General features: G+C 32.5%; 3 protein-coding genes and 1 long non-coding RNA gene across 5 annotated transcripts; 1 reads left to right on the forward strand and 3 right to left on the reverse strand.

Annotated features, from left to right (window-relative positions):
• Window positions 1-808: 808 nt before the first annotated feature.
• On the reverse strand, window positions 809-7704 carry LOC123703428 (vitellogenin-like). Its single transcript, XM_045651416.1, has 7 exons — window positions 7635-7704; window positions 4768-6985; window positions 4381-4591; window positions 3090-4080; window positions 2127-3005; window positions 1814-1988; window positions 809-1672 (listed from the first exon to the last, which is right to left on the reverse strand). Exons 1-7 carry the CDS (start codon window positions 7663-7665, stop codon window positions 841-843), a joined length of 5337 nt encoding a protein of 1778 aa, XP_045507372.1. The 5' UTR covers window positions 7666-7704; the 3' UTR covers window positions 809-840.
• An 8574-nt stretch (window positions 7705-16278) lies between these two features.
• Window positions 16279-19525, reverse strand: LOC123703377 (zinc finger protein 143-like). The gene is made up of 5 exons (XM_045651293.1): window positions 18523-19525; window positions 18186-18284; window positions 17714-17832; window positions 16863-17024; window positions 16279-16503 (listed from the first exon to the last, which is right to left on the reverse strand). The coding sequence occupies exons 1-5, from the start codon at window positions 19481-19483 to the stop codon at window positions 16279-16281; spliced, it is 1566 nt and encodes a 521-aa protein (XP_045507249.1). The 5' UTR covers window positions 19484-19525.
• A 6371-nt stretch (window positions 19526-25896) lies between these two features.
• LOC123703429 lies at window positions 25897-26901 on the forward strand. Of its 2 annotated transcripts, none has more exons than XR_006752991.1 (2): window positions 25897-26137; window positions 26746-26901. It is a non-coding gene; the product is annotated as an uncharacterized LOC123703429 (long non-coding RNA). The 2 variants fall into 2 exon arrangements; XR_006752990.1 differs by having other exon boundaries at window positions 25897-25976.
• A 3563-nt stretch (window positions 26902-30464) lies between these two features.
• Window positions 30465-101276, reverse strand: LOC123703487 (forkhead box protein P1). The gene is made up of 18 exons (XM_045651502.1): window positions 100700-101276; window positions 80583-80779; window positions 75580-75606; window positions 51046-51134; window positions 49898-50000; window positions 49079-49282; window positions 48624-48732; window positions 48099-48215; window positions 47371-47479; window positions 46457-46629; window positions 42662-42739; window positions 42173-42249; window positions 39058-39159; window positions 38287-38432; window positions 34080-34155; window positions 33597-33688; window positions 33116-33264; window positions 30465-32783 (listed from the first exon to the last, which is right to left on the reverse strand). Exons 2-18 carry the CDS (start codon window positions 80628-80630, stop codon window positions 32626-32628), a joined length of 1857 nt encoding a protein of 618 aa, XP_045507458.1. The 5' UTR covers window positions 80631-80779; window positions 100700-101276; the 3' UTR covers window positions 30465-32625.
• Window positions 101277-101962: the final 686 nt, after the last annotated feature.

The following is a 101962-nucleotide window of genomic DNA, read 5'->3' on the forward strand; positions in this document are numbered from 1 at the left end:
CTAAAAATTATTCATCAATTCCAAAGAAGACAAATAATTTGACAACCAATTTGATAGTTGTCAAATAACATTGCCATATGAAAATCTTTTATTTCTTAATTATAAATATGCCATCAGATTCTGGTAGACCTATTATAAGTAAAGTACCTACATAAAAATTCAAGTAAAAATTAAAATTACTTGCTCTGTGGTAGAGGGTCTATGTTTTGGCATAGAAAGTGTACTGTATTGAAATGTTTATATTTTTTAATGATAATATAATATTATATTATTTTTAATTTTAATTTTCAGTGTATTTTTATTGTATTTTTACAAAATTTTGTCTATATGTACACTAAGTTTGAGTTAAAGAAATGTGTTAAAAACTGAGGTGGAATGGAGGTAAGAAAGAAAATACGTTGCTTATATTTTATTATCAAATGATATCACTTTATTGCAATAATTTAATTCATTTTATACCTAAGTACTTTAGCAATAAACATTACTAGCCTTAAATAATATAGGTAAGTACAAAGTACATGTATAATATTTAAGGCTTATTGATATCATTATTACTACAATATACAATTACTGTTTTTTTGCTTTTTTATATTTGCTTCTTATTTCTAAGCTAGGTAGGTAGGTATTTATAATAATACTATAGCGATATAAATCAAGAATAGATAAATACATAAACAATAAATATTTACAAATTAATATTCGTTTTCTACGCATAAATACAATAATATACATATCCAAACTGTTTAAAATACTATACGAATTTATAAAATTATATAGAATCAGTCCATTTCATGCCATGTCAGTTAAGCTTTGTCCATTTCTATGATCTATCTGTCTAGTTTAAGCTTGTACAGTACAGGTGGAGGGCACTCTGTATTGTCTTGCTTGAGGTACACCAGATACCTTAGGGTTCTGTCCTAATCTAATCTGGTCCCTGTATGTGATGAATTGTTGGTCTAATTTCGGTCTGCATACTACTTGAGCTGCTTGGATTTTGAAACCTTCAGCATTACAGTTGGATTGGCAAGCTGGCATAGGTTTAGTTGTGATGCAAATCTCCGCGTAGTTTTCGTAATACTGGACTTGTTTTTGCACCTTGCATGCTCCCTTCTTCTTCAAATAGCTTCTGGATACGTACACATTGCTGTCGTCCCATTTATCTTCGGAGGCATCAGATTGCATAGCTGATTGCCAGCTCGCATCAGACCGTAAGATTGAGGTGTATCGATTCTGTGGCCAGTACGCCCTTTGTTTAGCTTGTGCCTGCCATTGCTGGGTCTTTGGCTCGCTGTTTTCATCATTCAAAGCGTACGAAGCCGCAAAATGCTCGGGTGTGTCGACAAGACCGTAAGGAGTCATGTAGTCATCGCGAGGGTCGCCGGTCATAAATCCACAGATGCCTCTGCTGTTTCCACGGCCTTCTGTCGGCAGAACTACGAGTCTCTGAGCATCGTACATGATCCTAAGACGGTCGCGTTTAACATAGATCATAAGAACTCCGTCGTGTTGTACGAAGTATTCGAGAAGTGGAGAAGCATCTTTTTCGTCCCAGTAAGTGGTGAAGTCGCCTTCCGATACCTTCTTGCTGTTTGTTGCTACTTCAACGTTGTAGTTACTGGATCCTTCAGCACTTGGTTTGATTTCAATCTCCAAATCGTTGCCATTTTGTGCCCTGCGAGGACAAGGTAACAGATTATTATTAAATTATCGAAAATAATATCTAGTTTCCAAGATGAATAGAATCTACATTTTTTGATAAATTTTGCAAAGTTAAAAAACTAATTATTTTATTTTATTTACAAAAATACAGTACCTGTAAGAAATGTACACTTCTTGTGACTTCGGGGTTGGTCTGCGCACTAAGACGACGTAATCGTCGTAGTTATCAGCCTTGCTCGAGTAGACCACGTGCCAGCTGCGGGATACGCTGTAGTTGTATCTGCGGTTGCTGAAGGTTCTCACCCTTGAACCATCCACGGAGCAGTAAGCTGCAAAAAATAATTTTATGTAAGTTTTTCATGTTTGTTATTTAGTTGCAATATTTTATTTTCGTTGGCCTTAACTTTTTCATCATTGAAATTTTAAGCAAATACTATGTACCTATTTTGTTATTTTTAAATACTTACGTTGGTATTGGTTCTTGGTAAAGTGGTTAAGAGTCGTTTCAAGGGGTGTCATTGGTCCGTAGGCAGATAAGACAGGGTAAGTAGCCCAGGGGAGAGCGATGTTCTTAATTCTCAGCTCTCCATACCGAGAATTTACACCCATGTTCATTGTTTTGGTCAGGTACGAAAGATCGAACATTAATTCAAGTTTTCCCTCCGGTGATGGCTTCAGAGGGTTGTCTTCAACTTGCCAGAGTGCTAAACTCTTGACGATCCTGTATACTTGGTAAGCGGCATTTCTGACTGTTGGGTTGACATTGTAAGATACCGAGAATCTGTAGGTATCTGGAGTTTGCGCCCTTATAAGCATCTCGTGGCAAGCTGGTTGGTAATAGTTGTTGCTCGCAATTTCTTCAAGGCACTGTTGTGAAAGATAATATCTTTGCAGCTCTTCCAAGTATTTTGCAGATCGTTCAGCGGTGGCCTGGATATGAATATTTTCTTTAGGTCCGTAACGAATGTCAACTTCAAAAGGCATCTTGAACTCCTGCTTAAGGGCTTCAGCGTAATTGAAGGTGGTTGAAATCGGTCTGTTCAATTTTCCGACCGTGTTTATTTGCCAGTTGCCGAATTGTTCGGAGTTTCGGCCAGCGAATACGGCGAAGTGTACTTTAGGATCAACCTCGCTGCTGCTAATAGCAGATGTCATTACATATTCCAATTTTTGCGCGCCATCGAAGGATGCACTGAGGTCCAAAACGTAAGCACGTGCCTTATTAATGCCAGCGACGATTTGTTTAAGAATTGCGTCTCGTCTAGCAGGGCTATTTGGTGTTGTATCCGAAATGTCAGCGGCAACAGCTGGTAATTGTCCCTCCACCTTTTGATTGTACACAGTGTCTGGAAATAAGATATTTTTATGAGTCATAAATATCAGAAAATTCCATAAAATCAATTGTAATAATAATGAAGTTTTCTACTTACCAACAGCTGCTGTTATTGTCATACTCTTGGATTTAGATTGCTTTCCTAAATAGCGCAAGTTAAAGTGAGTTTGGGCAAGATCAACTTGGTTGAAAGGTGCCACGATATAAGATAGGGGATCGCGCTTAAGGAACATGTTGATAACATTTCTATAATCGTTTGAATATGAGTATCCATTAAGCTGGAATTGAACACCAATCTGTTGGCCAAATTTATAATCTACTGCGATTGTTTTGCTGTCTCGGTTGATCAGTTTAGTCGATGGATCTTGAGAAATAGGAACAAGCGAGTCTTTCTTCTGGCTTGCGCTGTATGGCCAGATACTGTAGTGAAGAACATTTGTATCTTGGTCAGGTAAAAGTGGTGATACGATAAATTTGAATTCTCCTGATTTCATTTCATATTGTATTTTGAATGGTAAGTTCACTTGAATCTTTCCTACAACACCGACACCAGCCCATTGGTTGGAAATCGTGTCTAAGAAACCGACGCTACCGTCGTGGTTTTCTGCGTATGTGAGGATAATTTCATGGTCCATTTTGTTGTTGAAGTCTCCGTTGTTAAGGAAACTAGCCAGGCGATTTGTTTTTGTTTGAACATGAATAACTGTTGGCTGTTTATATTTGAAGATGAAAGGCATACCAGAAGCAAGAGGGAACATTATTGATACTTGGTTCTTGTTTAAGACTTTAGTGTAATGCCCTTCCATACCGTTGCTGAAATCCATAAGGAGGTTCTTCCACTGTTGTGGCCACTGTTTAATGTCTTCTTCGCTAAGCGCAAATAATCTTTGCTGGTTCATTAAATCTAGATAAAATGAAGCTTCTGCAGGTTGTCGTTTCTCGTTCTCATATTTATTGTTGAACATGTTGTAGATTTTATCAGCAGAATATTTATGCGACGCCTGAGACTTTGTTTGACGTGTTACCTTGTTAATAAACTCGCGATAGAAGTTAATGAATGGTTGCCAACTTGACCATGTAGTGGAGATCTGAAAATACATTAAATTTTTAGTAATATTTGTATATTGAATTTTAATATAATTCTATACATTTTTGTCACCCGCAGCTTCGCCCGCGTAGTCAAAGGAAAACCCGAATAGTTTCCATTCCCGTGTGTTTTCAAGATAAAAACTATCCTATGTGTTATTCTAAGTGAAAATGTGTTTGTGCCGATTTTCTTGAAAATTTCATGAAAATCGGTTTAGCATTTTTTCGTAAGAAAGTAACAAACTAACAAAGATACAAAGTTTCGCATTTATAATATTAGTATATTAGTAGAATTAACTTACTGTTGATTCCTTGAACCATCCGCTTATTCTACTATTCCATGAATATCTAGAAGATTTAGGCAGTAAGCTGTCGTCTCCGCCAATGCTGGACCAAACGCCCAAAACGCCGACATCATCGTCTCTGTCGTATGATCTCATTGCCTTTGTTGAATATTCAGCACCGAATTCTTCGCTTGTAACCATATCCTTGACAGCTTGAGCAGATCTAGCACTGAAAATAGATATGTATTTCATTAGAAATTAATATCATACTTATATGAAATTCGATTTTAAATGTAATTTAATAATTTAGTAATGTTATGTACTAACATAGTAATTAAGAAATTACTTACAAGTGGAAGTATGATGTTCTTGATAATAAATTAATTTATTTAAAATAATACTTACAGTTCAAAGTATCTAGGGTGGCGTAATTCTGCAGCGTATTCAATTCCTGATTTAATCACAGCTCGAACTTCTACACTAGGATCGTTCTTGGTCATTTCAGCCATAGCTTGCCACATTGCGCTTGTGGGATGAGTCATGAAAATATTTTGAACGGCGGCTACCCTAACTTCATAAGGTTCGGCTGTATTTCTAAGAATGCTATAGAGTGCCGCTCGGACGTATCGGTCCTTCTCCCTTGCCAAATATCTCAAAGAATCAACCATCTGTGTCCTAAGGAATGTAGAAGCTGGAACTTTGCCTTCCAAATAAGGTGCGAACACATTTAATATTTCACGGTGACCTAAGATTCCAATAGACTTAATGAAGACTTGTGCCTTGTGGCTATCTTCTTGTTCTATCGCTGTTTTAAGTTCCGCGCTAAGACGGGGTAGAATAGTGTCTAAGACAAAGCGGTCGTGGCGGTTTGATAAACGTCCATACATATGTGTCGGGTAATATTGATGGGCAGTTCTGTTATCAACTTGTCCCATGTGAATAAATTTGCTCGCGGCAATCAGCGCTGTAGTGTTAAGGAACATTTGGTCTTTAACTTCTGGGCTTAAAGCCAAGTCGAAGAATTGTATCATAGCTTCCTTGGTTGGGTAACGAAGAGTCCTTGGTAATACAGCAACTACTTCAGCCGCTTCTTCCCTTTCAATTTTCTTCTCTTGTATCCATGTTCTTATCAATTGGAAAGCGGGCAGGGTACCGGATTGTGCTACTGCGTCGCGGTATATTCTCCACATATCTGCTTTCATGACATCATCACTGGATTTTCCGATTTCAATACTGCGACTCGTTTGAGTGAGTTGACCGTAACTCATTGAAGAGATAAGGCGGACCAGAATATTGAATTTAGTTAAGAAATCAGCTTTAGGCATGTTATTGGGGTTTTGTAATTGTTGCGCCATTTCTTGCACTAATTTTTGTGCATTCATAGGATTTTGTTTCTTGTCACCACGAGGTTGAGGATTCATGTACAGGGCAGAGTAAGCTGGTTCATTAACTTTGGGAACATCGTCATTGACAAAAGATGAGTCTGAGTCGCTAGAGCTTGAACTTTGGGAGCTCGAATCTTCTTCACTGCGCTTTTTAATAATTATTTTGTTAATAGCGACGACGGAATTTTTGGGTTTTGCGGAACGGCGCACTCTTGAGGACTGTTCAACGCGTGATTCTGAGCTCTCCCTAGATTCTGACGAAGATGATGTGTCGTCAATGGCTACTTGCTTTGGAGTTAAAGAATACAACAAATTCATAATTTCCCGACCACCTTCAGGTTTTTCCCATTCGGGTTGATTGTCATCTTCCCATCCAACTAATTGCACGCTGATCTTGCTGTGTACTTCGGCTTGTTGTTTACCGTACATATGTGGGTTGACGTTAACTGTGCTTGTTGTTTCAGCTTTATAAATGGGACCGTTCTTGCCAATGAGGTAACGGGAAACAGTAGCTCGTTTGATAAGTTGGTCTTCCTTAGTGGAATGCGCGGTACCAGTCCATTCTGCTCCCTCAGGAACACCATAGTGGTAGTCCACGCGGTGGCGGCAGTGACCGTAGCTCTTGCTCTTGGTTACTTCAATGGGGTCTTCATTCTTCGCAAACATGGGGAGCTCGCGTCTCCATTCAGAAGCAACTGGCGAAACAACGTATAAAGTTTCGCAATCACCAGTGACGTCAGTTTCCATCTTTCTGAACTGGCCTTGCTTGTTCTCATTGTCGAAGGTGTCGTACGACGAGTGAATGTTGCGATAGGTAGATAGATCAACTTGAAGTGCTCCAATAAGACCTTTCAGCAAGTTTTCGTATGCAAGAGTCAGGCCCGAGGGGAGGCTGAGAGAAACAACTCTGCCGCCATCGACGTTGATTTCGAAGGGCTTGTCCAAGTTGAGGACCGGTTGGTAGTTGAGTTCCTCTGGCAAGGGTTCGTGCCATTTCAATTGTTGGTGAACCAGAGCATGTTCTGGGTTTTCGAGCTTAGCCTCTAGTTTTCCAGCGGGCTTGGCTCGTATGATGAAGCGTGCTCGGTATGATCCGCCAGTGCTTGCACTTTCAGGCATATAAGCGAGGGTGTGGGATTCGACATCATACTTGTATAATTTTCCAACTTGCCAGGGTCCTTGTGGTTGGGCGGGGTCTGCGCTGGGTTCGGGTACAAGACGGCCCGATGATACGGCCGCTGAAATGGAAAATAAAATGTTAAGATTAATCCTACAATTAACCTAAACATTAATTGAAACTCTATTACATCTATCCTCTCTTATAAATTACACTTTTGATTAAGTCAGTAAGTACCTATAGGCTACACTTAAAAAAGTGAAAGTGTGAATTTATAGGTTACACATATTTGCTTTTTACATAGGTACATGCTTTCACGTAAATTATCAAAAAATCATCATAAAATTATTAAGCCGAATTAATAGTAATTTTTCGTATTAAACCTAAGTATGTAATTACTCATTTATGCATCCTGATAAAGGTTAGTACGAAGAAAAAAATAAACTTTAAGGAAATTGAACTGTTTTATAATATTGTAATACAATTGTTTAGTTTCTAACTAAAATTATAATAATTATAAATAACAATTCTTGTCTTAAAATAACTAATAATTAATATTTACCAATTTAATTTACAATATACAAAACAAAATTCGAATGACGAGCTACAATAATAAATAATTATTCAAATTAAAAATTCCAGAACTAAACATTCGATAAATAAAACCAATTCTAATTTCAAATTCAAAACTACAATTCAATCAACAACATAAACAGAAGCAAACGTTCTAAAATTCGAAAATAATATAATTCAAAATACAGATAACTCACCAATAAGGGCCGCTAGGACCACAATCTTCATGATAGCTGTTCAGTGGTCCAGTTCTTGCAAGGAAGGTCGGTGGAGTACTTGTCTTTTGCACCAAGAGACCCATCTTATATACATAGTAATCACACGTGTAATAGTGACCCTAGATGAGGTCTAGAATGATAACAACATTGTATAATTCGTGCTGATCCGATTTGATGATTATTTATTGATGGGGTTAAAGACTTTGTGAACGTTAGAAGTTGTTTTATGATTGAGAGTAAAATCGAACTTAGGACTTTTTTCTAAATTAAATAGTTCAACTTTTAAAATAAATTCAATTTGTATCTAGATATCATAATATTATATTATGTACTATGATTTATCAAATATTTTGCAAATTAATAAGTACATAATATGTATTTAATATTATTTAATTAAGAAAGTTTGTTTATTTTTTCTAGATTTCATTTTTAGGTAATAGTTCCCTTTAACATTAACTAATGTACCTAGTCGAAGTCTTATCTATTTACATAATATAATAAATCTGTAGAAGGGTCAATTCTGTACATTGAAAATATTGAAAAAATTAATAGCAGTGTTACTGGATCGATACCAAACCCAAATATGTGATTTAAAAAATTTTGTCAGTCTGTATGTTCAGGCATCACTTGAAAACTAACGGTTCGTTTTTATGAAACTTGGTATGGTATACCTTATTACCCTGGGCATGAAATGGGATACTTTTTATCCTTGAAAAATACGTAGAAAAAATAAATCTTAATTTTTTTCGCGCGGACGGATTTGCGGGCAGAAGCTTGTCTATACATATAATAAAATCGTAGGAAAGTCAAAACTGTACATTAAATATTTTTTTAAAAGAATACATAATCCATGATCTATAATCGATATAGAAGCCAAAAATATAGTTTTTAGAATTTTTGTCTGTTTGTCTGTTTGTCGGTTTGTCTGTTTGTCGGTTTGTCTGTTTGTCTGTATGTATTTCCGAGCTAATCTCAGAAAGTACTGCATAGATTAACTTCAAATTTTGCATTAATGTTCCTGAGAGGTCGGGTGAGGATAGTTTAAACGTATTATCATGATATCACCTTCGGGGGAGGAGCTGTGGACCTTTATTTTTCTTACATATTCCGTGTACTACGACAGCGTACAATCTAAAGACTCATGTTTAATTGTTGGTTTCGAGTAAGCCATGCTATTATCTAGCTTTACAAAATAAAAACTATGTCATCTACGTAATTTGGGTAGAGAAACAGTTTAATGAATTAAATAGTATAAAGACAAATTTGAAACAGCGCCATCTATTGAGATTTCATTAAAATCAAATCAATTTACATAATATTAACGCTTCTTGCAAATTTATAATTTAAATATTATGATGTTGGTGGGGTTTTTTATTTGTATCTTTTTAACCCATGTCTTCCCAGAGTCCACTTCAGGTGCTTATATTTTATGTGAAGTGAGGGTAGATGTTTATTATTTGATGTCAAACAAGACACCATTTAACAGTTAATGATGAAATTCTATTTTTATGTATAACACGCCCAAAGAAGGTCACTTTACTTCTTGATAAAATTTTATTTGTTAGTAGCTTTTTAATAAAATTAGGTAAAGATATCTTTTGATTTTTTTATTTACAGATTCATAAAAATTGATGATTTGCGTGAGGATGTAGTAGAAATTAGTATCCTTGCGCGTGGTCAATAATTGTTGACTAAAGTTAATGTACAATCATTGGAAGAATCTTGGGTAGTTTTAGAGTATATTTTTCGGGAATGAGAGAAGGGGCAGCCAACCACGTATCAGCGTGCGTGCGTGAGAATCTACCTACGTTTTAGTACCATAAAAAAATGTAATTTTGAAACGTAAATATTGCACTCACAACTACTGTACAAGTATGATTTTAATTCGTGTTTTAATGTTATCTGATTGTTTTATATATTATATTATCGTTATGGCTATCGCGGTACAGATCGTACTGGGATAGTACATATTATTTATCAATTTAATATACGTACCACACCAAGTAAAATATTTACAATCATACCAAATGGATTAACGCGGTATGTACATAAGGCGGTCTTATCGCTTACTAGCGATCTCTTCCAGACTGCCCAAGGTAAGAGATAAAGAATTATACTCATGATCCAGCAATTTTCAACCGAAAAAGAAGTTTTTCTGTAATTAGTACATAGGTAGTTGTTTCATTTATTTATTTTAAATACCTAATTTTACTTTTAATATTTGCCCATTTGCATTACATTCAGCGTCCATAAAACTTATAAAAATTTAATGTTTATTTCTGTCTATTAAAAAAGCTCCTTTTTAGATATAAATAACAAAAACAACTTTTTTATTAAAATTTAGTACCTTGGGAAGATATTATTATCTATGTGTTAATAGAACAATACATATATAGGAAATTATGTTACGATTTTATACAATGAAAATAGGTAAAAAATAATTAGCAGGTGTTATTATTAAATTGATCCCGAACCCAAAATTGCAGTTAATTTTTTTTTTGTCATTTAGTGTTTATAATTTCATGTCAATTGGTTCATTAATAAAAAAAATTATGATCATTTAAATAATCACGGCGAACATTTGCTAAGGCATTCATATACAGGGTGTAATCGTTAATCGTTAAGTGTGCTTTTGTGCTTTTTGATATTTCTCGATTTTTTTAAATAAATTAATTTAAATAAATCGAGAAATATCAAAAAAAATATCTTTAAACCCTCCCATACATTAAGTACATATGAAAATTGAAATATGAATAATGAATATCCCTTATACATTTAATATGAAAGATTTTAGCTTTCTTTTTCTTTTTTTGGTTGTCTGCTTTAATTACTTCGCAAATTTGAAGTGGCATTTTCCACGCTTTTTCCGGACATTTTTACGCATTTTCCGGATATTTTCCGGGAATTTTCTGGGTATTTCACAGAAATTTTCCGGGAATTTTCCCCAGGCATTTTCCGGGGATTTTCCAGGCATTTTCCACGCTTTTCCCGGACATTTTCACGCATTTTCCGGATATTTTCCAGATATTTTCCAGGCGTTTCCCCGGCATTTTCCGGACATTTCCCTGACATTTTCCGGCGATTATCCAGGCATTTTCTACGCTTTTTTCCGGACATGTTCACGCATTTTCCTGGCATTTTTGGAGATTTTCCAGGCCTTTCCCGGACATTTTTACGCATTTTCCGGATATTTTCCGGACATTTTCCGGGTATTTCCCGGACATTATCACACATATTCCGGTTATTTTCCGGGATTTTCCCAGGCATTTTCCGGGGATTTCCAGGCATTTCCCACGCTTTTCCCGGACATTTTCACGCATTTTCCAGATATTTTCCAGGCATTTCCCCGGTATTTTCCGGACATTTCCCTGACATTTTCCGGGGATTATCCAAGCATTTTCTACGCTTTTTTCCGGACATGTTCACGCATTAATCGATTTTTAAAGGTAGTTTTAAATAAATCATATTATATAAATCGATTTTTAAAGGTAGTTTTAAATATAGTGCGACTAAGTGCTGGAATAATTTACCACCTCCATTACGAAACTCGAGGACCTTATCAAGTTTTAAACATGGCTTTAAAAAGCAGCTTCTTACCGAGTTTCGTAACCAGCCTTAGTCGCATAGGATATTACAGGGTACGATTGTGTTTATTGTTTATTGTGTTATATTGTATTTCATATCTATATTACCTATATGTAAAATTATGTTATTATGTCTTGCTTATATTATATTACTATGTTTCTCATTTCCATAATACTCGGGTACCACCAGAAGGACGGTACCCGGATCTTTGGAAGGCTTACGTGGGGACACGGATCCAACACGCAGAGGCCCTTTGAGACTTTTAATGTGTTGGGGGACACCAGCCGCAGCCTGCCCATGACTGCACTATAGAGATACAGCCCTAGGCAGTCCGCGGCCGATGTAGGACTATTGCAGGGTATGGAAATTTAATAATTTGGCTATGGATTGGGATGCTAAATGGACTGGTACTGGGGACTATGGGAAACTATGGCACCTGCCTTTCTACTAAAAGAAAGTAAAAATATGTTGGCAGGTGGTGACTCGCCCTCTCACTGTATGGGCCCCCGAAATAAGTCACTGCAATAGTGCGACAAGGGGGCAACATATTGTGAGCAGCTAAGGGTGGAGAGGCGTCCCTGGACTTTAAACTACGATCACGCGCTCCCTGAGGGTCCAGCATCACGTGCCCACTCGCCACTTACGCTTCGCATCCACCCTTCGAGCTAAAAGCTCTCGAGACTCCACTCTGGCCGGCCGGTTAAGGCAAGCCAGAGGTGGGGGTCCTGTCCTCGTCAGGCTTCACTCCGACCGGCCGGTGAAGGCAAGCCGGAGATGAAGACAGGGGCCTCCCCCGGGAGCACTCGGTTCCCGCGGGGTCGCTACTCCCCGACACCCCGCCACAAGGCGTCCTGCGGGTTGACTGATTGCACGGGTGGAATATCTATTATCACGTGAACAATAGATATCCCAACCGTGGGCGATGGGGTCGTCACATCCCTACGCCCATATTAATAATAATATTACTATTATTATTAATATGTACTTGTGTTGTGTATTCTACTAATTATTATATATTTGTATATTACCTATATTTAAGTATACATGAGAAATAATAATACGTATATTTTATAATTCAAGTCTATTGACTGGCACTCCAACAAGGGGCTACTGAAAATCAGCGCTTCACAACAAGTGCAGCACATGCTGAGTAGCGACCATTTTTAGCACCACACTGATTAGGAATAAGTTCTATTTTTTTTTTTCTTCTTTTTTAATTTGTTGCTTTTGTTTTGTGTTTTTTTTTTTCCTTTTATTATGTGTGTGGTGTTGAATAAACTTTTCTTCTTCTTCTTCTTCTTCATTTCCGGGGATTTTTCAGGCATTTTCCACGCTTTTTCCGGACATTTTCACGCATTTTCCGGATATTTTCCGGGAATTTTCTGGGTATTTCCCAGATATTTTCCGGGGATTTTCCACGCATTTTCCGGATATTTTCCAGATATTTTCCAGGCATTTCCCCGGCATTTTCCGGACATTTCCCTGACATTTTCCGGGGATTATCCAGGCATTTTCCACGCTTTTTTTTGGACATGTTCACGCATTTTCCGGGGATTTTCCAGGCATTTTCCAGGCTTTTTCCGGATATTTTCCAGACATTTCCCAGTCATTTTCCTGGCATTTTTGGAGATTTTCCAGGCTTTTCCCGGACATTTTTACGCATTTTCCGGATATTTTCCGGACATTTTCCGTGTATTTCCCGGACATTATCACACATTTTCCGGTTATTTTCCGGGATTTTCCCAGGCATTTTCCGGGGATTTTCCAGGCATTTTCCACGCTTTTCCCGGACATTTTCACGCATTTTCCAGATATTTTCCAGATATTTTAAAGGCATTTCCCCGGCATTTTCCGGACATTTCCCTGACATTTTTTCCAGGCATTTTCCACGCTTTTTCCGGATATTTTCCAGACATTTCTCAGTCATTTTCCTGGCATTTTTTGGAGATTTTCCAGGCTTTTCCCGGACATTTTTACGCATTTTCATACATGTTCCGGAGATTTTTCAGGCATTTTCCACGCTTTTCCCAAAAATTTTCACGCATTTTCCGGATATTTTCCGGACATTTTCACACATTTTCTGGGGGATTTTCCAGATATTTTACAGGCATTTTCCGGATATCCCCGGAGAATGCCCTGGATTTCCGGAAAGTACGTAAGTTTTTTAGCTTAGATTAGTAATAAATTCTATTAACAATTCTTTGAATTGTTTATTGTAGTACGTGTTTACTAAATAATTGTATGTAAAGTAAGTAACTACTATGCAGTCGCTATTCCACGCGGACGAAGTCGCGGGCACAGCTAGTTTTCAATATTTTCCTTAGTGACGAGAAAAAAACGTACTTATTAAAAAAAAAAAGACTTTAAATACACTAAGATTAACTCATCAAATATGTTATCCCTCCTCGATAAAATTAAATCTGTCTTTTAAACGTAACTCAAAAAGAATTGGAAGGAAAGGGTTAGATAGAGCTAATAAAGCGTATAAAAACAATCGTTCGAGAATAAAATCTTTGAAAAGTAACCAGAGAAACAAAATAAATTGTATTGTAAGTACCATTGATTGTTCATAATGCCAGTAATTCCTATATTTTAATTGAGTATACAGGGTGTCCCACTGCTGGTATACTAAGCTAAAAGGAGGTTATAGTTTTGCATACGCTGAGTTTGTTAAAAATACAAATAAAATTCCAGACGCATTTTTTTTCAAATAGGTAAATTCTTAAAACTCTATGTGTACACCCATAACAAGCAACCCACCCAACTTTGCCACCAGCACGTGGGTTATCGTTTAAGATTATGTTTTCATAGACAAAATGCTCACATTAGCGAAGCGGTATATGCTGGCTGCGCGAAGCTAGAGAAGAAAACATGGATTTTCAGGACAAATTTAGCAAACAATTTTTGACGTAATTTTGTTGTTTAAGTATTTTTACGTGTTCAATGTATGCAAAACTACAAGTCCCTTTGCGCTTAGTACACCAATAGTAGGACACCTTGTATAAAAACTCTTTTTTCTAGGATCAGGAAGGAGAGGAAGTTAAAAAACAACACACAATAAAAATTAAAATAAATTTATTAATACCAGGCAGTATCTACCTTTAAATACTTAACTGTAATTTTCAATGAGCAAATTGGAGATCTTATTTTGGAAATAATACTTAAAAATAATCTAACAAAAGAGATTCTTTGGAAAGCATCATTTGTACATTCGCTCTTAAATCGACTATACTTAAAAAATAAAATATACTATAGACGAGCCAATTTAATAGGCAACATTTGACGTCTATCAATTTTATCTACGAAGAGAGGTAACCTGCTTAAAAACATCGATTAAAGTGAATTAATCGATACGGATTTGAAATATTTGTCAATCGAATTTATAAATTTATGATGATTTTTATTCACAAGTAATCAATGCATTCGATTCTAGATGTCAGATTTCGATTTTTAGAGTAACGTCTCTAGTATTTAAAAAGAAAAAAGGTTTGTTGACACAAAATTGTAGCGACGTCAGTTCTTCAATTCAGAAATTGTTTATTATGTTTAGTATGGTTTATCAGTAAAATGAAATCTTTAAAATAACTTGTATCGGTCATCATTATTAAAAATATGTAATCGTAATTGAAAAAAGTTAAGCAAATGTGCAGTTCTAACAAAACGAAATATCATGTTATTCTATGTCGTCGTTACTAGGTTACGTTGTTGAATTTTGTTGAACTGTCAAATGTTGCCTATTAAAATGGCTCTACTATAAATATGGAACAATTCAAAACTATATTTTGATAAAAAATAGTTCGAAAATCGTTTTTCAGAACATTAATATAATCTATTTATAATTATAATAGTATTTTCTAGTGTTTGATTTTACGTGAGTTCAACATTTTAGAAATTAAAGATTTTTACGGATTTTAAACGCGATTTATTCATTCGTCCAAAGTGTGCGAGACGTCAAGATAATAATACCTATTAATTATTATAATGAATAAATCGCGTTTAAAATCAGTTAAATCTTTCATTTCTATTTATACTGTAAATCTTATCAAAATATATGCTAACAGCAAAAACTAATTATATAACTAACTCTTACTAGTAAACATATTTTTCAATAATAACAATTTATCTATATACAGTCTTATGCAAAACATTTTGAGCAAATATAGGTGTAAGTGGAAAAATACTTATTGAGATCTTTATTACAATAACTAACTTTATGCCGCGTCTTTTCTTCCGAAAAATTACTTCAGTAAATCATTTTTTTTAAACTTCTGAAACTTTTATTTTGTAAAATTGTAGATTTATGTTTAAACTAGCGTACCGCCCGCGGCTTCGCCTGCTTTGTCTAAAACCTAATAAATTATATACTCAAACCTTCCTCTTTAAATCACTCTATCTATTAAAAAAAACCGCATCAAAATCCGTTGCGTATTTTTAAAGATTTAAGTATACAATTAAGGGACATATGGACAGAGAAACCGACTTTGTTTTATACTATGTAGTGATGCTCATAAACTCAATTATTTCTCAACTATATCGGAATAAGACGCAGCTATAAGCTAGAAATTTATAAAGCTCTACCATTATTATTATATTGTTTTCTTAACCACCAGAAGGTCGTGTTTTGAACACAAGTTCTTAATTGTAACTATTTTAAACTAGTGTCAAAATATTACACTAATTGAGCGAGTTATATATCTACAGTCTTTATAATTGAGCAAAGTTATTTACAATATTCTCAAGTATATAAAATAAAATAAAAAATAGGTACGAAACAATATAATTTCAAAGTAGGTAATACATCATTTATATATATTATTTTTATTTTATGGGTGTTTTAAAGATTTTCGCACCAAATATCAAACTATAGTATTTTTAATTACATAGGTAGTAAGGCTGTTGGCTGAATCATTTAGGAGAATAGCTATTTAGTATCTATGCTAGCGGTCTTAAACATCGCTACGATAATACAAAATACGTCTTTTTAATTCCTTCTTTTCTTCTAATCCTTCAAATATCAAAGTCCAATCCTTCCTTCAAACTACATTTTCATAGGAACTGTCAGTTTATCCCGTATACATCTCAATGTCGCGGGTTTGGCCGGGGAGCTAGGTACTAGTTGTTCCTCTGGCCGTTTGACTGGTTTAGCGGGGGGGAGGCACGCGCGGGGCGCGGGGATGTGGGGGTGTGACTTGACGTGCTTACGGAGGGAGGATGGGTCGGTGTAGCGCTTGCCACAACCGATTGCACCGCAGGCGTAGGGTCTCTGGAAAGAATATGTTTGGTAAGATCGACTTGGAATGGACACATTGACATCATTGAACAAATTACCTGTACGAGTTCAAAGAATGGAAAAGGTAAGGCTCTTAGTCGCAGTTTTTTTGTATTCTTCAAAGGTCTGATCTCTTTATTTTTCAAAATGATTATTACACACTTAAAATTTAACGCATAAACAGAACTATACAAAAATAAACATAGTGGATTTATAAAATATGACTACTAATTGGAAAGCTGAATGCTCCGTTATAATTATGATCAAGATCCTATGGAAGAATCGATCAACAATCTATGGCAATCACACATCTTATGTATTAAATAATATATTAAAATATTTTTAAAACTTACAGCATTAAAGTGCGTCCTCTGATGCTTGGCTCTATCAGAAGAGTTAGAGAAAGCCTTCCGACAGTGCGGCGCGGGGCACGCGTACGGTCGCTCCCCGGTGTGCGAGCGTACGTGGATCTTCAGGTTTTCCAGACGAGAGAACGCTTTGCCGCAGCCTGGATGCTGTGAAATAGAATATAAATAAATATTCTGTTCGTAAGTAAAGGAAAGAGTAAGATGAAATCTGCTTCATTTGGTCGAGTACCTAGTCAGTAGACCGTGATCAAACTTAAAAGCCCTATTTTCTGCTTGGGTTTTGATTTTACGTAAATTTTCTGATTAGATTATAACTAGATTTCCGCCCGCGGCTTCGCCCGCGTTTTCAAAGGAAAACCCGCATATTTCCCGTTCCCTTGGGATTTCCGGGATAAAACCTATCCTATGTGTTAATCCAGGTTACCCTCTATATGTGTGCTAAATTTCATTGTAACTAATCGGTTCAGTAGTATTTGCGTGAAAGAGTAACAAACACACACACACATATCCTCACAAACTTTCGCATTTATAATATTAGTAGGATTTATATTAATGCGAGAATTTAGAACGTTTTCCTGATTATGGGGTCCAAGCCCGGACCTAAAGCTTTATCTCGCGAGTAACAAAAATTAATGAAAGCTTTTATAAACCTATGAAAATAAAAGATAGGGAATTTTAAATTATAGTAAATTGAACAACGTATTTCTAGAAAGAGAACATTATATATTTTTCATGCTATGTAAGTTGATATAGTTAACTCTAATTTTGTACCTAACATAATTATTATTAAGAATCTCAAGAACAACTTGACATTATATTTTATTATTTATACTAACATGACATCTATTAGGCTTATGTCCGGAGTGCACGCGCATGTGAATGAGAAGTTTGTACCGAGCGTTGAACGGACGCCGTGCGCGGGCGCATTCCTTCCATAAACAACTAAATTCGTCCCCTGAAAACAAAAACATTAATTAATTAAGAAAAACTGCATCTATGGACAACTATATAACAATTTAATATGATATAATAATTGGTATTTATCTACTTTTCAGTGGTATTCTCTGAAAAAGACCGCGTGTCCCCCCCGCAATTATTGTAATATATAATTAATTTTATATTTGTAACTGTAGATATTAAATTATTGGTAAAGAAAGTTTACAATAATGAAAGTTTTACTATAATTGTAACCAAGTACCCTTCTATTTCTACCTTCTCTTAGCCCTTCTACATAAAAATTATCACCAACATCAATACAAAATTTAATATCTTCATCATAACAATAAAAATAATAAAATAAACACATACCTTTATACGTATTAACATGTGCCCTCTCAATATGCTCCACCAGCATGTTTTGGTTCGCATGTCTCTCATAGCACTGCTCCCAGAGGCACACCCTTTCACCTTAAAACAAACAATGATTGATTTACAACGCACTTCAAACTATGACAAGATATTACAAAGGTAAACCGACTTGTAAATGTTTACGTTAAGTTTTTTCGATGGATCGATTTGTGGAGTTAAAAAAACAATAGAATTGATTTGTTATGTTCCGTAATGTGGATTAGAATTAAAATGAAATCTCTTTCCTTCATTAAGTTAAAGACAAATAATAGAATCAATATATAAAAATTGATGTTACCTTGTTTTTCCTTTTCCACTTTCCGTTCACTTGTAATACTAGTATTGGCATCATAGGAAGCGGTAAATTCATTATCCCTCTCAAAATTTAATCCAAAATCATCTAAATTAATAAAAAGTTCATCTTCGTCAAACGTCTCTGAGTTTTCATCATAATAACTAGAACTTTCTATCGATTCTGATACAGATGCTTTTCTTTCGTGTCTTTCATAACTAAATTCTGTACAACTTGTTGGAGTGTCTGGTAAAATATAATTGCGTTCACCTTCTAAATTATGCAGAATGTTATTTGGATAACTGTAATGTTCAATACTGCTTACAACCTGATTCTGTTGTAGTTGAGTATTCACGCAAGAATTATCTTGTGTTGGCAAAGTTTCTTCGTTGTTTGTATAATTACAATAACGTTTTGTGAACGCTGTTTCTATTGAAGGTAGTTGGTTGTCACTTGGCATCAAATTAAAACAGTCTTCGTTATAAGCATCTGGAGTTAAGCGACATGTCTCACTATCTTCCCTACAAAGTTCATCAATCAACGATTCATCGTCTATATAATCGTTATTTATATCAAAAGTAGCATTTGTTTTCGTTTTTTCATCACAAGCATCAGATTTGAAACTGCTATCATCAAATTCAATGCTGTCTAAATCAAGCAATACTTCCTTTATATTTTGATCGTTTATGTTACCGTCGATTACTTCATCTATCATTTCGAAATCTGTTTTGGTCTTATCGCTGACATTATATGAATTATCTGTAGTCGTCCAATTTTCTAGCACTTCAAAATCGAAGCTCTCTTCAATACCATATTTAAAACTATCATCTTTTGGTTTCGTTTTGCTGTTCTCTAATTCTAAATTGAATTGTGACATGTAATAAGCGTGTAGATCTGTAACATTGTCGTTTTTGTCTTGAAATAATTGTTCGTCGTCGTAGCAAGGTATGATATCATAGTCGGCCATGGCTATAAGTTCATTTGCCTACAAAGTTCAGTAATCTCTGGGTAGAGGTAGTTATTGACATATGTTGGAGTCGGTTTCGCGCATATGGTTTTGCTATTATTATAAAAATAAACTTTCTCCAAGTCTGAACTCGCGTGGCTCGCGCATCTGCGAATTATAAAATTAATTACTAGTGTTATTACACATTTTGCAACACGTGTTCCGTATGGCTACCTTATATTGGTGGTAGGAAGTTTATCGTTTTTTGTAGTGTCTTGAATTAAATTAACGGAAATTTGAAATATAGTTTCAATGACGTGAAGTTTGATGCTATTTTTACAATTTTGCTATTATTCAAAATACGCTTTACAACTATAACAAGATATAGGTCATTTTAATTGGAACACAATAAGTCTATTTCTTAAAATAAATATTTTGAATTATTTAATTTTTTATTGAATAGTTAAAAAAAATCGAAACGAAAAACATTTTTTTAATCTTTGAATAAGAATAACAAAATGTAATTTTAAAAATTAATATATCAAGTCGCATTTTTCAATTAAAAAAAAATCTAATTGGAAAAAAGAAAATTATTTTCGTGCTCAATTATTGAGTAAAACGTAGGTATAATATTATTTTCTCAAACCTTTACATTATTGTAGCTTGTAGGTTCATATGAATTAATTATAAAGTTTGTAGAACTATATTTTAAAATGCCTAAGATATTAAAAGAAAATAAAACATTCACTAAAGAAGACTAAACACAAAAATCATCTATGTACTCACGTGATCAACACTTTTCCGTAATTTTCACAAAAATGGCGCGCTGTCACTTTGACAGTTCATTTACGCGGGAAGGGGTACGCGACCGCACTGATTGAGATACGAAACGGGAATAACAGGAGCACACGGGGTAGCGAAAAAACTACACACATGTGTGTCTGAACGACAACGTTTATTTTTCAGGAAGAAATTTAAATTGTCATTCACATAAGTCTTATTGCTATGAGATAGAGACTAGTTTTGAATACGTCTTTTTGTGGTTACGGGATTGTTGATTGAATCCTGTTTTGGCGCCATTTACTATTTCTCAATTGGAGTTAGAAAAAATCATAGGTTTGTCAGATAAGAATTCAGTTAAATGATGAACTGACTACGTTAAGTATTTACTAGGATTATTATTACTAATTAGGATATAATATATAGTTTAGTTGATATGTTTCAATTTGATCCTGTTCCTGTTTGAAAATAAATGCTGAAATAATCCACTTAGGCTTAAGTAACAATCCACTATAAAATCATTTGTTCAATTAAACATAGATCTCATCGGTAGTATTGAAAATAACCAATTTATACTACCGATTTATAAAAATGATATTAACAAGAGGTTTTTAATTTTATATTAGGTATGTGCTACTCGCACTCTCTTTCTTCACGTGATGAATTTAGCAGGATAATGAAAGAAAGTTAGAGATTCGATATTAACTTAATAAAATCAATTATCTACGGTTTGTTTAATTATCATAGAACTTTTCTCAAACGATATGATTAATAAAAACATGTCAATTTTATTACAACCTGTCAAAAGTGGAGATGTTCCCACTTTGTTTTTTCAACGGACTTTTTACGCTAAAATCTTGTGGCACTAAAATTCTCACATAAATATGAAAAACACGTGTCATCGGAGTGTCTTTAGTGGTTTTTGTAATTTTTTTTCAGTCTTGCCTCCTTATGTTTACTACTGTCCCGAAAATACTACTGTTTTTTGTGATTGTTTGCCTATTTTATGTCTTCATTTTAATTGATTTTTAACGTGTCCAAATGGAGTCCTAATTCTCACTTTACGACCGTACATAATTATTATTTTCTATTTATTTAAGAACATTGGTAATAATTGACTAATCATAATATTCTTAAGTACATTTAGGTTCTCTAATTTCTATTTTTTATTTCCTTTAGTTAGTGAACGCGGTGGGTTCTCGTTAAACGTTTTTGTAAAAGATGCCTACACTTTTTTCTTGAAGCTCTATACAAGAGCTTTAAGACTTATCATCAAATCTACAGTTACTTCTATAGCTATAAGTATGTTTCAAAAAAATTATCCACAAAATTGCAGAAAAAGTCCTCGCTGGAATTGCCATTTAAGAAGAATACGAAAAACTGTAAGAGATATGGGTAGAAATGTAACATACACAATCTTCTCCTATTAACTTTAAATATAAGTTAACGCTCATATTATTAAGTTATATTAATAACATGAGCACCCTGGATTTCATGAAAAGTTATCTTGCATAACTCTATATCGCCTGGGGCTCTATTCGTCCAGGTACATAAGTTTTATATTGAATTTATATTTTTTGGTTTTTAAGGCATTCAAATGCTTTATAAATATAAATTTATAAAGAATAGAAAAAATTCGATCACGAGGCGGGACTTGAACCCGCATCCTTCGCGCCATTCCGGGGCATAAAGCATTTGAATGCCTTAAAAACCAAAAAATATAAATTCAAGAAAAGGTCGTGTTCCATCGTTACAATAATGTATTCACTGAAAAGTGCTTCATATTGGTTGAGATGGTTGTTAAATCATCTCAATAGATGGCGCGCGGTGTGTCCCTTAAGACACATAAAACTGAAAGGATAGAATAAATTCGATTGCTCAGGCGGGTCACGAGTGGCTGAGTTGGTTAGGCATCCGCCCCGGAATGGCGCGAAGGATGCGGGTTCAAGTCCCGCCTCGTGATCGAATTTTTTCTATTCTTTATAAATTTATATTTATAAAGCATTTGAATGCCTTAAAAACCAAAAAATATAAATTCAAGAAAAGGTCGTGTTCCATCGTTACAATAATGTATTCACTGAAAAGTGCTTCATATTGGTTGAGATGGTTGTTAAATCATCTCAATAGATGGCGCGCGGTGTGTCCCTTAAGACACATAAAACTGAAAGGATAGAATAAATTCGATTGCTCAGGCGGGTCACGAGTGGCTGAGTTGGTTAGGCATCCGCCCCGGAATGGCGCGAAGGATGCGGGTTCAAGTCCCGCCTCGTGATCGAATTTTTTCTATTCTTTATAAATTTATATTTATAAAGCATTTGAATGCCTTAAAAACCAAAAAATATAAATTCAAGAAAAGGTCGTGTTCCATCGTTACAATAATGTATTCACTGAAAAGTGCTTCATATTGGTTGAGATGGTTGTTAAATCATCTCAATAGATGGCGCGCGGTGTGTCCCTTAAGACACATAAAACTGAAAGGATAGAATAAATTCGATTGCTCAGGCGGGTCACGAGTGGCTGAGTTGGTTAGGCATCCGCCCCGGAATGGCGCGAAGGATGCGGGTTCAAGTCCCGCCTCGTGATCGAATTTTTTCTATTCTTTATAAATTTATAAGTTTTATATTTACCATTACCTATTTCAATTTTAAATATGGACTATTAAATAATATTTTGTGCTATTTGTTTTTGTGCTTGGTATAAACAATAATATAATAATGGTATAAATGTATAAATCGGTTTAATAATTAATTATAACTATGTAAAACTTTTTTTTTTAAATTGTATGCCACATGGCAGATTACAGCGGATCACCTCATACAATGTAATAACCCTTATAATATATAAATAAGTTTCGCTTGATGAAAAACGCACCGCCCATGCACATTTAAAAAGGTAAAGTCTAATCGCGTATATGAATTACTAAAGCTAATTAATATTTATCATCAATTAAGAGGCATATTTATTACGCATATCCACACATTGCATGTATTGCATTGAACTACAGTTCACATTTATGTAATAGAGACATAGTTGCAATCAGGGTGAATACACTTTTTGTGTAAACATCGAAAACACGTGTAATCGATATAAATAATTATTAGTTATATTATTGAGGAAGATATTTATGTCAAGGTACAGATTTTTTAATACATCTATCTGTCTGTCTATCTGTTACGCTTTCCCGCTTAAACCTCTCAACCGATTTTGATGAAATTTGGCACAGACAATCTTTAGACCCTGAGAAAGAACATAGGCTACCTTTTATTGCGAAGTATGTACCACGGGTGAAGCCGGGGCGGACCGCTAGTTATTAATAATATAGGTTTAAATTTTAGGCCTACGAAGTGCAGTAAAAAGCTTCATTGAAATAAACAATTAAATTTTATCACCTACTGTCTCTTTTAAATACAATTGTTACAATTGCTTTGCAATTTTGTATTTTACTCATGAATGGAAGTAAAATGGATTGCAAAACGTTAATTTGTAAAAACAAGAAAAAACTGACTCGCATCCTAGGTCTCTATAATTTTAAAGTATGCATCTTGTAGACAACTTTCTATCTGGACAGTGACTTTACAAATTTTTTTTATATGGATAAACATAGAGGTTTCATAATAGATAAGATATTTAGCTACTATAGGTACTTTAATATTTTATTATGAGCCATGGCTGTCCCACTGCTGAGCAAAGGCCTCTCTTCCCTCAATCCATTTCTCCCTATTTTGAGCAATTTTGCTCCAATCTGCTAAATGGGAATCAAGCTCGTCCCGCCATCTTGTTCTGGGCCTGCCACGCAGCCTTTTGTCCTTGTTGGGGTTCCACAAACTTTAATATTTTAGGTAATATAATTGAAGAAAGCAAAAAATAAAAACAGTCGTTTCAAAAACCGCCTGCTAAATCAATAAGAAAATGTCCAAATTTGATTCAGTCGCAACAAAATATTCTTCAGGTTGTATAAAAATAAAACGATCAATCTGAAAACATTTCGCCCGACAACATGTTCAAAGTTAATATCAATAACATCACCGTTATTAAAATAAAACCAATAACGTATGCACGCGTAGGATCCATCCAGGGTGCTTTCATATCGACTGGACGTAAAGTGTAGAATTTTTATCGCGTGATGTCGTAAAGTTTGCAGTTTATATAATTAAAGGGACTGAAATATTAGACATAAGGGTATATTTTAATACAGCTCTACAACGTCACTATAATTTTTAATTACTGCTTCGCTTCTGTTTTCCGTAACGTGTAGTTAACTTCGGTTAACTACACGTTACGGAAAATAGAAGCCTTAATATCCAACACAGCCATCCAACTCAGAAATACATCCTACATGTTGTAATTATATAAAATCCAATACAGATAAGTTATATGTTTTCCAATAACGCTAAATTTCTTATTTATAACGTATATAAGTATATAAAATAATATATTACGTGACATGAATGTGACAATATATTCATCTATTGTCGTTCCATAATCGTAAGTTTCAGTCTTATGTGAAAAGTGCCTATGAAATGTCAGCTCATTTTATTATTACGTTGCACTTATGCATGACATGTGTGTCTCGCTATACATAGATGATTCGAAACGACTTAATGACTGTAACATGCTTTCTTATAAAACTATTTATTAATGAAATTTTATCAAGCGTTTTTACGAGTGTACTACCGTTTTTCTGATAATGGTGGCTGAAAAGTAGTTATTTTCTTTAAGTATTTTTTAGCAATGTCGGTTTATTAGTTTCCTCTATAAATGTGAGAAACTAACAAACATTGAAATTTTCTTGATAGAGTTATATATTTATTGATATTCTTATATATGGATACGTAAAAAATAAAATGTTTATCACAATTTTATAGAAACCTGGCTGAACAAAATATCTATGCATCTTTTTATAAGCGCACATTTAGAACTGTTTTCCCTTAACATAAAACATATACACATATAACACAAACGTATTACTTATGTCTTCAAATAATTTAATTAAACATAGGTAACAACAATTTCTATATAAAAACCTAATCTAACAAATTATTCTTCTACTATCTCTAATACGAAACACGTGAAATCGAAAGCCAAACAAAACTCAAGGCTGACCAAAATTAATTTTAAGTGTATGATTAATGGAGATATTAAATTAACTATTGTTTCATCTCGCGTTATCTAGGACGAACGAGAAATACTTACACTTGTCGTCGACATAATGTTCTCAAAGTTTGCGTCTAAATTTAGTTTTCTAAACTGCTATGGAGGCGTAATACTGTGAGGATGAATGGACTTTAGTTCATTTTATCGAATCATTTATAAATAGAAAAAGGTATACCTAATCTCTATCTTTGCTATTTACAAAAGATATCTTATGTCTTGTTGTTACTCCTTAATACCATTATTTATAATGAACCAATATGATAGTTTTACAAATAACTATTTTACCATTTTACAATACCTAAACTATGTATTTATTTTATATAAGTATATGTATGTATTTATTTTGCGACGAACAATAAAATTCTTTATAATTTATCCCTAAACTGTACATATATTTTTTTTCCTTACTTAACTTTAACATAATATAAGTATCCAAAATTATGTTTATAAATACGATATCTAGGTACTTAATATTTAAATGAAAACATGTTTTTTCAGGTCTACGCTGATGTTAGAAGATGTCTTCGACACTTCTATGAGGGCTCAGCTATCCACCAAGTCGTTCGAAAGCTTATGTTAGGTACTAATATATTACTATAGAAATAAAATAAAATTCTAGGTATCAATAAATAGAAATGAGTGAAAGGCACAGTTTGAGAAGCGCTGAGCGTCGCGGTGGTACACCAAATTAACATAACGCACGTCGCAGTCAACCAACTGCGGCCCGCTTTGCAATAGAAAGTAAACTATTATAATTTTGTTATTACTTCTATAGTAAATATTGTATTTTGTATAATTATCTTTTTATAATATAATTGCGTAAGAAGAAAAGAAAAGCTTTTGTAGATGTATACAAATTGTATTGTTATTATAAGTTAACGATAACACGTATTTTGATGCATAAGTATTCAAGAGACAGTACCTATCTTTAGATATAATGTGATGTACTTAGTTAGGTATATCGACATACCTAAATGTTTCCTGAAACTAGCATAACTCTATCCTATCTTTATAATTTATTGTATGTTTAACTACTGTCTAAACATACTTAAGAAATTAGATTTTTACAACCTATGCATATTTGTAATTGTGTTTGAATCTACGCTACGGCTATAGCCGAACAATTACAAATAGAATATATTCTAAAACTAAATTCATATTTTAAGCTTTCTGTAATCATATTTCAATTATTCTATTATTAATTATAATATTGTAAAAATATAAGATGTTTATTTTAACGTACTTAAGTATAATTCTTCTCGCCTTGAGCTTCCAAAAAACTTATTTCATTTTCAATAAAAAATAATATTTCATATCAATTTCTAAAAAGGTTTTTTCCTTTTTTTCAGAAGCGGGCCCACACTTGGTACTAAATAAAGCGGTAAAGCACACGCGCACATGTCGAAGGCAAGATATAAATACGATAATGTTGAACGTAATTGTGCCACACGCCTCTAAGATATGGAAAAAACCTTTGATTATAAATAAACTTTCTTTGAAAGATATGATTGTTTTTTTAATTATCCCTTTTGAACGCGTTACTAGTGTTTATGTTAGTTCTCAATAAAATATATGTGGATTTTTAGGTTAATGTTCTCCATGCTAGTTTTGAATGTCTGGTAATATTTTTGCAATTATTGTAAAATGCATTTTATGCATTTTGGCAATATGCTAGTGGTAAACGAGAACTAAGTTTTTTGGAGCATTTCCAATTGGATCAGGATTTATATCTGTCTTTGATTTTGACAACAAAAAACAAATTTTCTAAATAAATAAATGCTGTGGTTTTACCTACCTATCGAAGCTTGCTCTATCGATGGTAAGGTACTAGGTAAGCTAATATACCTAAAACTTATTACTTAAGTCTCTCTTTAGTTCTAATTCAGACCAATGCATAAAACTATTCAAATGGAAGGTTTCACAGACACATTATTTGATATATTTCATTCGGCGTAAATTCGGCAGATGTATGCTTTTTTCAGGTAATCTCTACATGACTTCAGAATGAAAATTCACAGTTTATACTAATTATGTGTTACAGTTTACAATGCTTGATCCAGCCTACTTACTCGATAGGTATATATGGGTTAATCTTTCTTTCATTTTAAGTTCATTTTGGAGCTAAATTAAATTATTCATAATTATTGCAAAATCGATCTTAATCGATTATAAATATGGGTATAAGAAAGATATTAAATAATGTGACATTCAACTTCCAAGATACTGCGTACGTAACTACAGTTAATTTGTAAACTTGGCACGTACGTTATCTATCTGTTTTATTTGCGCAAAATCTAACCAATATACCTATAAGTCAAGTATCGATTTATAATGTAAACACAACTTTAAACAAGCATATTAGTTAATAGCTCTTCACATACATATTTAATTTTTTCTCTATAATTATGCCCTTATCTATTGCCTTTTTTTATGGTATCACAATTATTTATTCAAATACTAGCTATGTCACGCGGACGAACCCGCGGGCTAACGCAAATATTTACATAGATTATAATATAATAAGCTAAATCACTACCAAATATAAAAATATCAGTGAAAGAGACACAAACATAGGTACATAGGTACATTATCACAAACTTTCACGTATAATTTTTTATTAGCCATTAGGTTTTTTATTGGCCTAAGATGCCTGAAAAAACTATAAATAAAAACGCGGTTTATCAATTACCCAATCGTCTAGGAATTATCTATCTAACACAAAACACAAGAAAAAGATTTCTCACGTGTGTCGCATGACAAAATCGTAATAATAAACATATGCTCCACCATTACTCATCCCTTTCAGAAAGAAAAAATATATACACATTAAACTACAAAATACTAAATTAACCCCTAAGTCTCCATTTCGAATCGGAATGACACTTTTTTAGAAAAAAAATCTTAACCCATTCGTAGACATGTGCGTGGAAAAAAAACGTGTTTTTTATTTCAGATGAGTTCAGTAACCAGATCGGTATTAAATATACAGTTATTTTAGATTTTTTGTCGATTCACTGGTTTTGTAGATGCGTACGCGCAGTGTTATAATTAAGAGCCACATGTCAGCGTAGGGAGGGTAGTGATGTGCTAGTTATCGATAGTTATTATTTGATTGTTTGACTGTTTCACTGTAAATTTAATTAGGCAATAGACAACTGTTATCTAAGTTTATAAAAAAATTTGAGCTGAAATTAATAAACAAAATCAATTTATTTAAGTACCAAGAATACAAGATCATATCGTTTTGAAAATGTGAATATATAGATCAATACCATTTTATAATCGAAAATTAGAGAAATGCTTAAGTGGTATGTTATGAAAGTATAAAAAAGTATCGATACTATCAGATTTAGCATAGGTACCTACCATTTACCTGGTAACAGATTGTACAAATAAAATATAATTAATTAAGTATCGATACACCTATTTCTTATCGATATTCAAACACAGGAACGTCACTAATGCACTTGTTCTGGCCATAAATCAAGCGGGCTTGCGTTTGCAGGGCAGCATATTGATGAAATTATTCTATGAAAAAGAATTTCATAAAAAAACATTTCAACCCATTCATCTATTGCTTTCACTTTTTAGAATTATAAAGATTTTTCAGTTTCATGTTTGTTGTTTTATTCAGTAGTAAATTTATCAGGTAACTTTTTTTTTAATTAGTCTATCTTTATACAAGAGATTAATAGTGTAAAAGGTATGTAACTACGTAAAAATATTTTATTGTTTTTAAAATTGCTTCCATATTTATGAAATAAATAGGCTTCAACCAGCGACTACGCGCATATTGTGTAGATAAGCATAAAAAAGTACCTATTATATTAAATGTGGTTGAGCTTTATAAAAAGGAAATTGTCAACTAGGTGCGCACTACCTATTGTGATGTGCAATACCTATGAAATACCAAATTTTGACAAGCAAATTGTAAATTTTTGTAAACTTGAGCATTACTTACAGTAGGTATAAGTACCTAGGAAGCATGATGACATTGATAGCGAAAATAACTAATACACGTAGTATATTATTATTAGTCTGTGCTAATACCTACCAAAGGAACAGTCAGAAATACTAAGAATTGCTGACGAACCAAACTCGTGCCTAAATTTGTAAAATAAAAGTGTGATCACGTCATTTTATAGTAATCCATCGTTTTGGTTATGTTTATGTATAGTTCTGTTTCATTTATTATATGTTTAGATCTGTATAGACTCTAGTATAATAAAAACAAACACCGTAGAACATTTTTACACCTCACCTTTTCATATTATTTTGTAACAAAGCTGTAACAAAACTAAAGAAAAAGATTTTCGTAGCTTAGGTTTTAATTTTTATTGATGGTATTATATTATATAGATTTAAGTAGTCAAAGAAAACTTTTTATGTTGGTTCTTCTTTATAGAAACTGTTTTCTGTACCGAAATGTCTATTGTCAATGTTTTATTATTATCGTATAAAAAAAGAAAAAAATAATTCGCTCGTATATTATGTTCTTTACATATATTACTAATTTGCGAAATTTTCCCATTAGGAAAATTACTAAAATTTCACTAAGAAATAAAATTATACTTAAGTATATAAAAATACAAATCGAATTATTATTAAAATATTACAACATAGAAGTAGTGTCTGATTCATATCACATGTTTTCCGAGATGTAACACATAAGAGACACAATAAAACGACAGACGTATCCGCTCTTCACATTGTTTAGACTTTGTGGAATTTTATTCATAAATACTTGGAATAGAGATTTATTAATAAACCTATTAAGTTCTGTCGAAAAATTAATTGAATTTGTCATACACATATTTTTTTTTATTTCACACGAGTGTGTAAAACTAAAAAGTGATGTTTTTTTTTAAGTTATAATAATATATGCCCGCATCTTCATATTCAATTAAAAATTCGGATATAGAACTAGAATACTAAAGAGTTAATACAAAACTTTTTCTCCATATTATGTGCCAGCAATATCTATGAAAATGAATACCTACTAAACAATTCCTGTAGCGTAGCCTATAAAGGGTTAACTGTTTACAACACTAGGTAATAAAACAACACATTATTTGTAATAATTTGGTTTAATACAACACTAATTAAGTATTTAATATTAAGTTTAATTTACAATGATCAATGAACGACGAAACCACGATAGGTAACGACTATAAAACATCAGTTATTCCTATTTTTAATCTACATAAAATGCCTATTTGGTACGAAACGGCTTATAATAGCTAGAAACTGGCATTTGTCTTTTATCACTTAGGAAAATGAAACCCTAAAATATACACGGAATACAGTGGAAAATAAATTATCTAAATAATAATATTGTACGCAATCAATTCCTCTATAGTCGTTTGTACTGAAATAAAAGGCGCACACTTTCCCGCCAAATTATTGAAACTTTACACAAAAAATAAACATTTGTTTTACAGTGCATTCACATCAAACGAGCGAATACTCATTCTAAGCCCAGTATGTCAGTCTCTTAGTGTAAACAGGCGTAGAGCATTCTTTTGCTGTTCTTAGAGCGTTCGTAAAGGTTCTATGCAATGAACACTGAATACGAGTTTTCGTTTACACTAAAAGATCATGAAAGAATGGTATTGCTCTAGCTCTATGTTCGTTTGATGTAAATGCACCGTTACATACATTAGTTATGTAATAGAACAATAATTGCAAATTTCTTCAAAGACATCATTTCAATATTGACTTAACACATAAAAAAAAAACAAATTTGTAAAAAAAACAAAACTAAATATTTATATTTTTCCGTGCCTTTACATTGCAAATAACAAAAATAACTTCAGTATAAAATTACTTCTTGGCATAAAAAAATAACATGTATGTACCTATACAATTTGTAAACAAGAATGTAAAAAAAATACTTAATTTTTTTACAAAAAAAAAGTGTGCGCTTTACGGATTTTTTGTGAAATACACAATAACAATACTCATAATTTTCTCGTTTAAAAGTGAAAGCCAAAATCGTCATGTACTATAGTAATAATAATTATTATATTTAATCAATGGTGAAAACTTTGTGCTATATCGAATGTCTACTTTAAATGCCTTCATCAAAGCTGTTCTACTATTACATCTATATATTGTGATATGATTTCCACCCTCTTTATATTTAATATTCGGAAATACCTTAATAAATGCACATCAACCAAAAAATGCACAAAAAAACGTATCGCATATCACTAAATACAAATTTTCTAAGTTCCTAAATTCTCTACAACATGAACGATTTAATATGCAATATATGTTAAGTAAACGCTTAAATGAACTTACCTTATCACTTATTATACATCGCATCACGATAAATATGTACACCCTATATAAAAAACAGAAAACAAAAATCACAAAATATTTTCAATAGTACCACGGCAACACTATGGCACGCTTACAAAATAGAATAAAAATAAAAAATGTCAGATCATTTAATCAATTCCGTATACAATGAAAATTATCAAACGTTACATTAATTGAACTATTGTAAATATTTGAGATCCATATTCCTTGTTAGTATGAGAGTACGATTTTTTTAATAAAAAAAAATGAGTACAAAAAATCTAACAAGGAATGCGTCTGTATAACCAACCAAAACGCTATGCGTGAACGTACTAACTTACAAATAGAACTACTTATTGTTCTTACTCGTTACAAATAATGATTAAATACTTTTAAATATTTCAATATTGATATGAACCTTTTAGGGTAGCGCGAATATCCCAATTCGATCCCTAATCTAACAACTAACAATTCAAAATAGCTATAAACTTAATAGAAATAAAACTATAATACTCGATGTCCCGTTAAAACCGGGCGAAAAGAAATGTTTTTTGGTTTATTAACCGCTCATTTTGAACACATTTACACCGTGGTCTAAAACTACACCCGTAAATGTACTGTGATAATTCTACGTAAAAACGAGAAATTGCTTGGAAATTCAAAATTTTCTATAAAATTCGAATTTACGCATAAATTCCGTTAAAAATTCACTTCGATGATTTCTCACTTGGAAATTGGGGGATACTATAATAATCCCTGGAATAACTCTCTACTTATTTGTTGTTGTCGTTTCTCTTTTTTATTTATTGTTTCTCTGTCTGTCTATTCATAAATGTCTATAACTTTGTTGTTTCTGTTTCTTTATTCTCCGTCTGTCTATTTGTCGTTTCTCTGTCTATTTCTTATTTCTCTGTCTATTTCTCCGTCTATTTGTCATTCCTCTGTTCATTGAGCGACAGATTCTCTGCTTCGTCCTTAATGTGCGAAAGAGCGCGGTATCTATCTTCAGGACGATACTCGTTGTATGGACTGGTTTCGCTTGAACGGTTGCTCGATGTTTCTTTAGTGGAATTTGAGTAGTCTCCTGTAATATTTATTATTAATTTCTTTAAATAAAAATATAATTATAACACAGAACAAATGACAAATTCTACTAATTTTATAGACTGTGGAAGGAAGTAATCTAAATATGAGTTACTGTATTTTAATGTAATGTAAAAAGAAATAGAATTTCAGTAAACTCTGTTGAAAATTGATATTATATCTATGAGGTTGAAGGTTCAGTTTCTCAATTATTTATTTAAACTAGTCGAAAAATAAAGTGTGGTAACTAATGTTATTAGATACATAAAATTAATTTTTTACATTCTTTTAGCAAGGGATCGGTTAAATAGTTATAAATAACCGTTTAATTACCCTTATTAGTATAATCGGAAGCTTGCATCTCATTCTTAAGAGCATAAATATTAGGTTTAATATCCTGTGCCTCGTTGCCGCTGAGATCTTCGGCTTTGACGTCGTGAGACGAACTGCTGTTGCCGTAGCCGTTCATTATTGGAGGCCGGCTGAAAATGTAATAAAGTATTGATTATAATGAATTTTTATTAAAGTTAAATTAAATGGAACATTTCTTTATTTTCAACAGTGAATTCAGAATTAAAAGAATCCGTATTTATTAGTAGATTTTAAGCATTTGAGTGTGATATGCAAAAGCCAAGGTAATTTAGCACGTTAGCGTAATATTTCAGGCAATTTTTGGATATGAGGGGAGCATTTATTTATTTTAGATTTCGTTATAAGGAGCTGAATTAGGCTATTCACGAGAAAAATCTGCTTATTAATTTTTTTTTATAAAAACTAATTATGATAAGTGTGCCAATAAAAGAAAAATATGTACCTATAATCCTCATGCGAAGATTGGTAATCTTCTGTCTGCATCATATGATCATCCGTAGACATGTATGCTAGATTGCAATCTTCCATCATACCCTGAAATAAAAAGGTTATTTATTTTCCAATCTTTTCAAGTATTAATGTGAAAATGTTTATAGACACCAGCTGATGTATATGTATATATGATACACCATGTTGTAACCAGCTGATTTTTTTTTTTTTCGTTGAGATATTGGGTTAGCTACAATTTGACAAATTTTTAGCTGAGAGGAAATGAATGAATGTATTTTTTTTCCTACGTGCGTGGGAGGCTACAACCGCTCTTCCCCCCAACCGAGCTCCAGCTGACGTTCACGAGGCTTCATAATACTATACTTTGATGCATTTTACTAATTACCGCTTGAGAGGAACTTGGTCATAAAATCTGTTGCTGGCTCCCGGAACAATAATACTAAAGAACTAAAAATTAAATAATTAATAATAATACCTGAAGATTTCGTTTCAAAGCCTCGCTGTAGCCGTGAGGGCTTGTCATCATTGGTGGACTTTGAGCACCCATAAACCTGCCAATCAAATATTTCTATGAAATTACCTGAATGCTAAAACAATATATTATTTTAAATAAATCTTTAGTAATATATATTTAAACTTTCTTTGAAAACAAATTGATAACTATTGAAATTATTTTTCAAATTGATTTAAAATTAAATTTATGATTAACTTTTTGACAAATCAAAGAAAAAAAAATATAAAGATCAGCATACCCCTGGCCTTTTCAAACCTCCATTGACGGAAATGTTCGTCAAATTTAAGTATACTGTGTTTTATGTAAATGTGTACATTGTAAAGTGTATAATTTTGAAATTAAACAGTCCAATTATCTGTATCAGTGTCATCGGTGAATGTGATGTTAATGTTAAATAATGGAAGATAATAAATAGAATAAAAAATAGAAAAAAAGCAAGCAAGAAGAAAAAAGAGAAAAAAATTACGACTATCATGCGACAAAACGCACAAGCAAAGCGTCAACACTTACCTCAAAGGTTAAAAAAACATGCAAGAAAATGGGAATAAAATTAAGAAACACTTAAATCTTACTTGAATATCCAACGACGATCCATCTTACAAACATTTTAAATGCAATAAACATGCATAACAATAAAATAAAACTATTTAGGTATAAGTATAAATACATTTTCTTTTATTCTTTACACATCCCGACGTTTTAACTCCGCAGGTGGATAAAGCATGCATAACATATTTATTCGATTATATTTCGTATGATGTCAGTTATGCATATCATCAGGTTCTGATATAAAAGACTTAATGTTACAATTGCAAAATATTATGATTTAAGCTTAAAATGTACTATTATTCGATCGGATGTTAATATCTATTGCAAAACAATTTGTTATAGCTCGGCATTCTAATTTCTAATGATCTACAGAGTGCTGAAACCTATATAGACGACATACTAAAATGTTTACTTGGCAATATCTATGTTACTACTGTGTGCAAAGATTTAAGCACTCTGAAGCTATGATCGCACATATGAATCTATATGAACTAACATGACATGTCGGGTATATCTAAGCTTACACATTAATTACACACCCTTACGGAACGGTGAGAAACATCAAACTATTCGTGAACCAAGAATCATCAGTGTGATGAATATTGTTGGTGGATTCGAAAGTTCACGTAAATACTAATGTGGACGCGATCGCCCAACGATTCTTGGAATTGCTGAATTATATACATTCAAAATAGTAATTGATTATTCAAGACGAGTTTTGATACAAATTGTCAATATTAATATGAAAAGAACTCAATTAATTGTAAATCCCATAAAATATGGTCCGATATCAAAGGCTGATTTGTCAGATCGAGAGAAACTTAAACAAAATGAGCACAAAGATTCGTTGGACGGTCGCACGTACTGAGCTGCGCTCTTACTGTGGAGCGTTGGGTCCGGGAGGCGCGGGTTCGTATTTCCTTGGCCGCCCGCGACTAAGGTGCCGTCTCTTCACGAATTCCGCATCGTCCACCATCCAAAAGGAACCGAAGTCATCCTCGTAGCGCACGAAACATTTGTGTAGAGACAGGTTCGTCCGGATTGCATTCTATAATTCATTTCTCTTTAGCAAATGTTATGGTTATTTTGCTAAACCTGTGTTGCCCTTAACATACAATGTGCTCCAATCTCATGCCAAGAAATGATTATATAGCGATAGCGATGGGAGCACATTCAGATCGTCGTGGAAATCTGACTCGACATCTTAAAATAATCATGCAGGAAGACCCGAGAGACCCCAAGGATAGGACAAATGGGAGTTTGGTTAATAGGCAAGCGAGAAAAATGTTATTCACCGTAGCGCTGAACTCCACGAACACACACAAATAACAAATCCTAAATACAATAGGTCACATTATAATCCGCAAATAGAACGAACCGCAGATTATAATGTGACTTACAAATTTCATCCAAAATCAACTACACAAATAATTATAAATTGAAATCTGAAACGAGATAAAACATTTATTTACATGACAAGAATTATATCTAAGTTAGATAGAAAATAAGAGAAGATTTGATAATAATTAGGTTTAGTGTGGTACTGTTAAGTGTTGGTACGATAGTTAACGTGTTTTGTGGTATGGGTATTAGTATTCATGGTGTGTTGACTTCCAGGCATGGTAATAAAATATAAGTTAGTTACATGTCTCTTGAATGCTAATGTTTAAGTCTTGAATAATACACCTGTTAGTAATTTTTGTAATGTTTCATCTGTTTACTAATTCGTTATGAATTGATCTATTTGTTCCGTTCGTTATCATTTTCATTTTCTTCATAGTAAAAGGATAATAAGCATTGATTTTCTATGTAGGTATATGTAAAGTAAAATGTGTTGACTACTTATAATTCAATTTATGAATCAATATTTCAAAGAATTTAGGTGTATTATTATCATAAAGAGGTGCTTATTAAATAATTTATGTTATGCCTGGGGATTTAATAAGTGTTTTGAAGTGCTTGCACGTAATTTGAAGAAGGTTGTTTGCAAGTAATTTGATGTAGAAATATTTGTGTGCAGTTTTTTTTTACCTTCCCTATAATCGTGGATAACATAGTGTAATGTTTTCTTGGTAATTTTGAATTAGTGTTCTATGTGTCTTTGTGTAAGTGTTGGGTGAATTAGTATTTTGTGGTTTTGCATTCAGTTTGCGTCATTTGCGTTTGTGTTTAAAACATTTTGAGCTTTTTGTATTTTATAGTAGGTAAATCGGGTTAAATTTGTATATGTTTAGTGCAATTTACTTCAGTGATAGTATGGTTATGGTGATAATGTTGCACAGATATGGTTGAGCTCCAGCATTGTGAATATGTGTGTATTTGTGATTTTGTGTACATGTAATAATGTTAGAGTTTTACTTTTGTATATATGTATATTTTTTTAAATATGTATTTTATTTTCTTGTATGTTTGACTTGTCGAAGAGTATCATGTATGACATCATGAAAAATCTATAATCTGTAGTCTAAGTCTTTAGGCCAGGTGAATGTGTCGTAATCCCGAGTGGTGTAAGCGTGTCGTATGTTTGTTTCATTCTTGTGTTTATGTGTATCTTGCGATATGGCAAAACCAAGTTGTTGTATAGAAGAAAAGAGCTATTGTGCTGTATTTAATTTTTGTGGGTGTGTGTTTAGTGTGGTTTGATTCAGTAAGGTGTTTATAGTCCGTTATGTATAGAGTAGGTGACTGGTCAGGCGACCCGTGGTTTGGCGGCTTCGGTGAGTATTTATGTATATTCAATGGTGTTAACGTGCTAGTGAGCAAGTAGTGACCCATTGTTTTTTTGTGTGTATTTGAAGAGTATTTGTATTTGATGTTTCTAATTTAGTAGTTAATTGTATGTAGGTTGTAGTTAATTGTATTTAGTGTGTCATGTCCTGATCTGTTTTAGAATTTGGTCTAGTATGTCTAGTGTTTCCTGTTAGATCCAACATGTACAGTATGTTATGTATAGTGCAGGTTGCAGACCAGGTAACGCTGTGCCGAACCCGCGTGGTGCAGCGCAGGCATTAAGTGATGTCAACTTGTTGCCTATGTTATGGTGTTGTCTTGTATTTCAGTAGATTGTTTTGTGTTTCTATTTAGTGTTCTGTGTACAATATGTCATGTATAGTGTAGTTTGCAGGCCAGGCGACGCTGTGACGTGCCCTGCGTGATACATTGTCACGTATTTATGTTTTTAGTGTCTAGTGTTTAGGTCAAGTGTTTATGTATAGTTCATCATGTATAGTGTGTGTAACAGGCCAGGCGACGCTGTGCCGTACCCCGCGTGGTGCAGCGGAGGTGGCGCTCGACTTTTTGTACTTAGTGTTTCTAATGTGGTGTGATAGTATGTACTAATTATCATTTGTCAGTTTATTTTGTCAAAAATGACGTATTTGTGTTTTTTTAGTATATCTGTCTGTATTCTGATAAGTCTCTCGTGTATAGTGTGTGTTGCAGGTTGTACCCTGCGTGGTGCAGCGACATCAGCGCGTGTTTTTGTGTTCTATACAGTTATGTCAAGTTTTTGAGCATATTGAGTGAGTACTATATGTCCGTTTTGTGTTTCTATTTAGTGTATCATGTATAGTATGTCATGTGCAGAGTAGTTTGCAGGCCAGGCGACGCTGTGCCGTACCCCGCGTGGTGCAGCGGCGGCGCGTGCGCGGCGCGCTGCGGCCGCCGCTTGTAAAACTCCACCTCGTCTACAGTCCACACCGCGCCCTTAACGTTCTCCACGCGCATGAAGCACTTGTGCAGCGAGAGGTTGTGGCGGACCGCGTTCTGTTTCACGGGCTTGGGTTACGCTTGGATAATGGCTTATAGCATACGACTTTGGTTCGTATACACTATTATATATAACGTCTTAACTAGCATCTGTATTTAAGACTTTAGTGTTACGATTTTGTATCACTAAGTTGAAACTTAACTAGCTAGCTATGTAAGACTTGTAAGTGCTTTGTATTCACAGTTCAATTCAAAAGCATAAAGTTTGTTACATCTAATATCAATGTGTATATCTATTTATGATAAACTAAACAGAATAGTTTCAATTTAACACAATATCATTATGCATTTTCACTATGTTTAATAAAATATGCTTTGTATGAAATTTATACTTTCACAAATATGACATAATTGTTATTTTCCAATCTTTCTTTATAGTAGGTTTTATTTAGTGTTGTCTAAAGCTAATTAAATCATATATTTTGTACAAAATTTTAATACTAAAGTTACCTTCATTACAACATCCAGTGAATATTTGATTAAAAATTCAACTCAAATTATTAATAACAGAACAATTATACATATAATATTGTCTCTTACACTTAATTCTGTATATTTTAACCACTCATTTACAAATATTTACTATAAAGTCGTCTATATATGAAAAATGTTAAGATCTTACCTTCCAGGTAGCTGCATTACGTCTAAAGTAGCAGAAAGTGGTCTGGAACCAGTTGTAAATCTCATTCAAAGTGAGTTGTTTGTCTGGAGATTCTATGATGGCCTGAAAAGTTTAGAAATGTATAGTTTAGTTCTACAACAACCATAATATGATAACCTTCACGTCTATCGTAATAACTAACTGCTCCGCGGTTTTAACCGCAGTGCTCCGCTCCTGTTCGTGTTAGTGAGATGACATATAGCCTTCCTTGATAAATGGGCTATTTAAGGCCGTGTACGCGGTCCGTGCGCTGTTTGGCTCAAATATGTGATTTTTCAAACCAGATTGTCCATCAACCACTTATCTTACAAACATAAGAATTACTAATAATTTTAGGAAATTTTATTGTCTATATAGTTAGTTAAGAGTTTTTTTCAATTAATACAGTATTTGTGAATACCATCAAGATAACTGAGCCGATGATTACTTGATTTCACATTTAGTGTCAATTTCGAAGCTAAAAATATCTTAAATTGCTGACAGATCTAACACACGTTTTTTTTTAACTAACTGCAAAAATCCTTATTAAAATAGTTAGTTAAAAGATTTTTTTATTTTGGACTCCTAACTTACGAAATTAAAATCCGAACAATGTGAATTTTTTTAGAAATTATAGTCGACAAAATGATTATTTTCACCAAGATATTTGACTTAGTTGAATATAATTTATACATATTGCAATAAAAGAACGTATTACTTATAAGATAAAATTTAAAAAATCAACTAAGGTACCTCTATTATTTTTCTACAATTTTTTTTAAAGTACTATAAAACACTGCGCACGACCCGATTAAAATCAGTCGGCAGCGAGCCTTTCCAGAGAGAGGACATGTAGCTCGGCGCTCTCCTGTGGACCTATGCTGTTCATAGTAAAAGGATAGCGCAAGCCGCGATCTATCGTAATAGATCGCGGAGATTTTGACTTGCGTTAAATTGAATAAGCCCTCTTAACACAGAAATACTTTTTCAAATCGGACCAGTAGTTCCTGAGATTAGCGCGTTCAAACAAACAAACAAACTCTTCAGCTTTATAATATTAAGTAATAATAAGTATAAGATATTTGAATCCTACTAATACTTGATTTTGACCACAGGTTAATGTGCGGGTGAAACTGTGATATTTTATGAAATGAAACAAGGTATAAAAAATTCAGAACAAAATCTTCTAATAAAGTTAAACGTATTAAACATTTTTTATACGCGATCTATATATGTTACAGTCAAAACCCTGAACCAGTCAATAACGTTATTGACCGGTAAAATCAGTTAATAAGGATATTGACTAAGGGCGTCGGTTAATATCCTTATTAACTGATTTTATCTGATTAAACCAGTTAATAACGTTATTGACTAAGGGCATCGGTCAATATCCTTATTAACTGATTTTAAGTCGAGACATCTAGTCAATATAGGTTTTAACCGACGTGCCCAGTCAAAACTCATAAAAAGTTAAGGACGTTAGTGAAATTATACTAGAAAATCATTTAAAAAGGTTCATAAAACTTTTTAAACTTTTTTTAATATTTAAGAGTTTTATGTTTTATTAATTAATTCGGGGTATTGTTTGTAAACTGCAATCGCGCGAGAATACGTGCCCCAAAATATTTTTGAAGATGGCAATTGTGTTTTAATAACAACTAGGTTTCCGCCCGCAGCTTCGCCCCCGCAGTCAAAGAAAAACCGCATAGTTCCCGTTTCCGTGGGATTTCCGGGATTGCGTTAGTTTCTGATTTGACGGAGTGACCTGCAGGTGTACTTCGAAGACTGCTACTGGAACTATTATACGAGTAGAGCTAGGTGTGCCGAGTTTGGGCTCGTTTTGTTAGTTATGTTGAGACCTTACCTCCGGACTTGATGGAGTGACCTGCAGGTGTACTTCGAAGACTGCTACTGGAACTAATAGACGAGTAGAGCTAGGTGTGCCGAGTTTGGGCTCGTTTTGTTAGTTATGTCGAGACCTTACCTCAGGACTTGATGGAGTGACCTGCAGGTGTACTTCTAAGACTGCTACTGGAACTAATAGACGAGTAGAGCTAGGTGTGCCGAGTTTGGGCTTGTTTTGTTAGTTACGTTGAGACCTTACCTTCTGACTTGATGGAGTGACTTGCAGGTGTACTTCAAAGACTGCTACTGGAACTAATAGACGAGTAGAGCTATGTGTGCCGAGTTTGGGCACGTTTTGTTAGTTATGTTGAGACCTTACTTCCGGACTTGATGGAGTGACCAGCAGGTACTAACAAAACGTACTAGTTATCTATATATATATATCTCTTAAATATAAAAAAGTTTAAAAAGTTTTATGAACCTTTTTAAATGATTTTCTAGTATAATTTCACTAACGTCCTTAACTTTTTATGAGTTTTGACTGGGCACGTCGGTTAAAACCTATATTGACTAGATGTCTCGACTTAAAATCAGTTAATAAGGATATTGACCGATGCCCTTAGTCAATAACGTTATTAACTGGTTTAATCAGATGAAATCAGTTAATAAGGATATTAACCGACGCCCTTAGTCAATATCCTTATTAACTGATTTTACCGGTCAATAACGTTATTGACTGGTTCAGGGTTTTGACTGTAACATATACATGTATTTCCCACTCATAGTATAAATCATAAACTTGTATAAATATGTAGATATTTGTTGCTTGCCAGACAGATAGACAACTTATAAGGAAATTAATAGTTTTAATGTGCTCACAAAATTATTTGCATATAATTAATTATCTTCATAAAATAAGTATTATTAAATTCTACTCATTTTATCAAGTTTGACATCTATTTATAAATTAGGTAAACTTTGACGAACCAATTTAAATATGTTACATATATTTTAATCTTATCTTTCTAACATAATGAATTTGTTACTACCAAATAATATTAAATAGGCTTTTTAACACGAAATATAAAAAGAAATAGAAATTAAGGAATGTTAACGGAAATTTAAACGCGATTTAAAATACTTTAATTAAATTTTAATAAAAAATCGTTTTATGTAAAAGATACTGAACCGATTTGAAGATCATACATGAAATTACGAAAAAATAAAAGTTTTTAAAGAAAATCAAACATACCTGACGAATCAACGACGCATAAGTAAAAGGCGGACGCACATCAGCGCTCTTGTAAAACTCACGATTCCTTTGTATTTCTGTAATTTGCAAGTTTGCGACTTAAATATAACCATTATAATTATTGTGCTGATAATTTTAACAAATGTACATTTCTAACTTTAATAGATTTTACCTTGCTGAACATCTAATCCAGCTCTTTCGAGCATATATGGAAGACCTTGGGAAAAGGAACATTTTTAAATAACAAATTTAAGTATTTCTAATATCCAAACTGTAAGAACTAAAAAAATATGATATTGCCTTGAGTCGTCCCTCGGTAAAAATTATATAAAAAACATATACTGCCTTAATCTAATTTTAAAAACAATAGTTAATGATCTTAAAACAATAATTAATTATAGGATCTGAGTTTCTGAAATTATGAATTAAAAATGCAAAATTAAAAATGGAAATTTAATATACAAATAAAGAAACTAAATAATATATTACCTCCTGCTATAGCTACACCAGATTTGTCAGACACACGACGCCGTACAGGGCCTGGAGAAGCTCCTTCATTAGCACCCCCTGAAAGGTAAAGTATTATTTTAGTGAAAATTCATTTGCAAAGCGGGTCCGTTCACGGACTGCTTTAAGCAGTTTAGACCGACAGCTTGAAGCCGCGACTGCGGTGAACTATAGACATTCATTCACTGCCGTACACGGACTGCTCGAGCAGTCGCGACTGCTTCAAGCCGTCAACTGCGCGGTTTGTAGCCACAGCTCGAGCAGTCAACGACCGACCGCTCGAGCAGTACGTGTACGTCGCTCAGCCGTTAACTGCTCGAGCTGCCCGTGTACTGCCGAACCACAAAAATAATAAACGGGACCCTAATAGGATCACTTCTTTGTTAACAGGTTTGCACAGAACCCTCGATGCGCGAGTTCAACTCGCACTTAGCCGGTTTTATTTTTTTAATCATTTTTATTGGTTACTGACTTTCCCAAAATGGAAAATTTTGAATGTTTTATATCAAAAAAATATTCCACGATGCGTCATATTTATAAAATATTTTAGTCAGACACGAGTAAACAAACAAGCAAAAAAAATGCCCTAAAATTATCTTAATTTCAAAATTTCCTGTTACATATTATTTTTTATTTTAGAGTTGGACGCATTTCTTACAAAAAATGTGAACGCAACACTTAGCACAAGTACAGTAAGGTAAGTACATATACAGCTAATTGTAAGTTATACAAAAAAGTATTAAAAAGTGTTATGCCTTTTATTTGTTTGCTCTTGGAAATAAAAAAAAAAACATAAAAATTTCTCGCGAAAATATAAATTTACTTTGTTGTAAGAATATGAAGTCACTATGTTGTAAGGAATACGTTTATTTAGGACCTTGTACAGGGCCGTCTTAGACTATGCCGGGGCCCTTGGGCACACAAGAATTGGGGGCCCCTTTGAAATATAAAGAAATCAAACTAGGTACGCAAATTTTTTCCCACAATTATATATGTTTTTGCCCTAAATTGAAACTTAAAGAAGTAATAAGAAAACTTAAAGAAAATTTCTATGTAAAATTTTTGCTCCATTTTTTTATACATTTTACAAAAAAGTTACTTATGAAGTTATGACCAATCTTGTATTATAATATGGTCTTTTGAGGAAACTTTTTTTCCTTATTTTTTTTTTATATAATTCATTTGAAACGCTGCTGCTGTAATGGCGCTCCAAAGTTGACTTTAATTAAATTTAATTAAGAAATATTTTAAGAATTACTTTTTCAAATTACCTTTCTCTTTGAATTTATATTTTAGGTTTTATGGCAGTCAAATGCTTTATAAATAAAATATAAATTCAACAAAAAAGGTCGTGTTCCATCTTTACAATATTGTATTCACTGAAAAGTGCTTCATATTGGTTGAGATGGTTGTTAAATCATCTCAATAGATGGCGTGCGGTGTGTCCCTTAAGACACATAAAACTGAAGGAATAGAATAAATTCGGTTGCTCCGGCGGGTCACGAGTGGCTGAGTTGGTCAAGCATCCGCCCCGGAATGGCGCGAAGGATGCGGGTTCGAGTCCCGCCTCGTGATCGAATTTTTTCTATTTTTTATAAATTTATAACTTTCTCTTTTTCAAATTTATCTTTTTAATTTGCATCTGGATTTTTTCTTTCGTAGCCGTTTCATATTGATCAAAATTATTGCGTGCGTTATTAACATAATTTATTCAAAGCCTAGGCAAATGGCAAAAGTCAAAACGCTTGTCATCTATTCGTATAGAAATGGTCCGGTGTGAACAGAGTTCACTAAATTCTAGGACCTTCAAAACTACAAAATTTCATATCCAGCAGAAAATTAGTAAAATTGTTCAAAGGAATAAGGATTACTAAAAATAAAATTCAAAATTAACTGTCATTCCGGTACGTGAATTAAAAAACATATTCCAGGTTATAAATAAATAAAAAAATAGGTGATTTCGCGATTTATACTGAAACGATAAGTTTTATCATAAAATCATTTAGGTGTGAAGTGATTTAAGAAACGTGTGCATATTATAAGGATGGGATGAGTTTATAAATCGTTATATCTTAGAAAATGGTAGGAAGCTACATCTTAGGAAAATAATGTATTGATTCTTTAGTATAGATAATTTTATGATCTACAATTTGGGTAAAAGTGGTTATATGATAAAACTTACCGTTTCGGTAAAAATCACGAAAAACCTATATCTGTTGACTTTTAGGAAAAAATTTTTTCGTAGTAACAGAAGGTCGGGAAATTTTAATATATTTTTGAAGTGAAACTTCTTTAGGCGCGTTGAGAGTAAAATTTCAAGGTCGCATCATAACAATACCGTAACGTCATGGAGTAATTCAACGATTTTGGTATCTTATAATCTTGCCAAAGAAGTGGGCTATTTAGCACCGAAATAATTTTTCAAATCGGACCAGTAGTTCCCGAGATTAGCGCGTTCAAACAAAAAAACAAACTCTTCAGCTTTATTATATTAAGTATAGATTGTGTTTTTAATAATTTCACCAAATTTCGACTGGATGGGAATTTTGGTCGTGGTCGTCGTCGTCCTCGGTAGTGTGACCGAAACATTAGCAAAACGTCATAAGCTTATATCAATTAGTATCAATAGTGGATTCTATTCTCTAGCGTTTCTGCCACTTGTCTAGAGGCCCAGAGATTAAAGTTTTGTCACAACGCCCTTGTATGCTATTCTGTAAACTTAGACTTGTTAGTAATTTTCATAAATCTCAAAATGATTCAAGTAAAAATATATTATATTACGTTAATAAGTAAATAAATAATTCGAGTAAATGTCTGATAAGTTAATTATAATGGTGTTCGAATCACTCGAATTATTCCATGTAATAACCTTGTAATAACATAGATGTTTTGATTCGAATAAATCTGAAAATGATCTGACGTTCTGGCAATAAAAAGCTGTATTGCTTTTTAATAAAATATTTTGAGATTTATGTGAGAAAAATTGTCAGTCCTACATCTCCTCCAGGGGGGCCCCCTGACGATGGGGGGCCCTGGGCACTGGCCCCCTGTGCCCCTATGGTAAAGACGGCACTGACCTTGTAGAGAAAATTGAACCTCCCTTTATAAATGTGAAAAAACTTAAAGGGGATGAAATAAGCTGTAAGTCTTGGAACAACACTTGATCTTTTAGCCGTAGTATGAAAATTTTGGGTATTGTAAATGGTATGCGTTGATGGGTATAAATTCTATTTTTAGTGTATATGATATGACAAGGATAATTATTATTTGTGTAATGGTAAAAAATATAATATGTACATAACACGTATGTCTTTGGTAAGTGTTTATGGAGAGAAATTTTGGGTGTACTGTACATAAAATTCAACGTTTTATGTATAGCGTTTATAATGTTAAGAAGTATGTGATGAAGTAGTAGTAGAAATATGAAGTCACGGGAATATAAATGATGCTCTAATTTTTCTTTAATTTTAATTTTGTATAATTATATTATATTGTAACTTCCGTATGGGAACACATGTCCTGAAATAAAACAATTTTATTAATTTCTTTATATACAGGGTGACTGGTAAGACGTCAGACGCATTTTGACAGGAGCTTCTACTCATGAAACTGAACAACTTTTGTTCTACAACTTTGCTGAATTCGTAAAAAATAAATTGGACTTTGTAAGGAAACTTCGCTAATCAGCTGACCGATTTCCACCTGGTATAGGTCTTCTTATCCATCACTTTCGCACACTGGAAATAATCCTGCTATAAAACGTCATAACTCTCTCACCATGCGGCATCTTATGGTGATGCGAGTCGCGAGCTGCATGCAAGTGCCGCATCATAGCCGCAAGGCGGTCCCGTTCGCGGCGCAGCTGCAGCTCGAGCTGAGCGACCACCTGCATCTGCACGCGGGCTTGAGCTGCAGAGCGGTCGTCCAGCGTGTGGGCTGCTTCCAGATGCCTGGTGCAAATAAATCATTTATTTGCACAAATTGTAAAAGTGACCCATGATATAAATTTATAAAGAATAGAAAAAATTCGATCACGAGGCGGGACTCGAACCCGCATCCCCTCGTCATCCTAGTCATCCTACTCGTTTTCACGAGTGGCCGAGTTGGTCAGGCATCCGTCTCGGAATGGCGCGAAAGGATGCGGGTTCAAGTCCCGCCTCGTGATCGAATTTTTTCTATTCTTTATAAATTTATATTTTTAAAACATTTGAATGCCATAAAACCAAAAATATCAATGACCCATGATAGTAAAAATTTACAATAACAAAATGTTACGAAGATATCAGTGACAATTAAAATGTACAAATAATTATATGTTATGTAGTATGTATAGTAACAACTTGTTACTAACAAGCATTTTGACTTCAATTTAACTACCTATAAACTCTCCTAGAAGAGATGATTCGATAACGATACAATTTTTCTTTTTCAAAAAATTATAAAAAAATGTAATATAATATATTAATATTAATGATCACAAGACTAATTTAAATCTTCAAATTATGCAATCCGATATTACATAATAAATATGGAGATAAATGTGATTGTTTAACATTTTAATTTTTAATTTTATTACACTATAGGTGTCGACGATAATTTAGATATTATCTTAGTAAATATAAAAATAATTTTAAAAAAGCTTGAAAATATTGCTAATTTAGATATGATCTTAATAAATAGAAATAACTTACTTTAAAAAAGCTTGAAAATCTTCGGCCAGAGCATCACAGCCGGGCCATTTGCACACACCCCTTCCGTATAGAGGGTGCTCTTCTATTTCACTACCCCATAGCATTAAACCTAGGATAAAATAAATTTCAAATAGAATTGACGATAAAACTAAATGCTGACAAAATTTTAAGTAAAGTAGCCTATTGTTGTCAAATAATTAGTTTTGTTCAGGGAAAGTTCGATATTGAAATTAACCTTCGTAAATTAAAACGTCAGAAACTTAAATTCCTCTTTCTAGTTAACCGACTTCAAAAAAAAGGAGGAGGTTATCAATTCGACCGGTATGTTTTTTTTTTATGTACCTATGTACACAGATTACTCCGAGGTTTCTGAACCGATTTACGTGATTCTTTTTTTGTTCGATGCGGGATGGTGTCGAATTGGTCCCATAAAAATTATATTTGGATGGGCCAAGTAGTTTTTATTTTATGAGCATTTTTGTCAAGTGCAAGTTTGAAGTCGGTTGTTTTTAACGCAGTTATCACTTGTTTACTTGATATTATTTATGTCAATTTTACTCCAATCCGAGTACTATAATATCAAGTTAATGCCAGTCGCAGTAAAATTATATCAAGTTAACTAAGTTATAATATCCAGAATAGTTAAAATAAAATTCTATTTAATTCACCCAAATCTCAATAAGAATTAAGACTATTCCATTTAAAATCCACATATTTCTACCACTCACCAGGCGGCGCGTTTGGTGGTACAGAAAGTGGTGCATGCATCAAGTACTGACGCTGCACAGCCTGCAGCTGCTGCACGAGCTGCTGCTGCTGGGCTCCCAGCTGCTGCTGGAGAGACCCTGGAGATAAAGAAACATGAAATAAGGGCAAATAGGTATAGATGTTTGAGGAAAGGGGTGTATAAGGGAAATATTAGGAAGGACACAAAAATATCATCATGTGACAAATGTAAGAGATTTTTATAATAATAATGAAGTATTTTTATGTAGATAAGTAGTTTGTTGATTTGATGATTTGATGTCTGTAACAGTGGTCTAATTAATGCATAAGAAATCCAGAATTAGGTCAAAACAGAAGGTAAGATGCAAACAAGTTCAAACGGCTACCAAGATACTAGGCATATCATATTTATAAATGAAATTAACAATTAATTAAACAATTCAATTAGACTAAATAACTAAATTTATATTACTTGAAATTATTGAATCAGTTATAAGTTTTAGAATAAATATTGATGCCAGTCTTACCTGGTGAACTGTCTGGAGGCTGGAGGTGGGATTGTGAGAGCAAATTCAGATTTATCTGGTCCTGCAACCGAGATTGCTCTAAGCGCTTGGCTGCCTCGGATGACATGTGCTAGAGAAATTAAATAAATATTTGTTGATATAGAAATAAAAAAATCAACTCTTTCATGTTTGAGATGCAATGGACACTCAAGATTTTTTTAAAGAAATTGGCTAAATAAAATAAGGCATTTGCCATAATTTAATAGTTCTAAACGAGTTCTCATAATAAATTGAGAAAGGGAGAAGAAGAATAAAAGAAGAAGAGTAAAAGAAACTAAACCTAATTATTATTTCATAGATGGACATTGGACTTACTTACTTTGATTTGAAACTAAAGATACATTTATATCATATCATAAAGAGTACTTCCAACTTCACACGAAGTACAACATGTGGACCTTTTTCTTGAACCTCACCTGTTTCTGCATATGATGCTGGTGGAACAGCCGCTGCTTCATCAGCGCCTGCAGCTGCGAGTGCTGGTCGAGCAGCTGCATCGCCAGCAGGTCTGGGGCCACCAGGGGCAGAGGGGAGCGGGGCGCGGTGCCGCTGCCGGCAGGGGACGCGGGCGCGGGGCTCGATTGTGTGGAGCCGCCGGTTGGGGATGTGGGGGCGGAGGCCTGATTATGGTATATTATGCTTTGTATGAAAATGTGATTTTGAGATTTGGTTTTTATGGAATTGTGGTGAAATGGTAAATAGAGGTTTAACTTATATTTTGTTATGTGGGGATACTCGATTGTCTTGCTTCAATGATTAGGTTTTGTCCAAAAGATAAATTGGGCTGTTACATTTGTAAATCTAGTGAGTGACCAACTAATTTATTTATTTATAACGCTTTTCGGCTTTGCCCGTTACGGTTCAAGTGAACCTAGCTGTGACTGACTCGAAAAAATGTAAATTTTAATGAAATTTTCCGTAGTAAAAATGAAAAAAAAATACTCTTGTTTATATTATGTAGCTTATCAGTGCATTATATTATTAAATATATGGAAAAAACGCATTATCTCATGTCTTCATTTAAAAGGCGAAATTTAATAAAAAGCCTACGCTTTTAATTAAACAGCTGATTAACTTTCGCTGACCTGAATAGGCAGCTTTACCCTGACCAATGACCATAATATCATCTTTTATTTTTCAAGTATCGCCGATTATAAACCTAAACCCTGATCAATTACTAGCTTTTAAATACGCTAGTGACTAGTACAACAAAAAACTTATAAGCTAAAACTCACCCTAGCCAATGAAAGCGGCTCATTTTCCCGTGGCGGCGAGCGGCGGGGGGGCGAGCTGCGCCGGCGACGCCGCGCCGCGTCGCCCCACCTCCCGGACTCGTCTCTGTTGAGTGTAAGGTTTTTGGTGATAGGTTACTATTGGGTTACCCTACATTTGAGTCATCATCATCTGCCCTATGTTCCCACTGCTGTGACACGGGCCTCCTATGAGGGTATAGGCCATAATCCACCTGACATATGTCGACGAACAGTACATTTGGAAAAGCACATAGAAGCACATTTAGCATCGATCTATACGTAAAATCTTCGCAAATTATTATGAAAATATATAGATTATAAAAAAAGTTGAGTGAAATCTCAAAAAACTTAACAATATCTACATAGTTCAAACAGTATATCAAAACGAAAAATTCTACTATGTGCGAATATAAATAACAAGTGAAAAATCTCTACCTCCACCACCAGATTGAGAAAGCCACCGTTTAGAATTTGGTAATAACTTTAAATACCATAAAACCGATATTTAAACTTTAAACTGATTTCCACAGCATAAATAACGGCATTCTGTCATGACCGATTTGAGTCATGTACACACCTATTTGCACACGTCTGATGATTTCACCAAAGCAAAGTAAATAACTAATAAGATTATGCTAGAAAACTGAACGAATTCTTGGTTTACGCGTCATTCTTTTAAATAATTAAACATATTTTTTAATAAATAAAACATTAATTTGATTTTTTTTAGTAAATACTAGGTTTCCGCCCACAACTTCGCCCGCGCAGTCAAGGAAAAACCCGCATTGTTTCCTTTCCCGTGGGATTTCCGGGATTGCGTCATTTTCCCGGGATAAAAAGTAGCCTATGTCCTTTCACGGGTATCAAAATATCTCCATACCAAATTTCATGAAAATTGGTTCAGTAGTTTAGGCGTGATTGAGTAACAGACAGACAGACAGATGTTACTTTCGCATTTATAATATTAGCATTTGATTTTTTTTTCTTAGTAAATATAGCGATGATTTAAAAATATGGTAACCCAAATGTGCTCTGGAAAAGTTGCCAGGGTCTTTTAAAGCTTTTGTGTAGGTCCTATTTTCTATTCCTGGGTTTATTTATAATTGTTTTATTTAAGAAATTAATGTTACCTGTCCAAACAGCGGTCCAGCTCGAAGGAGTTGAGTGGCGGCGGCTTCGCAGCACCACCCGGACTTGAGTTTAGAGCTGGCTCCGGACCCTGATGATGAAAAAAAGACTAGTTGTATATTGATGTATTTTATTTCATCTTTTACGCTTTATTGTAAATAGAGTGTCCCGTGTTCTCTTGTGGGGTAAGGTAAGGAATTACGCATAGGTACATCTGTTTCACTGATCGATTTTCTTTAGGGACAACTGTCTTATCTCTCTGCAGTGATCTCTGCCAGGCAACTACGGGGAGTAAGGTAAAATGCAAAATATGTATATAGTACGATAATTAAGTATTATATACTTAATAGTTAATACATTCGGTGTAATACAAGGTAATCTGTAGAATTAATAAATAATAAAAAATAAAAATAAAAATCATTTATTGAACAATTTGTGGGTTAGGTACAAACGTGTAACATTTGGACCCCAAACAAGGACAGCCTGTATTTTGGGGTCCACAACAAAATTATTAGACAAGTTAAGGTTATTATCTTTTACAGTCCTTTTGACATATTATTAAATATGATGATGCTAATAATGGTGGTGGTGATGATGATGTCCTAGCCAGTTTAAAGTATTATTCTCCTTGTTTTTGGATTGGTTTAAATCACTAGCTATGCCGCACGCATTAAATTTCGTCAAAAGCAATGTACCTACCTATAGTGCCACTAATCAAAATCCGTTCAGTAGTTTCCGTGTGAAAGAGTATCAAACATACAGATATACATCCTTAAATTTGTAAAATTGTTCGCGTTTATAAAATTAGAACGATTTAATTTATTTTTTTATCTATTGTACATATAAATGGATATTAGTCACATAAAAGTGTTTAATTATTTTTAAATAACGATGCCGTTAATTAGAATTCTCTTGTCTTATTTTGTATTTATTTCATTAATTAACAACATTCTGCTGTAAAAGTTTATTATTATTGAGTACCTACCTACGTAATTATTTTGACGTTTTAACCGGAGCGGTTTTAAAATCTCATCATCTAAAATTATCTGAACATACTTATTTCATAATTATTCAGACAAGCTTTAACAATGTGGCTAAATAAATTATTTGCTTATCGTAAAAATTTTAATGCGTTGCTTCACAAGACAATTTATTTGAAACTAGCTGGGCCCCACGGTTTCACCCGCGTGGCTCCGCTCCTGTTGGTCTAAGCGTGATGATATAATATAGCCTACGTATAGCCTTCCTCGATAAATAGGCTGTCTAAAACCGACATAATTTTTCAAATCGGACCAGTAGTTCCTGAGATTAGCGCGTTCAAACAAACAAACTATCCAGCTTTATAATATTAGTGTAGACTTGTATACGTAGTATATTATTATTAGTCTGTGGTATAGACTATAGATAAACCCAACGTATGGATTGAAATATTTAACGAATAAAAATCAACTTCTTCTTAACTAAGGATACCTGTGTTTATATATTTATATTTATTATGTTTTTATAGTCAACAAATATGATTTATGGAACAGGGATTTGTGAAAAATATATTATAATATGTAATCAATTTTATTTATAAATTTGTATTTCACTGCAATTTGTACTTGTCAAAATAACATTTTTAATTTTTATATTAATACAATTTTCCTTATAATGTTTGAAGAAAAAAAATCTTAATTGAGAATTAACTCTTTATTCTTAGTTTAAATATGTTCAAATTAAAATAATTCGAATTAAAAAAGCCTTTTCTATTTCTTTTCGATTCGATTAAAACATCCTCCATCCATCTTAGAATATCACATAGATATCTATAGCTTATCCTACTAATATTATAAATGCGAAAGTTTTTGAGGATGTGTGTGTGTTTACTGTTTGTTACTCTTTCACGCAAATTCTACTGAACCGATTACAATGAAATTTTGCACACATAAATAACTTGGATTTACACATAAGATAGGTTTTATCCCGGAAATCCCACGGGAGCGGGAACTATACGGGTTTTCCTTTGATAACGCGGGCGAAGCCGCGGGCGGAAATCTAGTATTTCATAAGTAGAAATAGCTTTGCCCCAGCACATTGCCCCTAATAATAGATCCTTGATAAAATAACGGGCTATCTACACTAAAAGATTTTTTCAAATCGGACCCGTAGTTACTGATATTAGCGTATTAAACCAATCAACTCTTCAGCTACCTATAGAAGAATAGGTTACATACAGAAGTGTAGTTATTTCCAGAAAATAATATTAATTATGCTGAAATTAAAGTACAAAATTAAAACCGTGTACACACAATTCTACAAACGTTAAAAAACAATAATTTTGTCTTTCAAATAACTATGTTGATATAACGCATTGCCTATATAATTTGTTGTCACAGACAGTAAACATGAATATTTTATTGTATTTAACTTATTTTATTACAAAACAAACACTACATATTTACTTCTGCTCGATTTATAAAAATTTAAGTCTAACACAGACAGACTAATAAATTCTCTTCAAGGTTTTATGAGCTATTTAAATTTATTTTTTATTTATTAGTAATTTATAGCTAGAGAGCTAGCGCAAAGCTACCTGTATGTATTTGACCAGACCTGGATTTTTGTGTGTTGATTCCCCTATACCTACTATACATGAGATGAGGAGTCACTAAGCCCAGAGTGGTGGACGGGGCGGGCGCTCAGGTAAGACAGGTGGAAATTTTTGGCGAACTTTGAAACCATTTGACCACGTCTGCCATTTTGATATATGAAAATAGATTATTATTATTATCGGAAAATAATAATGGCAGACCATTATCACGCGGATAACATTCTGGCAGACACTTATGAAAGTGCTGAAAAAAATACAATTTTGAAAGTAATTGACCAGATCTGCCATTCATATATTTTATTTATTAGGGTCTTAAAAACTTATTTTCGAAACGGCAGACATTTTCATTGCGTACAGACTTCAGCAGACAACAAAACTTATAGCTACTGCATGGTCAGATCTATGCATGTACTATCTGTGTAGCTATCTTTTTTCTCTATATATCACTATTATTCTCACTCTAGAGTCTAGCCTATAGTATTTTTATTTTATATAGTTACTAGCATTCAAATAGTCTAGGGTTTATATCTGAGAGGGCTCTTTTCGTGTCCCTCTCAAACGGTTATTGCCAGATGTTTTCAGCATCACTTTCATGCAAAAGTGAAAATTACTACGCTATAATAGCCTAAAAAATCTTAATAATAATACGGAATAATAAAATTTATAAATTTGAAGTATTTCCTAGTTTAGGCAATGCCTTTGATGTCGCACGAGCCGCCGCGCCGCCAGTGTAGGTACTTCTGCTGCTACATGAAAATATGCTAGGGTTGCAACAAATGGGAAATAAAACAATTGTGATTATTATTATTATGATGTAATCATTTATTCATATTATGTATATTCAAAACAATTGCGATTATTAAATCTGATGTAATTATTTTTTCATAAATGTATAATTACATAATATATTGCACTGTGAAATATTTACGTATCCCTTTATTTTTGATGTTCTTAATTGTCTTTTATAAAATTTAAGTGATGCATTCGCATTGGGATCAACAATCTGATAAGAAAAGAATGAGGACATATATATATATACATAGCTTTGATTCCAATTCTACAGATACAAAATATACAATCTATCTAAAACGATACAACGGACCACTCCCCGACTGAGCGTTCACAATTTATGTTTCCTGCGTTTACTCGTCAAAATAACGAAACAACGTAATTATTGTACAGTAGTTGAGCGTGAAAGTCAAAAAACAAATGAAAAGTGTTTTCCATGATATGATTATTTATTTTTACGCGATTAAGAATAATTTCAACAATAAAACTTAGTAGCCGAGAATTTAGAGAAGAATTAAAGAAAATACCTGCCTGATCATTTTATCAAACTCTAAAAGAATTATGGTTATTTCGCATCACTCGGTTTATTAGTTTGGTAATAATTATCAAAGGTACAACCTTAGCCATTAAGGGTAGGTATAGAATATACGGTAGGCAACACAATATCGACTTTGTGCGGGTACATATTATGGTTCATTTCTTCTTGCTGTGAAGCGTAATTATTATTATTAAGATTTTTTATAGCGTATCAATTTTTAACTTTTGCATGAAAGTGATACTGAAAACATCTAGCAATAACCGTTTGAGTGGGACACGAAAAGAGCCCTCTCAGATATAAACCCTAGACTATTTGAATGCTAGTAACTATATAAAATAAAAATACTATAGGCTAGACTCTAGAGTGAGAATAATAGTGATATATAGAGAAAAAAGATAGCTACACAGATAGTACATGCATAGATCTGACCATGCAGTAGCTATAAGTTTTGTTGTCTGCTGAAGTCTGTACGCAATGAAAATGTCTGCCGTTTCGAAAATAAGTTTTTAAGACCCTATTGCCATTCATATATTTTATAAAATATATGAATGGCAGATCTGGTCAATTACTTTCAAAATTGTATTTTTTTCAGCACTTTCATAAGTGTCTGCCAGAATGTTATCCGCGTGATAATGGTCTGCCATTGTTATTTTCCGATAATAATAATAATCTATTTTCATATATCAAAATGGCAGACGTGGTCAAATGGTTTCAAAGTTCGCCAAAAATTTCCAACTGTCTAACCTGAGGGCCTGCCCCGTCCACCACTCTGGGCTTAGTGACTCCTCATCTCATGTATAGTAGGTATAGGGGAATCAACACACAAAAATCCAGGTCTGGTCAAATACATACAGGTAGCTTTGCGCTAGCTCTCTAGCTATTATATAAGAATAAAGATATTTTAATGATTGTAATATTTATGTGTTTACACTTTATTATTTTTAATATGATTTTTTTTTCCATCATGAAATGTTTTCCAACATAACATTGTAATTTATATAAAAAATGCTCTTTTAAAGAATTGTTCCTGTTGTTATTATATAAAAATTAAAAGTAGCATAATAATATGGTAAAAAAAGGCCCAGAGTGAAAACGTCTTATCAAAAGCTTTTCGAAAAATCATTCAATTAACAGGAATAAAATCAATATCGATATAAGCGTTTTTTATGAAGCAAATACGCGTCAAAATTTACTAGTTTTCTTGAAATTGGCTAAAACGTGATCAAAGATTAAATTCAAACATGCTAACTCTATCTCTGTCTCAAATTTAATATGTGAAATGTGAATAGGTAAGTGATTTAAGGAAAAGTGTGGGTCATATGCGAAATATGACTCGTTAGAGTTTCAGGTATGAATATGTTGACTTCGTGTTTTAAATTGCAGACCCGTAAGACAAAAAAAATAAAGACATAGAATCGTATAATGATGATTTTGAAATTTGAGACTTTTTGATTTTGATTTCTTCGAAATATGATAATTATTAGGTAACATATATTTTTTTAATGGGCTAGAATAAATATCTTTTCTTAAAAAACTGCTCAAATAACTTCAATTTGGTGTTGTCAGCCTCTTAAATACTGCAGTCCACAATCAGTGTATAACCGACCTAAAATGTTATTACAACATGTACCTATGTGTATATATGTGTTTATAAGTAACAAACATGTTTGAACTATGAGCTCACCCAATGCTTAAGAGGCATGTTTTGAAGGAACTATATAAACATCTAGCAAGTGTTCAATGTAAACTATGTCACAGTACTATTTTTATAAACATCCCTATTATTGATAAAAACAATCTATGATAGATTAATATGACTAAATAGCTGCATTGTAATAAAGGTTACAATGCAGTTGATGGGATAATAATCGTTCCTGTTATGTTTTAAATTATTTGCTTAAAAAACTAGCTTATTCTAAGTCGATCTTGTCACTACCTACGTAGCATAAAACAAAGTCACTTTCTCTGTCCCTATATCCTTGTCTCTATGTATGCTATCTAAAACTATGAAACCGATTTTGATGCGGTTTTTTTAAATAGATAGAGTGATTCTCGAGGAAGGTTTTAGTATATATTTTATTAGGTTTTAGACGAAGCGGGGGAAGTCGCGGGCGGAAAGCTAGTTTCAATATAAAAAAGTGACTCGAATGTATTCAAGCACTTACGTAATATTTTCATAAAATACAAACGTCACTTAAAAATAATATAGTTAGATGCAAGTGGACTCATTATGTATTTAATTCTCATGACTATTATAAAAAAAACACAATACATATCTAGCTTTTTCATGCAAACATTTACACATAGTTACGATTTTTGTTGTTGTTTTTTAAAGCCTTACTTCTTACTTACTTCAACATATGAGTTATTAAAAGGGGTTTTTTCTATTGTTTTTGATGAAATACATACTACGTATTAGAAAAGGGAACAAAAGAAATATACCAGTAGATCCAAACAACGAATATATAGCCCTTTATTTATTTCATTAAAGTAGAGATACAATTTTTCCAATGCAAGCTGAGTATACTTATAAAGCTCTTCTTTTGTCATGAAATCAATGAATAATGAAATAATGAAGGCTTCTAGTCATTTCAGTTTTATATCTCAATCCAAATTGTCAATATAATATGAATTATCAACAGGAAAAACGACTAAAATCAAGATCCATAATGTTATTTTTATGGGAAGAAAGTCAGAAATAAAAGAACGTGCTTGCGAGCGTGGGCTCACTTCTGACATTCACTTCTGACATGTGGATGTCAGAAGTGAAACTTCTTCATCACCTTACTCTATGACGTGACGGTATTGCTATGACGCGACCCTCAATTTTGCGAATTTTACCCTCAATTCACTCCAAAAAATTTAAATACTTGGTCTGTAGGTGTTGCCTTTACTTAAAAAACATGTTCAAAATAACTGTTAATTAAGGGTTGGCTTCTACTAACTTAAACCTTACTTCCGGCTTCAATCATGATTTTAAACTAAATAAACATTATTATTTATCTAAATAGGCACGTTTACAAATAACAGTCGATACGTGATACAGTAAACATATGTGATACGATGATCAACATATTATATAATCCAGCTTATTTCGCGGAAGTAAATATTATGTTTATTGCACAAATAATTTTAATTTTAATCAATTTGTCTGTGAAGGTCAAAGACATGCAATCGATATGATTGATTGCTTGTTTTAAATCAAGATATAAGTCATTAAAAAAAAAAGATTAACTACATATTTATTCATATAGTACATACTAGCTTTCCACCCGTAGCTTCACCCGCGCAGTCAAAGAAAAACCCGCATAGTTCCCGTGGGAATTCCGGGATAAAACCTATCCTATTTCCCGGTGTAAAAAGTAGCATATGTCCTTTCTCGGGTACCAAAATATCTCTATACCAAATTTCATGCAAATTGGTTCAGTAGTTAAGGCGTGATTGAGTAACAGACAGACAGACAGAGTTACTTTCGCATTTATAATATTAGTATAGATTTTGTTTATTGTTTGAGCTTCTATTGTATCTAATTTAACTAATTTCTAAGGCATTCCTAGGTCTAGATAGCTAGGCTACTAGTTTTTATTCTGTGGCCTAGACTTATCAAAGCTCCGCAGTTTTATCTGCAATGCTCCGTTCCTATTGGTCTTAGCGTGATGATATACCCTACCAGTCTTCCCCAATCAATGGGCTATCTAACACTAAAATAATTTTTCGGACAAGCAGTTTCTGAGATTAGCGCGTTCAAGCAAACAAACACTCCAAGTTTATAATATTACAAATACTATATTCAGTTAGAGAGCAGAAAAATCACTCCTTTTTTGATGAATTTCAATTTTTAACGATTATAATAAACTTCAAATCGTTCTGTTTAATACATCTACCTAAGATATATTTTTTATTATTTCTCAATAATGTAAACTTTACTAAATAACCAACGCGTCATACATGACTAATGTTTAGTTATCGGATTACATTGTTTTGTTTTTTACAAAAAACACAAGTGCGGTTTGTTGAACGGCGATGTTTCGTAAACATGCCATGTTTGTAAAGTACATACATACACTTATATTAAAACAATTGGAACTTGAGTATCAAATTGCTTGAATAAAATTTTAATTATAAGTCTTAAATTTGGGATAAATATGTACACTAGCAAACCGGGCGAACTCCGTTTCGCCACCAGAGAGACACCTTTTCTTTGCTATAAACCTCACGGAGCCCGAGACCTTTCCAACGAATGCAAAACCGTGGAAATCGGTTCGTGCATTCTGGAGTTATAGCGTCAGGATGGAAAACCCGACTTATTTTTATAGATAGTAAGTAGTTTTTCGCCCGCGTAATCAAAGGAAAACCCGCATAGTTCCCGTTCCCGTAGGATTTTCGGGGCTAGGTACCTATAATGAATGAAAAATTCTTTCTTTTTTTCAAATAGGGTAATAGTTACCAACTAATCAGAACTTATTCAACAAGCTACGAATACCTTGGTACGAATCCAAAAAACGAGGCTAGTTTTTAAGAATATTAATTATGATTTTGGTATTCTAGTTTTATAGCATTCGAATGCTTTATAAGTGAATTTTTTAAAGGATAGAAAACATTCGATCCCCAGGCGGGATTCGAACCCACGTCTTTCACCCGAAAGGTGTTTAGGCGAAAGTCGAATCGATTTTTTTGTGTTCTTTAAATATTTCCCATTCTTAAGATATTGAAATTAGAAAAGGTTTCTATGATTGTGGATGTCTTATAACTTGTTACTTCTAAATTGTTGAAAAACGCTGAAAACAAATACACACTTAAATTGTGCGATTTAAAATATTAACGTAGGTAAATACTTTAACGAGATTTCAGCGTTAAGCACTAATTAGTAAATACTTCTCCTTTGAAGCTAATATTAATATAGAAACCTACAAAATACGAAAAATATTATAATGTACCAACGCGTAAAGGGGTATTACCTAGTTAAAAAAAAAGTGTGCGTGTACTAGTGTACACACGTAAGAAGTGAAACTTCTTTATGAGTTTATTTTTCAAAAAATAATTTACTATGTGCAACTTTACAGAAATACGTCGAATCACGCGTGGTAGGGATAAGAAAAAGATGGCGCGTAACGGAAAAATGTCACGCGTAACAAAGAAATGTTACACTAAACTTTTTTCCAGCCCCGATAAAGAAGTTTCACTTCAAAAAATCACTTACCTGTCTTACTGCGTACAACATAGTAGGTAAATTCTTCTCTCTTGATATAATTGTATCGATTTCCCGAGATTTATTCACTTATTTTTAATTAATTTCTCTAGCAAATGATATATAGAGCTAATATATCAGTCATAGTCTTAACGATTTGTATATTGTTATGTATTCACACATTATTCCACTAAACCATTATTGATAAGATTATAATGTTTCAGTGAGCTGCAAGTTCGTTGTTTTTGTCAGTGTTCAAGTTTGATTTTTGCGAGCGTGAGTGATGTTTTCTTCAAAAAGAAATCCGATAACGATTATTTTAAATTTTTTCTCATTTATTTTTCGGTTTTATCGTGTGACATTTAAGTAATTATCATGTTTAATCTGTTTTGTAATTTATTTATTTTGATAAACGTTGAGTAAACGAATCAATAAATTTTAAAAGATTTTTTGGATAAATAAATTTGAAAGCACCATTACCTATTTACATGACTTTAATGTTGTTTAAATAAATTTATTCGTTTTTGATATATAATTTTGCGTTCAATATGTGTGTAATGTATAAAAAGTGGTTTGAATTTCTCATACATAGTGATTTTCTATAGATACTATGAAATCTTAAAATGAACTTTTAAAGATTTATTTAGATTTAGATGATTTAGATTTATCTACTACATTAAATCAAATCATGTCGATATTATCAAATGAATAATCGAGTAACAATTATTAATTACTAGATTTCCGCTCGCGGCTTCGCCCGCGTTTGCAAAGGAAAACCCGCATAGTTCCCGTTCCCGTGGGATTTCCGGGATAAAAACTATCCTATGTGTTAATCCAAGTTACCCTCTATATGTGTGCTAAATTTCATTGTAATATGTTCAGTAGTTTTTACGTGAAAGAGTAACAAACATCCATACATCCATACAAACTTTCGCATTTATAATATTAGTAGGATGACTATCTATCTAATCATTGGTAGTTCAAAGCAGAACACAGTTAGATAATTACTAGACAAACACTTCTTAATAAACGATATTTATAAAAACAAAAAAAAAACTAATACTTTTGTATAAACAACCTATATAAAAGCTCACTAACTTAAACTTTTTCAATCAATGTCACTGCTTTTCTTTCTTAACGTGAAAAAGAAAGAGAAATACTTATAAAGGAATCAATAGTAAATTATTTTGATGGGTCAGTAAATATAAATTTATAAATAATGGTGGTGTAATGTATATCAATTTTTATCATAAAAAGTAGGACTAAAATTTTGAAAGGAAATATGCAAAATAATTTAATTTAGTATCTACTTTTTTTAAAATAAAAATGTATTTAAATAAGACGTACTGTTTATTTGATTTAAATCGAAGCAGATAATCATGGCAACACTATTTGCATCTACCATGAAAAATTATGAAACATTGAAAAAATAAGCCCACGTATAGGTTTCCTAAAACTTCGCGATTAAAAAACTTTCATCATACCACCCACAGCAAATCAATAATTTATAAAACAAATCATTTAAAAAGCATCGAAGGATAATTACTGAATTTCATTAAAAATGTTCGCAAACTTCGCAAGGAAGGCAGTCGCTGAACAGCGCCCCATTCTCCCCGACCAATCAGAGAAGCCCGCTGAAAAGTACCACGCCTACCCGCTTTTAAGAGACCTCTATAGAACCTTAATAAAGATTTATATTACACTCCAGTATGTACAGAGCTTTAAGTTTTTCCTCCGCTAATTAAACGTATGAACGTTTTATTTTTACGTTTTAACGAATTCAGGTTTACGGTTTTCCTTTTCCAGCTTTTCCTTTTAAAGATATTTTCAGTGCGTAATCTGGCTTAGTATGGCTTACAAATCGTATATGAAAGACGATTCTGTGATTTATAGGGTTATTAATCCAATTATTTTCGAATTAAGTACTTTATTAATAAAATATAAACGCCTGAAAAAAACCTATTTATAGGTATGGGCAATAATTGTCTCGGTAATCAACAATCTACAAATTTTGAATTGTTTTACATTATATTTCCAATTTGATTAAGATATTGACTTGAGGAATTTTAAAAATAAAGTTATAAAAACTAACAGGAAAACAAATAAGATATTTATCTCGTTCAGAAAAAAAACAAACAATACCTACTAATACATAAGTTGTAACAGAGTTATTACGTAAATTGTATAAGAAACATTTGGCTTTTTTTTAATGAGCATAACACAAAATCTATACTTAATATTATGTATAAAGCTGAAGAGTTTGTTTGTTTGTATGAACGCGCTTATCTCAGGAACGACTGGTCCAATTTAAAAAATTCTTTCGGTGTTAGATAGACCATTTATCGGGGAAGGCTATACAATGTATATTATCACGCTAAAACCAACAGGAGCGGAGCCACGTGAGTGAAACCGCGGGCCGCAGCTAGTTGTTGATAAAAATACACTTGCACAAATTAAAGAATATAAATTTCTAAATGCAAAAATCATAGCAAGAATTTTTATTGAGTAAATTAAAACATTAATAAGCAAAACCCATAATGATAAGATTTGAGAGATTTTATCTGAAATTTGATGTTCCGTGGATGTTGCATATCAAAAAATCTCTATGTACCAAAATCTATTTCACGCCTCAAAATGAGTCGAGTTTATATTCTAGGAGGTAGCAACGTTGACAAGTGAGCATTTTAGTATAGTTGGTTCTTTGATATGCTGTTCCTCTTGCTATTTCGGTTACAGTCCGGGCTGTCTGGCAGGCCGCAGTGGTTGCGTTTATTAGTGCGCATCTTATCTGCACAGGAAAATATCCTTAATTTAAAGTCATTTTTTAACGCGTAATTTTTAATCGTTTGCCTTTAGATAGATCCATTAGACATACATTTTTTATTGCAAGACGTGTTTTTCGTTGTTAAATAGGTGCCAGACGCAATTTTTATTTCAAAATAATTAAAATATCATCGAAATAAGTGAAATTCCATCAACATGAGTCCCAGTGAAGGATAAGTAATCACTGTGGTACTTATACTATATATAATATTCATTTTACTATTTACAGTTTTTTTGCAACAATCTACCATATCGCCTCCTTTTTCTCAACGAACCTCAAATAGGACGTTAATGTAAACTTGATAAAAACCAAATATCATCAAGAAATTAAAGACTTTTTAACGGATTTTAAACGCGATTTCTTCATTGTATTATTTTCCCAAGTCTTTAATTTCAAAATGTATAATACTCGCGTAAAATCAAACACTAGAAAATACAAATATCATCAAATTCATATTTATACCCAAAAGTGTAATAAATATGAAACCATCTATTAAAAATATTAGTTTACTAATTATTCAATATAAGTATTAAAAAAGGATAATATAATATAAATAATAAAGTTATTACTTACCTTTTAAGCGGACTCATGTTGATGTAATTTCACTTATTTCGATGACATTTTAGTTATTTTGAAATAAAAATTGCGTATGGCACCTATTTTACAACGAAAAAAACGTCTTGCAATAAAAAAATTATGTCTGATGGATCTATCTAAAGGCAAAAGATTAAAAATTACGCGTTAAAAAATGACTTTAAATTAGGGATATTTTCCTGTGCAGATAAGATGCGCACTAATAAACGCAACCACTGCGGCCAGCCAGACAACCCGGACTCTAACCGAAATAGCAAGAGAAACTGTATATCAAAAACCCAACTATACTAAAATGACTTTTTTTTAAACGTTGCTAGCTCCCGTACCATTAAATTGTCACTGATTTACGAAATAAACATATTATTATTTATATTACTAGCTGTGCCCCGCGGTTTTACCCGCATTGCTCAGCAGCATTAGTTTTAGCGTGATGGTATATAGATATGCCTATGGGCTATGAGGCTTTCTTGATAAATGGGCTATCTAACACTGAAATTGGATTGGATTGGAAGCGTATTTCCTGAGATTAGCGCGTACAACCAAACTAACTTTTCAGCGTTATAATATCAGTAGATACCTATTGATATAAAGAAAACAGACTATAATCGGATATTTAACTAATACCCCTTTTTTATCAAAGGATTTACAGATCATATTTATATTCCTGCAATAATTATAATAACGTAAATATGTGAAAATATTTCGATGTAATTTTCTTTGTGAATGAAGAATCTATGTGCTTAAAGCCCTAAATGGATGGATGTTTGTTACTCTTTCAATCAAGAACAGTTGATCAGATCTGTATCAAATTTGAAAAATTATTATAGTCTGTTTTTATCAGAGAAGGCAAGTGAAGCCGCAGGCTACAGCGTAGTAATTATTTTGTAATAATAATAAGATATGCTACAGCTTTCAATATTACCTATACATAGCCTAATAAGTAATAACCATCCATGTAGGAATGCCTGCATTTAAATTAATTTTAAAACACATAGAGCCGATTTTTCAATCCTTGGTTAAAATTTATCCGTCCAATAAAGTATAACACGAACATATTAAAATGTAACCTGTAAACTGTCAAATACGGACAATTAGGTACAATACGTTTTTGAAATTTCGAAGAATAAGTTTTAGACAAGGATTGAAAAATCAGCCCTAAATGGCATTTTTGACAAGGCTACATTTTATGGAAACCAAATTGACTAGAACAACATTTTTTAAACTCTAAATCATAAAATATGTATCAAGAGATACACAAAAGTGTATCTATAAATATTAAGAATCTTGTACCATATCGAAGAAACACCATTTATTTACTTAATCTATACATAATAATAATAATATAATAAATCTGTAGAAGGGTCAATTCTGTACATTGAAAATATTGAAAAAATAAATAGCAGGGGGTGTTACTGGATCGATACAAAACCCAAATATGTGATTAAAAAAATTTTTGTCTGTCTGTCTGTCTGTATGTTCAGGCATCACGTGAAAACTAACGGTTCGATTTCGATGAAACTTGATATAATTATACCTTATTATCCTGGAATTTAAATCTTCATTTTTCCGCGCGGACGGAGTCGCGGGCGGCTAGTTTGTAATTAAAATCTGATTGTCATCAAACGAATAATATCTCACAGCGCCGTTATCTCGATCTTGTATTTTATGACCTAAATGAAAATAACAAGTATTTTTAGTTTTAAGTTTTTACATTCTTCACAAAGCATGACCTAATTTTGGACTGATTTTAAATCATACTTATGCACTAATTGAACGAACTTTTAGTTTTAAACTAATTGGTTACGTCTTCATAATTTTATAACTTGAGTTTTATGAATACAAGTTTAATAAAAATAAATAAAAAATTGTAGGAAAATCTTGGATTAAATGCATGTTTATTCACTGAAACTGTATACATTTTATTTTTAATTAATATCCATTCTCTGTTCCCTTCCTTTGATTTATTTTCAACATCATAGTATTGCATCCTCTTTTTCTAAAATATCAAGATTTTTATTATTCAATTCGTTCATCACTTTACGCGTAAATTATACACATTTATAACATAACTAGTGGCCCGCCCCGGCTTCGCCCGTGGTACATATTTCGCAATAAAAGGTAGGTTATGTCCTTTCTCGGGTATTAAAATATCTCCATACCAAATTTCATGCAAATTGGTTCAGTAGTTTAGGTGTGATTGAGTAACAGACAGACAGACAGAGTTACTTTCACATTTATAATATTAGTATGGATTAGGTACTTAATATTTTAACAATATATTTTATGTAAGTACCTACTTGTAAATAAATTGAAGGAACAGCAAGAGAAAATGAAAAGTTTAATGCCTTAAGAATCTAAGTAACAGGAACAATACAAGATGTTAATGACGTCCATACTAATATTATAAATGCGAAAGTAACTCTGTCTGTCTGTTACTCAATCACGCCTAAACTACTGAACCAATTTACATGAAATTTGGTATGGATATATTTTGATGCCCGAGAAATTACTTTTTATCCCGGGAAAATGACGCAATCCCGGAAATCCCACGGGAACGGGAACTATGCGGGTTTTTCTCTGACTGCGCGGGCGAAGCCGCGGGGGGAAACCTAGTAGCCTTATAAAAACGTATTCATTTGAATCCAAAAATACTGAATGTATTTAGTTATTTACATATAAAAGCATATTATGTATAGGTATTGTTACTAACAGATTAAAAGATTTTTAGACTATTAGATTTCAAAATAAAGACGCATTGACATAGTTTCACTTACTTTACGAAATCGGTTGTAATTATTGTTATTAAACTTAAAAATTTAATATAAGTGTAATTTTTTTTTTTTTTTTAACCCTATAAAAGTTTAGTTTTATAAGTTTCACTTGTATGTTTGTATGTAATCGACTTATTATACTGACCCACTTTAAGAGCTAGCGCGCAAGAGCAACTATTTTGTCTCTCCCATCAACTCTGAACCTAGGAAGTTGCGTCGCTACGTGCGCGCACTTTCTTACTAGCCCATAGAGTTGATGGGAGAGACAAAATAGTTGCGGAGACAAAAGTTGCTCTTGCGCGCTAGCTCTAAACGGACAGAGATTAAAGATCGGCGACAATATAATAATTTTATGAGTAACGTGCTTTTAGTTTTTTAACAATTAACATAATATTAATTACTAGCTTTCCACCCGCGGCTTCGCCCACGCAGTCAAAACCCGCAAAGTTCCCGTTCCCGGGGGATTTCCGAGATAAAACTTATCCTATGTCCCGGGGTAAAAAGTAGCCTATGTCCTTTCTCGGGTATCAAAATTTCTCTATACCAAATTTCATGCAAATTGGTTCCGTAGTTAAGGCGTCATTGAGTAACAGACAGACAGACAGAGTTACTTTCGCATTTATAATATTAGTATGGATTTTAATGTAATAGCCTATTGTAATTTATAATTAAAGTTATTTAATAATAATCACTTGTAATGACGTCTTAAATGTTGAATTAATCCAGGAAATGTAGAATTTAGTCAAGGGCCAAGGCTGTTGTTTAGGTTCAAAATTAATGAATAAGTGCAATGATTTTAATGAATAATTAATTTAAATTTTAAAGATATATATTTATTTATTTATTAACTCTTAATACAACTAAACGATCTTAGGTATACCTACAAAAATAAAATCAATAAGCAATTTAGTGTATTTGCCGGCCTTATCACTTAGCAACGATCTCTTCCAGCAACCAGGCAGTAACAGGTAAATATGTTATGGCTTCAAGTTAACTGAAGTAACTAGAAATAGAATTTGATATATAGTTTAATAACGTTCAAAAGCTCTATAAATGAGAAATTTCCAAAAAATAGAAAAAACGTTCTCGAGGCGGGATATGAACCCGCGATTGAAAGGCAAAAGACGCGGGTTTGATTTTTTCCTAATCTTTAATATGTAGGTAATCTCATGTAAAAAGCATTTGTATGCTATAAAACTTACTATAAAATTATATGTCGAGCTTATTTCTGTTAAATATTCTATTTCCAGTAAATTAAGACATGAATAATATTGTTTCATTTATTAATTATTATATATAGAACAATATTTAATTCGTAATAGTTTTTATTTCATCAAAACATACTACAAAAATATATTTTATCACTACTTTATGTACAAAAACTTTAATATCCTAGTTCTTTATATTATTATAAAAAAATAAGAGTTTAATTTTATTACAAAATGTGCGAACTCTATGCTAAATAGTTGAGATTATTATTATTTCTCTCGATAATACACGGATACCACCAGAAGGAAGATACCCGGTCGATGGAAGGTCCGTGGGGACACCAACAACACGCAGAGGCCCTTTAGAGAACTTAATGTGTTGTGGGACACCAGCCGCAGCCTGCCCATGACTGCACTATAGAGATACATCCCTGGGCAGTCCGCGGCCAATGTAGGACTATAGCAGAAAAATGGAAATGAATAAAACTAGGATATGGAAGAGAGTGTTATATATTTAACAACGTGATTCTATTGTGACTTTTTATACTATGTCTTTCTATATTCAGATAAGATATGATGAACAGTTGACCTACTTTTAAAATATTTACTGTGTTTTTATGTAAATGTTGCCAAATGAAACATATTTTTGGGGTTGTAGAGTTTTGTATAGAGCCTTGTATATTTTGTATTTTCTACGCCTCTGTAGTCTGTACAGCCTTTCATCCCCAAATCCTTTTATGAATTAAATATCTACGTATTTCGTGACAATATATTAAAAGTAAAATATACTAAATACTGTATAATATTATTTATAAATCCTTGTACTGAACAAAGTAACAAAATAATTTCATTTTCATTTAAATATCAAAAAAAAGTAATTAACTAGTTATATAAATTAAAATAATAAATACAAAGGTGAGTTTTTTTTTTAATTAAACCTAGATGTATTTTAAACGTTTCCAAATTAGCTTGGTTCATAAATATACTTAGGTAAATTTATTTATGTATACGAAAATTCTTGGGTATTTTTAGTCTTTACATAGGTAATAAAAAGTTCCGTTATACTTATTTTTTGAAATCTATTTTTAAATTTGAACTATTACTCAATAGAACTAGATAATAGTGCAAAAAACGATCTCAAAATTTGCATACTAATTAAAGTACGACGCATTATTTAAAATATATTATTGAAATACAAGTGCGTAACTACGAATTTCGATTATAACCTATAAAATCTACTTAAATAGAAATTAACAATTATAATAGTATCATATTCAGAAACACTATGAATTAAATTAATAAAACACTACTAATAAAAACTGTTCAATCCAGCGGCCAACCCTTGGCACCTTCTTAAAAAAAAGAACGAAAATTCCATAGCCTATGCAACACGCTTAAAAAAATTAAAATGTCAACATGAAGTTTCGAATAATTTCGAACGCAAAAAGCTCGTCTCTTATCAGCTGTTCAATGCAGCGCTGAATAGGGGCTCGCGATTGGCTGCCCGCTTATGAGCGACACCCGTGATTGGTCGGGAGCACATGAGCGACGAGCCACGTGCTTATAAGTTACAGCTGAAACTTTTCCGCGCCATTTTCGCGGTGCGTTCGTTTTTTGAAATACGTTTAGTTTTTAATTTGTAATGGCCAATGCTGGTTGGAGAATTATTTTTATAGGCAACTATTTTATTCGAAATGTACTGTGAATGTAATATTAATTGTTTTTAATCTATATTTTGATGATATGATTAAAATTTAAAATTTTGAATTTATTACTTACGTACAATTGAATCATTTCCAAAACCACCAAAATAATAAAAATAATCCAGCCGCAAATAAAATCAAACCCGAGGCGAACTCAAAAAAATTAACTCAACAAACATCACTCACGACGCATTAAATTCGTGAAAACATCTCCATAATTAATCGGTATTACGTTTAAATTAAAAAAACCGACACTTTACAGCGACAAAAACTACCACTCATAAGTACCGACTCGGATGCAGTTCAGAATGCAAATTATTTACAACACTGCAACGCGCTGCATTTCAATAAAATACAATCGAAAATAACGTACTCGTTAACCAAAGTTACTGGCTACAAAGTATCCGATAAAAAAATATATTTGCTTGGAAAGCGCGCATCTAAACAATACACAACAGCCTTCGACGCGGCGGCAACAACAATGCTTCGTCGAAATAAGCAAGAAATATTTAACTACCGGCGCGGGGAGGGGCGGCACTGCCCTCAGTATTGGCGCTACGGCTGTGGTAGTTATAGTTTACGTGATACACAGCTCAAATACAAATAATATAAACATTTCAGCCGAGCATGCGCCGTGGCCCCAGACAGGGATGCCACTACGCTGCCCCGCCACGCATCCAACCAACTACACATTATAAATAACAGCTAAATAACACGAAATTCAACTAGATTTATAAGCTTCTGGAGATGTTGTAGTGGATTCGTTAAATTGCTTTTTTATAGATTAATTTGCATATTTCTGACAGGGAAACGTTTCGGGCGGCACGCATGCGCGCTGCGAGCGGCTAAAATGCTATCGACGATTCCAAATATTTATTTTTTCTTGCAGATTTTTAAATGGACGCTCCCATTTAAAACTCAATACGTAAACGCAAATCGCAAGCTTTACAATATTATAAATATTGAGAAATATACGCACGAGGTTTAAGCTATTTCGTTCTGAAAGATAAATAATAAAATAATATTATTGATGTCATAAAAATAATTTAAGGGTAAGTTTTGAAACATAGGGGATGATAAAGGGTAGCAATCAGTTGTGGCTTCAAGCAATTGTAGAGTCTTGAAGACGGATTTATTTCAATTATAATTCGATAGGATTGGTTTGCGCATGCGCGGCTATACATTCACACCGAACCGAATAATGAATATACAGAAAAACATTTTTTTAAACCTATCATTTTTTATCGTTTTAACCAAAATAGAATTAAGTTAGCCAAAAATATAACTAACATCATAAAAACATTGACGGTTAGATTAACTGTACTTGGTTTACTACATACAAAAAAAATTAATTCAGTTTTTGTGTAATGCAAATAATATTGAGTTTAGATTCTTCCAAAATTTTTGTTCGAATTGTACCTATATCTTATTATCTAAAGGATTGTTACATTATCATTTGCATGTGCTTAATTTGTAAAACATTTAAAATATCAACGATAAAATAAAAAATGGAATTTAAATATAATTGAAATAATGTGTTTATGAGAAAACAATCTAGCTTTTTTATAAGTTGTATTATAACAATAAATATTGGTGAATATCAGTTTACATTGATAAACTTTATGTACCTATCAATTTAGATAATATTAAGTAATAAAATTAATAAATGCGAGAGGTCTAAATTATTCACACGTCATTCAATTAATGTTCTGCTGATAAAATAAATATAATTAATTGTAAAGTCTATGGTTAAGGTCTCAAAAATCGTTTTTTTTTTTTTTGTGTTTCTCAATGTTAGCCAGAAGGGCTACTACATTTTAACGCGGACGCGGGGGTGAACTGAAGGTTCACCCTGGTAGCGACATGCACAAGGGCGTCCCCCCTTGACGGGGACCACGAACCTCGGCTTGAGCTGTCGCTTGAGTGGAGGAGGCCAGAAGGGCCCTAATCGGACGGCTAAAAAATCGTGAAATCATAATTAGTAGAGCAGCAGTTTAATTGATTTCCAAATCAGTGGTATCTCCTTCAAATTATTGCAGAAAAGCATTGAGATCGAAAAATTATTTGGTCTACCAAACTGGGACATCTAATATCTGTCAACTATGAGTATCCGAATTTTGTTCGTTGCCGAATCTCTATGTAATAGACAGTCCCGGTATAGGACATTGACTTTTTTATTAGCAATTGATTTGGTATATCGATTCCTTTGCACTGCTTATTATTATGGACACTTACCTATCTAACGAGAAAAATACGAAATAACTGACTTACATTATGGGCGTTATTGTATTAATTTATGTAATTTAAACAGAATTTGTTATCATTATTTATTATGTCAATTTCATTACTTTCACTTAACGACATAAAAAACAAATTTAAATTATTATTTTTACACTATATCTACCTACATGCTTATGTTTAATATTTACATTCTTATAAACTAGTTTTTATTTTTATTACATCTAACAATGAAACAATAGCATTTTAACAATATAATTATTACGCACATAAATTAGAAAACTCCACCTAGCCACTGTAAAAACTCAATTGTAATAATTAACATGCGTTATTCTTATATGTTGACATTAACATCACGTAGATCACTAACAATATGAGCAGAAATCCTAACAAAATATACGCGAAGATAAATAAAATATTGTCAGTGTTCTGTTGAAATTTTCTTTATGGCTCGTGGAAATTAAAAGATGGAGGCAGTAGCGCTTATGAGCGAGTAGGCGGGGTCCCGCCCACTGAACAGTGACGCCCTTTGCCTCTTAAAAGCGACCGCCTTCCTCCACAATATACAGGAGTTATCAACTATTATTTCCACACATTTTAATATCAAAATAACCTTTTATACCTCCCCTCTGTATTTAAACAATACATTAATTGATAACTCTAACCTTACAGACAATAATATAACTTCGATATTTTTTGGCAACATGACGTACCTATGCTAAACCGGTAAATACTAGATTAGCTCAAAATAGCTTTAGTTTAAAAACAGGAAAATATAATTATATAAATAAAAAACACAATTATTTTTAATCGTACCTACTTAATATTTGCACGTGTCTCGAGATTTGATAAAATTCGCACTCAAGGTCGGCTTGCATGTATCCCTACAAATTAAAATCTAATAAAAATGTTCATGATTAATGTACTTAATATTAATATTAAATACTGCTAAATATATAGGTAGCTAAAATCGTCTGTGCTAGGTATGTACGTACTTTTCGTCGTTAAATAAGCTAGGTAGGTATTGTGGTATATTATGTACCTACATTTATTTATATTGTAATTTTATTTTCGTTTACAAAATAATAAATCTTCTTTTTTTATCTGTATGTACCTATATATTCATGTATTTTTTAAAACACAGTTTGATATAAAATAGACTCTAGCGGTATCTGGTTTATTCTGCTTTAATCTAGTCAAATTTAGAGTCAATAAAGGTTCTGTGCTATTTTAATTGACAAGACTTTGGGTAGCCGTAGGTTCTAACGGAAACAATTATTTAAAATATCGTTATAGATCCTTGATAATGTGACACTTTTCTATAATAAAAAGTAATAAATAGCATAGCTATTAATTCTGTAAATAAATAGTTTAAACCTTACAAATAATCAAAAACAGTCACCTGACACCTGTTACAAACACAGTTACAAAAATATGCCTGCCTGCAGATACATATAAATTTAACAAATACTTAATTCGTAGATATAGGTATGTACTTTGGTAGACCGTAGGTACTTTAAGTAATTGTAATGATATATTTTCTTAAAAACAACATAATATTGTAAGTCAAAGATGTATAAATAAATAAATAAATATTACAAATACTTCAGACTTATACTTGATCATATTTTTAAATGAAAAACATAGTTGTTAAACTAAATCTCCTGAATTTCATATTTTCTTATTTTCTGTAGAAAAAAAGTATAGGTATCTACGGTAAAGAAAATTTTCTTCATCTCATGAGCTACACAATAATGGCGGCGGGAATATAGCCTGGACTATAACTAGGTTTAGATCTATATAGAGCTGGGCTTTAGTTTTTAATTTATTTAAAACATCCCTCTGAGTTTGAAGGTGTGACGTTGAGAATTTAATATTGTTAGTTGAAGGTTAGTTAGTTGTTCTAAGTTCATTCTAGAAGGTTTAGAATTTTTCAGATATTTTCTCGCTTATTATGAGGATAATAGGATACGTTATTTCGGGTCATCTATCGGCTCACGAAATTTTAGCCAAACGAGTTTAATATTTTATGTGTAAAATAGTTCCCAATAGTATGTATCATAATATTTTAAGCAAGTTTTTTTATGAATCAATTACAAGCTTCTACCCAGGTGTTGGACGACTTTAGCCACGGTTTACTTAAGCCTTGTTTCCACTTGAGCATGCTCAGGCGAATGAGCGGCTCATTTGGCCGAGCCGCTCAAGTGGAGACGCCTGAGCACGCGCGGCCCGAGCATGCTCAGGCGTCTCCACTTGAGCGGCTCGGCCAAATGAGCCGCTCACGCGCGTGCTCAGGCGTCTCCACTTGAGCGGCTCGGCCAAATGAGCCGCTCATTCGCCTGAGCATGCTCAAGTGGAAACAAGGCTTAAAGAGTCGCTTTTTTATAACTTTTTCTCGTTAGAAACTCCATTTTTAATTTCTTATCGTACCTACCTAGCATAATAGCATAAAGCAACACAGATTTTCAATCTATTTTCTAAATAAAATCTATTTTCCCATAAATACGTTTTTTATAAAGATTTGGTATAAATCCATAAACTAGTGTCATAAAACTATGTTTGCAACCCTTTGAGTGTCGTAAAGAAAATGCTTAGGTACAGTCATTTAGAAGCTATTAACTTTTGTGGTACCAATAAAAACTTACCCTTTATACAACCAGAACTAGAAAAGAGTTAAATCGTTACGTTGTTTATAGGCAATAGCTTTTGCTCGTGACTTTCCTCGTTTTAACACGCTTTTATTAGTTTCATCTGTGTAACCGACATAATATGTGTAGGTAGGTACTAGACTTGATTTTGACCGACTTATGTGGACAGATTTAATTCAAACTTTGTACATTTATCAAGGATCAGTGACAATAATTGAAATTCAAATTAAAATTATATTTATTTGCAAGAATATAGTTACAAATTATATAACAATAATACAATAAATTCATGAGCTAAGGCGTGTTTTTTTAACATAAGTTTATTTTAAAACTGACGAGAGGGACTTTTATGTAAATCTTTGTCTAAAAGTACTGAAAATAGGCTAAAATTTTGTATGTATAGAATAATATTACGTAACTAAGTACCTGATTTTTTTTGCCTGTAGCCTGAGCTTTAAGCCGGGTTGATGACCGTAGACCGTAGTCTTCTTTCTCTTTTACATGTCATTAACATATAAAACAATACAAAATCTTCAGTTTTTAATATGAGCATACACTTTAATATGCTTTCAACATTTATATATAGATATTATATGATATGCATGGAGAACAACTTAAGAAAGGTACAGACAAATAAGCTAAAACTCAGAGAAGGTAAGAACTAAGAAAGTATTCCAGAATATTCTAGAAGGTAAGACAATATTCGAGGAATACGTTTCCATGTACTTATGACGTCATCAATCGCTATAATCATTTGTTTATATTTACAGTAATTCTGAGATTGTGACCCCTATTTATTTTTCGGATGCTGCTACTGTCGCAAGGTTCTTCAGTCTATTGTGAACTTTGACCCTTATGAGAGATTATGAAATACTTCTTAAAGTCTTAATGTAACAAAGAATCATTATATTTTGTACTTTTTTATTAGTAAAGATTAGAATTATGTGGTTTTTTGTAGAACCTCTTTGTTGTTTATGTATTTCAAGTGTTAGAATAGAGGTGAAGATAATTATTTCAGTTAAAATGATTTAATGTACATTAGATTGTAAGCAAAACTTTATGATATATATAAGTATGTATCTATATGTATGTATGTATGTATATATATGTATGTATGTAGTATATTGTCAGCTAGTATTTAAGCTCTTAACGCTACTTTAATTACATGATGAAAAGAGCAACTATATGGAGTTTCTTGTCGGTTCTTCTCCATAGATACTGCTTTCCGAATCGGTGGTAAATGTTAGATATGTAAAAATATGACATTTCAAAAGTGCTACTCGAAGAAGTCCTGAATAAATAAATGTTTGAATTTGAGTTTAAAGATAATGTTATTATTAAAGTCTTCTGAGTCTCAGTTATTCTACTTTTTCTGTTACTTACCTGCATTGATATTGGTTAATTTATTTATATAGTAGGAATAAATGCTGAATATTACTTACCAGAAGAGGTAGTTGCACCATTGGTCTCTGGAAATAAAAGAAACATCGTATGATAATTCAATTCCTATGCTTTTTCCTAAATTTGGATTTTTAATATGTAGCCTGCTACGTTTTCCCCCTCCTTGGTAGTAATGTTTAAACTAGCTGTGCCCCGTGGTTTTACCCGCATTGATCCGCTCCTGATGGTCTTAGTGTGATGATATACAGGCTTCCTCGATATATGAGCTATCTAACACCGAAATAATTTTAAATACCGAAATAATTAAAATACCGGCTGTTCCCGAGATTAGCGCGTTCAAACAAACAAACAAACAAACTCTTCAGCTTTATAATATTAGTATAGATATATATAGAGGACCGACGGTACGCACTGATGGTCGGTCAAGCTCTGCAACCAGCCTTATCTCTACATACTCTACTTACAAATTTAAAACTGTTCAATAAAACATCTTAGCAACATAAAAAACTTTATGATGAGGAAAACATTTTATCAACAATGTGTATTGCCAAAATAAGTGATCCACAAAATGCCTTGACCGTTATTCCACATTATCAGTAAGATAATTTAAAAATAAATATTACGTTCTTATAGATGGTCCAGTGGCTTAGTTTTAAGATGAGATTTACATACAATTGTAAGGCCCTTGTATATCCATACTAATATTATAAATGCGAAAGTAACTCTGTCTGTCTGTTATTCAATCACGCCGAAACTACTGAACCAATTTGCATGAAATTTGGTATGGAGATATTTTGATACCCGATAAAGGACATAGGCTTGTTATTGCGAAATATGTACCACGAGCGAAGCCGGGGCGGACCGCTAGTATGATTATATTATCTATACTTATTATTTATAATATATTATAATATAATAATATTATAAAGCTGAAGAGTTTATTTGTTTGTTTAAACGTTATCTCAAGAACTACTGTAATACTATAATAATGAAAAATTATTCCGATAGCTCATTTATCGAAGAAGGCTATCATTACGCTAAGACCAACAGAAGCGGGGCAATCCAGGCAAACCGCGGGGCTCAGCTAGTGTATTAATAAGTAACTACCTTATTAGTATTTTCATAATCATGTAAGTAATTAGGACTTAATCAAGTTCCTTATTGCTAACTGCTTTATGCTCAAGATTTATAATTGGAGGGAAAACCTAATTTTACAATCTAGATTCTAGATAATACCTAGATATTATACTCAGTAGGTATAATAAGAAGAATTATTTTCACGACTAGCTTACCGCCAGCGGCTTCGCCCGCTTTGTCTAAAACCTAATAAATTACATAATAAAACCTTCCCCTTGAATTACTCTATCTATTAAAAAAACCGCATCAAAATCGGTTGCGTAGTTTGAAAGATTTAAGCTTACAAAGGGACATAGGGACAGAGAAAGCGACTTTGTTTTATACTATGTAATGATGTTCCTGTCCATGTACCATGTCCCTATGTATACTTATATACATAGGGACATGGTACAAATAATGCAATCTGTAATTTCTGATAATAATTATCATTAAAATAACAGATTTTTTTTTATGAAACAACAACCTTGCTGTTATTGTACCTATATATGTTAATACTTAATTCCTATATAGCAGATTTATATTTATTTTTTCTTATTAGCATTTGTTGCACGTTAAAAAAATGTATGTATCCAATCCTGTGGATAACGTTGTTGGTTGGACAGTTATACCTGTATTTAGATTAAGTTTTATTGTACAATTAACCACTGTTCTGCTGTTTATTATCCCTAATAAAGAAAAATAAAAAATAAAATAAAAATAAATAGCTTTTTTTAAAGAGCTTTTTTGGCCAAAAATTCGTACTTTTAATTAGGGGAAGCCACATGTTTCAGCTAGTTTAAAACACAATAAATAAATAGAAAATATTAACCAAATAACTAATGTCACAATAAAGCTGGAGGTCCCGATAACTCGTTGATAAATTATATTAATATAAATAAAGAGTGTTATATAAACAATATTTTAATATGCCTATAACAAAGCATTGATTGTTTGTGTTTATTCTTATTATCTTGGCTGATAGTCACTAGCTGTGTATGTGATAATACATCGATGTTAGATAAAATATTACGTTTGGTTAGAATTATACACATAAAATGATATAATAAATAACTATTAGATAATATATTTATATATTTTTGATTAGGTATCTAAAACAAGGAGAATAGTCATAGTTAAAATTTAACTATGGTAATATTTATGGATAAATACCTACCAATAAATTCAAATTATAATTATCACGTTACTTTTGTCAAATAAAACTTACACCATTTTATTAAATAATAATAAGGATCTACGTTATTAGACATATAAATACCTTAAAAAATCACTTCAGTGTTGTGAACCGCGCAAACCGGCTGAAAGCTCGCACAGTTTATTATAAGGAAAATGTTAATTTATCCACACATACACCACAACCGACTAAACAAAACATCGTGAGCATACTGACATACAGACTGATAGACAAACATCGAATCACATGACCTGACTAGACCACCTCACTAGACTAATAAGTAATAACCAGGACGATAAAATAGCCTAGACTCGTAGGAAGTCTGGTTTTTATTAATTATTAATAAATAATAAAACATTTGTTGGTTTCAGTTAGATATACATAATTATTATCTGAAACAGTGGCTTCGCCCGCTTTATATCGAACTAACATTTACAAATTTAAGCTTTCCTCGAGAATCACTATTAAAAACCGTATCAAAATCTGTACCTAAGTAGTTTTTAAATTGTCATACGTAGGGACAGATAGACAGACAGACACGACGGAAAGCGTCTTAGTTTTATACTATATATTATTTATATTACTGACTAAATTTCTACCCGTGCGCCACGGCTTTGCATGCGTAGTGTAAGGAAACTCGAACATGAATTTTAATCGCGATAAAAAAAGCCTGTATCGCTCTCTAGCGTCCTAACTATCTCCTAACACAAAATAAACAAACACAAGTGATAACTGCGTTAAAAACAACCGACTTCAAACTTGCACTTGCAAAATTTACAAATACCTAGAGACAAAAATGCTCATAAAATAAAAACTACTGGGCCTATTCGAATAAAATTTTTATGGGACCAATTCGACACCATCCCGCATCGAACAAAAAAAGAATCACGTAAATCGGTTCAGAAACCTCGGAGTAATCGGTGTACATACATAAAAAAAATATACCGGCCGAATTGATAACCTCCTCCTTTTTTTGAAGTCGGTTAAAAACATCTAAATTAGTAAGGATGTAGGTACGTTCATTGCGAGCAAATCAAACAGTGAAGCAAAATCATCAGCTCCTCACATGCCATGACGCTACACTCTATCTAAGCGCTATTAACATTAGATATCTATTAATTATTATGTATCTATTTACCTATTATATAGCATATATAAGCTCCAAAAAAAAATGTTAATCAAAATCACATATATCATTTAGATTTTTATAGATACATTTATTAAAATGTCAATCGTCTGCATACGTCTTTAAAAATAGTTGCATTATTTTTAAACAATGTTTCTTATCTGAGTTTCACAATATTTATAAAAATGGCCACGCTCGGGTAACATAGTTGTTTTCAATCGATTTTCTTGTTTATAATATCGATAGTGTGATATGGTCGAATTGTTTAGATTCCACCTCTCCGCCTGTTAAAAGTTTACCTTTTCATCAAATTGCTGTTTGGAAAACACGATCCGTGTTTTATGTTTAATCTTAAATAACGTAAGGCGTAATCATAGATGTAAAACATATAGGTATTACTTACATATAATTTTTATATTAGAACCAATGGCGTGTTCATATTAAATGCACCGGATTCTTGCCCTTTCTTTCTTTAAAACTATAGGGAATTACATACCTATTTTTAACCGACTTCAAAAAAAGGAGGTTATCAATTCTACCGGTATATTTTCTACTCATATAAATCATAAAAACCTTTTTGAAACCGTTAATGTGTACATTTTTAACTGTTTCATTTTGAATACATACATTTATTATAATACGTTACGCCCCCACGCTTCACGCAAAAAAGATAATTTTCAAAATTGAATTTGATTTTAATTTAAGTTAATGAATTATTTTTATATACCCATGAAATAAGTCATATAATTATACATACCTATATTAAATATACTAGCTGCCTCCTTGGTTAAGTGGTTGACACATGTGCGTAGAACCCAGAGGTCCTGGGTTCGATTCCTGGTGGAGACGAAGAAAAAAAAGGTCTCAGTCTGGCGGGCAACAGAAGGCTGATCACTTACTTGTCCCTAAAGAAGATAGATCAGTGAAACATATGTATGAATAATGCATCTGCCCCTTACCCCACTAGGGGAGTGGGACACGGGACTTCACTTTTTAAATACTAGCTGCGCCCCGCGTTTTTACCCGCGTGGCTCCGCTCCTGTTGGTCTTTGCGTGATGATATGTAGCCTATAGCCTTCCTCGATAAATGGGCTATCTAACGATGAAATAATTTTTCAAATCGGACCAGTAGTTCCTGAGATTAGCCCATTCAAACAAATAAACTCTTCAGCTTTATAATATTAGTATAGATTAATTCCTTAATTTTATAGACCACTTTCAATATCTTTCTTTTTAAAAATATCCTTCATCCAAATATTGTTAACATTGGTGCTAAGTTAAAAATATGTTTTTCCACAAAAAATCGCGAGCTCATCAATATAGATCGCAAGTCATTGAATTTTTCTTCATCGAAACAGCTTCCTCCTTTGAAGGATGAATTTTTTGTATAAAAGGCCTTGGAATAAAGCTATTATTAATCGTGCTAAATGTTGAAAATAAAACGGCCTTAGTAATCGATTAATTATGTGATAGTAGAAAAAAAAACATATTTTTAATATTACCTGATATTGGCAGTAAAAATATTAATTATTACATAAAAATCTTCTTTCCTATTACGTCAGTACGATATTACGACTAAAAATTATTTAGAGATACTAAATTTCACTCACCGTTTCATCTATTTTATGATTATCGTCTTCATCTCGCTGGAGACACATCCAGATATCACAAATAATATGAATCACTACACAACAATGATCAATATATAATAGTAAAAGTCAGTGACCACAAACGGCACCCAGCGGCACACCTTGGTCGTTCTCTTGAAATGACTGAAGCGATACGGGTCCAATGTTTTGAATACAATCTGTAACAGAACAGAAAAACAATAATAAACTCGACTGCCAGTGGCAATAGCTTTAAGTATGTTAAGTAAGGGTTACGATGAGAGCCACACACTCGAACGCTTGACAAACATCGACCTTAAACTTTCAGACATAAGAACACGTTTGCCCCAGACATTAAAAACAGATGGTGGATGCTTACATTTTTTAATAGAATCCTAGATAATTTTAATGTTTGTCTAAACATTATACTTTATTATTATTGACGTTTGAAATAGTAATGGAGTTGAGACGCTTATGGGATAAAACAACGAGTTCGAGCTGTACACCGTAGCTGGCACATGCTTACAAATAAAGTATTTTTAAATAATGTCACGGAAAGATTGTATGACGCAAATAAACATAAATTATGTGAATTGTATTGACTGTTGGAGACAACATCACGAACAGATTATTGTAGATATTAGATTTAGCACGTTCGTTCACCTTTAGTTCTGTTTCTTGTGAATATTTTAGCACATTTGCCAATTAATGGTAGGCAAAAATGAGAGGTATGTTTAATTATCCTCACGTTAACATGCATAAAAGATATAGGCATGAAAATACGTGTACAATTCAGAATTATGAATTGAGTGTGTATTTGATTATTATCAATAGATACGATAGATGATTATATTAATTCAAATTGTATATTACTATTCAAATTCAAATTCCTTAACTAATTTGTGATTGGAACACTCCTATAGTCGAGCCAATTTAATAGGCAACATTTGACGTCTATCAATTTTATCTTCGAAGAGAGGTAACCTGCTTAAAAACATCGATTAAAGTGTATTAATCGATACAGATTTGAAACATTTGTCAATCGAATTTATTAATTTATGATGATTTTTATTCACAAGTAATCAATTCATTCGATTCTAGATGTCAGATTTCGATTTTTAGAGTAACGTCTCTAGTATTTAAAAAGAAAAAAAGTTTATTGACACAAAATTGTAGCGACGTCAGTTCTTCAATTCAGAAATTGTTTATTATGTTTAGGATGGTTTATCAGTAAAATGAAATCTTAAAATAACTTCTATCGGTCATTATTATTATAAATATGTAATCGTAATTGAAAAAAGTTAAGCAAATGTGCAGTTCTAACAAAACGAAATATCATGTTATTCTATGTCGTCGTTACTAGGTTACGTTGTTGAATTTTGTTGAACTGTCAAATGTTGCCTATTAAAATGGCTCTACTATAGTAAGCAAATAAAATGCTTATGTCAGGACTATTACTATTATATTAATATCTACTATCGAACTTCGAAGTTAAAGCCTACTTCAGTGTACAAACTTCAGCATCGTTTGTAATATTATAATCAAATTCTTAATCTTCAATCTCAATTCTTAATCTTCTGTTCGAACACACAAAACATCTGCTCTGTTGCTCCATGTTTTAATTCCCCAAGAATAACCTCAAATAATTAACAGACACCTTTGCAAATAAGTCGGCAATTTGTGTAGGTCTCAAATTCTCATAAATTAGTCCCCCCAATTTTCTAAACTATTCCGTCAATCAAACATATTTAATTGCGTTTATATTTACGTGTCAATGCGGAAACACGAAGCGTTGTATAAATAACTTTGCATTTCGCGAAGGTCACAGCTAGTATTTATTGCGATTATTTAAATAATCAAATTCGTAAAGCGGTCAAAGGACGAATTCTTTGCCGCCTTACACGTGTTTTCATGTCTGTCTGTGCGGATAACCTTGATTGAAAGATAGGTGGTATGAATCGCGATAAACGCGTTCTCAAACCGTAATTCGTAATTTATGTAATTATTTGATTTTTATCTGTCTTATCACAGTAGGTATACGGGCATGTGTCGGGATAAGAATTGATCCGCTTTCTGCATAGTTATTGACGTTTTACCACAGGTAATGCTATACTTGTAGTACTGTACCTATTGTAGGTAGGAATATCATTGGTAAAACAATAGTATTTAAATATGAAATGTATAAACAAAAATTATAATATTCGATTAAAGTAGAGAAAAATGGATCGTAATACGATATTGCAAACATGACACAACTCAACCAAACACCTAAATTGTTATTGTAACAACGAAACATAACCCCCAACAGAAGTGACCTTGCATTACAAGCGTTATAACACGTACCTAGGTATACAAGTTATTTACATAAACATTTTTAATGGTACCTAAGCCTTTTGACTGTTTCTAAACAATGATTAATACTAGTTTAAATAAAACGTCTATTTTTAAGTCTAAACAGCTTCGCGGCCGAGGTTTTTAGGCGTACAACTTTCATATCTACATAGATAGTGTACCGAATACTTCTTCCATGTAGGTGATTTCTATTACTTATTTCATCCCCTTAACTTTTATTTAAAAAAAATCTAGGTACATTTCCATTTTTCAAGATTCAACCATTTAAATTCAGCCAAATTGTTTCATAGCTTAGTTAGTCCTTGAGTTAATAGACTTTGAGAGATAAGCATACAGAAAATACGGAATAAATTTCACATTTTTTAATGTGAAAATGTGAGCTTTGAGTCTAATTTTGCACAACCACGTCAGAATTTTAACAGACATAGCGGCGTCTTTTACTTTGAGTACCTAGGGTCGGTCATACTTATTAATTGGGGTTCCAGTTTTTAGTTTTTTCATAAATCACAGCCTAAATAGACCTGCGATGTTACTCAGTATCATAAAAAAGCAAAGAAAGAAATATCGGCAAACATCAAATAGACCGTGTCTGATGTTGTACGAAGTTTTTACACACTATCGATTTTATCGGACAAACCACATAAAACCGGCGACCATAAAAATCAAAATTGACAATCACGCCATCTATGCCGCCACTAATGAACTGCTAAGCATTCTCGAATCGCAGAACATAACTGCCATCTATGATACACACCATGAATCTTTTTTGTTTTTTTTAACGTCACGCCTGTTGCATAGCCCGCCGATTGTTTACACAACACAAAAGACCCCTGTTTGTTTTTCGCTATACGTTTCCTGGTTTGTTTTGTGTGAACTTGTTTTAATGTGTGCGTGTGTTTTCACAGCCGCCTATGTGTTTAAGCATTGTACACAAAGTGTTGTTTGCACGTTTCGAGCCGGTAATAAATTTTGTCTTGTAGTTATTTTATGTGGTTATAACAGCTGAAGATCCATTATGAGTCGTTTGAACTACATAGTATGTATTGTTAAAACGTTTGTTGTCTCATATATTTAAATGTATTGACAGAAAACCTATACCTTAAAATATTATTATGGACGTGTTATAGTCAACTAGCTAACCCGGCAAGTTTCTGCCTTACTCTTATCACTTACGGCCATCGGGTATGAAAAATAGATGTTAGTCGATTCTCAGACCTACCCGATATCATGAGAATCGCGCCAGACGATTGGAGGAGTATGGTAACTAACATTGTGACACGGGAATTTTATATGTAAGATTATTCAGATGTTTATCATAGAAACAACATTTACATTTAGGTTTTAAAAATGCAAATTTTGTGCTGAGTCATTATCGTCCACATTACCATAAAGTATTTTTAAATCAGCTTTTATTATTTATATACCTATGTTTATTTCTAATGCTACATTTTATGTTATCTTAGATTCATATAGATACGATCCGTCATACTACTTACCTAGTATGGTAATTTATATGTACCTAACACAATCAACAATTTGTAAAAAATAATAGGTAAATGTCATCAACATTCCTCTTATTTTGTTTCATAAAATTTATTTTTATGTTCTAATTTAAATTGTAGATAAATAGGTTTTTTATATACCTACCTAGGTACCTACTTTGTCTTCTTAGAATCTGCAATAAAATGTTCCTTTATTTGCCACCTTTTCAATCATCTCCTTTACAAAAAGTTGTAAAACTGTTCTATGGCTCTCTATTTGGCTATGGTTCTTTTATATACCTAATCTATACTAATATTATAAAGCAGAAGAGTTTCTTTATTTATTTGTTTAAACGCGCTAATCTCAGGAACTGTACTGGTCCGATTTGAAAAATTCTTTCGGTGTTAGAGTTAGAGAGAGTTAGTGTAGGTAGATACCTAGCCCAATTGTCGAGGAAGGCAGGAACACGGAATATAATGTACCTATCAATTATTATCATCACGCAGAAGCAGAGCCACGCGGGTGAAACCGCGGAGCGCAGCTAGTATAGGATATATTATATTATAGGTAGGTACCTAAAATTGAGAGGCAAACAAAATTAATTACTTACTTAAAAAATATTAAACATGAATGAGATCAACCGAAATTACAAACAAGCTTATTGTTATAAAAATATAAAACAAAGCCGATAAATTGATTGTTTATTTAAAAAAATAACATCTTATCAACATTTATGTAATTGTAAATATTCGCAAACGAATAAACATAATTTGCGATAAGGAAAAAATTGGTCAAGTACGTTGTGAGATAAATTTGAGGGTAAGTCATTGGAAAACCGGAAATATGCCGATCTTTTGAAATCATATGCTAATAAATCTGGTTAGAACCGGTTTCCGAATGTTTGATTGGTCGTTGATGGATGGAACAAAATGTGGGCTTGACAATAAGTCAGTTAAATAGGTGGTCTAAATTAATTTTACGTTATTTTAAATTTTATATGCATGAATAATTGTGCCAAGTATGTCCTAAATTCTAAAAATAACCATGATTCAACATAAAAAAAGAACAAGAAAATGTTTAGTTTTTCTTTAATTTTCCTCAATACAATATATAGGTAAAGAAAATCTTAACTGATCTATCTTTTATTTTAAAATGATTTTATTTACTCAGTATTAAATTAAATGTTTACAGGAAAACCTCATCAACAGCTGTTATCTGTAATTTAAACAAACACCACTTATATTTAATTATATAGAATAGATTATACATGAATCTATTTTTTATCAATACCTACTAAGTAACACCAATTATTTAACTTAGATACTTCAGTATACTTAGTACCTACTATATATATTAGTTATTACTAATATCACAGACTAATAATAATATACTACGTATACAACTAATATTATAAATGCGAAAGTAACTCTGTCTGTTACTCAATCACGCCTAAACTACTGAACCAATTTGCATGAAATTTGGTATGGAGATATTTTGATACCCGAGAAAGGACATAGGCTACCTTTTATTGCGAAATATGTACCACGGGCGAAGCCGGGGCGGACCACTAGTATATTATAAGTTATAGTCTAGAACTAGTACCTATGTTATATAACAATAAATATAGTGCACTAACTTTTTGCCTCCGGTTTTTCTCAACGCCACTTTATCGGACAGTCGTTCATTACTTACTTTGTTCAATTTACATATTTCACCTCCTTGAAATGAATTACAAAAATATGCCTGTGTTTATACGTGTACGAAACACTCTTTTATAGGTAAGGGAAGATGACGGGTAATTTCATAAATATTCTAGCTGCTTATGCTATGCCCCGCGGTTCTACCCGCATTGCTCCGATCCTAGTGGTCTAAAGGGTGATGGCATATAGCCTTCCTCGATAATTAATACTTAGTCTAATTAATAGGTACTGAATCATCTTCTAAAATCGGACCAGCAGTTATTAGTATCGATAGATAAATAGATGCATATGTACTTATAAAACTCGTTTAGGTACCTATCTGCCTAGAGAACGTAGGCTCATAGCCAAAGTTCCATGAAATGCAAAATCCACTAAGTACAAAGAAGTTTTTAAACTACATATTGTGTACAAAGCAAGCAATTATTTACCACTTATGCAATTATCTTGCGAAACAAAACAATGGACTATGGGAAAAATGCTCGCCTTTCCTAACCCGATATACATTCACACATGAAATAGCACGAAAACACTAATAAATGCACACAATGCTTGCTGTTTGTGTTTTTGTTTTTTATGGTAATTGTAGTCTATAGTGGGTATTATCTGGCCTGTCAGTACACGTGTGTGTGTTGCTTAATAAAGCATTAATGAACCGATTTAGCTAAAATTGGATATTAGATAAATCTATTATCTGTCTATAGATCTTGGACAAACATTTCATATTTTTTTTAATCGCGCTTATATTAGCTTCACCTGTATGTATGTAACCGACACCTTTTGATTCGATTTTGAACCACAAAAACAGACAGATTAATTCAAACTATGTACACGAATCACTGTCACTGACCGGTGACAATACGATAATTTTATAAAATACCCTGAATAATAAAAATTATAAAAAATATTTTTTTTTAATTTTTTTAGGTGATTGTTTTTTTTTATATGTATAGGTACCTAGTACCTACTTAATTATTTCGTTGAGATTTAATAACATTCTGTAAATTGAATAATGATAAAACAACACAGTTCTCGTGACATTGTATTTGTTGGGCGTTAACTAGATCATATTATTTATGTACTATAGATTCATAGATTGGGAAAAAAACTCGAAAAGCTAGTCTGCACCATATTATCCTCCTTCTATTTCATAATATATTCACTTCATTTCTATTTATATTTTTAGTAGTGTATCATTTCAGAAATAGTAACAAATATATATGAATTTTCTTACAAAAATATTTATATTCTTAACCTATACTACTTAAAGTATAAAGCTCAACAGTTTGTCTGTTTGCTTGCTTGAACACGCTAATTGCAAGGACCACGCGTCGATTTGAAAAAAAATTCACTGTTAGATAGTCCATCTATCGAGGAAGGCTATAGCATCACGCTAAGAACGGAAGTCAGAACAATTCAGGTAAAACCGCGGGGCACAGCTAGTCAATATAATAAAATAGGGAATTTCTAATGTTTAGTCACACTTATATAAAAAAAGGTAGAACTAAGTTAATTCAGTCAACATTTTTCAGGTCCATTCTACCTTGATTGAAACAACCTTTCCAAAAATACTTCAGTAGTAAATGCTTGTTATTCGTATATCTCTTTCTCTTCTCTAATATATAAAAATCAATGCCACTTTTCGTTGTAATTCCATAACTCGAGAACGGCTGAACCGATTTCGATAATTCTTTTTTTATTATATTCCTTGAAGTACGAGGATGGTTCTTATGTAGAGAAAACGTTAATATGTACCACGGGCGAAGCCGGGGCGGACCGCTAGTAGGTTAATAAATATAGGTCCAATATCAGCGATAGATAAAACAAAATGTTTATATTCGCCGATACGTAAACTATGACGTAAATCGTTTATCTTATATCGTTAAATGATAGAACTAAAAAAATATCGCATTTTTATAACTCTTGCATGCACGTACTCATAATTACCTACTTTGATTTTAATCTTTTGTTAAAACAAATAATCTTTAATCTTGTTAGACTACATTTTTATTGGTGTGGAGATGTTTTTTTTTATCACCGAGCATTTTGGGCAGACGTCCTATCCTACTAATATTATTTTAAATGCAAAAGTTTGTGAGGATGTGTGTGTGTTTGTTACACTTTCACGCAAATACTACTGAACCGATTACAATGAAATTAAGCACACATATAGAGGGTAACTTGGATTAACACATAGGATAGGTTTTATCCCGGAAATCCCACGGGAACTGTGGGGGTTTTTCTTTGAAAACACGGGCGAAGCCGCGCGCATAAAGCTAGTTTGCCATAAAATTCAATCAAAGTAGATTAAATTTATTCCAAAGGTGAAGCAAAACCGCGGGCTTAAAACAAGCTTACTCATTTATCATTGAGATCTTTCCCATGCACATGGTACAAGTGTAATTAAATAGAGTGCATACCGACTCGCACTTGGCCGGGGAAAAGATGTTGAAATTTGTGAACTTTATCTGATATTTACGGTCCATTATAAAAACCCTGGGTTTTAATTAAATGTCATATGACCTTGACTCCGGTCGATAGTTCAGTGGAGAAAGTAATGTCAAGTATATTTTGTCCCTGACCGTTGAGTTGAGAGGTCGCAGGTTCGACACCAAAATTGAAATGTCAAAAAGTTATAAATCGCGTGTGACGTCATCATTTCCGTATACCAATGAGCTGTCAATGCCTTGAATATGGATATTTAAAAAAATCAATAAAATTGTTTCAATTCATATTTAGTTTGTACAAAAAAAATCCTCCCAGTTACATTTACAAATTGCAAAAATAAAATGATTTTTCTTTCATTGATTTTCCAGATACATGTAAACACTGTAGACGCGTTCACAGACGCGTTGGGCACAATAATATTACAAGACAATATTAAAATTATGATTAACTCATAATTCATATAAGAAAGTATTCCTTTAGGTTAGGCAAAAAAAAATACACACTTTTCTTTCGCAATTGAACCATTCCACATTGCTCCAAGCCCACTCTTAGTAATATTATGACGAAAAATATGAAAACGTCTAAAACCTATTTACCCAACGAATTATTACATTTTTTAAGTCAATTTAGAAATGGCTGTACACGTGCCGCCATTGTTTAGGATACATAACGAGGTCGGAAGTGTTGTTGATAGCCATTTATTTAGAATTCGAGGTTACAACATTATTTAGGTTGTATTGTTTTATCAGTACCAAGGCGCAATTTCGTGCTGAAACCGCGTATATGCTTGATTTGCAGATGGAACGTTAGATTGACGCGATGTAAGTTGATTGGTTTTGTTATTTGTATGGATAGATTATGTGTGTTTGTGTGTATGTTTGGGATGTATATGTGATTTTAAGCCAAATGTATATAAATCGTGCAACATAATTTTATTTTTGCTATGCCTACATATGTGAATACATATGTGCGAGTCTTGATAAGATTTTAATAAGCTTTTTATAAAACGACTGATTCTTTTATTGTGAATTGAATTTCATAATTCATTAATTGAAAAATAATACAGAAACACACTTTTAACTTTTTAAATAAGTACTTACTTCACTACACATTATATAAAAGTAAAGTGAGTCACAGTCTATTAAGATCATCATCATCAATAATCAAGTACTATCACAAAAGTTTTATAGGACGTCATGAAAAATAAAAATCGCTAAACCTAAAAATAGATTTAAAAACTAAGCACTTATCAACAACCCACAGACAGTGGCCCAGTTCTGATTCCCTTATCACTATCACCTGGCACCGTCGGATCTGATCTTCGTCTATATACTACAAAAATGTTTGTTGTATATTTTTGCAAGGCTCACGATAACGCTATCGCACGCCTACACGCGCACACACGCACACATGGATCTTGCGTTTTTTATGCAGAGAAATTCATAGACGTAGAAATTTTTTTGAACATTTTCTAAAATTGGTGTAATATATTTTCGCATGTTAAGTACACATACCTACTGTAACAGTTAACAGGTGTTTTTAAAAATCGACGTAAATATGAATTTTACATCACTATGACAGAAATGATAGTGTAAAATCGCCTAAGGTTTGTATGAGTAGGTATGTTTCAGGTTTCTATGCTACTATAGCTTCCTATAAAAACAAAAAATGCATACATAATTCAAAGCTTAACATTTGAAATTTTGAATGCTCATCACCTCTTATATTATTACTTAGGTACTACTAATCTTTAATCTTTATGGGATATACCTATGCACATATCTATGTACATATTGATTTTCTATGATCAGCGGTCAGCCTCTTTTACTGTTATATCAATTTATTTTACCGTCTACACTGATGGGAAGCGACTTACTTATAAAATAATCGTAATCGGTTGACCTTGACCCTTATAGTACATAATTATTATTATACCCTTTATAACCGTTTTTAATCAAAGGAGGAGGTACTCAATTAGACTGTATTTTTATTACAGGTGATAAAAGCACAGAAAAACAAGGCATTAATCCTGCTCAAATATTCAGGTGTGAAATAATAACAAACACACATAAGTAGTATACAACAAAGTCGCTTTCTCTGTCCCTATGTCCCTATTAAAACTACGCAACGGATTTTGATGCGATTTTTTTTTTAATAGACAGAGTGATTCAAGAGGAAGGTTTTAATATATAATTTATGATGTTTTAGACAAAGCCTAAGGACAAAGCGGGCGAGCCGCGGGCGGAAAGCTAGTATTCTATAAAAACAATCAAACATTATATTTACAGGACATTAATTATAACTTTGCTTTGATACATAAAATTTCACATATAGGTATGACAAAATAACTAACACAATACAAAAATGATACAAAAGAAGATTTTCGTAACTCAAACCTTCAGTTCCTACTGAATTGATATTATAATTACCTAGGTACCTACTTTGTGTATCAACTTGCGTAGCACGTCGATATTTGTCTATAAAATCTATTTTTATACACGTACCTAACTACCTACGCAAATATAAAAACAGGTGAACTAAAATAGACAATATTAGCTACAAATGGCATCCTATTTTTAGAAAAATTAACCAAGCAAGTAACGCTCGTCAAGTCCTAAATGTTGTTTTTTGTAGAAAAAAACCACTAAAAATTCGAGTATTGTGCCACTACTTGAATATTCAATGGGTGATTAAAATGTTAACGATAAAATTAAAGCACAATTAATTAATTATGTTTCAACGTATTTGATCGAATACTGCACTATAAAGAAATCTTCATCCAAAACATAATATTTATTTTCGAACTAGCTGTGCCCGCGACTTCGTCCGCGTGGAATAGTGACTGCATAGTAGTTACTACATAACACACAATTATTGAGTAAACACGTCTTGAAACACGTACTATCATATACAACTAAATTATAAGTAGGTACTTACAGATTATTATGTAACAGTTAAGAAATAAAATAAATAATAACACAAAAGAACTGTTAGTAAAATTTATTACTAAACTGAGCTATAAAACTTAGGTACAGAAGAGTTCAAAATTTCCAGGATGTGGTTATTCTCCCGCTCCCATATCCTTCTACTTTCACAGACTTTCAACTTTTCCCTTTCACCCCTAGTACCTAAATATCAGAACCGATTTTGATCTTAACCATGTCTAATCATACCTATATATGTACATTGTACATGTATCCTTTCGTTTGGTACTCCATTTGGATTATTTATCCCCACTATCACCCCTAAGGTACCCTATATGTATCTAATAAACAGATTAATCGATTTTGATAAAACATGACTAATTGTAATTCACACGTCATTTGATATGCCGCTTGAGTATATTATTTGACCACATTCGATTATTCATTCCCACTTTTACCGCTATAAATCAATAAATGGATGAACCGATTTTGATTAAATATGCCTCATTACACTTCTCACGTCAGGTCATGCCCTTTCATTTGATATGCCACTTGGGTATATTATTTGACAACTTTTATTCCCACTTTTATACCTATATCCAATAAATGGATGAACCAATTTTGATAAAATATGTCTTATTGTACTTTACACGTCATGTCTTTCATTAGATACGTCACTTGAGTATATTTGATAAAATTCATTTATTTATTCTCCCACTTTTGACTTTAACCCCTATATCAAATAAATGGATGAACCGATTTTCATAAAATTTGACTTATTGTTTCTGACAGGTCGTCTTTTTTCATTTGATATATCACTTGGGTATAACAGACAACATTCGTTTTACCCCTATATATAAATAATAAACAACTAATGTAACAAAAAAAACGCATCTAATTCGTATTACCCGTTAGCGAGCTACGGTGGCACAGACAGACATGTAAACACACATAGCGGACATAACACCCCTCTTTTTGCGTCGGGGGTTAAAAATATAATACCTACGACATAATTTCAAAGACCTTTTATATAGAAAATTTACCTAGAAGTAACCATAGTGCTATTTGTGCAGGTTTTAGACTTATGAGCAAAAATCTAAATAAAGGTTCTTTGACCCCCCTACTACCCCCTCAGCATAACCCCCCCCCCCCACGCTTGGGGACTTTCAATATGATCATCTGGACATGTCAAGGAATAACTTTAGCGTATAATTTACGTAATAAAGTAATTCATGTATAGAATGCCTTAGCAAATGTTCGCTGTGATTACTTAAATGGTCATAACTTTTTTATTTATGAACCGATTGACATGAAATAAACACTAAATGTTAAATGGAGCTTACCACAATATATTAGTGAAAACCGCATCTAAATCGGATAAGCCGTTTCTGAGATTAGCGTGTTCAAACATACAGACAAACAGACAAACCGACAAACAGACAAACAGACAAACAGACAAACAGACAAAAAAATTTTTAACTACAGTTTTGGGTTTAGGATCGATTTAATAATAACACCTGCTATTTTTTTTTTAAATATTTTCATTGTACAGACATCACTTTTCTACAATTTTATTATATGTATTGATTGATGATGATGATATTGATGATGATGATGATTGATTGATGATGATGATTTTGAATCGAATTCATGATTAAATTTTCTAATGAAAAAAAGCTCTACACATATTATTATATCTACATCATAGGAAGGTAGGCAGTAACTGTAATCTGTACATTATAAAGCTGAGAAGTTTGTTTGTTTGACCGCGCTAATCTCAGGAACTACTTACTGGTCCGATATGAAAAATTCTTTTGGTGTTAGATAGCCCATTTATCGAGGAAAGCTATATAGGCTATATATTATCATCCCGCTAAGACGAACAGGAGAGAAGCAATGAGGGTGAAACCGCGGAGCACAGCTAGTCTATTAATAGCAATACATCTAAAAGTAATTAATAAATATTATACAAATTATATTTTAGCAGGATGCGATTAAAATATAGGCCTTCCGTATTCCGGAAACTGACTTATCCCATAAAATAAACTTAGTTAAAAATCAATTGTCAAACTTGCATTGTATATGAATAATTAAAACTAAGACCACTTTTCGTATTAACCAGAAAAAAGTTAAAAATATTTTAGTCAAAGCCGGTACCCCATAGCAATAGGTAATGACTAACGTAGGTATGTATCTACACATTTATGGTATAGTTATAACTTATAATAATATCATAATACATCAAAAATAAACTTTATATTTGTATTATTATGACAGAACCTTAGATATATAAGTTTTTTTAAGGAAGAAACAACTGATTAAAAGTACATAATTGTTATTTTTTTATAGAATTTATGCATAATTGTCTAGACGGATGGCTGCGACTACAATAATATTATATTAAAATAGTTTCTAAATTAATTTATTCATTTGTACGTCCAGTTACACCAACTGTAAATCTTAACTAATATAAAATAAACCGAATTTGTTGCTTACTCGTAAAAATTTGATTACCTACTAGATCTACTGTAACTTGACCCCTGTTACAAAGAAATATCCATACATGAGAGAGATCTTTTAAAACTAGTCACACATTCTTAAAAGCAAAACGAGGGCGCGCCGCTATTTAACAAATAATATCGATGTACTTGTGTGATCTGTAAAACAAATATCTTAGATAATAAGGAATTTGAGACGAATTCTCTTGTCCAAACATTAATTAAAATAAACAAATCTCGCTAGTCACGGTGATTTGAGGAAAATACAGAGTTGTGTGAGGTTCCGTGATTATAGATGTATTTCACTGAGATTTTACAAGTCACCTTTCAAAGCGTTTTTAATTTTAAATCAAACAAATTTATTACTGTCAACTGATAACTGTGTTACGCGAATCAGAATCCCCAAAATTTTACATACAATGACCATGGCTATTGGTTTTTGTAGTGTAAACATAGCAACTATGATATACAAATTATCTATGCATATGCAATATGCATATTATAAAACTGAAAGAGTTTGTTTGTTTGAACGCGCTAATCTCAGGAACTGGATGGATTTGAAAAATAATTCTTTCGGTGTTAGATAGCCCATTTATTGAGGAAGGCGGGATAAATATATCAACACGCTAAGACCAACAGGAGCGGAGCACTGCGGGTAAAACCGCGAGGCACATATTTCATATACTAGGTATCTCAAATTTATAAATAAGTAGGTAGTAAATAAATAAAACCCTAAAATCTTTTATTTACTATTTACAACTTATCATAACTATGGTTTACCTTGAGCTTGTTGAAAACCGAAATTATTTGGATTTTCCATTAACATTCGCTTAATATTGATACGAGTTATTTTTGAGTCATTATTTACTCGTTGATATTATTGACAATTATTAAATGTCAAAAACGTATAACTTTATAAACTTTTTGAAAATAAACGAACAACAATTATTTTTAAAATAAACATTTTAATATAATATGTGTCCGAGGGTAATTTTCACAAATGAGCATCGTTTTAAAAAAATTAACCATCATTTTTAATATAATCAACTGAAGTCAAATTTTGAACAATCTGCTTTTAAATGTACCTACCTTCGGTGTAATATTTTTATTAAGTAAAAAATTAAAAAATAAATATTATTACCCAAATTATACGGATATATTCATATTTTAAATGCCTAAAGAGCAATGCACTGTCAGTTACCGAAATAAATAATTAATATTAGTGTAACTTTAACGTTTTTTTAAGTTCACTTAATTATTCTTACAATGCCTAAGTTAAAATACTTAATTACAATAAGAATAGAGATTAGATTTTATTACTAGGATATTTTCCTCAATCAGTATCTATTTAAATTTTTTATAAGTTACATAAAAAAGTTTATACATTTTTTGTATTTTTAATTGCTTTTGCTTTTTTTTTATCTCCTTGCAGATTTTGTAAATAATAATTTATATTAATATAAATTTATTTAAAAACCTGTATATTATTTTTATATCTTTGACACCTTATAAATCGAAAATATAATATCAAGATATTTTAATTGATGTAGGTATGTCAAAAAAATGGTAATCTCGTCAGTGCAAGCGAGATAGAAAATATAAATAGTATATATAGGTAGATAATCATTAATTACTCCTATTGCAGTATATTTTTCATGTTTTAATAAAATATTTTCTTTGTTGAATATAGAATTACTTTCTCGAAACAACTCTTGAAGAGCCATGGCCAAGGGGTATACCGTATACTCCCTTATTTTCATTCTAACCCTCTGTTTATCTTAACTTTGTTTTTTTACGCTTAAAGTACTGATTCATAGATTATAGATTTGTATCCGTTATATACACGTCATTACGGTAAGTTTTTGAATCTTTTGACTCAAAGAAAGTTCAGATTTTCCGGTTTTCCAGTAAAAAAAAACACTGCTTGTTTCTACTACATATTAGTTACGTATAATATAATACTTAATAATTGAAAGACAATAACTTAGTTAATTTACCTACCTGACAGAGCCAGATATAAAGAAAAATTAAACATTTCATAATATAAATAACATTATGTTGCTGGAGAAGCTACTTTTCTTTCTAACCATAACTACAGACAGATCACAGATAACTCAGTATAATATACTAGCTGTTCCGCGCGGTTTCACTCGCATAACGCATTGCTCCCCTCGAGCTCGTGTTGATCTTAGCGTGATAATATAATATAGCCTATATATACCTAGCCTTCCTCGATAAATGGGCTATCTAACACCGAAAGAATTTTTCAAATCGGCCCAGTAGTTCCTAAGATTAGCGCTTTCAAACAAACAAACTCTTCAGCTTTATAATATTAGTATAGAAGATTATACAGAAGTAGAACCCTTCGCTGTAGTATCAAAGCAAATGGTATGAACCACCTTAAATAAATTTAAATAACAAGTTTGGTATTTAAAGCATTTTGTTTATCTGTAATGTCAAAAATTAACTTTGTTCATTGTTCATGACCTCACCTGTTATTGTGTTTTTATTTTTAGACTTTTAGATAAATACCTAATGATAAATATGTCCATAAATATTATTATCGAGTAGGTTTTGCGACAAAACAGGTTTTGTACAGGCTAAAAAAAAATTTAATTGACTGAAACATTTTTTTTATCAGAAACTATTTTTAGGCAAATAGGCAATATTTGCAATCTTAACTAGCTAATTTACAAAACGAAGGCCAAGTGTTAAATAAAAATAAATAATTTTTGAATTATTTATTATACAGTATCAAAATAAGCTATCAACGAATAAATAAGTACGTATAATAACGTCTTTCGTATGATATATTATTATTTTTAAAAGATAAGTAATAGAAATTTACAAACTTTTTTCAGGCATGAATCAATTTAAAAAAATACGACACAAAGGTACTAATTTATTTTTTTTGAGAAATCGGTTAAAACTGCACTTTTGTGTCGAGCTGCTTAGAGACGACACAGAGAACGATGTCGCGGGTCTTGTCTAATTCAGAATTGACATTTTTGTTTGCACAAAACTGACCATATAATTCCCGCCACAGATTACCGCCTGATTTGACAGCCATGATACCACAGACTAAACATAACAGAACATACTCTGTGGTTAATATGTCACTGGCTATTCACAGTGACTGTTATAGGTGTTCATCACATCATGTATACTGAAATCGGTTATTGACTGTCGGTTTTAATTCGAATTTTCCAGAAAAAGGATTATGCTTTCAAGGGGTAACTTACGCGTGTGTATATATATCGTATTCCTATATAATATATATTATAAAGGCGAAAGTTTGTAAGTATGGATGTATGTATGTTTGTTACTCTTTCACGTAAAAACTACTTAACCGATTACAATGAAATTTAGCACACATATAGAGGGTAACTTGGATTAACACATAGGATAGGTTTTATCCCGGAAATCCCACGGGAACTGTGGGGGTTTTTCTTTGAAAACACGGGCGGAGCCGCGCGCATAAAGCTAGTTTGCCATAAAATTCAATCAAAGTAGATTAAATTTATTCCAAAGGTGAAGCAAAACCGCGGGCTAAAAACAAGTACTAAGTAGTAACTAGTTTTTATCCCGGAAATCCCACGGGAACGGGAACTATGCGGGTTTTCCTTTGCAAACGCGGGCGAAGCCGCGGGCGGAAATCTAGTCTAATATAATGGTTGGTAAGGATGACCCTGATATAAATTATCAAAATTTTAAAATGAATCTGATTTGGGTGCGAAAATGAAGTCTAAGTCTAAGTTTAGTTTAGATCATTTAGGATTATAACATGCAGTCTGGATTTTGTTCCCTTATTTTCTTAAATACTAGGTACATAGTATACAAGTGTTGATAATTATTAAAAAAACAAAATACCCGACTGCACACTAAAAAAAGAGTAAAAATCCTATATTAATTACTCCCGTGATTGAAATGAATCTAATGATACCGCATACATATTTTTTTAAAGGGAAATTTAGAAAAAATATTATTATGTCTTTATCCCGTGGGACTTTTAGGATAAAATGTATCCTATGACACTCCCGTAATCAAGACAAATCTAACGATACCTCATACATCAAAATCCATCAAGCCGTTTAGGCTACAGGTGGTCACAAAGGAAAAGACATACATACATACTTACATACACTCGAAAAACATTACCCTCCTTCTTTGGCAGTCGGGTAAAAACAAAGTCGCTGTTGCCATGTCTATCCGTTCCTATGTCTACTTAAATTACGCAACGGCTTTTGATGCGATTTTTATTTGATTTGTTTCTATTATTTTTCGAACGAAATGAAATTGTTTTAATAAAAATTCTTAGAAGGCAATAAAGACAACAAAATTACTGAAAAAAGATCCTCATGAATCGTTATTTTTTTTTTATTCAAGTTAGGTAGTTAATAATTTTTGACAATAATATGTCGGTACAACTATACGTCTTACGTTTTTAATTAGTTTTAACATACTTTTTAGTTTTTTCCAGTAAGTATTGTAAGAGGTGGATAATTAAACAATTCGTTTCAAATAAATTTAATGGTTTAATCTAAAGAAATTCAATTATTTTTTAATTATTAAACGCTAATGAAGCCTCCATTATTTTAAATTTTAATACTGTACGGTCTGTATACATTTTTATATATTAAATATATAAAAATAAAGTACTAAATAAATAAATAAAAGTACTCCGCGTTTTCAAAGAAAAACCTGCATATAGATCCCCTTCCCGTGGAATTTCAGGGATAAAACCTATCCTATGTGTACATCCAAGTTACCCTCTATATGTGTGCTTAATTTTATTGTAATCGGTTCAGTATGTAGGTAGGTAGTATTTGCTTGAAAGAGTAACAAACACACACACATCCTCACAAACTTTCGCATTTATAAAAATTAGAAGGATAAAGTCTAAATACATATTTTTATTCGTTATTTATTTTAAAGAAAACCTACACTTTTCCATGCTTTTATAATAAGACGCTTTGAAATAAATTCACTTCTAAGTAGTTTATAATTACTTCAGAATATCCAAAGTAGATACATAATAGGTAGGTAATTAGGTACTTTACAAAATACCTAAGAAATATGTGTATTTATTTATTTATATAGATATAATATATACCTAAACACTATTCATTTTTAAATGAAGACATCATATTATTCCGTCTACCTACCTACCTATTGTCTACTGATTTTTTTCCTTTTATAGGTATATATATAGGTACCAACCGGAAAGACAATACATAACTTAGTTATTAAAATAGTAATATTAGGCTTATATAGTGATTTTGAACTTGGAAACAAGAAAATATAATTAGATCCTAGGTAGGTAGGTAGGTACTACGGTACTAGGTAGGTACCTATAATTTAGTAGCTAAACCAACTAGGTAAGTACCTACCTATGTATTCATTATATGCTTATCCTTATCTTTATGCTATGTAGATAGGTATTATATAGTCAGAACCTAGGTACCTACATGTGAATAATTTTTTTATAAGTTAGAAACCAACAAATAAAAAAGTCGATTCCACATATTACTTAAGAGGGCTTATTCAATTTAACGCAAGTCAAAATCTCCGCGATCTATTACGATAGATCGCGGCTTGCGCTATACTTTTACTATGAACAGCATAAGTCCACAGGAGAGCGCCGAGCAACATGTCCTCTCTCTGGAAAGGCTCGCTGCCGACTGATTTTAATCGGGTCGCGCGCAGTGTTTTATAGTACTTTAAAAAAAATTGTAGAAAAATAATAGAGGTACCTTAGTTGATTTTTTAAATTTTATCTTATAAGTAAGACGTTCTTTTATTGCAATATGTAAAAATAATATTAAACTAAGTCAAATATCTTGGTGAAAATAATCATTTTGTCGACTATAATTTCTAAAAAAATTCACATTGTTCGGATTTTAATTTCGTAAGTTAGGAGTCCAAAATAAAAAAATCTTTTAACTAACTATTTTAATAAGGATTTTTGCAGTTAGTTAAAAAAAATTGTGTGTTAGATCTGTCAGCGATTTCAGATATTTTTAGCTTCGAAATTGACACTAAAAGCGAAATCAAGTAATCATCGGCTCAGTTATCTTGATGGTATTCACAAATACTGTATTAATTGAAAAAAACTCTTAATTAACTATATAGACAATAAAATTTCCTAAAATTATTAGTAATTCGTATGTTTGTAAGATAAGTGGTTGATGGACAATCTGGTTTGAAAAATCACATATTTGAGCCAAACAGCGCACGGACCGCGTACACGGCCTTAATTAACAATAAATCACATATATTTATCTACACGTGTATTTAGTATTTACATACTAGGTACTTAGCTACAGGAAAATCTATCAAAAATATTTTATTATTTTTCGTATTTACATAATACATTCGCATTCTTATGTTAAAAACCGATACCTAATAGATAAATAGGATATAATTTGTTCGTAAATAATTTACGTGGCGTATACGTAGTTACTATTCCATATAAGAAACATATAAATTAAAAAGTCAACTCATCAAACCTCGCCTAAATGCATGACAAGTGACTCCCTCCTCATGTCCCCTCTTAAACAAAGTGACAATAACTCCATACACACATACACATATTATTTGTACACCCATACATGCAAAGAACCGGCTAGGTATTCGGTTTCCCGCCACCGGCGCGAACACGCACACTAAACACAACGAACAAACAATACAAACACTAACACAAGTAAATTTAAACTCACCTCAAAATAAATCCATTAGAAAACACACTTGTTCAAACAACTAGCGCTTAGCCTCGAAAACGCGTTAAAAAAACACTCGCGGCATTTCATGTATGCTCAACACTTTTCAAAATTTCGTCCCGCTTCCAGCCCCGCGCTCCCGCCGGTGTTTTCAAAATCGGAACTTTTGAATCTTTCGCGCCAATTGTCGCCGACCAAAAAGTATTTAATCTATAAACTTTATCTCTGTAACTGGGTCTGTAGGTGAACAAACTCAATGTTCGCAAATTTTTTACGCACCGAATCGCTTCCGCAAACGCGATTCAATCAAATACTAGAACGAAACAGAGGCCCCAACACAATTATTAACACACGTTGGGTTAAAAATAAACTATGATTAACTGCCATTAAGATTCGCGGAGACACGAGAGCCGGGCGCGTAAAAAATATATTGTGATTGAATAAATAAAAATCGCGGGATTGTTGCTATTTTCGCCGCGACAAGCGGTTACGAATTACGATATGAATAATTAGCGAGCGAACATAGCGCAGTTGTCGTTTCATAAACCGTGCGCGTTAAAACTGAGTCGAAAGGCTCGGCCCGTGGTAGAGCATAGCGCCGAATAAAATAAACAACAATATACCTAAATACGCGACGGGCGCGGCCGCGTGTGCGTGCGCGTCTGTGTGTGCGTGTGTAAACAAGGGGCGACCCGGCTTGCATGACATCCCGACAATCAGCAACCACTTACTTCCTTTTTTTAATTGTCAGTGTCCAGCGCGTATTGAAATTAATAGTCATAAGACATATGACGCTAAATTATGCATTTACTTCGCAAAAAGAATACGACTTGTGTTATTCACAGCTATATTATGTTTCAATTGCTTCTTCAATGGCAGCGTGATTTAATTGTTATGCTACAGTTTTCCGTAATACTTTCTGAATTGAGTGAATAATAGATTACAGAATATATTTAACCATAAACATTAAACAAGAAATCAATTAAGGTAAATATATGTGATGTTTTCGATATACCTACTTACTTACCTTAGTTTAGTTTTTTATTTATTTCGAAAAATAATTAATTGATGTAGCCATTACCTTAATAATATGAATATTCAGGTACTATTTACAATATTTTTGATAAATCACTTTATAAGCTCTTGAACATTTTTTTTACGTAAAAATAATTTTCCAGTTTTCCAAAATTACAACTCATACAAAACCATAAATCCACATGTATAACATAAAAAATAATTATTTATTACCACACACTATCCAAT

This window comes from Colias croceus, chromosome 26 (assembly GCF_905220415.1).
Source record: "Colias croceus chromosome 26, ilColCroc2.1".
In the NCBI taxonomy this organism is placed as follows: Eukaryota; Metazoa; Arthropoda; class Insecta; order Lepidoptera; family Pieridae; genus Colias; species Colias croceus.

What these genes read in the sequence shown, in the direction of transcription:
- LOC123703428 (XM_045651416.1), bottom strand. Translation starts at nt 7,665, where the DNA reads ATGAAGATTGTGGTCCTAGCGGCCCTTATTG. An exon ending in CACCCTAGATACTTTGAACT is followed by an intron (nt 4,592 to 4,767) that starts GTAAGTATTATT and finishes ATCTATTTTCAG; the next exon opens with TGCTAGATCTGCTCAAGCTG. An exon ending in GATGGTTCAAGGAATCAACA is followed by an intron (nt 4,081 to 4,380) that starts GTAAGTTAATTC and finishes ATGTATTTTCAG; the next exon opens with ATCTCCACTACATGGTCAAG.
- LOC123703377 (XM_045651293.1), bottom strand. Translation starts at nt 19,483, where the DNA reads ATGGCCGACTATGATATCATACCTTGCTACGACGACGAACAATTATTT. An exon ending in ACATGTTAATACGTATAAAG is followed by an intron (nt 17,833 to 18,185) that starts GTATGTGTTTAT and finishes TTTTGTTTTCAG; the next exon opens with GGGACGAATTTAGTTGTTTA. An exon ending in ATAAGCCTAATAGATGTCAT is followed by an intron (nt 17,025 to 17,713) that starts GTTAGTATAAAT and finishes TCTATTTCACAG; the next exon opens with CATCCAGGCTGCGGCAAAGC.
- LOC123703487 (XM_045651502.1), bottom strand. Translation starts at nt 80,630, where the DNA reads ATGTGTCTCCAGCGAGATGAAGACGATAATCATAAAATAGATGAAACG. An exon ending in ACCACCAAACGCGCCGCCTG is followed by an intron (nt 47,480 to 48,098) that starts GTGAGTGGTAGA and finishes ATTTTATCCTAG; the next exon opens with GTTTAATGCTATGGGGTAGT. An exon ending in TGGTGTAGCTATAGCAGGAG is followed by an intron (nt 42,250 to 42,661) that starts GTAATATATTAT and finishes TGCAAATTACAG; the next exon opens with AAATACAAAGGAATCGTGAG.